At 43.9% G+C, this 144,179-nt stretch overlaps 2 protein-coding genes across 5 annotated transcripts in view; one reads left to right on the forward strand and one right to left on the reverse strand.

Annotated features, from left to right (window-relative positions):
* Positions 1-9,486: 9,486 nt before the first annotated feature.
* Positions 9,487-69,066, reverse strand: LRRC63 (leucine rich repeat containing 63). Its single transcript, XM_047755815.1, has 10 exons — positions 68,982-69,066; positions 59,863-60,552; positions 59,059-59,127; positions 55,019-55,182; positions 47,376-47,474; positions 43,641-43,777; positions 37,648-37,731; positions 35,313-35,552; positions 21,592-21,761; positions 9,487-9,530 (listed from the first exon to the last, which is right to left on the reverse strand). Exons 1-10 carry the CDS (start codon positions 69,064-69,066, stop codon positions 9,487-9,489), a joined length of 1,782 nt encoding a protein of 593 aa, XP_047611771.1.
* A 33,240-nt stretch (positions 69,067-102,306) lies between these two features.
* LCP1 (lymphocyte cytosolic protein 1) overlaps positions 102,307-144,179 on the forward strand; it is a 61,698-nt gene continuing 19,825 nt past the window's right edge. The window contains exons 1-12 of one of the 4 annotated variants that reach the window (XM_047756315.1): positions 102,307-102,366; positions 104,498-104,608; positions 119,256-119,341; positions 126,440-126,527; positions 127,163-127,326; positions 127,772-127,901; positions 130,980-131,112; positions 133,227-133,308; positions 135,371-135,536; positions 137,919-138,061; positions 140,754-140,849; positions 143,419-143,614. In XM_047756315.1, coding sequence (XP_047612271.1) covers positions 126,464-126,527; positions 127,163-127,326; positions 127,772-127,901; positions 130,980-131,112; positions 133,227-133,308; positions 135,371-135,536; positions 137,919-138,061; positions 140,754-140,849; positions 143,419-143,614 — 1,174 coding nt within the window. In that variant the 5' untranslated portion in view covers positions 102,307-102,366; positions 104,498-104,608; positions 119,256-119,341; positions 126,440-126,463. Of the gene's footprint in view, positions 102,367-104,276; positions 104,398-104,497; positions 104,609-117,236; positions 117,473-119,255; positions 119,342-126,439; positions 126,528-127,162; positions 127,327-127,771; positions 127,902-130,979; positions 131,113-133,226; positions 133,309-135,370; positions 135,537-137,918; positions 138,062-140,753; positions 140,850-143,418; positions 143,615-144,179 lie in introns of those variants that run through there. The other 3 variants (XM_047756314.1, XM_047756312.1, XM_047756313.1) reach the window with 3 other exon arrangements.

A 144,179-nucleotide genomic window follows, 5' to 3' on the forward strand; every position in this document is an offset into this window, starting at 1 on the left:
AGGGGTCCAACTGGAGCTGTAGCTGCTGGCCTATGCCATAGCCACAGCCATGCTGGATCCTCAACCCACTGAGCAAGGCCAGGGATTGAACCCACATCCTCATGGATACTGGTTGGGTTCCTTCCTGCTGAGCCATGACGGGAACTCTATATCCTGCTTTTATGGATCATGAAATTCAAGCCAAGAAGTGAATGTGCAAACCGATGCAGAGCCATTGAAAGCTCTGGCACCCCAGCCAAAAAAAACGCAAGATTTTCTTAACCCAGGGCTCCTTGGGCCTCCCAGTGAAAAAGTAACTCCTAGTAAATGTGGATACGATAAAAAGATAGTCTATTTAAAAGAGGAAGTCAGCCATTCTGGAGGAGAGTTAACATATATAATAAACAGGAGATGAACATACTGAGAATTTTATTTTATTTTTCCCTTTTAGGGCCGCACCTGCAGCATATGGAAGTTCCCAGGCTAGGGGTCCAATGGGAGCTGCAGCTGCCCTCCTACGACACAGCAATGCCCCATCGGAGTTGCTTTCGACAACACTGGATCCTTAACCCACTCAGCAAGGCTAGGGGTCGAACCCACGTCCTCCTGGATATTAGTAGGGTTCTTAACCTTCGGAGCCACAATGGGAACTCCCTAAGAATTTTAAATACAGGCTGATCTGAAAGAAACTATAAAAGAAACAAAATGACTAAAAAATTTTTTTTAAACAAAGCAGATGCTGAGTTTATTTACTTGCTAGTTGTGGAAACCGAGTCTACTAAAGTAACTCTCTGAGTTGTTCACTGAGAGGGAACAAATAGGACTATTTCCGCACTAGAAAATGATTAGAAAATGTACCTTTTGAACAGGGCAGAATGAGTCCTAGAGTCTGTACACAGCTGATTCAACACGGTATAATGACTAAATTTTTAATAAGCTTAGAAATTATAATAACAGCATAGCGTCTACGAAAAAGAGAGCTAAGAAAGAAATAGAATTTCCAGAAATTCAACAACAACAACAACAAGAATTTTCTGGAGAGGAACAGTATGCAGTCTCTTTTTGAAGAACCATTCTGAATTCCCCAGCATAACAAGGAAAATCAAATCCACACTAAATATGTCAGGGTCCACCTTCAGAACATCGGAGACAAGGAGGAAATACTGAACACAAGGAGAAGATCCACAGGTTTACCTGCATAAGAATGGTACTCAGGAGTTCCCGTCGTGGCGCAGTGGTTAACAAACCCGACTAGGAACCATGAGGTTGCGGGTTCGGCCCCTGCGCTTGCTCAGTGGGTGAAGGATCCGGTGTTGCGGTGAGCTGTGGTGTAGGTTGCAGATGCGGCTCGGATCCCGTGTTGCTGTGGCTCTGGCGTAGGCCGGTGGCTACAGCTCCGATTGGACCCCTAGCCTGGGAACCTCCATATGCCGCGGAAGCGGCCCAAAGAAATAGCAAAAAGACAAAAAAAAAAAAAAAGAATGGTAATCATTCCAAGAGCCGACTTATCAACCACAGATGCGATCGATTAAGTGTCCAAGTGAAATCGCCGTCAGCCTAGACCTCTGTACTCACCTCTATCATTATGTGGAATAAAAGCGTCTCGTACATTAACTCCCACCCTATGTAACAGACATTCTTCCGGTATTCAAAATAGGTATTTGTTTCTAGAAATTAGGATATCCATAATATCCATTATATAAATGTTACTACCGTTGCATCCGTTTGCTAAACAAACAAACAAAAACCCAGAGGAAAAAAACCCACCAGCTCTCCCAAGTTTACCAAACAAGTTGAGGACAAAAATCCTTGATCTTCTAGCTCCAGAACTATGAATCATAAATTTCTCTTGTTTATAAGCGACCCGGTTGGTGTGTTGTTATAGCAGCTTGCATGGACTAAGACAGACGGATAGCATCGTCCTTGGACTGACCGGGATCCACAAAGCCTGGATCATTATGGGGCCCTGTTCTGTACCACCCTGGTTTCACCGATAGGATTATTCGATTTTAGAGATGGAAGGCATGCTGGACTCCATCCAGTCCAAATCATTGGTTTTACAGTCGAGGATACTGAGAACCTGGAAGTTTTAGTAAATTGCCCAGACTCCCATAGTAGGTGCAATGCCATATGAGGTAGAGGCCAAGTGTCCTAAGTTTTTCTCATCACCAGCACTCCCTGAGATTCCCAAGGGAAGACAAATTTCTTCTTAGGTTCCCGCTCCTTAGTTGCAGGCTCCATCTGACACAGGGACTGAGTAGAAGGGTCAGGCGTGCCCCCCTGGGCGGGAGCATAATGAGGAGGATGAGAAGATAGGAGTTCCCACTTTGGCACAGTGGGTTAAGAACCTGACTGCAGTGGTAGTCTGCAGCTGCAGCGTAGGTTGAAACTTCAGCTTGGATTTAATCCCTGCCCCAGGAACTTCCATATGCCTTGAGTGCAGCCATAAAAAGAAGAAGAAGAAAAAAAAGGGTGTTCCTATCATGGCATAGCAGAAATAATCTGACTAGTATCCATGAGGATCCAGGTTTGATTCCCAGCCTCAATCAGTGGGTTAAACATCCGGCGTTGCCATGAACTGTGATGTAGGTCTCAGATGAGGCTCGGATCCCATTGCTGTGGCTGTGGTGTAGGCCAGCAGCTGCAGCTCTGATCTGACCACAGGCCTGGGAACTTCCATATACCGAGGGTGCAGACCTAAAAAGCAAAAAAAGCAAAATAAAAACACAACCAGATAGATGGGGTCGTGTTCCAGCTCTATCTCTTACTAGAAGAATATCTTTGGAAAAACGAATTAATTTCTCAAAGCCTCAGTTTCTGATTTTGTCAGCACCCCACCTGGAAGTCCGCTGTGAGGGCGAGAGATACAAACCTGATGTCTCTGGGAGTTCCCGTCGTGGCGCAGTGGTTAACGAATCCGACTAGGAACCATGAGGTTGCGGGTTCGGTCCCTGCCCTTGCTCAGTGGGTTAATGATCCGGCGTTGCGGTGAGCTGTGGTGTAGGTTGCAGACGCGGCTCGGATCCCGCGTTGCTGTGGCTCTGGCGTAGGCTGGTGGCTATGGCTCCGATTCGACCCCTAGCCTGGGAACCTCCATATGCCGCGGGAGCGGCCCAAAGAAATAGCAAAAAAGAAAAAGCCAAACCTGATGTCTCTGTTGTTCCCTTGTGTGGTAGGCAGGGTAACGGTCCCCCAAAGATGTCTGGGTCCTAATCCCTGGACCTGTGACTGTGCCATGTTACATGGCTATTGAGAATTAGCATTGGCAGGTGGAATTAAGGTTACTAATCAGCTAATCCAGCGATGGGGAGATGATTGTGGATCATCTGGGGCGGGGGGGGGGGGGGGCGCTGTAAGGACAACAATCCTCAGAAGAGGAAAACTTAAGAGTTGTCAGTTGTCAGTGAGAGGAAGGGTGTCTAACGTTGCTGGTTGTGGAGCTAGAAGGGGGGCCATGAGCCAAGGAATGTAGGCCGCTTCTAGAAGCTGGAAAAGGCAAGAAAATGCATTCTGCCCTAGACCCTCCAAAAGGAACAGCCTTGCTGACCCTGTGACTTAATCTCTAAACCTAGGGAGACCCATTTCAGACTTAAATGATCAGGGCTGTATGATAATGAAATTGTGTTCTTTTAAGCCACTGATTGGTGGTAATTCATTGAAGAAAATGTAGGAAACGAATATGCCTTTCATCTGAGCATTATTCCTGCTTTCCTAGAGCAGTCCTTACATTATCTTTTGGAAGATGTAGCTTTTTTTTTTTTTTTTTGTCTTTTTAAGGCCACACATGAGGCATATGGAGGTTCCCAGGCTAGGGGTCTAATTGGAGCTACAGCTGCCAGCCTACACCACAGCTGCAGCAACGCCAGATCTGAGCCATGTCTGTGACCTACACCCCAGCTCATGGCAACGCTGGATCCTTAACCCACTGATCGAGGCCAAGGATTGAATCTTGGTCCTCATGGATCCTCGTCGGGTTCATTAACCGCTGAGCCATGATGGGAACTCCATATGGAGCTTTTTGAGAGACACACCTCATGATGGCATTTGGGGGCGGCATATGCTGTAACAGAGCCAATCAAAGCAGAAAGCCTGCGTCTTCTGAGGGTATAGCTTCTCTCCCTCGGCTTTCAGTTGCTTCTAGCTATTTTGGTTACAGCTGAATCAAAAACCGTGGTTTCATCTGGGAGTCATCACACTTGGCAATTCAAATGCACTCTAAGACGGCTGGCAACCTGATTTTTTTTTTTTTTTCCTCTTGCCCGATCTTACGTTTTAGTTAGTGCTGCCCTCTTGCAATGTGTCAGACGCTGTTTGCCAGGAAAGAGTTGAGAGAGTGGCATCTGTGGTGCCCGGCAGTGGTGGTAGACGGTTTGTGGTCTCTGCCCCTTGCAACACCCATCATCCTGTTTGACGCAACCCTTTGATGCCGTGGGAGCGGCAGGGAGCACTGCTGTTTGACCCACTTCCTTCCACTCGAGCACAGGTATAGGCGTGTGCAAATTTTATAACCTCGCATTCATTACGTTGCATCAAGCTCTCAGTTCACGGAGACACCGTAACATGACCGTTGCGAGCGATGAGTTTATATAAAAAAAGAGAAAAAGCAGAGTGAGGCTCAGCCTTGTTTTGACACATACGTCCTTGCCCGCTTGGGGCAATCTTGGGGATCGGTTGGCCTCAGCTTCTCCAGCTTCTCTGATGACACGATGTTGACGGGGACCCGCTGGCTGTTGAGAAGAGGAACAAAGTTTTTTCTGGTTCCTTAAAGTAGAGTAGCTGTTCCTGTTTCTGGAACAAGCTATAGGAGAGTGGGATACTTTGAGTTTCTCCCTTTTCTAATTTTTTTTTAGAATAAAATAGCTAAGTTTGGCTCCAGGCAAAATAACGAAGCATTTAATCCATTTCCTCTGGATTTATGCCCATCTTTGCACCCACAAAATTCAGAAGGATTATGACATTCAACCAGTGGAAAATGGGAAATCTGTTTGTTTGGGTTTTTTTTTGCTTTTTAGGGCTGAACCCACAGCATATGGAGATTCCCAGGCTAGGGGTGGAATCAGAGCTACAGCTGCCGGCCTGTGCCACAGGCACAGCCACGCCAGATCCCAGCAGCGTCTGTGACCTACACCACAGCTCACGGCAATGCCAGATCCCCGACCCTCTGAGCGAGGCCAGTCATCGAACCCATGTCCTCATGGATACTATTCGGATTCATTTCCACTGTGCCACGAGGGGAACTCCAAAAATAGGAAAAAATTTAAAAGCAGTTAAAACAAGCACAGTAAGGCACCAATTTCCCTGTCAAACCATGAACTATTTTAAATGACAGGCTTCAGTGCTTTGGTGAGTGTGCGGTGGAAAAGACGAGGGGACGATGGTGTAGGTTGCTGGTGTGTACACGAGTGCGAGGCGTGAATTTTCCAGAAAACAAACTGCCTTTTGTATCAAGAGCCTTCAGCATGTTTATATATAAAACCCTGAAATTATGCTGTTCAAAATTTATCCTTTTAACACTCATCCTTTCAGTCTCCTTGCTTCTCAAATAGGAAATGCTCATAGAGACTCTTTCTTTTTTTGTCTTTTTGTCTTTTCTAGGGCTGCATCTGTGGCATGTGGAGGTTCCCAGGCTAGGGGTCTAATTGGAGCTGTAGCCGCTGGCCTACACCAGAGCCACGGCAACACAGGATCCGACCTGCCTCTGCAATCAGCACCACAGCTCACGGCAATGCTGGATTCTTAACCCACTGAGCGGTGCCAGGGATCGAACCCGCAACCTCATGCTTCCTAGTCGGATTCGTTATCCACTGCACCATGACGGGAACTCTCAGAGAGACTATTTCATAGAGTGATTTGAGTATTAAATAATGGAAAACTGGCCCACATTGTGTGTTTGATAATTGTTAGGCATAATTCTTGATGAAAGTTGTCAGAATCTTTCCAGATAAAAATTATTAACAATGTGATGGCATAGAAATTTCAGTTATTGATACTCTATGTGCTTGAACAAACCTATATACTATTTTAGGAAGAGCGCATGGGCCCACTCACCGCCCATTCGGATTTTTTTTAGGGCTGCACCTGCGCATACAGAGGTTCTCAGGCTAGGAGTCTAATCAGAGCTGTAGCCACTGTACTGGCCTACGCCACAGCCACAGCCACGAGGGATCTGAGCCACATCTGCGACCTACACCACATCTCATGGCAACACCGGATCCTTAACCCACTGAGTGAGGCCAGGGATTGAACCTGCGTCCTCACGGGTACTAGTCAGATTCATTTCCACTGAGCCACAGTGGAAAATCCCCCATTCAGTTCTTGAAGTAGACCTCTTAAGATGTCTCAGAGTTGTGTAAACTGGACCTTTCGATTTCATGCAGACATATTGTCATAAGAAGGGTTAAGGCCTTTTTTGTTGCAAGAAAACTGCACGTGTGATTTTGATGGGTTGCTTTTAGGGTCAGCTTCGTGTTCTCCTGAGGGAACATGCTAGTGAGGGCTCAGTGCCTGGAATTGAGAGTTTCGTGGGGGCTTATTAAGCTTCTTAGTGCCAGGTTTGTAGGATTAGGATCTGGGTCTGTTTGAAGGGCTTCAAAGGTCTTTGAAGACACGCCTTCCTTGGCCTTAAGGAAGGAGATTCAGATTGGCTTTGGCTGGTAATGACCGGGCTGGAGTTTGGATGAACAGCGCAAGGTCTGTTGTGAAAGAGAATTCAGCTGTTTGGGACATCAGTGCACGGGGGGGTGCAGCAGGAACTCACAGAAAATAGAGAGAGCTGCGAGTGGTGTTTACGGGATGGAGAGCTGGTTAGCTGGGACCTGAGCAAAAGAGAATGGTCAGAATGGTGGGGGGCGGGGGTGCTGCCCGAGGAGTGGGGGAGGGAGGTGGGGAGATGGGTAGACGAGCCGCCTTGAATGGTGTCTTCATCATTGACCCAGAAGCCTTCACAGGCCCCTGGGCTGCATGTGGCATAGACCTGACCTCCATCTGCCCTGTGCTTTGTCAGCTGAAATACTAGACCCTTTGGCCGAGACCATGCCTAATGGCCTCCCTGTTACCATTATAAGGTAATATTGCTTTTCTGTTTTTTAAAAACCTATTTTTTTTTTTAACACAGGAGATGCTATCTGTTTGTGTCCTCTGCAGACTATAAAGAGCTGTAATTCCATTTGCTCTGTAAAAAGGGGGTCAAAGAGGTAGCTCCAGTCGTCATGATAACGACACCCTCTGTTACCAAAATGGAGTGAACGCAGCTGGAATCTAAATGCAAGGATGTTTGAGAGTTCTTTGAGCACTGCCAAAAGGAAGACTGTAGATCATTTGGGGTCTCTTTCTTGGTGTGTTGCCAAGCAGAAGGGGAGAATGCAATTGGCAAGTTTCAGTGAAGGCAGTTCTTTCTGTGACACTCGGTGTTACAAAAACGTGACCTTGGCTGGATGCTGTTTCAAGGACTGTCTATGATTCTGCTTTCTGGGCCAAGACAAGCTCAGTTAAGGTCAATTGGAAATCTCGTGGCTGAGCAGATATTTCGCAATTAGATAATGACTTTTTGTAACCGTCTCCGCATCTGTCCCGGGCCTTATGGAGACTATCGATCTGCTTGCTGAGCCAAATTTTGCATTACTCTAAATTACTCGGGTAATTCTTACTTTTTAGTGCCTCCTCCTTACATTGAAAGTGTATGATCAAAGCGAGAGTGACTCAGGGATCAGGAACTGCAATTAGTGTGCATCTCTTTTTAGTACAGAAAACTTCTACAGCCCCTTAGCCCCATGGAATTGAGCTAGAAAAACGTAAAGGAAGAAAATCAAGCTATTATTTGTACCCTTTTAAGTAAACCCATGGTTCTTGCTGAACTCTTGCAATTATGGTAAGTGGCTTGGCCGAGTTCCTGAGGAACATGCCAGCTGTCCCCATAAAGTTTCAGTTTGGGCTTCGACAGAATTTCATAACATCGGCCTTCTGTATTTGAAATACAGTGAAGGAGTTTCCGTCGTGGCTCAGCAGTAACAAATCCAACCAGCATCCATGAGGACGAGGGTTCAGTTCCTGACCCCGCTCAGGGGGTTATCAGTGAGTTAAGGATCCCGCATTGCCGTGAGCTGTGGTGTAGGTCGCAGACACAGCTCAGATCTGGCGCTGCTGGGGCTGTGGTGTAGGCCGGCAGCTGTAGCTCCGATTTGACCCCTAGCCTGGGAACCTCCCTATGCTGATGCTGCAGCCCTAAAAAGACAAAAAAAAAGAAAAGAAAAAGAAAAATGCAGTGGAATTTTAATTGGTTCAGGTTTTCCCAGTGGTCATATTCAGCACGTCGCTGTGGGGTGTTGTTGAGGAAGGCGGGGCATTTCATTCCTAATGTGACACTTTGAAGAGACCGATCTTATTCTTCTCACGCTGCAGCTGCCGGGAAACATCCTCTCCCATTTTCAGAGCAGCCTGGGGTGGAAATTCTCTCCAAAGGGCTAGGGGGTCCTAGGGTCCTGGACACAGGTGCTGTCCTTGGGCCCAGAGAGCCCCAAGGCGAGGGGGGTGCGGCTGCTTTTTTGAGCAAATGGGACCCAGGGAGGGTGAGGCTGTGGGGCCCTCACGGAGTAACTTGGCCCTTTCTCTGTACCGCCCTTTAGAGCCCCGTGTCCAGGGACTGGTCCTTCCCCTGCCCTTGCACCGAGTCTCTGCCAAATCGCAGAGTTTCCTGCCTTCTGTGTCATACGAGCAGTACCAGTGAACTCATCATCCTCTGAACTCTTCAGCAAGTGACAACCTACTGGGTCAGACCCAGAACCCACCATGGGAGGGGCCGAGATCAGCTGCATCTGTCACCTCTCATCCCCATCCGCCCCCAGCTTGCTCTGCGTCGCTTAGCTGCAGGTTCAGACCTTTCAGAGAGGTGCCCCCCCCGGGGGTGGGGGTGGGGGGTGGGAGGGGATTAGGAGCAAAGGACACAGTCTTGTGCCCTGTGCCCTGTGGGCTGGGTTAATGCTCAAAGCCCCCTCTCTCTGGGCAGTTGTGTGGGTTTCTCGGAGAGCCGGCCAGCCCGGGAATCTCCCACTGCGGCTCCCGCTGTTCAGGCGACGCGGCCTGCAGTTGTCACTTTCCGCCTCCTCCCTCAAGCCCTGTGCCACCAGCAGCAGAGCCCTCTGCAGAGTCACTGGGCTCCACAGCCCAGTAAAGCCCCCAGAGGGAACCCTCTGAGGATGACACCAGGCCAGAGCCTGCCTCTGGTCACCTGACTCAAAGGAAAACTCCTGCCACGTGTGCCCAAGCTGCCCTGTCTCTGTTATGGCTGCGTGGCTGCCAAAGGCTTCGAGCCGCAGTCTCTTCTCTTCAGAACTCTCTATGCGCGTCCTTCACCGGGGCCTGGAGTCCATGAGGTTCCTGTGAACTGCAAGGCTCCTCAGGCAGCCCCTTGAAACCTCTCCCACTGGGCTTAAGGCAAGGGGAAGGCAACCACCATGCTTTCTTTCCAGCAGCTGGAGGGTCCCTGTCTGTCTGTCTGTCTGTGACTGGCTCTCACAAAGCTCGTTTTGTCCACCTTATTGCCAAGCTCTTGTCGACTGAAAAAAAAACGCACAAGCTTCAAGTTGAGAATTGTGTTTTGTTTGGTGGGCAAAACTGAGGACTTGAGCCTGAGATACAGCATCTCAGAGAACTCTGTTCTGAAGAGACAAGCAGGGGGCCAGAATATGGAGGAGGTTTTGCAACAGAGACCGGGTAGTCGGAACATCGAAAGATGACTGTTGATTAAGGAAAACCACACATCTCAGGTTAAGGAATTTAGCGCTTTTCTGTGTACGGCAAGATGCAAGAGCCCCTGGAACTCATTCCTTTGAGGTGCACCTCGGGGGTCCAGGGCCCAGGAACCTGTGTTTTCCTGGGTGTCCTCAGGGCTCGCTGTTGGGAGGGGGTCGGCTGTCGGTGGCTGACGGCTCTCACAGCCTCTGTTTACCGATCCGGCAGGCCCGTCTTTTCCACTCACACCCTGTACAGTGTTTTGATTTGGACTGTCATGGATAACACCTCGATTTGGAAACTAAGCATTGAAACCTCAGCAAAATGGAAACATCAAGAGTCCCATTTTTAGCATCTTGTTACAGTTGCTAACCAGTTCCAAACATGAGCTTAGCAACCTAAAAAGTAGTGATGTCAAATGTATTTATAAGGTGCCGACATGTAAACGAAGAAAGGCTTAGTCTGGAGGGTTGTCCTGACAAGGTCAGGGCCTCGAAGGTGTGAGTGTTGGGACTGATTAGTCTTGTCTGTGGAGAGCTGGGGGATGTGACGATGGAGGCTAGGAATCTGTGTCCCAGAAGATGCTGGGGCCTCTGTGTCAAAGTAGGTCTTACACGCTCTTCTCAGGCAATCTTGGTTTGCTGATTTTGAAAACTTTTTTTTTTTTTTCCTTTGAAGAGGTATGCAGAAGAAATTAATTGGACCAGAGGCGGTTGGTTTCTTTCTGCCAGTAGCCGTATAGACCAATATCTGGTGAGGTGAAAGAGCCAGGCCCCCTGCTCCACCCGAGTGGGATCTCGGCAAATCAGTTTGCATAACCTTGTTCCCAGCCTAACATATAAACCTAAGTGAAATCAGGTTTAAAAGAGAAGCTTGTGGGGAAAAAGAAGGGCGCTCAAGACAGATTACTTTAGTAGAGGGAATATTAGCTTGTTGCTGCTATAGTTGATTGGAGTCTATGATAAGCTGTAGTTGTTCAGGTTAGGCTTGCCTGGATATAACAGAAAATGCAAAATATCCATGGCAAAACCAGTGTAGAAATTGATTTTTCCCTCATATACAAGTTGGGCAGTACCAGGTCTGATATTGTGGTTTATGGTGTCATCAGATCCCTGGGCTTCTACTTTCTATTCTCAAGGTCACCTCATGGCCCAGAATAGCTGCTGGAGCTCAGTCATCTCATCTACATCCTAGGCTAGAGAAAAGGGCAGAAAGGCTCTTCTCTCGGATCAATATGTTCCCTTTAAACAGATTTCCTGGAGTCTTATGGAACCTTTCACTCATATTTCATTGGCCATAATTTCGTGATCAGATTTATCTTCAAGGGAGCCTGGGAAATTCAGTATCTTATACTAGGAGGCAGTTATGCCTAGTTAAAAATCAAGAATCTGCTCCTAACGAGGAAAAATGAGTAAGGAAATGTTGAGCGTTGTGTCGTGTGTGCCACACAGGTAATACGAGAAAAGCAATGACTTTTAAGTTCCTGCCTTCTTTTGGTATATGAAAGTGCATTTCTGTATAAAATATTTGGGTAGTGGAATCTGCTTTATCATGGGTTGTAAGAGTTTGAAGTGATGCAAAGACAGCACCCTATTTGAAGAGAGATTAAGTGAGCAAATAAGGAATATTCAAATATAGTGTCTTTTGCTCCTGATAAGTAACTTATAAACATTGTGACCACACATCTAATTAAAAAAAAAAAAAAAAACCCAAGAATGTATAGACTGGGTCTCATCTGAGTCTGGTAATAGATCAGAATATTTTAAATTATGAAGTCAGTAGTCCCCTTGAGGCGAGGTGGGTTAAAGATCTGGCATTGTCACTTCCATGGCCCAAGTCACTGTTGTGCCTCAGGTTCAGTCCCTGTCCTGGGAACTTTACATGCTGTGGGTGAGGCCAGAAAAAAAAAAAAAAAGTTTGCAGGCATTCCTGTCGTGGCTCAGTGGTTAACGCATCCGACTAGGAACCATGAGGTTGCCGGTTCGATCCCTGGCCTCGCTCAGTGGGTTAAGGATCCGGTGTTGCCATGAGCTGTGGTGTAGGTTGCAGACGTGGCTCGGATCCCGAGTTGCTGTGGTTGTGGTGTAGGCTGGCAGCTACAGCTCTGATTCGACCCCTAGCCTGGGAATCTCCATATGCCGCAGGAGCGGCCCAAGAAACGGCAAACAGACAAAAAAAAAAAAAAAAGTTTGGGAAGTCATTTTGCAGTACGTTGTTGGAGTCACTTTCTGTTCTCTTGAGATTTAGTCCAGTAAATAAAAGCATAGAAGGTGCCTGCTATGTGCAAGGAATTGTGCTGGAAAATACCTGAAAAACTAGCAAAAGGGAAAGTGGCATACCCTTTTTTTAATAAGAGAAAAAAAAAAAAAAGAACAGTCCATTAGAATGTAAATTCCATGAGAACAGGAACTTCTGTTAGTTTCATTCACTGTTGTAACGGAAGGGTCTAGGATAAATATTTGTTAACTGAATGAATGAAGAAACGCATCTTAGAAGATACCGACCTGCCTCTTATTCTAAAAAAAATCGTAGGAAAAAACCCACAAATCAATTTGAAGATATCTGTAGATATATCTACATATATATCTATAGATATATAGATGTATATGCATGTTTTTATAAAATAAATATATTTCTGAGGGGTAGTATATTAAATCATCCTTAGGGCTGATAATTTAAAGGAGCCATATGAAGATTTTCAAAAAATGCTTTTATAAAGAGAATAGTCACCCTTATTTTGCCTGACAAATCTAGATTTTTTTTTAATATGTGACACTTACCTAAAGTGGCCTCGACTCCACTTTAGTGCCTGGAAGGGAACAGACTGTGCCTTAAACCCAACATATACTTTGAAAATGTATCAGTTCTGTAAAACTAAGTTTCCTCTCTGGCAAAGTTGTATAGGCTTGATGAATTAAAGAATGGAGTTAAGGGTCTTTTTTTTTTTTTTTTTGTACTGCTTTCTCCTATGAACTAAAAATCAAGGGAACCATTCTGGAGACTCACCGCCTTCCCTCATGTTAGCCTCTTCTTCCTCATGAAGAATTCGTACAACATCTAATGTCCTAATTTTATTTTATTAAAAAAAATGTTTGTCTTTTAGGGCCACAGCCGCGGCATATGGAGGTTCCCTGGCTACGGGTCGAATTGGAGCTACAGCTGTTGGCTTATACCACAGCCACAGCAACACGGCATCCTTAACCCACTGAGCTAGGCAAGGGATCGAACCTGTGTCCTCATGGTTCCTAGTCACAATTGTTTCTGCTGAGCCACAACAGGAACTCCAGATGTACTAATTTTATATTTTAATATTTCTTGAAAATTCTTCTCCTGCTATGACTCTTGTGCCTGGGGGGAAACCTTAGCACCTTCTCTGAATTTCCTACTGTTTCCATATTTAATTGTGTCATTCTTTCTTAAAATCCCTCAATGACTCTTCAGGGGTCAGTGACCCTCCTTTGCATAGTGTGCAAGTCTGAGGACCCCACTCTGTTTATTTCTCTAGCCTTATCTCCCACAATGCTGTGCTGTACACTTTACAACAATAACCCTGTTCAGGAGTCACCCCCCCCACCCCCGCCCCGGTTCCTAGTCAGATTTGGCTCAGCGGAAACAAATCTGACTAGGAACCATGAGGTGGCGGGTTCGATCCCTGACCTTGATCAGTGGGTTAGGGATCCTGCGTGGCTGTGGCTGTGGTGTAGGCTGGCAGCTGTAGCTCTGATTAGACCCCTAGCCTGGGAACCTCCATATACTGAGAGTGCAGCCCTAAAAAGCAAAAACAAAAAACAAAAAAACCCAAAAAACCCTGTTCATTTGGTTTGACTACTGTGTCTGCAGGAAGTGTGTTCTTGAATCCCGAGGTGGTGCCGTGAGCTGTAGTGTAGGTCTCAGGAGTGGCTCGGATCTGGTGTTGCTGTGACCATGGTGTAGGCCAGCAGCTGTAGCTCCAATTCAATACTCTCCATATGCCACAGGTGGAGCCCTAAAGAGCAAAAAAAAGATACGTGTACCCCAATGGTCATTGCAATACTATATACAATAGCCAAAACATGGAAGCAACCTGACTGTCCATCAACAGAGGACTGGATAAAGAAGATGTGGTACATATGCACAATGGAATATTACTCAGCCATAAAAAATAATGAAATGATGTCATCTCCAGGAATACGGATGGACCTAGAAATTATCATGCTAAGTGGAGTTAGATGATGAGACACAAACATCATATGCTATCACCTATATGATGTACTTAAAAGTATACACATGTATAGGTATACTTAAAATAAGTACAATACAGATCAATTATTTGTGTAAATTTGGGAATAAGGAAGGACTTGTTAGGCTTGGCAATAAAAACAAAAATATAAAAGACTAGATTGATTTTGACCAACATCTCCCCATTTCCCCAACCGTCTCCCCTGCCACCCCTGGTTCCTGGTAAACAACATTCTACTCTCTGCTCCTATAAATTTGGTTTTTTTAGACGCCACATATAAGTGAGATCATGCAGTATTTTTCTTTCGCTTAACATTCTGTCCTCCAGGTTCACCCATGATTTTAACCTAAAATATAAAAATCCTCACATCAGAAAAAGCCCAAAACAGACCACCCCACTTCACATAAAAGTAAAAGTGAGGCAGTTAGCTAAAAAAAAATATATTTTCAACATTCAGGACAGAGGGTTAATGTTCTCAATATATATAAAATTTTATAAATCAATAAAATAAACATCGGTAGAAACATCATAGAAAGATGTAAATGGAAAATCAGAAAAGGTGATACAATCATGACTATTTAACATGGAACCCAAATCAACTTTATTAATAATAAAAGAAGGTAAATGAGTCATATGTACTTTTTGTCTCTCTCATTGGCAAATGAATATACTAGTTAATTCATTAAAATGAATGATGTTACGGGTTCGATCCCTGGCCTCATTCAGTGGGTTAAGGATCCAGCACTGCTGTGAGCTGTGGTGTAGGTCGCAGTTGTGGCTCGGATCTGGCACTGCTGTGGCTCTGGTGTAGGCTGGCAGCTACAGCTCCGATCCGACCCCTAGCCTGGGAACCTCCATATGCTCCGGGTGCGGCCCTAGAAAAGACAAAAAGACCAAAAGAAAAAAAAAAAAAAGAATGATGTTATGAGTTCGAGTAAAAAGGCATTTTGTAAACTCCTGGAGAAAAGAAACTGATAGGAAAGAGCACCTTTCACCCTAAAAATAAAACGACTTGGGTGTACCCAAGTGGCCTGGCAGTTAGGGACCCTGCATTGTCACTGCTGTGGTGCGGGTTCAATCTCTGGCCCAGGAATTTCTGTGTGCCTTGGGTGTGGCAAAAAAAAAAAAAAAAAGATTTAAACTTTCATACAATGTCTACAATCTTAAAGTCAAAAATTTATGTTAAAATCAAAGCAAGCATAACTTTTGACATTTTATTAAATTGTTTATAATTGATAAAAACTGAAGAGAATTTATTCAGCAAGAGAATATTAGACTCCTAAGGCCACTTCCATGATGACATATCAGTATTGGATATAATAACAGAGAAGAAAAATGTTTGTGATATATGATTGAGGGGAGAAAGATAGTTACAACACGGCACCATTCCTTCCGTGATCCCATTAAAAGTTAAAGCATTTGGGAGTTCCCATTGTGGCTCAGTGGTAATGAACCTGGCTGGTATCCGTGAGGACACGGGTTTGATCCCCGGCCTTGCTCAGTGGGTTAAAGATCCAGCGTTGCCATGAGCTGTGGTGTAGGTCACAGATGTGGCTCGGACCCTGCGTGGCTGTGACTGTCTGCTAACTGCAGCTCTGATTCAGCCCCTAGCCCAGGAACCTCCATATGCCCCTGAGCGGTTTTGGATAATGATAAGGAAAACGTCGAAGTAGAAACACTCACCCATCTCTATTCGCCTGCCTCTGATGCTCTGGGGATTCTGGAAATTATAGTGGATGCCCAGTGACTGATTGATCTTTGAACGTTAAACCAGTGCTGCATTCCTGGGCTGATTTTTACAGATGGGAATGTCAGTGATGACGGTGTACAGTTGAGACTGAATGAGAAGACAGTAAAGTATTTGCACCAGAACCTGCATCTCTTACTTAACCAGCATCTGCTGGGGGCCTCTGGCCTCTGAAGACCAGTGATTCCCAGCTTCAATGAGCAATAGAATCACCTGGAGAGCTCATAGTTAATGAAGATTCCTGGACACCATTCTAGTAGGTTTGAGGTAGATCTTTGAATCTGCATTTCCAAGAGTCTTACAAATGATGCTCCTATAGAATATAATGTAAGAAAAATTTAAAGCCTGCTAGAATAAGGGAGGTTCTTCTATATACAGCTGAATGCGTATATATGTGTGTAGCATTTCTTTAGAGCTGGTAGCAATGTTTGCCTCTGAAAACTGGCATCTGGAGGAAATTCATAGGAGGCAGACTTACTTTTTACTCTTACCTAAATCTTTTTTGAACTGGATATTATGTGCTACCATTACCCATTCAAAAGTAAATGAAACAGGAGTTCCCTTTGTGGCTTAGTGGAAACGAATCTGACTAGCATCCGTGAGGACGCGGGTTCGATCGCTGGCCTCTCTCAGTGGGTTAAGGGTCCGGTGTTACCGTGAGCTGTGGTGTAGGTCACAGATGCGGCTTGGATCTGGCGTTGCTGTGACTGTGGTATAGGCCGGCAGCTACAGCTTCAATTCGACCCCTACTCTGGGAACCTCCATATGTCACAGGTATAGCCCTAAAAAGGCCAAAAAAAAAAAAAGTAAATCAAACAAATATGTTACATATTCCTCCAACTCCCTATTAAATATACTCATACCTTTTGAACCAACAATTTCACTTCTAAGGATTTCTCCCACAGCTGTATCTAAACACGTGCAAATGACAAGATGATTCATTGCAATATTTCTTTTTTATAGCAGGAGGTTACAAAAAGTTGAAAGTCCGTTAGTGTGAGCTGGTAAAATAAAAATAAGCTAATAATGCACTGATGTGAAACTGTCTCAGTGACATTAAATGAAAGGTTTCAGAAAGGGCGTATATTATGTTAACATTTTATTTTATTTTATTTGCTTTTTTTAGGGCCGCACCTGCATCCTCATGGATTCTTGTTGGTTTCGTTAACTGCTGAGCCACGCAGGGAACTCCTGTGTTAATATTTTCTAAATAATAGGAAAGAAAAATTTGTGTAAGCTTACACATACATAAAAGATCCTGGAAGAATATAAAAGGCTTGATATCATTTGTTATCTCTGAGAAGAGAAATGAAGGACTGGGCACTGGGGTTAAAACATTTTTAAGATGTACTCTTTTGTATCTTTTAAATTTTGTGTTATGTGACTATACTACCTGGTAAATATTTCTCTAAAAATACTTGGTGGATATCTTTCCATGTCAGGGAAAACAGAGCTCTCTAACTTTTTAAATGGCTGAATGATAATACTTTGTTGGATTTACTGTATTTAACCAATTCTCCACTGATGAAAACTTAGCATGTTTAATTTTTCACTGTTGTAAATATCATTAAAATAAATATCTTTGGATATAATTTTGCACACATGTGCAAATATTTTTGAGCAATAATGTCTAATAGTAGGATAAGAATATGTGTATTTAATTTTGACTGTTATAGCTGTTTAAATATTTAGTTCATCTTTTTTTTTTGTCTTTTGTCTTTTCTAGGGCCACACCCACAGCATATGGAGTTTCCCAGGCTAGGGATCCAATCGGAGCTATAGCTGCCAGCCTATGCCAGAGCCACAGCAACGCCAGATCCGAGCTGCGACCTACACCACAGCTGGCAGCAACGCCAGATCCTTAACCCACTGAGCGAGGCCAGGGGTCGAACTGCCAACCTCATGGTTCCTAGTCGGATTTGTTCACCACTGAGCCATGACAGGAACTCCTAGTTCATCTTTTTATTATTTGTAAAAAATCTCTGATAGTACTAGACTTTAGCTGCCCAAAACATTTTCCCTTCCCTCAATTTTCTGTTCCAGAACTCTTCTTTCTTGTAAAGAATCTGCTCCATGTGTTTGAGGGGGGACTAGTTGCCCCTTTCTCAGTTACAGAAATGGGCGTGTGACTCAGCCAATCAGAGCATTCCATTCCTGCTGCTGTAATGACCTGTTCATCTCTGAAGATGTGAAAACAATTTGAGCCAATGAAAACCATCCCTCATCTATTCTGTAGTAACAGCGGGGCAGATAGTACACTTTTCTCTGAGGCTCCTGACATTCCAGCACATGAGCCTGGAATCATCAGTGGTCATCCTTGCTACCTTGAAATGAGGCAGCCTTTCAGAGAGGTGTTACTAAGAGATGGATGATTGATTGATGGATCGATAACTCTTGATGTCACAGTTTGAGCTCCTGAGCTGGCTGTGCCCCAAGACACCTACTTAAATGCTTTTGTTGCTTCCACAGTTTCTAGCGGGTTTTTGCCATTTTTCAGTCAAGATTCCTGGGTTAGTAGCCTCGCTCTCTGTCGGTCTTATGTGTTTCAGATGTTTTCTCCAGTGTGTTGCTTGTCTTTTGACATAGTGTACGGTAGTTTTGGCTGGACAGGAATTAAAAAATTTTTTTTACATAGTGAATCGGTTCATCTTTTCTCTCGAATTTCATTTCCTGCTTAAAAAGACCTTTCTCATTCTGAGTCTTGATTAAGACCCTATTTATCCCTTATATTTATATTTTCAGTTTTGACCTTTAGGAATCTGGGAAGCAATTATTGTATGTGATGTGAGCCAGATACATAGTCATTTTTTAACAAGAATAATGTTCTATCAACATGTACGGCATATATGCATACATCTCCAAATGACCTCTTGTTCATCGGGTGGTGGCATTATAATTGGGTTTTTGTTCTTAGGTTTAGGTCTGTCTTCAAATACTTCTATAATAAGTGGGTCTTACTTTCATATTTAAAAAACACACTGGAAGTTATTTTTTTGAAAGATCATTTAGATTCAAGGTGTGTACTCATCATGAGGAAATAGTGAGATTGAACTCTATTTCATATTTGTCCAAAATTGAACAAGATAATCACTTTGACGTGTATATATACACATGATTATGAGCTCTAAGTATATTTTCATATTTGTCTAAGTAAGGTATATTTGTTTCTCTGCAATGTCTCTGTGTTATTATAATTTCCCTTGAATCCTATTCTTTAGTGTTTATTCCTAACTCAACGTGATAGCACCCAATTACTCAAACCAAAACCCAACATTTTTTGAATTAAAAAGTAAATGCACTTCTTTCTCAAAGAAATAGCTCAGGGAAAAGTGTACGCATTAATAGGCTGTATGCGGAGTTCCCCTTGTGGCTCAGCGGAAACGAATCTGACTAGTATCCATGAGGATGCAGGTTCGATCCCTGGGCTCGCTCAGTGGCTTAAGAATCCAGCATTGCCGTGGCTGTGGTGTAGACTGCAGAGGCAGCTTGGATCTGGCATTGCTGTGGCTGTGGCATAGGCCAGTGGCTATAGCTCCGATTCAACTGTTGGCCTGGGAACCTTCATATGCTGCAGGTGCAGCCCTAAAAAAGACACCCCCCCCGAAAAAAACAACAAAAAAAGGCTATATGCCACTCAGATTTTCTTTTTCTAAAATCTTATTTTATAATTGTGGGTATATTACATTTATAATTAATTTGTTATGTTATAAATAACCTTTCTGGATTACATGTGTAATATGGCAGGTACTTCTACATAAATAATTTTACTCTTTTGCTAGAGAATACCTCATATACTTCTCAGGCAAAGTTTTCCTGTTTCTGCTTAAAATTGAATTCTCAAGGAGAAGAATACAAGCATCCCAATTTATTGGAATCATCAGTTGAAAGAGGATTTCGCCTAGTTTATTTTGTTATTATCACTTTTTTATTTTTATTTATTTATTTATTTTTGCTATTTCTTGGGCCGCTCCCGTGGCATATGGAGGTTCCCAGGCTAGGGGTCGAATCGGAGCTGTAGCCACCAGCCTACACCACAGCCACAGCAACACAGGATCCGAGCCATATCTGCAACCTACACCACAGCTCACGGCAATGCCGGATCCTTAACCCACTGAGTGAGGCCAGGGACCGAACCCTCAACCTCATGGTTCCTAGTCGGATTTGTTAACCACTGCGCCACAATGAGAACACCCCTAGTTTATTTTTTATCTAAATGATATTACTTCCCAACGTGCACAAACCTGACATAAAGTATATTTTGTGACATTCTCTAATAAGACAGTTGTATAAATTGTAAATCATTTCATTTCACCAAATTTAATTAACAATGACATTTCAATTTTTATTTTTAACTTTTTTTTTATCTTTTTGTCTTTTTTTTTTAGGGCTGCACCTGAGGCATGTGGAGGTTCCCAGGCTAGGGGTCGAATTGGAGCTGTAGCTGCTGGCCTACACCACAGCCTCAGCAACGCCAGATCCAAGCCACATCTGTGACCTATACCACAGCTCATAGCAATGCCAGATGCTTAACCCACTGAGTGAGCCCAGGGATCGAATCCACAACCTCATGGTTCCTAGTCGGATTTGTTCACCACTGTGCCAAGGTGGGAAGTCCCCAACCTTTTATTATTTATTTATTTATTTATTTTTGACTGTGCCCATCGCATGTGGAAGTTCCTGGGCCAGGGGTGGAACCTGTGCTACAGCAGTGACCTGAGCCGCTGCAGTGACAACGCCAGATCCTTACTTAACCTGCTGTACCACAAGAGAACCCCGGCAATGACATTTTAGATTTAACTTAATCGCACACAAAAGGTAGGCCATATATGAAACAATTCTATGCCTTTCTAGAATTGTCTCTTGTATCAAAATGCTCTTTTACCTTCCTCTTACCAAATACTAATTTTTAAAGTCTCAAGTTCTACTGTTTGCATATGTTGCTTTGCAGTGTAATTTGATAAGTTTTATTTTCTTGCCAGGCTATCACTGAAAGCCTATTGAATGCTGGCACTAGTCTAGCCTATGGAATCAGGCTTTACAAGATGATGGTCAAAATAACTGAGAGGGAGTTCCCGTTGTGGCACACCAGAAACGAATCTGACTAGTAACCAGGAGGTTTTTGGGTTCGATCCCTGGCCTCACTCAGTGGGTTAAGGATCTGGTGTTGCCATGAGCTGTGGTTTAGGTTGCAGATGTGGCTCGGATCCCGAGTTCCTGTGGCTGTGGCCTAGGCTGGTAGCTGTAGCTCCGATTTGACCCTGAGCCTGGGAACTTCCATGTGCTGTGGGTATGCCCCTAAAAGCAAAAACAAAACAAAACAAAACAAAACAAAACAACCCTGAAAGATAGTACCACTTTTCTAAGAGCCTGAATAATAAATTCAAACAACAAAATACACTACTGGAATCAATCTTTATTTCCCCAAAGCAGTCTATAACTGAGATGAGTGGCACTGACAGGTATCCCCGGAAATGCACAAACATTGGGAACTTGGGTACGTGACTCTGAATCCATAGGAGGCCTAGACTTCACTGATGACTTTGAAATACTATCTTATCCCTGAGAATGGGGTAAAAAGGCCACTTGTAAGGTAAATCCTTTTTGCAAAGGATGCTAACATTTTTCTTTTTATAGTGAACATGCTCTGAAAGAAACTCTCTAGCTCTTCTTTGGAATCCGAAGACTTTTACTAACCCTTCTTAAGTAAGTATTCTACCAAGATTCCCTAACAATCACCAACTTGCATCAGGTGCTAGGATTGCAGAGAGGAGTCACATGAGACAACGCTTACATCTTCCACACAGCACCTGTGCTCTGAAAGAAATGCATGATTCTACACATAAATTTCAGTGGCTTTTAAAGGGGGACTCATAAATCACTTTATAACTCATCAACTCGGGATTTAGAGAGATTCTTTTACCAGGAGCATTCTCAAAACCCAAACCGCTTTCCTTTACTCTTCTGTAGCAGGAAGAGGAACAGACATAAAATAGCACAGGAAGCTGGATGGCTCCGAAAATATCGTAGGATCGGATGATGCGAAAACCTTCACCGAACCTTGGCCCGTGACACCACTCACATTTGGACGTGCTGCAACACAGGAAATATCAGATCCACCAGAGGAAAGACATTTTGCGTGATGCTGCGGGAGACTCAGAGTAGTATAAAATATGGCCTTTACCATTATTGATCTTACCGTCTCATCGAGGAGCTAAGATATCCACAAATGAAAGACTAAAATGCTAAAAATACATATTTATATAAAACAATCCTGGTTTTCTAAAACAAAGTATCGATTCATAGTAAGAAAACACTTTAAGGACAAATCTCAAATAGACAGTAATTATCCTTGGACTTAGCCTGTGTGATCACAGGGAATTTAAAATTTCTTCATAGTGTTTTTCTGTATTTTTCAAATCTTCTATAATAAATATCTGTTATTTTTATTACTCAAAATAGATACATCATTTTAAAAACAAAGGGACTGTCGTTACCTAGTGTATGATTAGTGTAGGATATATATTTTTATTTATTATTTTTTGTCTTTTTAGGGCCACCCTCACAGCATATGGAGGTTCCCAGGCTAGGGGTCCAACTGGAGCTGTAGCCGCCGGCCTACACCACAGCCACAGCAACACCAGATCCGAGCCGCATCTGTGACCCACACCACACCTCACAGCAACACCAGATCCTTAACCCACCAGGCAAGGCCAGGGATCGAACCTACGTCCTCATGGATGTGAGTCAGATTCGTTTCTGCTGAGCCACAACCAAAACTTCTGGGTATATATTTTTAGAGGCTCACAAATCAGTTTGTTTGTTTTTTTCTTTAAAAATATCAGCCCCTTACTACATTAACATTAGCACAGAACTAACTGTTCACGGAAGAAGAAACTTGAATGTCCAGACAACACTGAGAAGGGAAGCGTCTCAGTTTCATCAGTCGTCAGGGAATGCAAACGAAAATAACCAAGAAACACCATTTCCCAAATCAGCAGATGGGCGACGCGGAAGAGTCTGACTGCACAAAGTTTGCTGAGGATGAGGATTGCCAGGGGCTCGCACGCCTCCGTGGTGTCATCACTTTGGAGAGCCATGTGGCACTTTCTCCGTAGGTTGAAGGTGCACAGACTCGATGACTGAGAGACACTTGCATATTTGTGTAAAGAGATTTACTTTAGGATGTTTGGGCAGACTTCTTGGTAAGAGTCAAGTCAGAAACCATCCGCATGTCTACCAGCGAGAGGGGATAAACAGATGAGGAGATAGCCATTCCGAGGAAACTTAAACGAGAGGAAATGAACTAGAGCTATATAAAAAGAGGTGGAGAATCCAGAAAAAAAAAAAAAAGAGAGAGAGGTTGAGCATAAAAAACAAGTTGCAGAAGCGCATATCTTGTGATATTTACATAAACCTGAAAAACGTGAAAAATGATACCGTGTATTTGTTCGAGCTGTTTTTCTGGCACCGACCCGTTCTCCAGTTCTCTGTAGGTACCAACTAGGTGTCCTAGTGTTCAGTTCAATTCTGACACTACCTGGAATTAAGCATCAGGCGCCACACACTCAAGTGTTCAGTCCCACAAGATTACTCTCACTTCAGGTGCACCTCCAAGTACTGGGTCCCCAGGTTGCCTACACTTCCGTTCAACATGGCTACAAACCGGGGGTACCCACAGCCCACTGCCCAGTTGTGATAATTTGCTAGAATGACTCATAAAACTCGGGAAAATGCTGTACTCAACTGTTAGAGTTTGTTGTAAAAGATAACAAATGGACAATCAGCTGAAGCGAGGTCTGAAAGGATCTTGAGCACAGAAGCCTCTATCCCTATGGAGTTGGGGTGCCTCACCCTTCAGGCATGGAATGTGTTTGTCAACTTGGAATGTCCTTGAACCCCACTGTTTAGGGGTTTTCATTCCATAGGCATGATTGGTTAAATGATCGGCCGTTGAGATAGAACTCAATCTCTAGGGCATCTAGTCTCCTGTTTGTTGAAGGCAGATGGTCTGTCTGGCTACAGCCCTGATTCCAGAAGCTGTCTGATCTCGACATCCCCAGACACCGGCAAGAATCAGTTCATTTGTATAAACTCAGCTACTGTTCAAAGGGCCTTTTGCTGCAAATAACAAGACACGCCTATCACTCAGACAATTCCAAGAGTCTTAGGAGCTCTGTGCCAGGAACGGGGGGCAAAAAGCAAATATTTTTTTCTTAGACCAGAAAATGTAAGGGAATCATAATCATCCATAATGAGGAGGGTGGCTACCTTCAAGGAGGAAGCAAACGAGATTAGAGAAGGGTCAGAGGAGGCTTCACTGTATCTGTGATGTTTTACTTACAAATAATGATATAAAGCGTACAAAACAAAATGATAAGATATGGCAATGAAATTTTCAATTTAAACTATATTCATTATATAAATGTGCTCGTATAGCTTTCTTTTCCTTCCTTCCTTCCTTCCTTCCTTTCTCTCTTTCTCTCTTTCTCTCTTTCTCTCTTTCTCTCTTTCTTTCTTCTGTCTTTTAGGGCCCGCCCATGGTATATGGAGGTTCCCAGGCTAGGGGTCGAATTGGAGCTGCAGCTGCTGGCCTACGCCACAGACACAGCAACTCGGGATCTGAGCTGCGTCTGCGACCTACACCACAGCTCATGGCAACGCCGGATCCTTAACCCACTGAGCAAGGCCAGGGATTGAACCCAAGTCCTCATGGATACTGGTCAGATTTGTTTCTGCTGAGCCACGATGGGAACTCCTTATAGATACATTTCAAAATAGAAAAGCAGGAGTTCCCGTCGTGGCGCAGTGGTTAATGAATCCGACTAGGAACCATGAGGTGGCGGGTTCGGTCCCTGCCCTTGCTCAGTGGGTTAAGGATCCGGCGTTGCCGTGAGCTGTGGTGTAGGTTGCAGACGCGGCTCGGATCCCGCGTTGCTGTGGCTCTGGCGTAGGCCGGTGGCTACAGCTCCAATTCAACCCCTAGCCTGGGAACCTCCATATGCCGCGGGAGCGGCCCAAGAAATAGCAACAACAATAACAACAACAACAAAAAGACCAAAAAAAAAAAAAGAAGGAAAAAAAAAAGAAAAGAAAAGCAGTGTATGCTCAATTAGTGAGCAACTACTGGTAAAGAAAGTTGTCTATTTATAGTACATGTCATAACCCTAGCAGGCTGAGCTTCAAGTCCAATCCAGGTGTTGAAAGCCAGTCTCATAGAAACAGTAGAGCGAAGGTTGCCAGAGGCTGGCGGGAGGGAAATGGGCACACGTAGGCCAGAATGTACGAGCTTCCCTTGGTTAATGTCACGTCACATAGCTTGTTCTTTGTTTACCTCCTCATTTGGGTGAAGCTTGGCATCCTTGAGTTACTCTCCTTGTGTTTTCAATTTTGGCAATTATCTCTAAATTTCCAATTAAGAAGGAAAGGCATTTATGACTCTTATCAGCCTTCATATATATATATCATGTCTCCTTCCTCCAAGGATGCCAGTAAAAAATAGAGAGGCAACCCCTAAAAAAACCCTCAAGTGATTTTCAATAAGGGTGCCAAGACAATCATTCAGTGGGGATAAGGACAGTCTTCAACAAATGGTGTTGGGGAGACTGAACACCCCCAAATGCAAAAAAATGAAGTTGAGGGTGTTTCCTGGTGGCCTAGCAGTTAAGGATTCAGGAGTGGCACTGCGGTGGCTCGGGTTTAATTTCTGGACTAGGGACTTCTGCATGCTGTGGGTGTAGCCAGAAAAAGAAAAAAAATGTAGATCCTTACCTCATGCCATATGCAAAAATTTACTCAAAATGGATCAAAGAACTAGAACCATGAAACTGTTAGAAAAAATATAGAGGAAAAGCTTTATGATATTGGATTTGGTAATAATCTCTCCTAAATGACACCAAAGGCACAGGAAGCAAAAGAAAAAAATAGATAAGTTGTACTTTATCAAAATGTTAAACTTTTGACATTAAAGGACACCATCAATAGGGAGAAAAAGCAACTGACTGAAAGGGAGAAAATATTTGTTAATCACTTAGAAGAGGTTAATATCCAGCATATGTGAACAGCTATGACTTGGCAAGAGAAAACATGAACAATCCAGGTAAAAAATACACAAAGGACTTGAATAGACATTTCTTTAAAGAAGGTGTACAGATGGCTAACAAGCATATGAAGATACTCAGCATCACTAATCATTAGAGAAATGCCAATCGAAGTCACAGGAGATACCACTCACACCCATTAGGATGGCGACCGTAAAACCGAGAACAAAACAGAAAGTGACAAGTGTTAAGATGTAGAGAAATTGGAATCTTATGCACTGCTGATGGGAATGTAAACTGGTGCAGCCACTGTAAAAAGCAATGTAGTAGTTCCTTAAAAATTTAAAAATACAATTACCATATGATGCAGTAATTTCACTTCTGGGAATTAGAAGAAAAATGGAGAGCAGATATTTGCATGCCCATGTTCAAAGCAGCGTCATTCACAATAGCCAAAAGGTGGAAGCACTGAAAATGTCCATTAACAGATAAAATGTTTATACAGTGGAATTTTATCCAGCCTTAAAAAGGAAGGCCATTCTATTCCACTCCTGGGCATATATCTGGACAAAACTTTCCTTGAAAAAGTTACATGTACCTCTGTGTTCATTGCAGCACTATTTACAATAAGCCAAGACATAGAAACAGCTTAAATGTCCATCAGCAGATGAATGGATCAAGAAGATGTGGTATATATACACAATAGAATACTACTCAGCCATAAAAAGAACAAAATAATGTCATTTGCAGCAATGTGGATGGAACTAGAGAGTCTCATACTGAGAGAAGTAAGTCAGAAAGAGAAAGACAAATACCATATGATATCATGTCTGGAATCTAATATAAGGCACAAATGAACCTTTCTACAGTAAAGAAACAAACTCATGGACTGGAGAACAGACTTGTGTTTGCCAAGTGGGAGGGGAAGGGAGTGGGATGGACTGGGAGTTTGGGGTTAGTAGATTCAAATGATTGCATTTGGAGTGGATAAGCATAGGGAGCTATATCTAGTCACTTGTGATGGAACATGATGGAAAATAATGTGAGTAAAAGAATACATAGGAGTTCCCGTCGTGGCTCAGTGGTTAACGAATCCGACTAGGAACCATGAGGTTGCAGGTTCAATCCCTAGCCTTGCTCAGTGAGTTAAGGACCCGGTGTTGCCATGAGTTGTGGTGTAGGCTGCAGACGCGGCTCGGATCCTGAGTTGCTGTGGCTCTGGCGTAAGCCGGTGGCTACAGCTCTGATTAGACGCCTAGCCTGGGAACCTCTATATGCCACGGGAACGGCCCTAGAAAAGGTAAAAAGACAAAACAAAAAAAGAAGAAGAAGAAGAATATATATATATATATGTGTGTGTGTGTGTGACTGGGTCACTGCTGTATAGCAGAAATTGACAGAACGTTGTAAATCAAGTATAATAGAAAAAATAAAAATCTTACAAAAAACTTGCTGCAACACACACACACACACCCACCCACACACACACCTACCCACCCACCCACCCAAAGGAATGCAATGCTGACATGATACAACATGGGTGAACCTTGAGGACACTATACTCACTGATATAAGCTGATCGCACATGTAAAAAGACTAATGGTTTATGATTCCACTTATATGGGAGTTTCATAGAGAAGATAGAAGGGTGTTTTCCAGAAGCCGAGGGGGAGGGCGAAGCGGGGAGTTGATCTTTAGTGGGTATGAAGACCCATTCCAGGCTTGCAGGATGAAAAGAGTTCTGGAGATTGGTTCCACAGAAATAAAAATATACCCTTTAAAATGGTTAAGATCGGTAAATCTTAGTGTATTTTACCCCAGTTGAAAATAAAGTTTTGAAAGTTTGGGAGCAAATACCAGAAGAGACTTGGAAACAGAGTTTGGCATTAGGTGTCTCTGGCGGTAAAGGGGGGAAGATGTGGGCAGGGATAATTTTCATTGTAAGATTAGTAGTAAATATTCTTTTGGGGGGAATATTTTCTTTGAGCCAAATAGAGGAATATAACCTGGGAACAGCATCTCAGAAAGCTCTGAGTACTGTCCCCAAATATTCATCTCTTAAATACTTGTGTTGAAAAGATAAAGAGAAAAAAATTTTTGGTTGAGCAGGACACCTAAACTCTTGGGGAATGTCAGCTTCAGAAGAAGGGAGTGTAGTGGCCTGAGTTATTTCCTTTTTCCCTCTGACATTTCTATTACTGCCTTCGAGTAAGCGATATGTCTTTGAGAAAATACACTGGTATTAATACAATTACATGGGAGATTAAGCACAGTGAGTTATCTTTAGTAAAGATGACTTTGCAAGTATTAGGTACGATCAAAGCTTTGCAGTTCAGTGGAATGAATAGTGCTTTTGCAACTTTTGTCTATATCTCTAATTCAACGTTTCTATCATTCTCAGGCACAAGGAAGTTAAGGTGAAATTCTAGGGATCATGACGTTTTCTGACCCAGCTGTCAACAAAGGCAGTGTTTCCATCTGATTGAGGTGACAGAATGCAAGTGCAGATTGAGAGAGGCAAAAGATGAACAGAAATTGTAGAGGTCCAAAGGAAATACAGCAGCTGCTACCTGACAGTTCAAAGTCACTGGAGTGGCTGCAGAAGCTGAGCTTGGAGCAGCTTCGATGCAGGCACTGTGCAGAGCCCAGAGCTACACTGCCATCCAGAGAGCTCGGCCAAAGTGTTAACTCCGAATGAAGCTGGCATTTAAGCATCAAAGCCCAGAGTAGGAGTTCCCGTCGTGGCACAGTGGTTAACGAATCCGACTAGGAACCATGAGGTTGGGGGTTCAGTCCCTGCCCTTGCTCAGTGGGTTAACGATCCGGCGTTGCCGTGAGCTGTGGTGTAGGTCACAGACGCGGCTCGGATCCTGCGCTGCTGTGGCTCTGGCGTAGGCAGGTGGCTACAGCTCCGATTCGACCTCTAGCCTGGGAACCTCCATGTGCTGAGGGAGCGGCCCAAGAAATGGCAAAAAGACAAAAAGACAAAAAAAAAAAAAAAAGCCCAGAGTAGACTTTAGAAGGTGAGAATGGGATGGGGTGACAAATGCTGCCTCCATTGTTTCCGTCTGTATTAACATCACTGCAGTTGGCCGTGATGAGAAGGAACCCTGCTGTCGTTTTTACTCCCTCCTCTCTGACTTGCTCCACCTACCTAGGCAGCTCTTGAGTTAATTTCACCTTCATAATTTGTCTTGTTATTTCCTACCCATTTAGTCCCGTGTCTGTTACTGTGGCTTAGTCCCTCCTTACCGTCCTAACAAGACCATTTCACTGAGCACCAGCCAGCCTTCCCCTCCTCTAGTCCTTCTAGGTCTGCTCCTATCCACTCTGGCTCCTGTGCCCTAAAGAAGAACCCCCCCATGGTTTCTCAGTGTCCCCATCAACGAGCTCCAACCTTCCTTTTCACAATTCCTTGTGGCTACTCTTCATAGATGGTTTGTTCTGGCCGAACATTCACTTTTCTCTTTGCACACATTTCTTCTTTTATTCAACTTGGGTTCATTTCCCCAGTTGGTTCCCTGTTCCGGGAATGTCCCTTCAATACGACACATATTTACAAATATGTAAATTTTACCTGTACGTTTGTCTAATGATTTTATTTTTTCCATCATAGCTGGTTTACAGTGTTCTGTCAGTTTCTACTGTACAGCAATAGTGACCCAGTCACACATACATGCATACATTCTTTTTCTCATATTTTCCTCCATCATTTTCCGTCACAAGTGATTAGATATAGTTTTCTGTGCTAGACAGCAGGACCTCATGGCTTATCCACTCCAAATGCAATCGTTTGCATCTATTAACCCCAGACTCCCAGTTCCTCCCTCTCCCCCTTGGCAACCACATGTCTGTTCTCCATGTACATGAGTTTCTTTTCTGTAGAAAGGTTCATTTGTGCCGTATATTAGATTCCAGATAGAAGTGATATCATGTGGTATTTGTCTTTCTCTTTCTGACTTCCTTCACTTAGTATGAGACTCTCTAGTTCTATCCATGTTGCTGCAAATACCTGCACTTCTAAGACTCTTCTCAATGATCATTTTGTTCCTGAATCTCTTCCCTACTTTCCCAGCAGTAGCCCCTTCTCTAGCCCCTTTTATTTGTAATTCGCTGGCCACTTCTTATTTACATGGATACCCATCTTTGTAAGAATTTCCAAAAAGTATAGATGTATACAGACAAAACCTCCACAGATTTCCTCCTATATTCCTTCCTTCAGTCTCTCTAACTCCCCTTTCCAGAATAAGTAAAGCTCACAGTTGGGGTTATAGTCTCTAACTCCCAGACACATGACTATTTTTTACATAAATGGAATTTCTCTTGTGGGTGTGTGTTCTCTGTGTGTATGTGTCTGTATGTACAACTTGCTTTTCTGATTTAACAAAATGTTTTGGGCAGCTTTCTATGCCAGTACATTTTGTTTTACTTCATTCTTATTAACTAACTGCACCATCATGTTTCAAAATATGGATACTCTCCTTTTACCACTTTCTTAAAATTGATGCACGTTTAATCTGCAGTTATCAAACCTTTGCCTGAGTGTTCACATATAACTGTTGCTATAAGATTCCCGAAACTTAAATTTCTCTTTTGAGGAATAAGTAAGATACTGTCAAAATTGCCTTCCACAAAGCTTTCGCCAACTCATAGTGCCACCCATGGTGTTGAGAGTCTTGTTTTCAGGCATCCAGAGCCAACACTTAACAGCAGTCTTTTTCATTTTGATAAAATGGGTAGATTTAAAAAACCCTATTGTTGCTATTTTACATTGCAGTTCCCTGATTACTAGTGAGATTCAACATTCTTTCTCCTGTGTCTGTATATGTCATCATCCATGAGTTGCATATTCCTGTCACTCAGTATTGCTTTTCTATGGATTATGTCCTTTCTTATTCATTTGTGGGAGATACTTGTTTATTTTTTATTTTTTATTTTTTTTGTCTTTTTGCTATTTCTTTGGGCCGCTCCCGCTGTGTATGGAGGTTCCCAGGCTAGGGGTCGAATCGGAGCTGTAGCCGCCTGCCTATGCCAGAGCCACAGCAGCGCAGGATCCGAGCCGCGTCTGTGACCTACACCACAGCTCACAGCAACGCCAGATCCTCAACCCACTGAGCAAGGGCAGGGACTGAACCCCCAACCTCGTGGTTCCTAGTCGGATTCGTTAACCACTGCGCCACGACGGGACTCCGGAGATACATGTTTAATCAGTTATAAGCATTGCAGTGTCTTTCAGTTAATGGCTTGCCTCTTAATTTTACTGATAGTGTAATATGATGTGGAAATGTCTTTTGTCAAATTTATGAAACTTTGCTGTTGATATTCCTGGGGCTTTGTTGAAGCTGTCTTTCTCTGCCGTGAAGTCATACCGATGATCTCCTATACTTTAAAGTTTTGCGTTTTGTATTTAAGTCATTAATCCAGCTGGAAAGGGTTTTGCGTGTGATGGTGACATCACATAGTGTGAACCTAATTATCAGTTTTTTACCTACAGGTGACCAAATATTACAGTATCCTTTATTGAGAAGTCTGTGCTTTCCCTACGGATCCACAGCCACAGCATTATTTTGTCTAGCATCGTGCCTGAGAACATAACGGGGCTGTGTGTGCTCCACTGGTTACACTGTCTTTCTTTACCTGTGAAATCAACTGTATTACTTCATCTAAGTTTTTAAGTCTTTTTATCTAATTAGGTAAGTCCCTAATGTTAGGCTTCTCTTTTGGGTTTGTTTTGGCTGTTTTGGAGTCTCTCCTTTTCCATACACATTTTATAATCAGCTTTTCAAGTTTCTCAGAAAATTCTGTTCAGATTTTGACCAGAATTACGTTGCATATATAGCTCTATTTGGGGAGAACTGATATATTTTTGGCACTAAATCTTATTGTACCTGAAAATATGTGTCTCTCCAATTTAATTCAGATTTCTTTACTTACTTTGGTAAAGTTTTAATCTCTTTCTCTAAAAATATCTTGGATATGTTTCACTTGATATAGTTCTATGTACACTATACTTTTTGTCATAAAAGATATCTTTTTATCGATTACATTTCTTTTTATATTTGAAGTGAGAACTGCAACATTTTTAATTTTTATTTATTTATTTATTTGCTTTTTAGGGCCACACCTGTGGCATATGGAGGTTCCCAGGCTAGGGGTCAAATTGGAGCTACAGCTTCTGGCCTACACCACAGCCACAGCAACTCGGGATCTGAGCCGCATCTGTGACCTACACCACAGCTCACGGCAATGCCGGATCCTCAACCCACTGCAAGGCCAGGGATTGTACCCGAAACCTCATGTTTCCTAGTGGGATTCGTCTCCACTGCGCCACGATGGGAACTCCTATCAATTACATTTCTGTTTGATGTCTGATTTTAGTTACATCTTTTTAATACCGCACCGCAGTTGCTGTTCTTACTATTATTTTATAGATAATAGAGATCATGTTTGTTTACCTCCATATTTTATCATTTCTTTTCCCTCCAGCCCTTCTTACATCTCAGAATATGTTTCCGGCGTTCTCCTCCTTCTTTCTGAAACACATCCTTTGCAAGTTTCACTAAGGGGAAAATCTTTGGGTGAAAAATTCTGTTTTATTATGTGAAAAAGCCATGTTTTTTCCCTTGTTCTTGAAAGTTAGTTTTACTGCACAAAATAACATTTATTCACTCATTGTTCCACTGTGGCTGGCAGTTGATTTTTTATTCTTTGTGACTTTCTCCTCCACCTGATTTTAAGTCTTTGTCTTTAATCTTCTTCAGTTTCACAACAAAGTGTCTTACGTAGCTGGTGTAGAGTTTTCAGTATCTGTGAATTCCTGTCTTTCATCACTTTGGAGAATTTAGTCATTATCTCTTTGAACAACGACTCCCCACGTTGGGACTTTGAATATATTCTCACTTTCTGGACTCTGAGTGTATGTTCAGTTTTCTCCTTTTATAGTCCTTGTCTTTTTACCTCCTGTCTGTATACACAACAGTTTCTTCAGCTTTCTCTTCATATGTGGATAATTGTCTATTTAACCCATGTACCAAGTTAATTTCACCTATTACACTTTATAGTCTCTAGAATATTATTTCATTTGAAAGTTCTTTTTCATATTTGCCTGGTCGTATTTAACGGTTTTTTATTCTATTCCTTAAGCAGTTAAAAATTATATTTTTCTTTCTTAAACACTGAAAGTAAGTAGTTCATATTCTTTCCACAATTCTAGTAACTGAGATCCTTGGAGATTTATATCTGTTGATTGTTTTTGCCAGTTTTTACTCTTGGTGTTTATTTCCTCATGTATTTGAAAATTTCTTTAAATTTTGAAATAATATATATTTGAACTTAATTTTCTGGAATCTTCAATGTCTAAATTGAGGCTGTTTCTCTCAAAAACATTTGCTGTGCTGAAAGGGAAGTATTCACTGCTCTGGGACCACCAGCCCCTTTGGGGGTACAGGTTTGACCCAGGAATGCTGTGTTCAGCGTCCCTACTTTCTGGTGACTTCAAATTTCTTGGTTCCATATGTGGAACTCACTAGGTAGGTTTTAGTTCTCTTAAAATTTTTTTTTGTCTTTAGTGATTTTTCAAACTTTCCTTGTGCATTCAAATCTCATGAGCATTAGCATCTCAGTGCATTAAAATTAAAAACTCTTGAGTTCCCATCGTGGCTCAGTGGTTAACAAATACGACTAGGAACCTTGAAGTTGCAGGTTCGATCCCTGGCCTCGCTTGGTGAGTTGAGGATCCGGTGTTGATGTGAGCTGTGGTGTAGGTTACAGACACGGCTCCGATCTGGCATTGCTGTGGCTGTGGTGTAGGCCGGGAGCTACAACTCCGATTAGACCTCTAGCCTGGGAACCTCCATATGCCGTGGGTGCAGCCCTAGAAAAGACAAAAAGACAAAAAAAACAAAAGCAAAACAAAACAAAAAAAACAAACCCACCAAAACTCTGGGGCCTGGTTCCTTTTTTTTTGGCCGTATCTGTGACATTTGGAAATTCCCAGGCCAGGGATTGAACCTGCATCACAGCAGTGACAGTGCCAGATCCTTAACCATTAGGCCACCAGGGAATGCCCCTAGTTCCTTTTTTTTTTTTCTGTCTTTTTGCCTTTTTTTTCCCCTTGAGCTGCTCCCGCGGCATATGGAAGTTCCCAGGATAGGGGTCGAATCGGAATTGTAGCCACCAGCCTACACCACAGCCACAGCAACACGAGATCCGAGCCGCGCCTGTGACCCACACCACAGCTCACGGCAACACCAGATCCTTAACCCACTGAGCAAGGCCAGGGATCGAACCCGCAACCTCATGGTTCCTAGTCGGATTCCTTAACCACTGCGCCATGATGGGAACTCCCCCCTAGTTCCTTTTTTGATGGATAGATTATAAATCATCTTTTTCATTTTCTCCAATGGTTATTAGTCTGCTCAGGGTTTCTGCCTTTTTATTGAGTAAATTTTGGTAATAAATTTACTCCTGGAAAACCATTTTACTTAGGCATACAACAAATATTTGTTAAGTCAGTAATACAAGCACTGATGACTAGTCCTGCAGTAAAAATAGTTTCACACCATCTGAAGAAAGGAAGTGCTAAGCCTAGGATTTCCCGTCATCACTCAGCAGAAATTAACCTGACTAGCATCCATGAGGACACAGGTTCGATCCCTGGCCTGGCTCAGTGGCTTAAGGATCCAGTGTTGCCGTGAGCTGTGGTGTAGGTTGCAGACGCGGCTCGGATCCTGTGCTGCTGAGGCTGTGGCGTAGGCTGGTGGCTACAGCTGTGATTCTGCCCCTGGCTGGGAAACCTCCATATGCCGCCAGGCGTGGCCCTAAAAAGATTAAAATAATTTTTTTCTTTAAAAAGGAAGTGATAAGCCTAAGTGGACTCAGTGTGTGGGATTTAAGAACCTTAGTCCTGAACTAGGGAATAATTCTCACTTGACCCCTGAGGGAAGAAACTTTGCTCTCTGTGTTTCTGCCCTATTCCTGTTCTTTACAAAGTTAAGGGAGAATAAGGCGTTTTCTTTCCTAATGCGCCTGAGACTGAAGAACCCACTTCTGTGTCCTTGGTGTTTCACAGGAAAGCCTTATGCTTCACCTGTGTAGATGTTGCCAGTTACAACTCAGCAACCTGCCCCTCAGACGGGATTTAAGTAATAACTTGAGAATATTAGGAGATGGGCCAAAGTCAGACCACATTATGGTGCCTGAAGAGGTAGAAGAAACAGTCTGAAGAATTGCATGTTTGTTTTGGTGTGTGCGTGTATAGTAAAAGTATCATCCGGCCTTGTAATAAAGAATATTTTAGGAGTTCCCATTGTGGCTTAGTGGGTTAAGAACCTGACGAGTATCCATGAGGATGCGGGTTCAATCCCTGGCCTCGCTCAGTCGCTTGCCTTGCCATGAGCCATTTGCAGACATGGCTCGGATCTGCTGTGGCTGTGGTATAGGCCAGGAGCTGCAGCTCCCATGTGTGTCCCCCAGCCCGGGAAGGTCCATATGTCATAGGTGTGGCCGTAAAACAACAACGACAACAACAACAAAGACCAAAAAAGAGAATATTTTAAAGGCTACAAAGTGTGTTTTGGTTAAAAGGGCTTCAGAATTTGCTCACCATTTTAGTAACGTTTGAATTTCCACTGGGATCACAGGATAATATTTATGTAGATTATTCTTTAAAAAGAACCAAGAAGCAAGTTGAGTAAGACGTTGCGGATTATTCATAGAATTCTCTTTCCAAAAGCTGGGATTAGTGAAATTATTCTCAAATAGGATTTTTTTAAGGTTAAGCTTCAGAATTCCATGTGGGAAAGTAGTCAGTTCATTCCCGTCAACAATCAATCTTTCAAGGGATCTGCAAATAAAGGAAACTCTATTTTGAGAGGTATTCACAGAGGTTTAATACCGATGTAGAAACATGTCCCCGTGTTCCCGGAAATTGGTATAAAACTTAGTAATATAAAATACCAAGTGTTAAGTATTTCCTTAGAATCAAGAGAATTAACTTTAAAAGTGACTGAACCAATATGTTGTTATGCAAATAAATGCATTTATGTAAATGATAGCGTTAAAGTACATATTTTATGTCTTTGCAACCTGTCATCATGACGGAAAAAGGAGTAATCACAGATATGGAAGGAAGAATGAATGTTATACTACATAAAATATAATATGGTATAATGATATAAAGAAAACTTATTTTCATAGACAGATTAAACATCAACACTTTTTTTTTCATTCAAGTTTTCTAAAGGTCTCGACTCTTGGTGGAAGACAGCAGTGGGGAGACAGACCATCCGTCTGGGGGAAGTAGCTTTTATATTGCTTTATAAAATATTAAATAGATATATGTTTGAGTTTTGGGGAAGGAAAGAGAGCCTGTAATGGACTGGGAAAGTTCAGTGGAGTTCCAGAATTAACAAGGGAGAAAAAAAGAGAATAAATAGCATCCTGAAAAAAAATATAAAAAGGTGAAAGTGAATAAATAGTAAATACGAAATAAAACAGACGGCAAAAATTAAATATGTAAGTCATAACAAATGTGAACAGGCTGAATTCTATTAAAATATAAAAATTTTTACATGGGATATTAAATAATTGGTATAAATATTAGAAAAGCAGATATAAAATGATCTCATTTTACTGAAGATAATGCTCCTAGAAAAACCAAATAGAATTTAATAAAATTCAACCAGAACTAAGATAATTTGTTTACATAGTATATTTTTATTTCTTTATTTCTTTTTTTTTTTTTTTTGACTTTTTAGGGTCGTACCCTCGGCACATGCAGGTTCTCAGACTGGGCCTCGAATTGGAGCTGCAGCTGCCGGCCTACACCACAGCCACAGCAAGGCCAGATCTGAGCTGCGTCTGTGACCTACACCACAGCTCAGGGCAACACCGGATCCCTAACCCACTGAGCGAGGCCAGGGATCGAACCTGCGTCCTCATGGATATTAGCTGTGTTCGTTAACCACTGAGACACAACGGGAACTCCTGTTTACATAGTATATTTTTAAATTAATGTGAAGAAGTAAATAACTTTCTCTATTCTGTTCTACTCTCCATTTCTCTATTCTGTCTGGTAATAGTCAATTAGAAATGAAAATTACAGAAAGTAGTACATTCATAGAAGCAATACAATTTTATATTTCGGGGGGGAAGAAGAGAGTCTTAGTATTGTATTAAATGACCTTAAAGATCCCAATTGAAAGACACTGTTATTGAAAGATAATCTCCCTACTGATTATGAAATATTATTCTAAAGTCATAATGAAAATTGTATGGTACTGACCTAGGACAGAAATAAGCTTAAGAGACTTTGAAAAATTAGTGTGAGAAGGAATTGGAGCTTAGTGTTACAGCACTGTGTATTATTAGCATTTTGTATATATGTATTTCCTTACAAAAAATAAACATAAGAATTACAGGTGCACACACAGATAAATGGGCAAAAGCAGCTTGTCATTTTAAGTGGTCAGTAATACTATCTTTTTTGAGGGGTGGGGGTTGCACCCAGGGCATATGGAAGTTCCCAGGCTAGGGGTTGAATTGGAGCTGCAGCTGCGGGCCTACGCCACAGCCACAGCAACGCCAGATCCAAGCTGCATCTGTGACCTACGCCACAGCTCACGGCAATGCTGGATCCTTTAACCCAGTGAGCAAGTCCAGGGATCGAACCTACAACCTCATGGATACCTGTTGGGTTTGTTGCAGCTGAGCCACAACGGGAACTCCAGTACTATCTTTGAAATAATTACTGAAAATGTGATCTCTTAAAAATAGTACACAATGGCCATCCCGAGTACATTTTGGCAAACTTTATGCTTCAAATATTATGTTTCCTGATATTAAATAAGTGAAAGGACTCAATTTTCTCCATCACAGTCATCACCAAATAGATCCTTAGGGGACGCATGTCTGCTGAGTACTTACTACTTTCAAAATACCTGAGTTTCTGGATTTCATTTGGAATAAAAGCAATGCTATTGTAGGAAATATCGAGTTCTTCAAGATTAAACAAGCAAAATAACCTTAAATAGAAAGAGAAAATGCATTGTAAAAATGATTATCTGTTCATCATTACTGGGCATAAATAGTTGAATTCTTCAGTCAGTAGGTAGAAGTGGAGAGAAACTATTTTTCTCAGATCTTGAAACTTGGAGACTTTCTTTTTTCACTCTAGATGGTATAATTACCATGAAATTTCCTAAAAAAAATGATGATCCCTTAAGACTGGTTTGAGATGTTTGGAGTGGATAGAATCCCATCTAAAAGAGAAAGACTCCCTGAGAAATTCCTAACAACTTTCAGAGATATATTTTCTTCTTGGTTGCTGTATTTGCTTCCTAGGGCTGACGTGGCAGATTTTACCACAGTCTGGGTGGCTTAGAACAACAGAAATGGATTCTCTCACGGTTCAGGCAGCCAGAAATCCAAAATCAAGGTGTCAGCAGGGTTGGTTCTTGTGGAGGCTGTGAGGGAGACGCTCTCCCTGGCTTCTCTTCTAGCTTCTGGGGGGCAGCAGCAATCTTTGGTGTCTCTTGGTTTATGGCAGCAAAACTCCAGTCTCCACCTTGGTCTCTACATGGCCTTCTATTTTTATTTTTAATTTTTTTGTTTTTCGTTTTTGACCGCCCCACGGCATATGGAGTTCCTGGGCTGGGAATCAGATCTGAGTTGCAGTTGCAACCCTGCGCCTCAGCTGTGGCAATGCTGGATCCTTTAACCCACTGTGCCGGGCCGGGGATCAAACTTGTGTCTTAGTGCTGCAGGGAGGCTACTGATCTCTTTGTGCCACAGTGGGAACTCCATGGCCTTCTTATAGGGCCACCGTTTATTGGATTTAGAGCCCACCTTAAAATCCAGTATGACCTCACGTTAACTAGTTACATCTGCAAAGATCCCGTTTCCAGATAAGGTTGCAATCTCAGGTTCTGCACGGACTTGAGTGTTTGAGGGACACGATTCAAATCCGTGCAGTTGCGCTAAGATTTCCCAGGTGAAATATCTTTGGTCTGTCTTTCCATTTAGTGAAGTACTTGAAAGTAAGAACACAAAGACTGACACAGAGAGCCCTGTCTCCTGGCGGCGGCAGCAGTGGGGGGGGGGGGGGGGCTGAGGGGGGGGTTGCTTCTTGATGACTGGAATGACAGTCACCAAAATCCCTAGTAAATATTCCCCTGTCAGTGCTCTTCTTAAAGCCTTCCCGTGTTCCCTAAAGTAAGAGATGAAACATTGCATGATTATTAACTGAAGCATCCTGAGCACAATATTTCATTAACTCCCTACTCTTTTAAGGTGGCATATAATGATTCTTATGATCTGGCCCCAGACTACATTGGCCAGCTCACCTCTCACACTGCCCCACATTCACCCCTGGTCCAGAATTTAATTGCTAAATTTCCCAGAATTAGCCAGTTCTTACATATCTCCAACTCCCCCAAACCTGATTCTTTGATCTATGTCTTCATTTTTTAACTCTTGGCTTAGATGTCACCTCTTCCAAGGAACTCTTCCTGATCTTTCAGATTGGATGCGCTGTCTCTTCTGCACTTTACTGCTTACCTCTGCCATAGAACTTATCACAGTGTGTGATAAATGTCTGTCCACTAAACCATGACATTCTGGAGGCCAAGGGTTCATCTTTATGTTTCCATACATCCAGTGCTTTGCATGGTGCCTAGCACATCAAAATGTGGTGTATGTAGACACAATGGAATACTACACAGCCATAAAAAATAACAAAATAATGCCATTTACAGCAACATGGATGGAACTAGAGATTCTCATACTAAGCGAAGTCAGTTAGAAGGACAAATATCTAACATGCTAAAGTTGCATGTAATAACATTAATTATCCTTATATCTGCAATCTAGTATATGACACAAATAAACCTATGTATAGAAAAGAAAAAACTCATGGATGTGAAGAACAGACTTGTGGTTGCCAAGAGGGAGGGGGAAGGGAGTGGGGTGAACTGGGAGTTTGGGGTTGGTAGATGTAAACTAGTGCGTTTGGAGTGGATAAGCAATGAGGTCCTGCTGTCTAGCACAGGGAACTGTATCTAGTCCCTTGTGATGGAGCACGGTGGAGGAGAATGTGAGAAAAAGAATGTATATATGTATGTGCGACTGGGTCGCTTTGCTGTACGGGAGAAATTTACAGAACATTGTAAATCAACTATGATTTTTAAAAAGTGATTAGGAAATCACAGTTGAATGAAAGACATGGTGACCCCGGTTAGTTTAAAATTATTTGCTCTGAGAAATTAATAAGGTTAAATAAAAAGAAAAAAAAGCCTTTCAGCTCAGTGTTCATCTCAGACTTAAAAAATTTTTTTTATTAAGGTATAGTTGATTTACAATGTTGTGCCATGTCAATAACCTTTGAAGAAAATGTTAAGATTGGCTGTTTCATTTCTTAATTCAAAAGCATGTTGTTTCATTTTCTTGCCTCAGGCAGTTTCTAGAAATCATTTCAGTCTAGGCAAACTAGTTTGGTTCCAAGCTTTCACCGCTGATGAGCTATTCCTGTTGATTGTGGCGTTTCGTTGGGCTTGTGAACGGCACTGAGAAAGCTAACTCTGAAACTCCGTAGTCGCTACAGCTGAAATGCGCCTCATCTGTATGTGAATGTACAGAGCACATCTATTTAGATCAGTTTGAGCTGATACTCTGTACCCCACTAGCACCAGATCTATCACAGTTTTTACATTTATTTCATTGCTGTCTTTATCTGCACGTTATTGAGCTGCTTAAACCGGAGCCTAGCTTGGAAGACTGGGCTATCTAAAGTTGCATGTGATAACATTAATTACCACTGCAATGATTTAAATATTACCTATTGAGAGCCTACTGTGTGTTCCTAGCAGTTTAGAATGATCTTTCACTGGACAACAGCAATGTTAATATTATTTACAGCCCCAAAAAAAGGAAGCTACAAGAAGTTGAGTAGTTCAGCCAAGTTAATGTGAAATCAGATATAACTCTCCCTGTTCTTCAGATGTACAGATACAAAGTCGTCCAATCCCTATCTTTTTAATCGCTAGCAACTTGGGAAAATAAATGTGGGCATTTCCAGAGTCACTTCTTACTTCAGGGTTCACAAGTACGTTCTTAAGTTTATTCTAAACAGTTTTTTTTTTTTTTTGCTTTTTAGGGCCTCACATGAGGCACGTGGAGGTTCCCAGGCTAGGGGTCGAATCAGAGCTAAAGCTGCCTACGCCACAGCCACAGCAGTGCAAGATCCGAGCCACGCTGGATCCTAGGCCAGGGATCGAACCTACAACCTCATGGTTCCTAGTCGGATTTCTGCTGCGCCATGACAGGAACTCCTGAACAGTTTCTCTTTACCAAGGAACACGCTAGCTAATTAAGTCAAATGGCATCAAAAAAGCAAGGCAAACATTTGATTCTATTAGGTAAAAGTAGCCATTTTCTTTTTTCTCTTGTTTTTTGTTTTTTATTTTTCTTAGTATTTATTTTTATTATTATTTTTTTTGGTCTTTTTGCCTTTTCTAAGGCTGCTCCCACAGCATATGGAGGTTCCCAGGCTAGGGGTCGAACGGAGCTGTAGCCACCAGCCTACGCCAGAGCCCCAGCAACGCGGGATCCAAGCCGCATCTGCGACCTACACCACAGCTCACGGCAATGCCAGATCCTTAACCCACTAAGCAAGGCCAGGGATCGAACCCGCAACCTCATGGTTCCTAGTCGGATTCCTTAACCACTGAGCCATGATGGGAACTCCTGTTTGTTTGTTTTTAAAAGTAGCTACTTTCTATGTTATTTTCCTCCTGCCATCCATGAGGAAAAGATCATAACTTTTTTCTTTTTTTTAAAACGTTTGTTACAGTTATGTCTGCCTAACTTCAGGGAGTGAGGTGTGTGTGTGTGTGTGTGCGCGCACAGAAACAGTGACAGACGTGTGTACACGCAGGTTAGTATACATACATAAATTACTTATCACTGTCCTCTGAGAATGTCTGAAAGCAATAGCATCCCAACATCAGTGAGAATATCCACCACCCAGATCTTGGTTTTTAAATCCCATCTTCCATAAAAGGAAACAGGATTTCCTTAGAGAAATGGCTGATTCTAGTATCAAGGCAGCAGAGCGTATGTTACTGTGGAAAAAACAGAGGTGAGTCCAGCAGTGAGGATAGTGCAACACCTTTACTTCTTTAGTGTTTATTCCTTCTTTTTTATATGTTTTATATGTAATGTCTAATGTGTATATATGTATTTTTACACAAATGATATCATTTTTACATACTTTATTTTTTATTTTTTTGTCTTTTTAGGGCTATACTGGGGCCATATGGAGGTTCCTGGGCTAGGGGCTGAATCTGAGCTGCAGTGGCCGGCCTACACCACAGCCACAGCAATGCCAGATCCAAGCTGAGTCTGCGACCTACACCACAGCTCACAGCAGCACCGGATCCTTAACCCACTGAGCGAGGCCAGGGATCGAACCTGCATCCTCATGGATGCTAGTCAGATTCCTTTCCACTGAGCCATGACAGGAACCCATTAAAATTTTTTTTATTATAGTTGATTTACAATGTTCTGTTAAATTCTTCTGTACAGCAAAGTGACCCAGTTTTGTATATATACACATATATATGTATATGTATACATTCTTTTTCTTATATTATCTTCTATCATGGTCTATCACAAGTGATTGGAAATAGTTCCCTGTGCTATACAGCAGGAATTTTTACATACTTAAAAAAATTTTTTTTTTCAGGAGTTCTTGCTGTGGCACAGTGGGTTAAGAATCCAACTACAGCAGCTTGGGTCGCTGTGGAGGTGTGGGTTTGATCCCTGGCCCAACACAGTGGATTAAAGGATTCGGGAGTTGCCACAGCTGTGACATAGGTCACAGGTGCAGCTTAGATTCAGTCCCTGGCAGGGAATGCCCATATGCAGCAGGTGTGGCTATTAAAAAAACATTTTTTTTAATGACCAAATAGTTTTACAGTGTATGAATGTAGATTTTGTTGGACTGTTAATTATAAACAGTGCTGTTAATTATAAACAACTTTATAAATGAATTTTGATGCACTTAATTACTTTGAGTCTTCTTTTGCAAAATGTTATTCAACTATTGAAGAGTCCCTATGCTTTTAACTTTTTGCCCTTAACCTACATTCAATTTGTTCAAATCTAACTGAAAGAGATATCTTCTTTTGGCATTTGGTTAAGTTTTTGGTTCAGAATTTGCCTTAGCAATTAAATAAATGATTACCAGTCCATATGTGGGAAGAAAAACCTCTTTTATACCTGGATACCGACATTTCTATTAGCATTTAAAGGATTTTAGATATCATACAAGTAATTTCTTAGTTTGCAGATGAGGAAGTTGAAGCCTAGAATGGACTTTCTACAGATCGAATAGGTAATTCTCAACTTTGAATAGGCTAGAATTTCTAATTTCAAGTTCAGTATGTTTTACACATACAAAAAGGCTACCAAAAGTTAGGTATAAGGTTCTTGGAGTTCCCTTGTGGCACAGTGGGTTAAGGATCCAGCATTGTGACTGCAGTGGCTTCGGTCGTTGCTGTGGCGTGAGTTCTCTCCATCCTTGGCTCCGGAAATTTCACGTGCTGCTGGTGCAGCCAAAGGGGAAAAAAAAAAAAAAAAAAAAAAGAGTTCGCTATAAGGTTCTCACCTGAGCTTTATATGATTGAATCCGTGGTCAGATAATGGATGTCTGGATGTCTGGATGTGTATTAACTAGCCCCAGATTAACTGCCATCTGTGTAACCCATAGGATTCTTTTAACACAATAATAGGAAGCAAATCAGCTAATTGGAACAGAATAAGAATTATCAAGTGGCTAAGAAGTAGCTAGCTGCTTTCAAAAGGGAAATTGATCCTTTTCTAAATTATAAGCTCTTGATTTTCTGTGTTTATAATCTCAGACTGTCAGCCTTACCCAGGTGGAAGAGTAGTAATCAAATTAAAGGCAATGTTGAAAGACTTAAGGAACTTAAGTTGTTGAATTGTAGAAGGAATTTCTTTGATAGGATTGTTTCTCAGGATCAGTATTTGTAAATTTTCAAGACAAAATACCTGAGGAGCAGAAAAGAGAAACAAACATGAGTAGACTAGTAAAGTATGCAGATCTCTATTTGCTACATTTTATAAACCATTGGACTAATGCAGTCAAGTTAACACTAAATGGCTGTATTTCATATATCTCAGTAAATATTTTTGGTAAGCTTTCAGGATAACTGACCAGCATTAATATGAATTACATGGTAAGATAGTGTAACTTGATTACACTATACCCTTGATTAAAGAATGTTCCTTTTTTTTGGAGTTCCCATCGTGGCTCAGTGGTTAAAGAATCCGACTAGGAACCATGAGGTTGCAGGTTCGATCCCTGGCCTTGCTCAGTGGGTTAAGGATCCGGCGTTGTCGTGAGCTGTGGCTTAGGTCGCAGACGTGGCTCGGATCCTGAGTTGCTGAGGCTCTGGTGTAGGCCAGCGGCTACAGCTCCAATTAGACCCCTAGCCTGGGAACCTCCATATGCTTCGGGATCGGCTCAAACAAAGGCAAAAAGACAAAAAAAAAAAGAAGAAGAAAAGAATGTTCCTTTTCTAAATGGAAAAAATGATCCTGTTTGATCAAGGTCATGGTTTCATAAGAAGCAACTATGTGCAGACTGAGGAATGTAGGAGATACCTGCAGGAAAATAAGTGGAATTAACCTTAGTGACCAATAGGGTGTCGGATTCCTTAGCCAGCTCGTTTTACTCTGATGTCACAGTAATTTTATATATACTGACCTTTCTTATGAAATTTAAAAATAGAGGCATTCCTGTTGTGGCTCAGCAGTTAATGAACCTGAGTAGTATCCATGAGGATGCATTCGATCCCTGGCCTCACTCAATAGGTTAAGAATCCAGCATTGCCTGAGCTGTGGGGTGGTTTGCAGACACTGCTTGGATCCTGTGTTGCTGTGGCTATAGTGCAGGCCAGTGGCTATAGCTCCCTTAGCCTGGGAACCTCCATGTGCCACAGGGGTGAATCTAAAAAAAAAAAAAAAAAAAAAAAAAAAGATAGAAATGGAAAATACCGTTTAAACCTATCATCTTTGCTTGATATATTTCTTGCTCTCTAGTGGATCTTAATAAGGTTTTGCGTTAGCTCTCTTTAGCATTAAATTGGACCTTTTATATCATAAAGATTTAATATTGGTGGAGTAGAGCTTGCTCATTCTTGCCATCAGAAAGTTTCAGTCCCCCAAGTTTGTTTTTTCAGGATTGTTTTGGCTATTTGGAATCGCTTGCAGTTTCATAAAAACTTTAGGATCGGCCAGTCAAATTCTGAAAAAAAGGCAACTTGTCGTTTTCATAGAGTGCAGGGACTCTGTAGATCAAGTTGCAGATGGTGCCATCGTAACAGCATTAAATCTTCAGATCCATGAACATGGGATGTATTGCCATCTACGTATGTCTCTTTTAATTTAACAATGCTCTGTAGTTTTCACAGGATACGTTTTGTGCTTTTGTTAAACTTACTCCTAAATACTTGATTCTTTTTCATGTAAATAGAATTAACTTACTAATTTTATTGCCAGACGTGCTCGTTGGTCATGTGGAGAAACACGGTTGGTTGTTGTATACAGATCTTACACACTGCAACCTTAATGAACTCACTAGTCCTAACAGGTTTTAGAGAATGCCTTAGAATTTCTCTATAGAAGACCATGTCATTTACAACTAGTGATAGTTTAACTCCTTCCTTTTTAATCTGAATGCCTTTTATTTCTTTTTCTTGCCTAATGGTCCCGGCTAGACACTTGAGTACGATGCTGAATGCATAGTGGCTAGGTGTCTTCATTTGTTCCTGATCTTAGGAAGGAAACTTTCAGTCTTTCACCATTAAGTATGGTATTAGCTGTGGGTTTTTTGTAGACGTCAAGTTTAAGGTACCCCCTTCTATTCATAGCTATTGAATGTTTTTTTTTTTTTTCATGAAAAAATGTTGGATTTTGTAAAAAACGCTTTTTTTGTTTCTATTGAGATAATTGCATAGTTTTTCTCCCTTCACTACGTTAATATGGTAGATTATATGGATTTTTATTTTTTTATTTTTTTAGGGCCACACTCACAGTATATGAAAGTCCAGGCTAGGGGGTAAATTGGAGCTACAGCTGCCACCTACACCACAGTCACAGCAACATGGGATCCAAGCCTTGTCTGTGACCTATACCACAGCTCACCGCAATGCCCGATTGGTGACCCACTGAGCGAGGCCAGGGATTGAACCTGCATCCTCATGGATACCAGTTGGATTCATTTCTGCTGCACCCCAATGGGAACTCCCTACATGGATTTTTTATATGTTTAACCAAACTTGCATTTCTGGAATAAAGTTCACTTGGTTATGGTATAAAATCCTATGCTGCTGAATTTGGTTTACTAGCATTTAGATTTTTGCATCTATATTCATAAGAGATACTGTTCTATTGTTTGCTTTTCTTTCTATATCTTTGTCTAGGTTTGGTTATCAGAGTATTACTGGTTTAATAGTTTGAATGATAAAGTTTTCTCTCCCATTTTTTCTAAGAGTTTGGAAAGGATGTGTGTTAATTCTTTTTAAGACATTTGGTAGAATTCACCAATGGAACTATCTGATCTTGGAATTTCCTTTATGGAAAGTTTTAAAATTACTGTTGAAAAAAGAAATTAAATTACTATTGAAACTTTTTTTTTAACAGAACCTTTCAGATTTTCTCAGTTCTTGAGTTCATTCTTGTGTCTTCCTAGGTATGTGTCCATTTTCATCTGCGATATCCAGTTGGTTGGTATACAGTTATTTGTAATATTTCTCTTAAAATCTTAAACATTTTTTTTTGGTAAAGTTGATAATGATATCCCATCCTTCACTCCTAATATTAGTAACTTGAATCTTTCCTGAATCTTCTCTTTTTTCAGTTGATCTAAGTAAGGGTAGTCAATTTTGTTGATCTTTCCCAAGTAATAAATTTAGATTTTATTAATTTTTTCTATTGTTTTTTCCAGTCCCCATTTCACTGATTTTTATAATATCCTTCCTTTTTCTTTCTTTAGATTTAATTTGCTTCTTTTTTTCTAGTGACTTAAGATGGAAAGTTAGATTTTGATTTCTTCCATTTTAAAAGATAGGCATTTATAGGGAGTTCCCATTGTGACTCAGCCATTACCAACTTAACTAGTATCCATGAGGACGCAGGTTTGATCCCTGGCCTTGCTGAGTGGGTTAAGGATCTGGCATTGCTGTGAGCTGTGATGTATGCCGGCAGCTACAGCTCCAATTCGACCCCTAGCCTGGGAACTTCCAAGTGCCACAGGTTTGGCCCTAAAAAGAAAAAATATATATATTGATAAGGCATATTTTAGGTTTTATTCAGAATTAGAAAAATAAATTATTTTATATGCATTATACAATATGAGAACATATTTGAGAGTCTGACTGTAACACAGTCTTTGAGACCTGATTCATGGGACTTCCTAAGAAACAATACCCTCTACTTTTGGTACTTCTGAAAATAAGCCTTAGGAATGCAATCCAAAATATATTTACTTTATAGCAACTCCAGGGTATGATGTGTCTATTTTTAAATTATAGTTATTATTAATCATAGATTATTACAATATGTACAATAATAAAATTGGACTCACTTCTGTGGGAAAGTAACAGATGTTATTATATGATAAATTAAGATATATTAATTGGAAAGCCAAAGGTGTTAAGTCTGGACAATTCAGGAGAAAAAAGCCCTAAAAGAAAATGATAAAAGATAAGGAGTTAATAATTAACAAGGCACAAAATGTTTTATATAGGAATAAAAAAAATGAGCACATAATATGAATGACAGTATTTGACATTATATAACAAGCCTGTAATAACCTTCCATTCATTTATTTTAGTCTTTCATGATAATAATTTCTTAAATATATAAAGCAAAGAACCAAAATAGAAAAACCACTGAGGACTTATGTATGTACTATAGTGTTATATATGTGACAGGCATTATTTCAATTACTAACAAGCAAACATTTATTGAGTGTCCATTACATGCTAAAATAAATAATTAAGTATATTTTATATTTAATTTTCTTTACCTCCTGTTTTCTTTCATGTTTCTACTTCTATTTCTCTGTTATTTTTCTATTTTTCAAACATCTATCTAACATTTCTTGCTTAAGTATGCTGATTTCTATTGAGGAAAACATATACCTTGTTATGGAATAAATGCTTATATTCCCCTAAAATATATATATATATCGCAGCCCTCATCCCCAAAGTAATGGCATTTAGAAGGGAGGTCTTTTGGGAAGTGATTAGGGTTAGATGATGTCAGTGATGGAGCCCTCTTGGTGGAATTGGTACCCTTACAAGAAGAGGAATGGATCAGAGATCCCTTTCTGCCTGTATGTGAGGATATAGCAGAAAGACAGCTGTAAAAAAGAGAGCCCTCACCAGGAAACCAATTGGCTGACACCTCCATCTCAGACTGCCCAGCCACCAGAACTGGGAGAAATAAATGTTTATTGTTTAAGCCACTCTATGGTGTTTTGTCATAACAGCCCAAACTGGCTAAGACATACTTAGCTGCCCCCAGTATCTTTAATGTTCCAGGATAGTTGTTGCATTTGTTTCTTAAGGATCCTAGCATCAGCCGTGTTTAACTGAATGAAACGAGGAACTCTAATGGCTGGAGGATCCAACCCCAGCTTGTAGTGAAAGGAGGCATTGCTACCAATGGATTAGGTTGTGGTATGTACTGTAAGAGAGTGATAAGGTTCATGGCTAAAGCATCTTCCAGTTGACAGTACTGGTTTCAAGTTGCCCTTTTTTTTTCTTTTGGCTGCACCTTTGGCATACGGCAGTTCCAGGGCCAGGGGTCAAATCTGAGGCACAGCTGCAACCCAAGCCGCATACCAGCTGGAAGGAAACTGAAACAACTATACAACATGCCTGTGTCCCTGGGTTGGATCCTTTTGATACAATGAACATTATTGGGTAAATCGGCAAAATGTGCGTGGGGTCTGTTGATTGGATAGAGTAATGAGTCAAAATTAATTTCCTGATTTTGAGGGCTGCTCTGTGGTTATATAGGAGAGTGTCCTTGCTCACAGGGAATATGCACTCAAGTTCTCGGGGGTTATGAAGCACAATGCCCGCAGGTGTTCTTTACCCTTTGCTGACAATACTTCTGTAAATTTTAAATCGTTGCAAAATTAAAATATTAGAAAATATGACATTTAAAACCTCGGGGGATAGAGTTAAAATCATGATTATAGGAAAATGTATATCCTTAATAAAGAAGAAAAGGAAAAGGCTGAAAAATCAATGATTCTCATATTTATATATATTTTTTGTCTTTTTGCCTTTTCTAGGGCCGCTCCCGAAGCATATGGAGGTTCCCAGGCTAGGGGTCTAATTGGAGCTACAACTGCCTGCCTACACCACAGCTCACAGCAACACTGGATCCTTAACCCACGGAGCGAGGCCAGGGATCAAACCCGAAACCTCATGGCTCCTAGTCGGATTCGTTAACCACTGAGCCACGACGGGAAGTCTGATTCTCATATTCTTATCAAGAAGTTAGAGAAAGAGCAGCAAATGGAACCCTCCCAAGAGGAGAAACAATAATAAAGATAGAACAAAAACTTAATAAAATAAAACACATAGAATGGAAAGAGTCAGCAGATCAAAAGGTTGGCTCTTTGAACAGACAAGTAAGGAAATGTTGTCCGAGTTTTTACGTTTTAAATTTTATTGAAGTATAGTTGATTTAAAGAGTTTCTTAAGTCATCCCAGTGAGTGTCCTGGACACACAACGCTGATGAGAACACTTTCCTGTTCTTACTGGCTGTTACGCGTCATCCTTTGTGAAGGATCCGTTGAAGTCTTTTGTCTTGTTTGTTTGTTAATTTACATGAAAGGCAGAAGTCTCGATGTCCACACTATGACTTTGCTCTCTGGTGACACTTTTTTTTTTTGTCTTTTTGCTATTTCTTGGGCCGCTCCCGTGGCATATGGAGGTTCCCAGGCTAGGGGTCGAATTGGAGCTGCAGCCACCGGCCTACACCAGAGCCACAACAACTCGGGATCCGAGCCGCGTCTGCAACCTACACCACAGCTCACGGCAACGCCGGATCGTTAACCCACTGAGCAAAGGCAGGGACTGAACCCGCAACCTCATGGTTCCTAGTTGGATTCGTTAACCACTGCGCCACGACGGGAACTCCCCTCTGGTGACACTTTTTTAAAACTGGTGTCAATTTTTAAAATACTAACTGTTCCCAGCAATCATGCTAAATTTACTTATTAATGGGATTTTTTTTTAAATTTCCTTAATCTTTTCTCCATACACTACTATGTTTTCTGCTAATAAATGCAGTTTACTTCTTCCTTTTTAATCTTTATGACTTTTTCTTCCTTACGATACTGAAGTGGCTGGAACCTTCATTACAGTGTAGAATAACACCGAATGGCAAATTTCTCTTGCCATGTTCTCAAGCTTATGGGAAAAAGTATTCAATCTGTATTAGTGGTTGTAGATTTTCTTAGGCATCTTTTATTTAATTATGAAAGGTTTCTTTTGGAATTCCCTTCATGGCTCAGTGGTTAACGAACCTGACTAGGATCCATGAGGATGAGGTTCAATCCCTGGCCTCGCCTCAGGGGGTTAAGGATCCAGTGTTGCAGTGAGCTGTCGTGTGGGTCACAGATGCAGCTCCAATCTGGCATTGCTGTTAGCTGTGGCATAAGCTGGCCACAGCTCCAAATGGACCCCTAGGCTGGGAACCTCCATATGCCTCGGGTGGGGCCCTAAAATAGCAAAAAAAAAAAAAAAAAAAGAAAAAGAAAAAAAGGTTCCTTTTAACCCTAGTTTACTTAGACTTTTTTTGTTTTGTTTTAAATCTTTTTTTTTTTTCCTGCTTTTTAGGGCGGTACCCACAGCAATATGGAAATTCCCAAGCTAGGGGGTGAATCAGAGCTATAGCTGCCAGCCTACGCCACCACCACATCAATGCAGGATCTGAGCTGACTCTGTGACCTACACCACAGCTCATGGCAGTGCCAGATCCTTAACCCACTAAACAAGGACAGGGATCAAACCTGAATCCTCAGGGGTACTAATTGGGTTCATTACCACTGAGGCACAATGAGAACTCCTTGCTTTTAAATCTTAAATGGGTATTGAATTTTGTCAAGTTTTTTTTTTTGCATCTACTGAGATGATACTGTTGAGAATAAACATTGATTTTCAAATATGAAAACAACTTCACATTTCTTGGGAAAGCTTCACTTGGTCATGGTACATGGCCCTTCAGTTAAAATTTTTGATATATCTGGATTTGATTTGCTCATATATTTTGAGGATTTTTGCACTTACATTTATGAAAAAGACTGGCCTGTCATTTTCCTTTCTTGTAATATCCTTGTCTGCCCTTAGTAGGAGAGTTACACAGGCGTCATAAAATGAGTTAGCAGGTGTTCTTCCTCTTCTGCTTTCCGAAGGAGTTGGGGTGCAGTGGCATTATTTCATTATTTCTTCCTTCCGTGTTTGATAGAATCACCACTGAAGTCCTCTGTGCCTGGAGCTTTCTTTGTGTGAAGACTCAATTAAAATTTCAGATTTTGTGGGAGTTCCTTTGAGGTGCAGAAGGTGAAGGATCTGGTGTTGTCACTGCAGCAGCTGGGGTCACTGGTGTGGCACAGGTTTGACCCCTGGCCCAGGAACTTTCACATGCCACAGGCATGACCGAAAAATAAAGACATGAAATAAAATTTCAAATAGATCTTTTAACAAATGCAAGATTTTCTGATGTTCCGGCTCTTGTTGTGTCTGTCTCAGCACATTGTGTTCTTCACAAACTGTTTCCATTGCATCAGAGTTGTTGCATTTATTGGGAAAATGTTGTTCTTGTTATTTCATTAGTTTCTATTTTAAGGTCTGTAGGAAATGTGCTAATTTCCCATTTTTAGATTTTAAATTTGGTGTTTAGAGGTTTTTTTTTTTCTTAATCATATCATGGATGTAGCAACTTTATTAATTAACAACAGTTACGGATCTGTAGTCTTCTTATAGTATCTTTGTCTTCCTGGGGTATCTGGGTTATACTGGCATCTTAGTGATCAAAATGTATTTCCCATATGTATTTGGACTGCGTCCATGGCTTGGCTACCAGCTCCCCAAACCCTTGGAATTTCCTGAACAATTAGAGATAATGGCAGCGTCTTTTGTCATAACACGCGTCTCTTGTCACCAGTTCCTGAAATTGCTTCAGAGCCATAAAAGTGAAATGGGGATCTTGTTATTCCGAACAACCCTCTTTCCACTACTCCTGGGTTTATGTTCATGAGGTGACTTTTGAAAAGCTCCTGAGAGTGGGGGCTGGTTGCCAGAAGACCCCCACTCTTGTGATTAGAACGATTGGAACTTTCCATCCCCCCACCTCTGAAGAGGGGAAGGGCTTGAAGATCCAATTCAGTCATCAACAGCCAATGATTTAATCAATTGCAACCACTAATGAAGCTTTCATAAAACCCAAAAGAGCAGACGTAGAGAGCTTCCAGCTTGGCGAACACATGGAGACTGGCGTCAGGAGAGAGGCACCTGGAGAGGGTGTGGCGTCTCCGCACCGTTGCTCGTGCCAGGCCCTCTGCCCCTCTTCTTCTGGCTGCTGATCCTCATCCTGTGACGTCCTTTGTAACAAAGTGGTGGTCAAGTAAGCGAATGGGTGTCCTGAGTTGGGTGAGCCACTCCAGCAAATTAGTGGAACCCAATGAGGAGGTCATGGGAATTTCTGATTAAACGTCGTCAGGAGTTCCCAGTTCCCATCGTGGCTCACTGGTTAATGAACCCGACTATTATCCATGAGGACGAAGGTTCAGTCTCTGGCCTCGATCGGTGGGTTAAGGATCTGGTGTGGCTGTGGCTGTGGTGTAGGTCGCAGACATGGCTCAGATCCCGTGTTGCTGTGGCTGTGGCGTAGGCCAGCAGCTACAGCTCTGATTCAACCCCTAGCCTGGGAACCTCCATATGCCATGGGTGTGGCCCTAAAACCAAAAAAGTCAGTGGGTCAGAAGTAGAGGTAACAACCTGGTCTTGTGCTTGGCACCCTGAGTTGGAGGGGGTGGTGGGAACCTCTCATCAGTAGCTGGATGGTCATACTCACAGGTGACAATCTGGACTTGTGATTGGCATGTGAAGTACAGTCTCCCGGGACTGAGCCCTTTACCTGCAGAATCTGATGTTTTTTTGTTTGGGGGTGGGGAGATGTTTGTTTTTTAAATTAAATTTTATTGGAATACAATTAACTTACAATGTCGTGTTAGTTTCAAGTGTACAGCAAAGTGAATCAGTTATCCATATGCATCTATCCATTCCCTTTCAGATTCTTTTCCCATATAGGTCTCTGCAGAGGGCTGAATAGATTTCCCTGTGCTGTGCAGTAGGTATTTGTTACGTATCGATTTTGTATAGTACTGTGTAGATGCCAATCCCAAACTCCCGATTTATTTCTCCCCCCCTCCCCACCCCCTGCCAACATATCCCTACCCCAAACAGTTCCCCTTAGGTAACCATATGTTTGGTTTTGAAATCTTTGCGTCTCTTTCTATTTTGTAGGTTCTTTTGTATCATTTTTGTAGATTTGTGGAATCTGATGTTATCTCTGGGTAGATAGTGTCAGACTTGAGTTGAGCTGTAGGACACCCAGCTGGTGTCTGAGAATTGTTTGGTGGTATGCGATCCCCTACCACAGTGGCATTGGGTCCAGAATATTATTAGAGGTGTCTCTTCTGCTTTTTGTTTTCTGGATGATTTTGACATGAATAGGCATTTGTTTTTCTTTAAACGTTTAGCAGCATTCACCCAGGAAGCCATCCAGTCCCACACTGTTCTTTGTTGGGCGGTTTTGATTATTTATTCAGTCTCTTTATTTTGTATAGGTCTGCTCAAATTTCTGCTTGTTGTTGTCCGTTTTGGTAATTTGTGTTTTTCTAGAAAATGTTGCATTTTATCTAGGATATTTAATTTTCAGGCATACAGTTGTTTATAGTATTCTTATAAGAAAATACTATCCCTTTTATTTCTGTGAAACCAGTAGTGATAGTTCCATTTTCATTTATTTATATCTTGCCCTTTTTTTCTTAGTCTAGCTAAAGGTCAACTTTATTAATCTTTTCAAAGAACTGACTTTTGGTTTCATTGATTTTATTGCTTTTCTACTATTTCATTGATGTTTGTTCTCATCTTTATTATTTCCTTCTTTATGCTAATTTTGGGTTTAGTCTGCTATTTTATTCAGGTTCCTTAAAGTGTAAAGGTAGGTTATGGATTTGAGATCTTTCTTCTCCACGTAACCCTTTCCCACAGCATCTCCCATCATCAGCATCTCCCATCATCAGCGTCTCCCACACCAATATATTTGTTATAATCAATGGACGAACATTAGCCCATCATTATCAACCTAAATCCATAATTTATGTTAGAGTTCAGACTTTGTATTGTTTATTCTATGAGTCTTGACAGTTCTATAATGAAATGTATCCATTTTGACAATACCATACAGAATAATTTCACTGCCCTAAAAATCCCTCTATTCTTCCTACTTGTCCTCCCCGCCCCTCAGTTCATAGCAACCACTGATATATCTACTGTCACCATAGTTTTGCCTTTTCTGGAATGTTTTTTTGTTGCTGTTGTTATTCCTTGTTTATTCCATTACTACCTCCTTGGTGTTTAATTTTTTGCAATTTGCCATAGCGATTTCTTTCTATTAACCTTTATGTATATATTAAAAATAGTTTCTGGAGTTCCTGTCGTGGCTCAGTGTAAATGAATCTGACTAGTATCCACGCAGGTTGGATCCTTGGCCTTGATCATTGGGTTAAGGATCCGGTGTTGCTGTGAGCTGCGGTGTAGGTTGCAGATACAGCTCGGATCCAGTGTGGTGGCTGTGATGTAGGCCAGCAGCTGTAGCTCCCATTTGACCCTTAGCCTGGGAACTTCCATATGCCACAGGTGTGGCCCTAAAAAGAAAAAAAAAAAAGTGTCGTAGGAGGGGTTACCATGAAGATTACAATTGGCATCCTAAATTTAAAACAACCTAGTTTGGATTGATACCAAGTTAACTTCAGTAGCTCACAAAATTCTTATTACTACATAACTCCACCATCCCCCCCACCCCATACACTTTCTGTTGCTTCTTCGATACCAGGGAGAGTAACTTAAGGTAGGAAACCTAAAGTAAGAATAACTAATGACTCGACAGGAAATTGCCATTAAAAAGATCTAGCATACCTTAAGATTCAGTGCGTTGTGTCCATGTATTTGACAGTTTATTATCGCCAGGTCGGTCATGGCCATTATTGTTTCATATTGAGTTGCCACAATAGTCTTAAAACCTTCACCATGTATGACGTTTTCCACTGGTGATTCTGGTGGTTTTCTAGATTGAAGGCTCCCTAAATGAACAAGAGAAACATGAAACTTAAATATGTCATCACTTAGAGTGAAAGTTAAAAGCTAATTTTGTTGTGGTAACAGTAAGTCATCACAAATAGTTCACCTGCACATATCCAATGGAAGAGATACCCCACGGCCTTCACCCACCAAATCTCACTTGGTTCTCTTTGCCAAACTTTTTTTTTTTTGCTTTCAAGGACCGCACCTGTGGCACATGGACGTTCCCAGGCTAGGGGTCAAATCAGAGCTGCAGCTACTGGTCTGTGCCACAACCACAGCAACATAGGATCTGAGATGTGTCTGTTACCTACACCGCAGCTCACCCCAATGCTGGATCCTTAATCCACTGTGTGTGGGAACAAGGATCGAACTCGAATCCTCATGGATACTGGTCAGGTTTGTTACTGCTGAGCCACAATAGGAACCCCCAAACTTTTTTTTTTTTTTTAAATATTAGATAGCACAGTTGTCTTTCAAAAAGAAAACCATAAGCTCGTAGATTTCTACCTGGATAGATTCCACAGTGCCTGAGTCTCCCCCCGCTCCCTGCCGGTTATGGGTGCATATGAAAGTTCCTGGCCCAGGGAGTGAATATAAGAATCTAAGCTGTGGCTACAACCCACGCCTGGCCAGGGATTGAACCCGTGCCTCTGCAGAGACCTGAGCTGCCACAATCGGATTCTTAACCCATTGTGCCACAGTGGGAACTCCCAATCTGAGTCTTTTTGTACCTTATGTAAAAATATCTTATCTTACTATGAATCACATAATCGACTTCTTCCTTCACCAAAGGACATCATATAAGCATAACTCAGACAGAGATCACTTCCCAAAGAGCAACCTTGCTTTTTTCCTCAATATCACCTTGATGCATGATTCAGATACCCTGGATGGTTCGTCTCTTCCCTCAGTTTGAAGACCTCACACAGGAAAGGAAAAAAAAAAAAAAACAACCCAAACAACTCAGGAGTAGCCAAGCAGCAGCCCCTTACACTTCTGTTATCATGACTCTTGTGGATTTGACTTTTTATCAAAAACAGCCTTTTTTTGATAAAGACTATATATATATAGTCTTTTCAGGGCTGCACCCACAGCATATGGAGGTTCCCAGGCTAGGGGCAGAGTAAGAGCTGTAGCCACTGGTCTATGCCACAGTGACCTACACCGCATCTCATGACAATGCCAGATCCTTAACCCACTGAGCAAGGCCAGGGATCCAACCTTTGTCCTCACAGATGCTAGCCAGATTCGCTTCCGCTGAGCCATGACGGGAAGTCTGAAATACATTTTACATTCCCAGCCATTTTTGCTGCATTGCTTGATGCAACATATTCTACAGGCTTAGTGATTCTTTTTTTTTTTTTTTTTTTCCAATGGAAGCACCCAAAGCATATGGAAGTTCCCAAACTAGGGACTGAATCAAAGCTGTAGCTGCCAGCCTACACCAGAGCCACAGCACTGTGGGATCCGAGCCCCATCTGTGACCTACACCACAGCTCACGGCAACACCAGATCCTTAACCTACTGATCGAGGCCAGGGATTGAACCTGCATCCTCATGGATCCTGGTCAGGTTCATTAAACGCTGAGCCATGAAGGGAGCTCCTGGGGTACATCTTTAAGTTCTTGTCACAGGAAGAAACTGTGAGGTGAGGGATGTTAATTTATTGTGATGATTCTTTCACCACATATTCATGTAGCACATCATGGGGTTGTACACCTTAAATTTACACAGTTAGATGTGAATTATATCTCAGTGAAACGGGGAAAAAGAGGAGGTTTTATGATTGGCATATTCTGTGTATAACCTCCCGCTAAACAACCTGTCGAATCATTAATTTGTTACATTACTTTTTCTTTTCTAAAATTTTATTTGACTCTGATTTTTAAAAATAGAAATTCCAGGAGCTCCTGTCATGGCTTAGTGGTTAACGAATCTGACTAGGAACCATGAGGTTTTGGGTTCGATCCCTGGCCTTGCTCAGTGGGTTAAGGGTCTGGCGCTGCCATGAGCTGTAGTGTAGTTTGCAGATGTGGCTCAGATCTGGCATTGCTGTGGCTCTGGCGTAGGCCGGCGGCTACAGCTCTGATTTGACCCCTCTCGGGTGGGGCCCTAGGAAAAGGCAAAAAGACCAAAAAAAAAAAGAAAGAAAAGAAAAAGAAATTCCAGCTCTCTGATAAAAATACTCCAAATTTTTATTTTCTTCAACAGGGTAATCATAGTCACTTTAAAATCCTCTTTTGAAAATGCCAGTATTTGAACCAGTGGTCCTCTTCCTATTGCCTGTTTCTTTCTACTGATTTTCAGACCTTTTAGCCTATTTTTAGGATGCCTCGTGATTTTTAAATTTATTGCTGGACGCTGTGGGTGAACATTTTAAAGGGTCTGGATAATATTACCTGTCTCTACTAAACTTTAGGCTTTCTTCATCAATGCAAAAAGCTATCACTTTGACTTATCAAGGTTGGGTTTTGAGTTTTGTAGGCGATAATCTCTCTTAGTTTTGTCCTTTCTCTTAGAACGTCATTCTTATTCCCAAGGCACAGGTCTTCAACTGACAGCCCTGTGCGTTTACCAAGGCCCCAGCACTTTGGCAGACCTTGAACTCCAGTCATTGTCTCCTGTGCAACTGTCAAAATCTACACTCAATTCCTTAGTATCTCAGCTGATGTTTTCTGCTGTGTTCCTGCACGTGCCCATTTAGACGTTAGCCAAAACCCTTATGGGAGTATGCATGCAGACATTTAATTCAGTTCTTTTTTCTTGGAGATAATTACCCCTCCAAACCCAGCTGTACTGTCAGCTCTGAGGTCTGAGGGCCACCTCCTCAATCCAGTAAAACTGTCACCTTCTATCTGTGCCCTACTCCCAACATCATAAATGCCCTCGGGCAAAAGCCACAGTAAATGTGCAGCTAATTGAGCTTATTTCAAGGATTGTAGCCACTCAGGTCATGCTCTCAAGGGTCACTCTGCCGTAACGTTAATGGCTTTTTTGTAGATTTGGGGCAACTTTAATACTTGCTTTTGGTGGGAGAGTTTGTCCAACAGACACAGTTGCAGAAACAGTAAGCAGAAGAAATATATCCATGGGAGTATCAGGTGTTGGAATGATCAGATCCAGATTTTTCAGTGACCTAATGACATTTGCTTACTGTTTCTGCTCGTTTTCATTCATTTGGTCTTTCTTTGTGTACCTGACCGTTGTGAATTGTTTACTACACACTGTATTTGTGAAATTGTTTACAGAAATAATGTGAGATCTAGAAGGATGTAATCTCTCTTTAAAGATGATTTTTCGTTTCTGCTAGGTAGCTAAGGTCAAAGCACTTAAAACGGTGCCTGCCACATGGCAAGCAGTTACTCTCACGATTGCGTGTCTCTTCCCCACTCAGATTAAGAATACTCCAGATTAAGGGTTCCCCTTGTGGCGCAGCAGAAACAAATCCAACTAGTACCCATGAGGACGCAGGTTCGATCCCTGGCCTTGCTCAGTGGGTTAAGGATCTGGCGTCGCCACGAGGTCACAGATATGGCTCGGATCCCGAGTTGCTGTGGCTGTGGCATAGGCCAGGGACGGTAGCTCCCATTTGTCCCCTAGCCTGGGCACTTCCATGTGCTCGGGTGTGGCTCTAAAAAAAGAAAGAAAAAAAAAAGTGAAAAAGGATACTCCAGTTTTTCTGTTCCTGAGGACCAAGTTGGATTTATAGCCAACACTTTAAAAATAGTTTCTGAGTAAATAGCTTAAGGAACTGAACATGAGGGCAGACATACGTGTGAATTACACACATGTAACACACAAAATCACGAATACCATTATGGAAGGGCAATCATGCATACAATTTTTAAAAAGAATTCTGTAAACCTAGCATTTACCTTTACGTGTACCTTGGACGCTTTGCTTTGGGGCACTTTCTACATGTTCATATTCTGTTACACGACTTTCTGGGGAAAAAAAATTAAAAATAGGAAAATGTTCAGAACCTTGTGAAAATTCATGTCGAGGGTGTTCTGCCTTCATTATAATTGTTCATCTTTTAATGAATCGGGATTAAATGTGAAAACGTGCCCATGGAGGTATCCATCCGCCTTGGCATTCTGCTTCTAGGGTTCATCTAGACCCCCTTACAGGTAACTGTTCATCCTCCCTGCTCTTTTCTCTTAGCTTTTCTGACCCTTTGAACGGCTCTCACTGGCTCCCATCACCACTCTCTGGGTGGAGTTCCCAGTCTGGCCCCGGCAGACTGCAAGGTCAGGGTTCCTGTTATTGCATTCTGCCCCATGTGTTAACTGCCCGGGCAAGAAAGCTGTTCCACCATTCCATGCTGCAAAGCCCAGGAGGAACGACCTCTTTTTTTTTTTTTTTTTGTCTTTTTGCCATTTCTTGGGCCATTCCCGTGGCGTATGGAGATTCCCAGGCTAGGGGTCGAATCAGAGCCATAGCCGCTGGCCTACACCAGAGCCACAGCAACGCGGGATCCGAGCCGCTTCTGCGGCCTACACCACAGCTCACGGCAACGCCGGATCCTTGACCCACTGAGCAAGGCCAGGGATCGAACCCACAACCTCATGGTTCCTAGTCGGATTCGCTAACCCCTGAGCCACGACGGGAACGCCAGGAACCACCTTTTTTTTTTTTTTTTTTTTTTGCTTGAATGCCTTCTCTCCCCTGCACTGTACCTGCCGGGTTATTACAGATGACGCTCAGATTGGATTTACCTATCACGGACTGTCTCAGAGGTTTCCTTGGCAAAGTTGGTGTTGGTATGAAAATGGGACCTGGAACATGAGTGATACTCAGCGTCACTATAGGACAGGGTCGTAGACGGTCCGGCTGCTGTGTCTCTGCTTTAACAGGTGTCCTCGGTACAGGGATCGGCACTGTTGCGCTTAAACGTAGCAGGGGCTGCTTAAAAGTATAGGTTCTGTTTTGATAAAGCATATGCTCAGCGTGAACCTCCTGGATGTTGGGAGGAGGCTCTGGAGAAGGGGCACCTGGGCGTTTGGAGAACTCTGAGGAGAGAATCAGAATGTTTTTTAAAATGTCTTCTGATTTTCTGCCACTTTCCATTTTGCTAATTTCTTTTCGGAAAACTCGATGCGAAGCTGAACAGCACCTTGGAAAAAATATGCACCCAGTAGCAGTCTCTGGAATGTGCCAGTCAATCCCCTTAGAAGGTTTTTTGGTTGTCGAAATAGTAGTCACTCTTCTTTGTACCTGATGATCAAGAAGGAGATTTTGAATACTGACTGGGGGTTGTGATTGATTTCTCGGAAGGACATCAGGAAAACTAGTTTCAGCTCTTTCCCTTGAAGTGGTATTATCTTCAGCGAACCGTACACGTGGTAGCTTAGTTTGACCAATCTCAGCTAAATCCAAAAAAGAAAAAAATAAAGCCCAGTCAGATTATATTTCTCAAGGTGTCCTGGGGTAAAACTATTCATGTCTCAGCATTCATAGCTTTCCTTTATCCACTCATCTTCTCTCACCTTCTAATCATGTTTCTGGGGAGTTCCTGTCATGGGTCAGTGGGTAATGAACCCGACTAGTATCCATGAGGATGCGGGTTCGATCCCTGGCCTTGCTCAGTGGGTTAAGGATCCGGCGTTGCTGTGGCTGTGGCGTAGGCTGGCGGCTACAGCTCCACTTGGACCCCTAGCTTGGGAACCTCCATATGCCGAGTGTGTGGCCCTAAAAAGACAAAATAAAATAGAATAAAGTAAAATAAAAATGTTTCTGTATATATTCATTCAGCTATCAGGGCTTTTGTTTAGCTGACCACGATAAAGTTTGAGTGAACAACTGGAGAATTGAAAAGGCTAAGTTAGATTCGATTTAGAAAGAGGAGGGAGCTACTCTTAGAAGAACAGAATTGATGGAGAAGAGTAGGACATAAAGGAAGATTTTTGAGCAGTTGCCGCTAAAACTCTGGTCATATAAAAGGGGAAAAATGATTCAGTGGAGTTTGGCTGTTTAGCATTTATCATTATCTCTTCCTCATTTGAAACTTCTTTGAGCAGAAATTTACATTTCTTTTCAATGCCAGATGTCAGACCAAGGTGTCTTGTTTTGTTTTGTTTTTTGGCTGTTCCCTGCCCCCGCCCCGGGACCAGGAATCGAACCTGCACCACAGCAGCAACCCAAGCCACTGTAGTGACAATGCTGGATCCTTAAGCAGCTGCACCAGAGGAGCACTTGTCCACAAGGTGCCTTGTGAACATGATAACATTGTAATCACAACATACACAAATCTATACTGGTTACAACAGGATGGATTCTTTCCTCTTTTAGGTCCAGAAAATATTCTGTGCCTTCATTCGTAGGGACCTCACTACATCATATTATGCTTTCTCTTGCCAGTGTGCCAGAATGTTAAATGACATTTTTGTCTGTTGCCTCAGTTGAGTACGATAAATGATGAGGACCTCAACATCCTAATGAGGGGGTCATAGATTCATTAAGGCAAGATTTGCAAAGAGATGGCCAAGAGAAGGCCAAGTCTCACCTGTTGTCTGTATATAAGCGATGACTAGAGGTTGATCTGCCTTCAGAGATTTCTTTGAAGTACAGCTGAAGCGTGCTCTGTTTCCCTGATCTCCCGCCGCCCCACAGTGGGTGGAGGAGGGGGATTTATGCCCATCTCAAACCCAATTAGGGGGACTCTCAGAGACCTGTCTCTGGAGAACAGGAGTGTGCACTGCAAGGAGGAGAAAATAATCTCTTACCACTCTCTGCCCACATCCCCCCCCCCGCCCCCCCCCCCCCCCACCCCGTACCTAGAAAGCAGCAAAAATGTATTGGTCCACTCAGTGTTGTGTTGCAACTAGAATAAGACAAGAGAATCCTTGACACTGCTTGACCTCTGTCCCCCAGCATTTCAGGGCTTACATAGACTGATGACTAATTCTCCCCTTCATCCTTAACTCTTTAACTCTTCCCCACTCCTAGCCCCACCTTCGAAGATAACAGAAACTAGGATTTGGGGTGAGGAGTCAAAGAACCAGGGGGAAGAGTGTATCCTGCCTCTGTTTCCCTGGGTTTGTCTAAAAATTAGCAGACCTGGTCTGGGCTGAGAGAAAGGGCAGGGTTTGCTTGCATGCTAGATCAAAGAAAGCATGGACCTAGATTGGACTTGGTTAATATCTAAAACTGAGACAAGGCTAATAGATGAAAGTGACTAGAAAAGATTTGAGTGTGAATTTCAAGGGCAGTAGTATTTCAGGTAAATAATGTTTGCTTTCTGCTTATGTGGAACTAATCACAGCCAAGTCATTCAACAAAATGGTTACGCCAGAGTCTTCAACTTTATTTTCTCTCTCTCTCATCTTCAAACAAGACATGAGAACATGAGCGAAATCTAGGTGACACTGGGTTTGGCAATGACGTTTCAAATATGACACTAAAACAACAGTCCATGAAAAAAATTGGTCAAGTAGGACTTCATTAAAATGAAAACCTTCTGTGTGAAAGACATTGTCAAAAGAATTTTAAAAAGAGCCATGTACTGGGATAAAATATTCACAAAACATACATCTGATAAAGGACTTGCATCCAAAATAAAGAGTTCTTAAATTCAACAATAAGAAAACAACCCAGGAGTTCCCGTCGTGGCGCAGTGGTTAACGAATCCGACTAGGAACCATGAGGTTGCGGGTTCGGTCCCTGCCCTTGCTCAGTGGGTTAAGGATCCAGCGTTGCCATGAGCTGTGGTGTAGGTTGCAGACGCGGCTCGGATCCCGCATTGCTGTGGCTCTGGCGTAGGCCGGTGGCTACAGCTCCCATTCAACCCCTAGCCTGGGAACCTCCATATGCCGCAGGAGCGGCCCAAGAAATAGCAACAGCAACAACAACAACTACAACAACAAAAGACAAAAACAAAAACAAACAAACAAACAAAAACAAACAAAAAAACAAACAACAAAAAAGAAAACAACCCAAATGAACACAGCGGCTCTAGCTTTCTTTTGCGTAGTATCAGTATGCTGTATCTTGCTCTATCCTCTGTTTTTAAAAAACCATACATCTAATATACCTGTGTCTTTATATTTAAAGGACGCTTCTTGGAGACAGTATATAGTTAGCTCTTGTTTAATATCCTCTGACTGTTTCTATCTTTTCGTTGGTATACTTAGACCATTTATATTTTAATGAATTATTGACATTGTTAGTTTAACATTTGCCACGTTTTTCTGGTTTTGATTGAGAAGTTTAGGAGTCAATTTCTCTCCATCAATTTCTCAGTTTCATTCCTCTCTTAGCATATCGAGTATACTTACAAAAATCTTTACAAAGTGGTTGCCCTCGAGTTTGCAGTACACCTTTACAACGAATCTAAGTCTACTTTATTTATTTAGTGCTTATTGAAAACACTGCACTGCTTAATGGGTTGGCAACTATCTTTTAACAGAGAATTCCCAACTCCTCCCCCCTTTCCTCATAACATCACTGTCATTCATTCCATTTATCCATATGCTATAGTGACCCAGTACCTCTAAGGTGCTGCGATTCCTTAGAACAAATAGTTATCTATTAGATCGGGTAAGATCACGTATTTCTTTTCCCACACTCCTCTTTAGGTAGACCTGATTTTCTGACTTGGTTCACTGGATACAGATTCTAGTTTAGTGTTGTTGTCTTCCTTCCAATACTTTATTTATTTATTTATTTATTTTTGTCTTTTTTGCTGTTTCTTGGGCCGCTCCGGCGGCATATGGAGGTTCCCAGGCTAGGGGTTGAATCGGAGCTGTAGCCACCAGCCTACGCCAGAGCCACAGCAACTCGGGATCCGAGCCGCGTCTGCAACCTACACCACAGCTCACGGCAACGCCGGATCCTTAACCCACTGAGCAAGGGCAGGGACCGAACCCGCAACCTTGTGGTTCCTAGTCAGATTCGTTAACCACTGCGCCACAACGGGAACTCCCCTTCCAATACTTTAAATATTTCACTCTCCTTTTTTCCTGCTTGCTTGGTTTCTGATAAGAAATTCAATGTAATTATTATCTTTTTTTTCCCTCTATCGATAGGTATTTCTCCCCTCCCCCCGCCCTGGGTTTATTTCAGGATTTTCTCTTTGTTTTTAGTTTTATGCAATTTTAATGTAATATGCCTAAGTGGGTTTTTTTGTGGGTTTTTTTTTAATTTTTTTATTCTGGTAGGTGGTTCCTGAATTTCCTGGATCTGTGGGGGGTTTTGTGATTGGTCATTACATTTCAGAAAATTCTCGGCCATTATTACTGCTGATGTTTCTTCGGCTCCCTTCACTCTTTGATGTTTCCATTGCGCATCTGCCACACCTTATGTAATTTTACCTCAGGCTTAGGTCTTCTCTTTTAAAAGCTATTACCCTTTTTATTTTTTTGCATTTCAGGTGGAGGAGTCTCAAATGGTCCATCTTCAAGCTCACCGATTCTTTCCTCGTTCGTGTCGTGGCTACTGATGAGCTTGTCAAAGGCATTTTTCATTTTCATTACAGTGTTTTTTATTTCCAGCCTTTCCTTTTGATTTTTCCTTAGAAGTTCCATCTATTTAGCTTACATATCTGTTATTACCATCACGATTCTTAATATACCCATCGTAGTTATTTCCAATTGCCTGTCTGATAATTCTAGCATTAATGTTATATCTGAGTATTAGTCCGATGCTTGCTTTTTCTCCTCAGACTATTTCTTTCCTAGTCTGCTTTGTAGTTTTGTTGTTGCTGAAAGCTGGGTGTGATGTTTACAGGTAATAGGAACCGAGGTAATTGTAGCTGTAGGTATCAGAGACTTAAGTTCCCTTTGTTTTTCGTTTGCTTGTTTGTCTGGTTTTCTGCTCTGTTACTTTTGGGCTTCCCTACAAATTCCTTCTGAAATTCTGCATATTTATAGCTCTCTCAGTTGTAATCCATGGTTATTATATTAGAGCCCTGTTGAGGTAGAGGTAAGGTGTTGGGGAAAGAAATTTTTCCATATTCTTATGAATAAATCCGAGATTTCGAATGTGCCTAAATCCCTTCCCTTGGGTCAGATGAGCTCTGGTAATCTCGTTTCCCATAGGAGGCAGGGCTTTGAAATGGATGATGCTCTGGGAGTGTTTCAGAATGAATCCTTTGTCCTTCCTCCTGGAGGAAACAGGAGAAAATTTTTGTTTGATCCTCATGAGAACCTGTTAGGGTTCCTGGGAGCAAAACCCACTGCAGTGGAGAGACTCCCCAAAGACTGGGAACTCAGGAGTTTTTCATTCTCCAGCTCATCCATACTCAACCTCCAGTAATTTGTCAAAATTAAGCATTGAGGTGTTCCTGCCAGTTACTGGCTTAAGCATCTTCTAATCCCGGTAAGCGGATCTTAGCTGTGACTCTGTGTATTTACCCGTCTCTCCAGATTTCAGAATGGCAGTTTGCTCTGGTGACCCACATTCTCTGATGGATCTAAGAAAATTCATTGATTATCAGTTTGTTCATTTTTTTCTTGTGAAGATGGGAGGGATTACTTCTAATCGCTTTACATTTTGTAGCTGAACCGGAAAGTCTCCTCCTGTTTATTTTTCAGACCATTATGCCCTGGAATTTGCCACCTTGACTATCAAAACTATCATCACAAAGTTATTATTGACATCTTGTTGCTAAATCCAATGGATGTGCATCATTATTTATCTTTCGTTGACCTCTTTTTAGCATCTGATATTTTAATCCACTCTATTCTCCTTGAAACTCACTCTCCCCTTGGCTCCCATGAAAACATTCCCTCCTTTCTTCCATGCCCCCCACCTTGGTGGTTTACCTTTGCTGTCTTGGCAATTCCTTCACGTCCTTAATTTATTGTTTCGTGTTTTTAAGGGGTCTAGCATCATCCCTCTTCTCACTCTAATTCATTTTCCATGTATAATGATAATTCTAAAATCTGGGTCAGGAAGCCCTAAGCATGTCTAAATCAAGTTCATCAGCAGTTTCTATTCTCCTTTATCTCAGAGAGGTACACCTGCTCTCTCTCTCACACACACACACACACACACACACCCAGAATTCTTCATTCCTCTTGTGTTAGTTTCCTCTGCCTGCCATAATGAATTACCACAAGCTTGGTGGCTTTAAACAACAGAAATTTATTCTGTCACACCTCTAGAGGCCAGGAGTCCAAATCAGCATCGCTGAGCTGAAATCCAGATGTCAGCAAGGCCAAATGCATTTCACTTTTACTAATTCCTCAAGTCTTCCTTCACATCTCATCCCTGCCCAGAGTTTCTCACATTAATTGGACATAAATTCTATGCTGGAGTTCCTGTTATTGCTCTGTGGGTTAAGAACCTGACATAGTGTCTGTGAGGATGCAGGTTCGATCCTTGGCCTCGATCAGTGGGTTAAAGGTCTGGCATTGCCACGAGCCTGTGGGTAGGTCACAGATGCAGCTTGCATCTGGCATTGCTGTGGCTGTGTTGCAGGCTAGCAGCTTCAGCTCAGATTCGACCTCTAGCCTGGGAACTTCCATATGCCACAAGTGCGGCCCTAAAAGAAGGGGAAAAAAAAAAAAAAAAAGCTCATTTAACTTCAGGTCATTGAATCTCCGAATTGCCAAAGGCAGGAAGAGTCCCCACATAAAAGAATTATCAAACGTAAAATAACAATACTGAGAAACTCTACTACAGAATAAACTTCAACCAAAATATGAATGGAAAAACTACAGGAAAAGAACTGGTAGTCAGCAGTGTATCTCCATAACTGTGGGTATTATTATTATTACAGAACAGACTGTAAATGAGGAAATATAGAACAATATAGAAATGTAGAAATGACAATGTAGAAATGATGTAACAAAATTTGGTAGAGAAAGGAGAGGAAATTTGAGATAACACAGGTGTATTGATTCACACACCTTTATTTTTAATTTTTTAATTTTATTTTTTTTTGTCCTTTTGCCTTTTTCAAGGGCCGCTTCCCGAGGCATATGGAGGTTCCCAGGCTAGGGGTCAAATTGGAGCTGTAGTCACCGGCCTACGCCAGAGCCACAGCAATGCAGGGATTGGAGCCGCGTCTGCAACCTACACCACAGCTCACGGCAACGCCGGATCCTTAACCCACTGAGCAAGGACAGGGATCGAACCCTCAACCTCATGGTTCCTAATCAGATTCGTTAACCACTGTGCCAAGATGGGAACTCCTATTTTTAATTTTTAAAAAATGTTGCATTTTTTATATTTTTGCTTTTTAGGGCCACACCTGTGGCATAGGGAAGTTCTCAGGCTGGGGATCCAATTGGAACTGCAGCTGCTGGCCTACACCACAGCCACAGCCACCAGAATCTGAGCCGCATCTGCGACCAACCCCACAGCTCATAGCAATGCCAGATCCTTAACCCACTGAGCAAGGCCAGAGATGGAACCTGAATCCTGATGGATACTAGTCGGGTTCATTTCTGCTGTGTTACAATGGGAACTCCCCGATTCACACATCTTTCATAGCCATGGGTCAAAAGGTAATAATTTAGCATTGTAAATCAAGTTATAGATGAGGCGTATTTTTACAGTATAAATGTTGACACTAAAATAATTAATGTTATCAACTAAAGTCAGGAAGTGGAGGGAACCGAAAAGGGGAAAGATGAGAATATATGCTAATTTTATCGTTGTTTATAAGTAGGGAGTCCGTAGATACCATGTCCAACGTGAGGGTTAAGGGTATTATATGAAGTTATAATCATCAAAGTGGTTCATCTGACTTCATAGCCCTTATCACAGCATAACTTTACATTTAATGATATGATTATTTGATGCCGCCGGAGGGTAACCAGTAATGAGGCGTGGCAGAGTCTGTTTTGCTATTATGTCTCCAGTTCTTCGCACTCTGCTCAGAAACACAGTTCTGTTCTAGAGCGTCTGTGCACACTGAGTTACCCAACACGGAGCCATTGCTTCTTGGGAAAACACAGAGGCATACATTTTCACCATTAAGACACATTGCAGCCTTCTCATGCTTGGGAAAGGTAGACAGCACGTCAGTACTTACTCTTGGGGGCTATTTTAGGCAGTGAAATCGGCCACAAAAAGTACAGAATTTGGAAAACCTGGCACTAATAAGATCGGGAAAGCAGCAGTTGTTTACAATGTGAGCGCTGAAACAGGAAGGCGGAGCCCTAGCCTTTTTCCTTACATTATCCTGAGAGTTACTATAAACACCTCCCCCTCCTGGGAGTTCCCATCGTGGCGCAGTGGTTAACGAATCCGACTAGGAACCATGAGGTGGCGGGTTTGGTCCCTGCCCTTGCTCAGTGGGTTAAGGATCCGGCGTTGCTGTGAGCTGTGGTGTAGGTCGCAGACGCGGCTCGGATCCCGCGTTGCTGGGGCTCTGGCGTAGGCCGGTGGCTACAGCTCCGATTCAACCCCTAGCCTGGGAACCTCCATATGCCGAGGGAGCGGCCCAAGAAATGGCAACAACAACAACAAAAAGACAACAAAACAAAACAAAAAACACCCCCCTCCTGCACACCGTGTCACTGTTATGAAAGGAGTGAGGAAAAGCTGTATGTACCGCTTTGAAGTGTTCCTCATAATTTATTTTGGGGCCAAAAAGCCAAAGTATAGTAAGTACCATGTGCTAATTTGGGAGTTGCAAATAGATTCTAGCAGTTAGGTAAATTCACTCGTACAGAATCCACAAATAAGTAGAGTCAATTCTGCTTGTGGAAATGAATTGGATCTTATCCTACAACAAATCTAAGTTGCAGGCCATTCGTGTCTTTCACTATTAGTGATGCTGAGCTCTGCAGGTTGAGAAACTTCTATGAAAAATAAAGCTAATAACATATCTGATTAATAAACATACCTGGACGGGCTTTCTTCAGACATAAGGACAACTTAGGGAGTTTGGGAGCTAAAGGTCTCCGAAGAAGTAGAGGGTGGTTTTGCATTTTAATAATAAGCACTGTTGTTCACAGCTCTTGGTTGAGAACGGAAAGGTTTTTGAATCTGTTTGAATTGTTGCTGAAAAATAATTCAGTAGAATCCACATTACATCCTAGTGAGAGTCCTTCTGCACTGATACTCTACTGGGTCCAAATGGAATTCCTATAAAAGAAAAAGAGGGAAGAAAATAATTTTTTAAAACTTCTAGAAAGAATCTAGATAAAATTTAAGTGTGTAATAAATACAAAAATCTCAAAATACACATACTATTACCAACAGGATCATTCTAAAATTTCACGTTAGCAAAAAGTTCAATCTGTCAGTGTTATTTCAATTAGTAAGTACGGATTTTCCAGAAGAGTAGAAATGACACTCATTTTTTTCTATCTCCAAAATGTTATCAGTTTATAAATTTGGAAAGAGTTTTTGATCAAAAGGGTGAGGAAAACTCTCCATGGCCACCGAAGAACCACAGTATCTAATTGCTCACAACTAAGTTTTCTGTAATAATGACTTATTTTAAATTTCAACCACTACAGTTGGGCCATAAGTCTATAATCTAAAGATAAAATGGTGTTCAATATAATAAGATTTTCTTGGCTCACAGTCTCAATGACAAATGGCATTAGAAATGATGCCAGAAGATAGAACCAAATATGTGTGCTTGGTTCTCAGGACATGGAAGTGCCTGGCTCATCCCCATCCGTTGACAGTCTGGAAGGGAAGGTTCTGGAGCTGCACGAATGCACCCTTTTTATCCCCCAAAGATGACTTCGCACACAGCACTCAAAGTATGCTTCCTGGTACGCCCCACTTGATGCCAGTACTTTTTCTTTTGTATTACTGGAAGAGACGCTTGGAAATATTGGACTATCCCTTAAGGCAATCAGCTGCTTCTCAAAACAACTGGCTTTTTCTCTTTTATCTCCTTTTCCTGGGCATGTAGGCAGGTGAAGCCCAAGTGAGGTTGCAAGTCTTCCCGCGGGACGCTGTCCCAAAAGAAAGCACCCAGGCCGCCCTCACCCACCGCCCAGATGCCTCCGGACGCCCGCAGCAGAGGGGCCCTAGCAACGGGACGCCAACCCCGCCAGACGCGCAAGCGCAGGAGGAGAGGGCGGGGCTGGGCAGGGCGGGCGGGGCGCGCGCCCACCCGTGGAGCCCGCACTCGGCCCCGCCCCACCGGGCGGTGCCCGGAGCTCTTGAGCCTCGCTCAGCAGGCGGTGTGGGGCTGCCGGAGGAGCCCGCTCCACGTGCACCTGCTGTACGGAACCCCGCGGTGACAATCGTTATTACTGTCTTTATTCTTAACGACAATGACCACTATCATTTATTTACTTTTCTCGCTTGCAAGATGCTTAACTCGGGTATCTAGGGTCCGGGCTGCCGGTCTTCGACGCTGCACCTCTGCGCAGCAGGGTCCCGTGGCTGATTTTGCAGTGGCCTTCGAAAAGCGAACGTTCTGTTTTCTTTCTCTTCCTTTAGTGCAACCTGTTTTTGTCTTTCTGATCCTTTAAAGTTCCTGGATGAAGAGGAAATGTGTGGGAAAAGGGGGGTGGGGGGAGCATTAAGGAAGGATCTAAGCGGGCTTTAAAAGAAACCCATTTCTCACTGTTGTGGTTATTTGTTCTGACTATCGCATTGTGACTTGGGTCCTGGTGTTGATGGATTTGTACTACAGTGATCAATTCCATCGTGTGTGTTTGCCTGTATGTGCATATGTTTCTCGGGAATTTGAGGGAGGAAGTGTGAGAGCTCGCTAGGTAGGTGTCTAAGCCCAACTCTGAAAGTAAAGTAGATGCAGCTTCCTTCCTGTCTTGTGTTTTGTTACGTTCTTTAAGGACAAGTGTAGGAACTGTAGTAACAGTTGTTTGAAGATGAGAGACTTCTGCGTGAATCCTTAGAGCTTTGGGGATCTTTCACGATTTACTCCCTAACCAAGTCTTCTTGTTTTCCTTAGGAGCAAGCATATATTTTAAAAGTCGATGAAAAAAGTGAAAAAGTATTTCATCAGACTCTGGGAAATATTATGCACCGTGTTTTCCTTTATAGACTACTGGCATGTGGTTTTTTTTTTTTTTCCTTGTAAGATGACTGCGTCCCAATTAAATAATTCAGACCATGAATTTATTCCACTTTTGTGTGTGTCCACCGCAATGACTGGGTAGCTCCTCAGAAAGACGAGAAAGTTGATGACGATAGATAGATCTGATTGCTAGGTTTTGTCTCAAATTATATTTGTTGTGCATATTTTCTAAGTGTGAAAGTGTTTATGTTTTTAGCGATCAAAATGTTTATGTTCCAATAGATAAATCGAGTCAGGTTCCTGTCCTCTTAGAAGTTGTTTGAACCATGACAACTCCTGGGATTCATTTGTGCTAAATAATGCTTGACCTTTAAAATTTGTGCCTAGAATTACACAGTCAAAATCAAGACCATGTGCTCATCAGTAGTTTTTAAAAAAATGCTTTGTCACACATGGAAACAGGCGTCTGGCTTCTTCATTCTCTGCAGATTTCTTCTAGTGTGTACCAGGCAGAACCTAGGGCTATTTAATATGTAACCTCCTTAGGTGTGACTATTTTATCTTCTTCCACTTACTGCTTCTGTTGCTTGGCACCAAACCTGTAGGCAAATGAGACAGTTATTATGAAAAATTAAATCTTTGGCTTTGTGTGGTTTATATGCACGTATCAGTTTTTCTAGCACAAACTGCATTCTTCGTCTGTGGAAATGATATTCAGGCTGGATTTAGAAAGTGCACATCTCAGTCAATTTGGATTTGTTTATTATTTTTATTTAACTTATTGATTTTGAAATGACTTTTGAAATGATCACTACCTCAGTTTCCTTTTCTCCTTTTTAAAAAAAAAATCAGGTCTCTTTATATAATGTAACTCCTTCTTTGACCTTAAGGGTTTTCATTATCTGATGTACACAGTACAGTTGGTTTGTCCCGTTAGCTTTACAGTTTGGCAGAACCATGCGATGAAGCTTGTCAAACTGAACCACAACACTTTCAGCAGATTGTGAAGGAGGCCACGGTCATGGTGAGGGCCAAGGTTATATACATCCTGCGTTTTTGTTTTTAACGTTGCCAAAATAAGATAAAAGCCTTACCAGGTACCCCACAGATAATGCTATTGATTTTCCTAGTGAGTGGGGAATCCTGGGGGCGTCTCAGATTTGCTGTGGGTGAGAGGAGACAGCTCTGTTGCAGTGGTGTAGGAACTTGCTAGAAATCTTCACTATTTTCTAGACACCTCTCTGTCTGTCAGTTTTCCTTTTAAATAGGATGGATGTTTACTAAATCGTTTGATCCGTGTAGATTTAATCCCACATTTTACTTTATGGAAAGAACTGCAGTAACTTGTATTTTTATGTTCAGATGAGTTCAAAAAAATGAAGAGTTATTTTTGAGAGCACACTGGGGAAACTGCTGAGTCCCCAGGCTAACCCAGGGCAGGAAAATACTTTGGGGAAAGAGGTTATTTTCTTTATCTGAATTTTCTTATAGCTGTATTGGGAAAAGCCTTTACTCTTTACCAGTGACCAGAGAACATGTATACATTTATTTTGTGTGTTTCCATGCTGCTGCATAGAGAACAATTTTGTATTTTCTTAAATGTTAATAAAGACATTTTGAAGAAGCTGCTTTTCTTTTTGCCTCTCGTATCTCACTGCAAAGGCAAAAACTTCATTTTTGTTCTTAATTACTTGGGGGCCAGTTATGTAGGTTTTTTGTTTTTTGTTTGTTCGTTTGTTTTGTTTTGTTTTGTTTGTCCTTCAGGATATTAGTTATTTCCTTTCTTTTGTTTGAACTAGAGATTTGTCCTGTGATTTCTCCCCCTCCAAAAACAGTCATTATTAATAAGGAATGTTATACACCTGCATCAGAGAATTAAAAAAAATTCCCAAACGTAATGAAAGAACAATGTCTGTCTGTTGTAAAAAGCGTCTTCATGAATTCAGCCATTCATTCCAGAATGATCTATTGGAACCTGTGGTAAGGCTCTTTGCTAGATGCTCAACTTTAAACTTGATCAAAACAACTTGTAATATTTTATTTGAGCCTTTACAATCGTACACATTGAAATGAAATTTTAAGTCCTTTTCAAAGGCTTTATCTATAATTATGACGACTTGAGGCTTTTAAATTTTTTAACTTTTTTTTTTTTTTAATCATGTTGCTCAGGTAGAATAAGTGTTGTTTATCCACACTCGCCTGGATACTCAGAAACACTTCTGTATTTCCTTAGCTCCAGTGACTGTTTTAGACTCTCTGTGCCCAGCTGATACTAGAGATCTGTGGATGTTTTCAGATTGTGTCCTTCACCAAAAACACAAATAGTATTTGTTTCCCTCGTGTTAGGTTTTCGAGGCAGCGTTGCCTTCAGTGCTGTGAGTGGTGCAGTGTCAGTGGCGGTTCCTTACTTTGTGGAAAGCACTGGTCTCTGTGTTGATTTTAGGTTTTCTCTTAAAGTTATCGCCTTAATTGAAAACTCTATCTTCTGCATCAAATGTCAGTCAAAGGCAGCATAGCTCAGCTTGGCTGGGTTCAAATCCCTGGCTGCCCCCCGACAGCTCTGTGCCCTTGGACCAGCTACTTATCTCTCTAAGCCTCTGTCGTTTCTTCACTTGTAAAATTGGGGTAAAATGGTACCTGACTCAGGATAGCGTCAGGATTTATTTTGTCTTTTTTTTTTTTTTTTGGTCTTTTTAGGGCTGCACCTGCGGCATATGGAGGTTCCCAGGCTAGGGGTCAAATTGGAGCTGTAGATGCCGGCCTACACCACAGCCACAGCAGCATAGGATCCGAGCCGAGCCTGCGACCTACACAGCTCACGGCAACGCCTCGCCTTCACCCATTAAGTGAGGCCAAGGATCTGAACCCCAAACCTCATGGTTCCTAGTTGGGTTTGTTAACCACTGAGCCACGACGGGAACTCCCTGTTGTCAGGATTTAAAGAGAGAATCTGGGTCAAGGACTTGGGCTGCTGCGGAGTGCAGCTGAGTCCTTACTAGATGCGAGGTGTTAAAAACAACTGGCTCAGGTTTCTCATCTGCGTTGTCCCTGCTTTATGTGATGACAGTTGCGGTTAACCAGAGTATTTGGAGGGTCAAAGGGTGAGTCCTGGGCATTTATCCATAAAGTATCACACTTGGTTTGCCAACATCTCCTGTATGTTGGAGACCCAGGTCTGCAGCCCTCCGGTTGTGACAAACGCTCTGCATGCTCCGGGAAGGTCCCTGCACTCTGTCACTGGTGCTGATACCCCTCTGGACCGCAGAGGAACCGTGGGGACAGCTCGTGCCTGAAAATACAGTGCCAAGTGCAGCGATGCGAGTAAGGAGGTCTTGACTCATGCCCTTCCTGTACATTGAGTCCGAGAGCTGCCATCCGCATTGATTGAGCTGGATCGAATCCACGATAAATGCCAACCCACGACCCAAGGCTGAAAGCCGCCTTGTTCTCAGCGTCCTCCAGGCCAGCCGGTGAGCCTCCCAAAGGTGGAAGAGGCCAAAGGGCTGCAGTGTGACCCTCTGACATGGCTAGAGGGAGAGATGTTCCCAAAGCATGTGATCATTCTCAGGCTTTTCCTAATGTGCGCACCCGACTTCGGGAGAGTCATCTGCTGAGTCCTTGGGACCGGCTGGGGTTTAGTCCTAAACTTACAAGGAGCGTGAGCTGTATGGGCTGCACGCCCTCTCTTTAGTCCTCAGAAAAGGGCGTCTAGCATTTAGAGCCACAGCTGAGAAATGCTTTGTAGTGACTTACTCCTCATTCTAAGGCAAATAGCAGTTTATGTTCTTAAACAGTGTGTATGATGGATTTGCTTTTTGGGCTGTGGCATGCAGAGGCGTGATGGGGGATCTCAGTTCCCAGACCAGAGACTGAACCCAGGCCACAGCTGTGAAAGCACCGAGTCCTAACCACTGGACCACCAGGGAACTCCCAGGATGGATTTGCTTTTCAAAATTTTGCCTTATGCTCACGGTCCTAAGTATCATGAGGCTGTAATTGTGTGTGGGGACGGTGGGCAGAGAAGAACACAGATTGCCTGGATATGTCGTGGTTCGTTATATTCTCTGTGCTGTTGAAGAACGTGCATTTCATTTTCTTTTTCTTATTCTTTTTTTCTTTTCATTTTCGGTGGTATATGGAAGTTCCCAGGCCAGGAATTAAATCTGAGCTTCAGCTGTGCCCTACTTCAGAGGTGGCAGTGCTAGGTCCTCAACCCAGTGCACCATAGTGGGAACTCTAAGAACCTGTCTTTCTTACCCCGCAACTAGACTGACAGAATCACCACGTTTGTTTCAGTATCACGCAGTGAGTTTAGCATGCTTTTGACAGTTCTTTAAGAGTGACAGTAGTTTGGAGTTCCCGTTGTGGCGCAGCGGAAACGAATCTGACTAGGAACCATGAGGTTTTGGGTTCAATCCCTGGCCTCGCTCAGTGGGTTAAGGATCCAGTGTTGCTGTGACCTGCGGTGTAGGTCGCAGATGCGGCTCTGATCTGGCATTGCTGTGGTGTAGGCCGGTGGCTACAGCTCTGATTAGACCCCTAGCCTGGGAACCTCCATATGCTGCGGGTGCAGCCCTAAAATAAAAGGACAAAAAGACAAAAAAAAAAAAAGATTGACAGTAATCTCAATCCCCCAACCTTATGTTTGGATGGCAGAGATTTTATCAGGATTTAAATAAGTCCCAAGACATTGCTTCTCTCCTCACCCTGTTCCTTCACTTCCTCTGCCAGTTATTCCAGGTGAAGTAATACCCTCCCACGGGAGAGTCGGGTGTCCAGCTCTGTTCAGGAGCCATAGGGAAGACAGAGCATGAGGCTTTACTCTGCCCTCCACTGCAGTTCCAAGCAGAGCAGCTTATCTCTTTGACATATTACTATGGTTCTGCTTAAGACCTGTGTTCAGGGAGTTCCCTGGTGGTCTAGTGGTTAAGATTCAGAGGAGTTCCCTGGTGGTCTAGTGGTTAGGGTTTGGTGCTTTCACCACTGCAGCCCAGGTTTAGTCCCTGGTCTGGGAACTGAGATCTCACATCAAGCTGCTGCGTGCCTCAGCTCCCCTCCCCCCCCAAAAAGAGGAAGAGTTTCAGTAGCTGTAAGAGAATTGCATGCAGACCACCAAACAATGTGAGAATAAGTCTGTGCTCCTGCTTCTTATGGGAGAGTACCTTACCCTGAATCATGGAGGCCTTGTATATGCTGTTGCTGGTGGGGTACTATCCTCGCACCCAGGATCCCTGTACGCCCCATCGCTCTTGAACCCACCTGAATCAGACCCATAAGGAGGTAGTCTAGTCACCGCTTCCTTCATCAGGAGCTTTAGCAGGCCTTCTTCCCCACCCCCCACTTCCCAAACCCAGACTCCCAGCATTGAAAAGGCTTATGTCTGGAGACCTTGGACCTTCATGTATCACTTTCCCAGGTGATTCCTCTCTCTGCTGCTTCTCAGTACATACTTGTGAGTCACTTGGAGTCCCCAGTAAAGGGAAAAGGGACTAAGAGAGGGTCAGTGAGGAGCTAAACCGAGAGACCACAGCGACTGAAAGTGGAAGCACAAGTGTAACCAATCCGGCTTGTCACCATTTGCACAAAGGGAATTATTTACTTAGGAACCAGAAGGACCGGTTTTGCTAATCTTGTACCTGAGCCGGAAGACGGAAGACGAGCTGGGATGCATTAGAGCAGCTGTGATTTTTAGACCCACACCTGAGGACTAGACTTGGTCCAGAGTGTTTTTCACTCAGTTATTTTGTTCAAGGGGAAAAGTCGTTTTCAAAGAGAAGTGTTTTCTGTAAGTTGTGGAAGTATCCGAGAAGGGACTGCTATGAGAACGTCCCACAGTCGTGGAGGTGTGGCTGTTATTAAGAGGTCAAGATTTTTCCCTGGGTTATTGACCTGTTCTGGCTGGAGGGTAAAGGAACGGAGACTGACAGCACGAATGGTCTGAACCCAGCTAGAACCCGGATTGGGACTTGAACCCCCAGTTTTAAGTTAGAAGCCCTCAGCCGGTGTCTGGACTCACTGAGGTTCAGGTTCTTCATGCCTCCTCGCAGAAGGAACTCAGCCAGAGACAAAGGGATGAGCAAGAAATAGATCTATTGGAGTTCCCGTCGTGGTGCTGTGATTAACGAATCCGACTAGGAACCATGAGGTTGCAGGTTCGATCCCTGCCCTTGCTCAGTGGGTTTAACGATCCGGCGTTGCCGTGAGCTGTGGTGTAGCTTGCAGAGGCGGCTCGTATCCCGTGTTGCTGTGGCTGTGGTGTAGGCCCGTGGCCATGGCTCCTATTCAACCCCTAGCCTGGGAATCTCCATATGCCGAGGGAGCGGCCCTAGAAAAGGCAAAAAGACAAAAAAACAAAAAGAAATAGATTTATTAAGATAGGATGCTTGTGAGAGATGCTAGCGGGTAGGCCAGGAGGTTTGGGGGGGCTACAGTTTTATCATCCAAGGGGTGTGGGGGTGGGAAAAGACCCACTGCTTCCTTTCTGGAAGCAGTTGCTCCTCCTTAGTATCCCGTATTCAAATCAGCGGAAGGGCGGTCCTTAAGCTCCTGCCCTGGGTCTGAACCTGAACGCAGGCCTCACCCCATCCCCGACCCAACGACCTGAGTTAAATCTTGCGCCTCCACTGATCAAGCAAGCCTGCCCTGTGCTGACGGCTTTCTTGAGCAGTTAGTAACTTCGTGATGTCCCAGAGTTCCTCCTCTGTCTGTGGTCCCTTACTGGGACTTCTCCACCTACCTGTACCTATTCCATCCCTATCAGAACCACAGGGGGGAAGGGCTGGGGTTGAGATGGAAGTGAGGACTTCATCTCCTGCTTGACCTCTAGACCGCCCCCAGATGACCTCTGCCCTTTAGGAACATCTGTGCAAAGATTAACAGGCTCTTTTGCTCTGGGTACCTCATAGTATCTCACTAAGCAGAAGGGACCGACTTTTGATGGTATCTGGGTGAAGCACAGGCCATTGGAGGCCACACTGTTCAATCAGGGTTAAGATCAAGATCCTGTCTCCTGCCCTTTATAGTGGTTTTATTCTGTTCGTTTTTATTGTGTTTTTTTTTTTTGTCTTTTCTAGGCTGCACCCATGTGCATATGAAGGTTCTAATTGGATCTAGGGTAGGCTAGGGATCTAATTGGAGCAGTAGATGCTGACCTACACCAGAGCCACAGCAACACAGAATCCGAGCCATGTCTGCAACCTACACCACAGCTCATGGCAACGTCAGATCCTTAACCCACTGAGCGAGGCTAGGGATCGAACCCGTAGTCAGATTCGTTAACCACTGAGCCACGATGGGAACTCCTATTCTGTTTGTTCTTAACCAGTGGGTGGTGCGTTTGTGGAATGTGTGATCATGAAATTTACGTAAGAATTATGTTACTGCGTCACTCCATCCTGAGTCTCCCAAGGAAGAGCCATGAGAACGGTTGGGATTGGTGTCATCCATGCTACCCATCTTGAGAGTTTCTAAAACTGACGTGGGACTCGGGGGACCTGAATAGCCTCAGTCAACTAAGCTCTGGTAACCTCAGTTTCCTCACCTTGACGCCTCCTTCCATATTCATGCTCTGTGGTTCTGTTCCCAATTTACATTTATCAACGATTGATCAATTAGCCATGAGGGTAACGAAATCAGTCCTGAATGCATTGGTATTTTCCTCATGTACCGATCTTGGGGTAAAAATGTCTATAAAATATTTGATTTTCAAGGTAGTAGACTAAGTAATTTTATTTGCCATTCAATCATAGCTGTTAAGCTCTGGTGAATGGAAGCTCTTGGGTTTGCTATTTCTGTGATTTAATGAGCAAAACCATGTGTCTGCTTTATGGATTTTGATCAGCTGCTCCTCTTTCATGTTTTTCATTGATTGTTTTAATTACAAAGTAATTAATGCTTGTTGGGAAAAAAAAATACAGAAGGGTAGAAAGTATCTTCTCCTCAGTCTTCTCCCAAATCCTAAATGTCTGGTATACATATATATATATATTTTTTTGCTTTTTAGGGCCGCACCCACAGCATAGGGAGGTTCCCAGGCTAGGGGTCTAATCTGAGCTGTTGCTGCCAGACTACACCACAGCCATAGCAATGCCAGATCCAGGTTGAGTCTGTGACTTAAACCACAGCTCACAGCAATGCCGGATCCTTAACCCACTGAGTGAGGCCGGGGATCAAACCCGCAACCTCATGGTTCCTAGTCGGATTCGTTTCCACTGCGCCGTGATGGGAACTCCAGATTTACATATATTTAAAACTGTATACAATATATATGATATATACTCATACATAATTTTTATGTAAAGAGATTACATTATGCATAGTATTGGTGACTTAACTTTTTTCACCTGATATTTTATCCCGGCTCTCTCATGAAATAGCATATATCACCTTACTCTTTCTAATCCCAGCCTTTGATTTTGCAGGCTCAGAGCCTGGCTTTTTCAGTCTGTCCAGGTATTTTCTTCAAAAACATGTAGTAAATGTTCGTAGACGTACTAATTTTGTGAACTAGGGTCATGGAATTGGTACATGTTTATTGTAGAAAAATCAGTTATACAGAGAAACAAAAAAAGAGAAAAATTCCCTGTAATCCTTTCCAATAGAGAAAACTATTGTTAACATTTTGATATAAGTATATAATTAAAAGCATCTAATGGAGTTCCCATTTGTGGCTCACCAAGTTAAGAACTTGGTGTGTGGGTTCCATCCCTGGCCTCACTCAGTGGGTTAAGGATCTGGCATTGCCGCGAGCTGAGGTGCAGGTCGCAGATGCGGCTCGGATCTGGCGTTGCTGGAACTGTGGCTATGTCCTGACCCCTAGTCTGAGAACTTCCATGTGCAGCCCTAAAAAGAAAAACTAAAATAAATAAATAAATAAATAAAAGCATTTTGTATACTTACAGATAAATACATTGCACATATATATGTATTTTGATTTTAAAATATTCTATTCCATTGCTATTTTATAACCTTGTTCTCTCAAAAATATGGGAATTTTTCCTCACGTGCATGAGCATTTTAAAGCTTTTTGATAAAATACTCCCAATTTGTCTTCCAGAAATCCTAACTTAAGCTCCTACCAGCTATGTGTAAGAGTGTTTATTTCCCTTCATCCTAAATGATCCTGGGAATTAATCGTTCTTTTTTAAATCTTTGCTGCTCTGATAGGTGGAAAATAGCATCGTCATTAGCATTTGATTATTAATGAGCTTAAACATCTTTTCTTTATTACTGAATGTTTTTTATTATGCATGACTTATCCTAGTCTCTTGCCTATTTTTTTTACATTGTAGCACTTATTAATCCCCCTGGTGATTTTGAAGGGGTCTGTGTATATTATGGATGCCTGATATCCCCAGTTTGCCTACCTCTGCTGTTAAAGCTGAAACACAGAGCGGTTACATATTTGAGCCCTAAAGCCAAGCAGGCATCGTTTGAGTACCGCCGCCACCCTTTGCTAGTTGTGTGCCTTTGGTCAAGTTACTCCTGTAAGTGTTCATGTCCACATCTGTGAGGTTGGGGCCCTACATAGAGTTGTTATTGAAAATTCATATTGAATGACCTCAATATGCCTTAACCCAGGGCCTGGGGTATTGAAAATGTGCAATGGAGTTCCCATCGTGGCTCAGTAGTTAATGAATCTGACTAGGAACCGTGAATGTTGCGGGTTCGATTCCTTGCTCGGTGGATTGAGGATCTGGCATTGCTGTGAGCTGTGGTGTAGGTCAAAGACTTGGCTCAGATCTGGCATTGCTGTGAGCTGTGGTGTAGGCTGGCAGCTGTAGCTCCGATTTGACCCCTAGCCTGGGAACCTCCATATACAGTGGGTGCAGCCCTAGAAAAGACAAAAAGACCAAAAAAAAAGCTCAATGAATGCCAACTGTGATTTTTTTTTTTCCTCAGTGATAATTCCAGAATTTAATAGTAATCTAATGGCCACACTCACGACCATCGTTACTATAATTAAGTATAACGGTGACTTTCTTTGTTGCCAGATGATACGAAAATGGAACTTGTGCCTTCCCCCCCCCGACCAAATATATATTTATATGAATAGTGATAAAGTTATCTTATACTTAACTTTTTCATCTTTTTTTTTTTGCCTCACCTTCCTCGTGTGTGATCTTACACTTGAGCATGTGTAGTCTGTTGGGTTGATTAGGAAATGGTACTAGAACTTGCAGTCTGTGCGGTAACAGTGCTAATGAGGACAGCCTCCTCCCCACCCCAAATACATAGAAATGCAGGATGAAATATGTAGCTGAGATGAACAGAAAGGGAGATCCCGGGTGTTAGAAACAAACAGAAAACTTAACGGCAGTGAAGTAAGGTCAAGGTGAAGCTGTGGTTCTCCGTGGGGGTATCCACCTTGGACATGGGCTTTTAGGGGCTCAGTGCTGGGATTGTATCACCCTCATGGGAAGTAGGGATGAGCTCTCTAGCCTGCATCGGGCAGAGAACTGAATGAAAACTCCCTGTGTAAAGTCAAGAGCCTCCAAACTGGGACCCTTTTCTCTGGAACTAGAAAATCCACACCTTGGTCAGCCAAGTGTCAAGGAAGGTGACCATAAGGCTTGGGGCAAAAATATATGAATATTGGACAAGGTGGGCTGTCATGGACTTATTTTTAAGGATGTAGGGAAACGATGCATCACGATGATATGCCAACATGAAAGTGTCTGCACCTGACAGCGTAACTCTAAATACATGAAGCCAAAATGGACAAAGTTACAAGATGTTACTGATGAATTCACGTCTAAAGTGGGGATTTTTATAAACACCGTCTCTCAGCCTCTAAGAGGGCAAGCCAACAAAAGATTACCAAGGATCCGAAAGATCCGAATAACCCAATTGTTAGTCTGATCTGATACACACACATAGATACCTGTATCCAGTAAACAGAGAACACACATGCTCTTCATTATTCAAGAACTGTTGACCAAGATGGATGCCTGCTTGGCCGTAATGAAAATCTCAAAGGATATTTTACAGGTGTCTTAGTCTCTTTTGGCTGCTATAACAAAAACACCATAGACTGCCTAATACGTATTTATTTCTCATAGTTCTGGAAGCTGGGAAGTCTAAGATCAAGGCATCAGCAGGCTTGCTGCCTGGTGAGGCCCATTTGCTGTTCTCCAGGTGGCTGCCTTCTTGTTGTGTCCTTACATGACAATAGGGGCAAGGGGGCTCTCTAAGTTCTCCTTTTATAAGGGCACTAATCCCATTCATGAGAGCTCCACCCAAAAGCCTCATCTCCTGATTAGGTTTCAACATAGGAGTTTCTAGAGGACTTAGACATTCAGTCTATGGCAGAAGGTGTCCTAGTTTGACTAGAGAGAAGTTGGGTAGGTAAGGCTGCCAAAGTAAGTCTGGGAGGGACTTCAGTGTCTGGATGTTGACAGGCAGTAGAGAGCCACTGAAAGATTTAGAGCTGGGAATGACATTTACAGGCTCGGCATTAAGAGATGCATCTGGAATTGAGGCCAGCTTCCTCCCTTAACTCTCAAGGGCTAATACGAAAAGAACCAGCTCCAAAGAAATCATGCAAAGTGATGGCTCAATGTCACTGAAGCCTGCGCTAGTTCAAAGAAAGCAAAGTGGGAGAACTGAGCTACTGCAGGACACAGGGGAGGGTGCTGGCAGTGAACACAGAAAAAGCCACACCACAGGGCATTAGTGCCGTGTTTGAGAGGCAATTTAATTCCCGAAAATCACTACCCTCCTCATAAAGATACTTAATTTGGATTTGTCGTTGCTGATGTCTTGAACTTCATTTTAAGCTAATATTGGCTTATAGTTAGGATCTAACAGCATTAGCAGTTTATGCCAAGTTTTATGTTTGATATGTAATAGAGATAAAGACAATGGGGGGAGTTCCCTTCGTGGCTCAGTGGTTAACGAACCTGACTAGAATCCATGAGGATGTGGGTTCGACCCCTGGCCTCACTCGGTGGGTTAAGGATCCAGTGTTGCTGTGGCTGTGGCGTAGGCCTGCAGCCGTGGCTCCAATTTGACCCCTAGCCTGGGAACTTCCATATGCCGCAGGTGTGGCCCTAAAAAAGCAAAAAAAAGACAACTGGAAGTTTGGGGTCATTTTCCCAGTTGCTTATTCGTGTTAGAGAAATTCTGGTCTAGTTGATTCTGCTCACTCCACAGTTAGGTAAAACGAAGCATACACAGAGTGGTGACTAAGGATAATAGTAACTATAATAAAAATCATGAAATATGACAACTTTTGGTGCAAATGCTGTGTACCAGTCATGATGCTAAGCACCCTGCATGCATTGCCTCATGTGTACCTTGTCACCAAGCCGGGATGTGAGAGCTATTTACCTTTCCTATTGTGACGAGGAAACAGGCTTAGAGGGATTAAGAAGCTTGTCCCAAGGAGTTCCCGTTGTGGCTCAGTGGAAACGTATCTGACTAGGAACCATGAGGTTTTGGGTTCGATCCCTGGCCTCACTCACTGGGTTAAGGATCCAGTGTTGCCATGAGCTGTATCGTAGGTCACAGACATGGCTCAGATCTGATGTTGCTGTGGCTGTGGCGTAGACCCCTAGCCTGCGAACCTCCATGTGCCTTGGGGGCGGCCCTTAAAAAAAGAAGTTTGTCCCAAGGCACAAAAACCATACACGTAGGAACTGGGTTAGGAACCCAAGCCTTTGTAACCGCAGCCCACGGGTTCCTAACCACCTTTCCCCCAGCTTCATCCGCCCACACAAGCTGAAACTTAGCCCAATGAAGAGCCAAGGTTTCTTGACCTATGACCTGGTCAACGTTGTCCACCTCGCCTTAGGCCTCCATTTCTTTGAAAGTATGTACCTGAAGCCACAGACTCGTTCAAAATCCTATTGCAAGAAAAAAGTTTCATTAGGCACATCTGCTAGAACAAGTCCAGAATATTTAATCATATTTTCAGTTTCATTTGGGAAAAACTTTTTTTCATAGAACCCCTGGAATGTCTTAATTAAAAGTTTGACACTTAATTTCCTCTGTCACCTGTGGAGTGGTAGAACAAACACAACCACAAACCAGGTGTTCGAGTTTGGGACCAGATATTGGTCCAATGACTATTTGTTGAATGGATGAATAAAAGTCTAGAACTTCTTTTCTGCTTATGAAGAGGTTACAATTCAGAAGACTTTTTTTTTTTTTTTTGGCTTTTGTCTTTTAGGGCTGCACCGATAGCATATGGAGGTTCCCAGGTTGAGAGTCAAATTGGAGCTACAGCCACTGGCCTACACCAGAGCCACCGCAACGTGGGATCTGAGCCATGTCTGCGACCTACACCACAGCTCATGGCAACGCCAGATCCTTAACCCACTGAGTGAGACCAGGGATCGAACCCGCATCCTCATGGATGCTAGTCGGATTCGTTAACCATTGAGCCACAATGGGCACTCCCAACAGGCTGTTTTAAGTACGCTTGTATATAACTCTATGATGACAAAAATGGATTTAATAAGTATTTCCCAGAAGGCCCCAGAGTTTTTTCAAGTAAAGATGAGTATAAATCAATCAGTCCTGGAAAACTTTAAAATCAGACCTGTTTTTCTCCCTTGATCTATTAAACATCCTTTTCTGTAATCGATGGTCTAAATCTACATTGAAAAATCTATTGAGGCAGTTACCCCTTCTCTTCCATGACATCTCCACCCGTTTTAAGTTACACCTTGGTTAAAATCCTCACTTAGTAATTGTTCGCAGGAGTTCCCCCTGTGGCTTGGCAGTAATGAACCTAACTAGTATCCATGAGGATGCAGGTTTGATCCCTGGCCTCGCTCAGTGGATTAAAGGATCTGGCGTTACCGTGAGCTGCGATGTAGGTCACCGAGAGGGCTGGCATCTGGATCTGGCGTTGATGTGGCTGTGGTGCCGGCTGGCAGCTGCAGCTCTGATTTGACTCCTCGCCTAGGAACTTCCATGTGTCGCAGGTGCGGCCCTTAGTAAAAAAAAAAAAAAAAATCACAATATTGAATCAATCGTCCACCTACTCAGTACCTGCGCCAGTGGAGATGAATAGGGTGGAAGAAACACCATGTGGAATGTTTGTATTATCTGAGTATTAATTAGAAAGTAAATAGTAGCTTCACCGTGGAGGGCCCTGGCGGACACATGCCCCATGATGTAATGCACTACAAAAGACACATCTCTTTCGTGCGATTCTTGCCAAACATATGCACCCAATTTAAATTGTGAGGAAACTGGGGTTTCCATTGTGGCTCAGTGGTTAACGAACCCGGCTAGCAGCCATGAGGATGCAGGTTCGATCCCTGGCCTCGCTCAGTGGGTTAAGGATTGGTGTTGCTGTGAGCTGTGGTGTAGGTCGCAGATTCGGCTCGGATCCTGCATCGCTGTGGCTCTGGCGAAGGCCAGCGGCTACAGCTCTGATTTGACTCCTAGCCTGGTGTGGCCCTAAAGAGACAAAAAAAAAAAAAAAAAAAAAAATTAAAAGAAAATGAATAGTGAGGAAACAGACAAGCCCAAACTGAGGGGGCAGCTTGTTCAAAGGTGTCAAAGTGATGACAGACAGACTGAGGAACTGTCCCAAATTACACGAGACTAAGAGGAGGTCACAATGACAGAGAATGTGGGCTCATGGATTGGATCCTATTCTGGGAAAATAACATCAATAGGACCCTTTGCTGAATTGACTAAAGGTCTGTAGTTGAGTGAAGAGTGCTGGGTGACTGAGAACGTTCTGGTACTGACTGCTGTCCTGTGGTTGGATGTTAACATTTGGGGAAGTTGGATGAAGGGCATATGGGAATTCTTTAAACTGTTTTTGTGCTTTTTTTTTTGTAATTCTGAAATGCTTACAAAATGAAAAGTTAGGAAATGAGAAGGTAAATAGTTTTTTAAAAATCATAATCCTCTGTGCCTAATGCATTCTCTCTTCCAAACTCCTAGACAGGCTTTCCATGCACTCCTTCTCTGTGACCCTCCATAGCTCCTGACCCCCTGTCCTTCATGGTGTAAAGAGAGGTGATCAGGAGTTCCCTTCGTGGCTCAATGGTTAACGAATCCAACTAGGAACCATGAGGTTGCAGGTTCGATCCCTGGCCTCGCTCAGTGGGTTAAGGATCCGTTGTTGCCGTGAGCTGTCGTGTAGGTCGAAGACAAGGTTCCGATCTGGCTTTGCTGTGGCTCTGGCATAGGCTGGCAGCTACAGCTCTGATTAGACCCCTAGCCTGGGAATTTCCATATGCTCTGGGTGTGACCCTAAAAAGCCAAACAAAAAAAGAAAGTTGCTTCAGCAAATTCTTCCTCTGCCTCTGGCGTTCTTTGTCTTTTTTTTTCTCTGCTGGATAATTCATGGGGTCATAGAAACATACTGTTAATCCTTCCATCTTTTTTTTTTTTTTTTTATCTTTTTAGGGCCACACCTGTGTCATATGGAGGTTCCCAGGCTAGGGGTCCAATCGGAGCTGTTGCTGCCAGCCTACACCACAGCCACAGCAACGCCAGATCCGAGCCATGTCTGTGACCTACACCACAGCTCACGGTAACGCCGGATCCTTAACCCACTGAGCGAGGCCAGAGATCGAACCCGCAACCTCATGGTTCCTAGTCAGATTCATTTCCACTGCACCATGACGGGAACTCCAACTTCTTCCATCTTAAAAAAAACAAACAAACAAAAAAAAACAAGAAAACAAAAAACCTCTTGAGCCCCCTTCCCCCTAGAGCCAGCTTCTGCAACGCTGCCTTTCTTCCCTTTACCATAAATCGTTTGAAATGTGTTTATAGTTGCTGCCTCCTGTTTCCTCCCATTCTTTTAGGAAAACATTCCAAGGGGACATCAGCCCCACCTCTCCCACCAGACGCTCCTACACCACGGTTCCGCATCCAGTGGTCCGCAGTTGCCTGTCCTCAGATGACCACCCACAGCTCCTCGGAGGTGGAGCCTTCTCCCCAGCTTGAGTCTGGCCTTCCCTAGGCCTCTCTGCATCACCATAAATTCACCTCCTGCCTCTCTGGGAGTCCTTCTTAGTATACTCTGCTGCTCCCTCTTTGTTTTCCCAGCCCTTTGTTTTTACTTATTTATTTTTCCTTTTGGGGCCACACCTGCGGCACATGGAGGTTCCCAGGCTAGGGGTCCAATGGGAGCTACAGCCGCCAGCCTACACCACAGCTCACAGCAACGCCGGATCCTTAACCCACTGAGCGAGGCCAGGGATTGAACCCAAATCCTCACAGATATTAGCTGGGTTCTTAACCCGATGAGCCACGATGGGAGCTCCCTCCGGTTCTTTATGCGGGAGGTCTCCAAAGCTCGAAGTTTGGCCTGCTTCTCTTCTTTGTCAGTGTCCACCCTCTAGGTGGTCGTATCCATGCTCACGACTCTAAACGCCATCTCTGTGCTGATGACTTTGAATTTCAACCTGCAGTGTGGGCCTTGGACCCCCTCAGCTGCCCCCTCAGCATCTCCTGATTGGATCCCCACTAGCTTAATGGGGCTAAACTGAACTCTTGCTGTTCTTCAGCCCTAAGCCTGCTCTGCATCTGGTCTGCGCCATAGAAGTTAATGCCAGGTCCCTCCTTCCAGTGGCTCAGGCCAAAGGCCTTGACTCTGCATTTTCTCGTAGGCCTCAAGGACGGTCAGCAAATCCTTCTAGCCCTACTGTCCCAATGTACATGGAATCGGATGCCTTCTTGCCCTCTCCACTGTCAAGACCTGAGTCCAAGCCACCATTGCCTCCCATCTAGATTATTGCAGCAGCTTCCCAACTGGGCTCAAGGCCCTGGCTTCTTTGGTCTCCTTTGATTCAATCATGACAGCGATCAGAAGGAGTCTTTTAAAATGTTCGTCAGGAGTTCCCATTGTGGCTCCGTGGGTTAAGGATCCTACATTGTCTCTGGGAGGATGTGGGTTTCATCCCTGGCCTTGCTCAGTGGGTTAAGGATCTGGTGTGGCCTCGAACTGCAGCGTAGGTCACAGATGTGGCTCACATCTGGCATTGCCGTGGCGTGTGGCCTAGGCCAGCAGCTGCAGCTCCGATTTGACTTCCCAACCCTGGCAACTCCCATAGGTTGCAGGTGTGGCCCTAAAAAGAAAATAAATAAAAATAAATACATAAATAAATGAAATAATAAAATATACATCAAATCCTATAGCTCCTTTGATTAGGCACCTTCCTTGCAATGACTTCCTGAACCACCGATGGTAAAAGCCAGTCCCCTGTGTGATTAAGCCTCTCTGACCCCATCTGCTCCATCACGTTGCTCTTGAAAATGACACCTGCACATTTCCCTCGGGGCCTGTGCTCCTTTGTTCCTTCTGCCTGGAATTTTCTTACCCCAGATACCTCAAGGCTCGCTCCCCTCTCACTCCCTCACCGTCAGCCCCCACTCCCTGCATGCGTCTGCTCAAATGCCACTTTCTCAGGAAAGCCTTTCCTGGCTCCCTGTTTAAAATTTCAATTCCGCCTTCACCCTTCTCCCGGCAAAAGGATGCATTCATACTCCACACACAAACCTCTATTCCCCTTCCCTGATTTAATTTTTTTTTTTCCTCCTCAAGACTTATCTCAATCCCGAGGCAAAGAGGAGCAAAGAAACCCTAAAACTTATGGGGCTTTTCCACCCCTAAGACTCCTATTGGACAAGGACTGATAGAGGTAACTGGGCGAGGCCAATGGGAAAAACCATGTTGGTACCCCCCCATCTTTAAGGGATAAAAAGCCCTATAAGACAATAGAGAGAGGGACTCTTCTTTCCCCTCCCAGTCTGTCCTGGGAGCTGTTTGCTTTATTTTATTTTATTTCTTATTTATTTATTTATTTTTCATTTTTTTAATTACTCAAATGAATCTATCACATCTGTAGTTGTATAATGATCATAACAATCTGATTTCACAGGATGTTTGCTTTATTTTAGTAAAGACTCTGCTGACTAGCCACAATAGCAACAACAACAACGACGACCTCTCTCTCTCTAGTACAGTGTATACCTAGTTATCTTGTTTCTCGTCTGTTTCTCCTAACTGGAGTGTGAACTCCAGAAGGTCAGGAACTTTCGTCTGATACATACACTGTTGTGTCTGCCGTGCCTCTGACGGTACCTGGCACGTGGTACCTGCTTAACAGATACTTGTGGAATGAATGGATGGATGCATGAATCTGTACTGGAAGAAGCTTTAGTGAAACAGGCTTTGAATCAATGGATTTACCCAGGCTTTGCAACAACTTTCAGCAGCAATTTGCCATGATAGGTTATTATTCAAATGCTTAGCCTTCTGCCTCTGAATTAACATCAGGCATTTAGCACACTGAAGATGTTCCCCTAGTTTCTAAGTGATGATGATGGGGGTTGCATTGGTCAAGCCCATTTCAGCATCTTGTATGATTTGTTATCAACCTTTCAGTATCATTTTTACTGAACCTTTATCCCATATATGCCAGTAATGGTCATTATATTCTCATCATTCTTAAGGTTTTAAATTGTCTCTCTTTTCACCTCAATTATAACTGTATACCCCTTCCTTTAGGTTATATCAAAATGCTTTTCTTTTTTTGCTTTTCTTTTCAGGGCCGCACCTGCAGCATATAGAAGTTTCCAGGCTAGGAGTTGAATCCGAGCTGCCTCTGTCAGCCTACACCACAGCCACAGCAACTCGGGATCTGAGCCTCATCTGCAACCTGCACTGCAGCTCATGGCAACACCAGATCCTTAACCCACTGAGTGAGGCCAGGGATTGAATCTGCATCCTCATGGATACCAGTCAGGTTCTTAACCCGTTAAGCCATGATGGGAACGTCTAGGTTATATCAAAATTCTTATAGTTTGCACTGAATGCAGGTGCTAAGGTTGGTCATGTTTGTAAACCTGGGATGGCTTCCCTCTTTCCATACAAACACAGCCATAGACCAGAAGTCATACTTTAGTGACGTCTAGATGAATCAGTTACAGATTGACCAACAGGACACTTAATTTAAAAAAATTCATTGCCAATATTTTAAAAAATCCAATGAGTTCACATAAAAATCTACATTTCTGGTTTCTCTTATCAATCACATTTGCGTTCCTTCTCCTACTTCCTGTAGACAAGATATGCATTTTCCAGGTGCGTCCGTCCCTGCCACTTAGACTTGGCCCATTTCACTCAGTTTAGTTACCTGCCTGGTCCCTTTAGGTACTTGAGATTAACTCAGACCTTACACAGGGGAGTTCCCTGGTGGTCTAGTGGTTAGGCCTCAGCACTTTCACTGTGGTGGCTCGGATTCAAAGTCTGGTCTGGAAATGGAGATTCCACATCAAGCCGCTGCATGATGGGGCCAAAAAAGTCATAAAATAACATTTTTTAAAAAATTAAAAACCCTGGGGTTCCCGTCATGGCACAGTGGTTAATGAATCCGACCAGGAACCCTGAGGTTACGGGTTCGATCCCTGGCTTCGCCCAGTGGGTTAAGGATCCAGTGTTGCTGTGAACTGTGGTGTAGGTCATAGATGAGGATCGGATCTGGTGTTGCTGTGGCTGTGGTGTAGCCCAACGGCTGCAGCTCTGATTGGCCCCCAGCCCGGGAACCTCCATATGCCACAGGTGCGGCCCTAGAATAGACAAAAAAAGACAAAAATAAATAAATAAATAAATAAATTAAAAACATAAAAAATAAAAATAAAAACCCTAAAAACCTTAGGCAGGGAAATGGCTTAGAAATGAAAACAAGCCTGTGTGCTCGCTGACGCCCAGTGATGCCAGCGGCTAGAGTAGGCAGAATTGGTCCATTTACTCTGAAGCTTTGCTTCCTCTCCCGAGACTTAGCAAGCAAAAATTTATAAATCCGGTAGCTTCAGTAACTCTACCACCAAAAGTAGTTTTGGAGAAGTCTGTTCATTCTGGTGCTTGTTTCTTTTTTCATTCTTAATTTTAAATAGATGGGGTTTTTTTTGGTGATCTTTCACTTACCCTTCATTTCCCTTGATTGACACAGGAAAGAGCAGTGCAGTGGGAAAGGAGATGAGGTGACAAGGATTCTTCTCCCTCCTCCTCCTCATTCCTCTGACGGGAATCATAAAGGACACGGAAGTCTCTGTAAGGCTGAAAGCCCCACTGTGTAGACAACTGACACGGCGCTCTGCAGGGTAATAGGAACCTGCTACTCAGGTTAACATATGTAATTGCTGGGGCACATACATGTCACATTTTCCAGCTATTATAAGATTCATCTAAAAGACTTCTGGGAGTTCTCGTTGTGGCTCAGCAGGTTAAAAACCCCACTAATATCCATGAGGACACAGGTTCACTCCCAGGCCTCACTCAATGGGTTAAGGACCTGACGTTGCCCTGAGCTGTGGTGTAGATCGCAGATGAGGCTTGGATCTAGTGTTGCTGTGGCTGTGGTGTAGGCTGGCAGCTGCGGCTCGGATTCGATCCCTAGCCTGGGAACTTCCATATGTTGCAGGCACAGCCCCCAAAAGACAAAAAAATAAAAGCAGACTTCCTCTGCTGGTTAAGAAGCGTTCAGCCTTCACCTGTAAGAAGTACGTGGCCAGGGGGCAGTGTGAAATGTGCCTGAGGTTCGGTCCCGTTTGCTTTGGAGGGAGAGCAAAGAGGCAGGTCACAAAGTGTCAGGGACTGGACGACAAACCCCACAGGGACAGGGAGTGTGTCTGTCTTATCCACTGCTGTTCTCGCAGTGTCTGGCCGAGTGCCTTGGAGAAAGGAGGATGAATGAGGAAAGGGGTAAATGACTCTGGATGCTGGGATCAGTGTAGACAGAAACAAGTTTTCACATTTGCTGGGCACTTCCAGGCTCTCGCTGATGGAAGCAGGTCTGACACATTGGTGTAAATGGACATAGATATTCATATTCCTCTTTGGTTCAAGGGACCTCATTTTTAGCCATGATTTCCTTTCCCTGAATAGGCTTCCCCTCAAAATGGACAGAATTTAAAGCATGCCTTCTCTTTTTTGTTTTTGTCTTTTTATTTATTTATTTATTTAGGTCTTTTGTCTTTTTAGGGCTGTTCCCGAGGCATGTGGAGGTTCCCAGGCTGGCGGTCAAATCAGAGCCATAGCTGCCTGCCTACGCCACAGCCACAGCAACATGGGATCCAAGCCGTGTCTGCAACTTACACCACAGCTCATGGCAATGCCAGATCCATAACCCACTGAGCGAGGCCAGGGATTGAACCTGCAACCTCATGGATGCTAGTCAGATTCGTTTGCACTGAGCCACGATGGGAACTCCTAAAGCATGCCTTCTCTTTTACTGACACTCAGCCATTACTGGGCACAGAAAAACAAGAATAAAATATAGTCCTTTCTTATCTCGTTTAATCTAAAGTAATCTGAACCCAAAGATAATATTATCTGAATATATTTCAGTACATACCAAAAATGGACCAAATTGGCCCTTTTCTTTCTCCCTCTCTTTTTATTTTTTTAAACCTTTTTTTGAAGTGTAGTTGATTTACAATGTGCCAATTATTGCTGTACAGTAAAGTGGCCCAGTCATACATGTATATACATTCGTTTTATTACATTCTTTTCCATCATGGTCTAGCCCAAGAGATTGGATATAGTTCCCTGTACTATAGAGTAGGACCTCATGGCTTATCCATTCTAGATATAATAGTTTGCATCTACTAACCCCAAACTCCCAGTCCATCCTACACCCTACCCCTTGGCAACTACAAGTCTAGTCTCTATGTCTGAATCGGAGCTACAGCTGCAGGCCTACACCACAGCTCATGGCAACGCCAGATCCCCAACCCACTGAGTGAGGCCGGGGATCAAACCCACATCCTCCTGGATACTAGTTGGATTCGTTTCTGCTGCGCCACAGTGGGAACTCCCCGTGCCATATTTTAGATTCCACATATAAGTGACATCATGTGGTATTTGTCTTCTCTTTCTGACTTCCTCCACTTAGTATGATAATCTCTAGTTGCATCTTCCTTTCTTAATGTTAGATGTCAGTCCTTGAACTTCCGTTCCTGTGCTTCTAAGTGCTTCCTCCTTCTGGAGATTTGACGCCATCTCATGGTTTTCGTTATCTCCGTGCTAATGAGGCTCAGATCGCTATATTCTGTCTTGCCCTAGCCTCACACTCCAGCTACAGAGCTTGCATTGTGCTCAGGCAGGCTCCCCTGGAGCCTTTTCAGTGTGGCCCAGTGGATTTCATCCTTGTCCTCCCTCGATGTCACAAGTCCGTCCAGGAGCCCACGCTTCCCTGAATTCCATAGCCAGTTGGCCTCAGGGTCATCCTTGACTCATCTTCTCATTTATCCTCTGTAGACAGTCAGCCTCGGAAACATCTCCTAGGCTTGTCTCTGCTTCTCCTGCCCGCTGCCACCAGCTAGGCCTGGCGGTTATTGCCTCGGACCTGTCAAGAGCCATGGCTTCCTTCCCCCTCTCCATCTTCTAGGCTCGTCCCACTCCATCCCATTTCTCCGCCATCAGACTGATCTGAAACCACCTATTGCATTGTTTTACTTCCTAATGCGCAAATTCCCTAAGATTCTCTTGACCTGGGTTTGTTGTGAGCCTTCCTGGGCCCTTCATCCTACACAGTAAATCCTTGCTTCATAAATGAGTTGTTGAAATCCGGCAACTGTGTCACATGAATTCCCTGAAGCTCTGCTGACTATCCTTTGGGCTTCGTAAGCAGAGAATTAGCAGGTGATTCATAACTCTATTTAAAGAATGGAGAATTGGCTAGAAATATGTTCATGTTGCAACTGGAGAGAAACAGAAAAGCAAAACATTTTCATCTGAGTTTCTGTTTCTTTACTTTAAAATAGAATAAAGGCCACTTAATGATGGGTTTGCCTCAGGCATTTAAGTGTGAGGTGTGGCCCTGGTAAAGGCAAAGTCAGTTCCAGTTGATTCTTGTAAAAAGATGGATTGGATGAATGAATCTGAATTACATAATGAAATAGTTAAGTACTTTATATACGTCACAGTCTACAAAACAGATTCCATTAAAATTCAGCACTAAGAGCACTGTGTTAGGTGTGTTTAGTATATATTATCTCATTTAATTTTCAAAGTAATCCTGTGATATAAGTGGTAGTTTCTCTAATGTTTGTATAAGTTCAGCTAAGGAAAGGGAAAATGCTTTATGCAAGATCTGTTAGCCTACGCTGGAATCAGGATTTATCTCTGAGATTTCTAATTTCTTTTTTTTTTAATTTTAATTTAATTTTATTTTTTATTACTCAATGAATTTATTACATTTGTAGTTGTACAATGATCATCACAATCCAATTTTATAGGATTTCCATCCCACAACCCCAGTGCATCCCGCCCCCCCAAACTGTCTCCTTTGGAGACCATAAGTTTTTCAATGTCTGTGAGTCAGCATCTGTTCTGCAAAGAAGTTCAGTCTGTCCTTTTTTCAGATTCCACATGTCAGTGAAAGCATTTGATGTTGGTGTCTCATTGTATGGCTGACTTCACTTAGCATGATAATTTCAAGGTCCATCCATGTTGCTAAAAATGCTGGTATTTCGTTCCTTTTAATGGCCGAGTAATATTCCATTGTGTATATGTACCACCTCTTCTTGATCCACTCCTCTGTCGATGGACATTTAGGTTGTTTCCATGTCTTGGCTATTGAAAATAGTGCTGCCACGAACATTGGAGTACGTGTCTTTGCGAGTCATGGTTTTCTCTGGATAGATGCCCAGGAGTGGGATTGCTTGAGATTTCTAATTTCAAGTCTTTGGCTTTTCCTGTGTACCATCCTCAAATACTTCTCTTATTAGATTTTTTTTTAAATGTCATTTTTGTTTGCATTGTTAAAAGCCTATGACTTTCTATTTTAATACATGATTCATACTCTTTTCCTTTTACTGTTTTCTATATGCTTATTTAAAAATCCTTGTCCTTGTATTTCTTTTTTGGCCACCCTGCAGCATGAGGAGTTCCCAGGCCAGGGATCAGATCTGAGCTGCAGTTGCAACCTACCCTGCAACTGCAGCAACAATGGCTCCTTTAACCCACTGTGCCGGGCCTGGGGCCGAACCTGCATCCTGATGCTGCAGAGACACCACTCCCATTGCACCACAGTGGGAACTCCTGTCCTGGTATTTCAATTCTTTGTGGTTGTGAGCATCTCAAACTTGGTCTCAGAAGCATATCTATTTACAAAAGTTGCGAAAATATTGTATTTCCAGCAGGGGAAGTAGCATACATTTCCAGCTGTGTCTGTTTTAATGACTCAGTTAATGCAAATGAGTTATTAAATGTCAGTGAGTATCTAGGGAGTTGTTATAAACTAAAGATGTGCAAATTCTCTAATTTGAAAATGATCATATCCATGTAGTGTGCTGGATTCAACTTTTTAATACTTAGAAATATAGCAGAGATAACATTTTTATGTACTTGACATTTTCTGAAAATAAAATTTGCAGCTATGAACAGCCTTCTTCCTTTTATAATCTACCTGGAAATAATAGCTATAATCAGCTTTCATTGCACTGTCATCAGAAAAGGACAGTCAAATTAGCAGAAAACAGGTGTGAGAATCAGTCTTTATATGGCAGCTGCATGTATACATCCTCTGAAAGTACTGTCATGCTCAGAGAGTGAATTTTAGATGAAAATTTAAAACATCTGATTAGTTTTGTTCTTTGGTTTAACTTTTAAATGCCATACTGTTTATAGAATCAATTATAAATCGACTATAATTGTTAAAAAAATTTGCCTTCTTGGCACCACATGTCAATTGACTATCATTTTTTTTTTTAAAATTGCCTTTTCAACTAATCAAATATTTGTTGAATTTGTACTATGAGCAGTGACTGGTGTTAGGTGCTAGGAGTGGATATGGTTCCTGTCCTCCAGCAGCTGACATTTCACTTGGGAGATGCCTGTAACATCCGAGTGCTGTTGACATGTGCTGGTCCCTCTGTCTCAAATGCCCTTCATCACTCTCTTTCCCTCCTTTGCTTTGAGCAGCTTCAACATGCTTTTGGAGACTGAGCTCCACATCTTTTTTTTTTCCCCCCGGTAATTTTAGGGCCACACCTCCTGCATATGGAGGTTCCCAGGCTAGGGGTTGCATTGGAGCTACAGCTGCCGGCCTATACCACAGCCACAGCAACACCGATCCCCAACCCACTGAGCGAGGCCAGGGATCGAACCTGAGTTCTCATGCATGCTAGTCTGGTTCATTACTGCTGAGCCACAATGGGAACCCTCCACGTCTTCTAAGATGCCTTCCCGCCTGCGACCCCACTCCCGTGTCGTTGGCATCCTGGGCCCCTCTCCATCATGGTGTTTGTCCTGGGGGATGGTAATTGTTAGTGTGTTTGGTAACCTTCCAGAATGCAATCTCCTCAGGTTTATGAAACTGAGTTGTTTTTTTTTTTTTTTTTTTCCCTGAGGGCTTGGAGCATAGTATGTTCCTAATGAGAGCTTGAAAATGAATGAAGATGTCGCAAACACACAGACGGTCATGGAAATTAACTGACAAAGAAAGGTAGCATGCAGTCCGGGTCAAGAATGGCTTATAGGCGTTCCTGTCATGGTGCAGCGGAAATGAATCCAACTATGAACCATGAGGTTCGATCCCTGGCCTCACTCAGTGGGTTAAGGATCTGGCGTTGCCATAAGCTGCGGTGTAGGTCACAGACTCGGCTGGGATCCTGTGTTGCTGTGGCTTTGGTGTAGGCCAGCAGCTATAGCTCTGATTAGACCCCTATCCTGGGAACCTCCATATGCCTAGGTGCAGCCCTAAAAAGACAACAAAACAACAACAACAAAAAGAATGGCTTATAAGCAAGCGCTAGAGGTTTTAGGAGGAGAAGAAAAAACAGATTGATAGTCCAGGAACGATTCTTGATCAGGGCCTGGTTCTGTGGGCGTGAGGCCTGGGCGGTGCGGGGCTCTGTGCTCAAAGAGCTCCATACTTGGCTTCCTGCTCTGCTGTGAACATCTGAAAATTCATTATGTTTTGATTTTTTTCTTTTTAGAGCTGCACCTGTGGCCTATGGAAGTTCCCAAGCTAGGGGTCAAATCGGAACTGCAGCTGCCAGCCTGTGCCACAGCCACAGCCACGCCAGATTTCCAAGCCACATCTGAGACTTAACATTTCAGCTTGCGGCGACACCAGATCCTTAACCCACTGAGTGAGGCCAGGGATCGAACCTGCATTCTCATGGATACTAGTTGGGTTTGTTACCGCTGTGTCACAATGGGAACTCCCAGGTATAGTTTAGGAGCTAACAAAATAAACCCAGCACTTGGCCTTATGGGATTCCCAGTCTAGTGGGAGAGACCAGTATCGGCTGGGGCAGCAACGAGGATGCCAGCCAAATGCTGGCAGCCAGAATTAGATGGACTGTGGAAAGTGCCCAGGTACACACGGCAAAGGTGAGTGTGAAGCTTGATAATGTGAGAAGGCAACACAAACCCTTCACAGCCACCACGACCCTCAGCAAAGTTCAGAACTCTGAGGTACCCCGTACCTTTGAAGCAGGGGTGCAGGTTGGAGCTGTCAAACAGGAGGGTTGGTAGAAGGTTTAGAGAAGGAGCAGCAAAGCATTCTTTGCCCCGACCTCGCTATAAAAAAAGGAAGATTCAGGGAGTCCCCGTTGTGGCTCAGCGGGTCAGGAACCCAACTAGTATCCGTGAGAAGGCAGGTTGGATCCCTGGCCTCACTCAGGGGGTTAAGGATCCGGTGTTGCCGTCAGCTGTGGTGTAGGTTGCAGATGCGGCTGGGATCCCACATCGCTGTGACTGTGGTGTAGGCCGGCAGCTAGCTGTAGCTCTGATTTGACCCCTAGCTTGCCACAGGTGCAGCCCTAAAAAGACCAAAAGAAAAAAAAGATTCAAAGAAAAAGAGCTTTTGGCTATTTTTAAAAACTGGCAGAAGAAATAAAACATTCAATAGAAGTTTTGAAGAAAACCTTGACAGGAGTTCCCGTCGTGGCGCAGTGGTTAACGAATCCGACTAGGAACCATGAGGTTGCGGGTTCGGTCCCTGCCCTTGCTCAGTGGGTTAACGATCCGGCGTTGCCGTGAGCTGTGGTGTAGGTCTCAGACTCGGCTCAGATCCCGCGTTGCTGTGGCTCTGGCGTAGGCCGGTGGCTGCAGCTCCGATTGGACCCCTAGCCTGGGAACCTCCATATGCCGAGAAGCGGCCCAAAGAAATAGCAAAAAGACAAAAAAAAAAAAAGAAAGAAAACCTTGACAATCATCCCAGACAGTAGAATAGGAAGGCCAAGACTCAGAAAGTCGGAGGAAAATGAGAAGATCAATCCAAGAGGCCCAACTTACAAGTAATTCTAATCCCACAGAGGGAGAACATAAAACACAGAGGAAAGGAAATAAGAGAAAAAGAGAGAGAAAACTTCCCAGAACTGAAATATTTGAATTTCCAAATTAAGAGACCGCTGAGTCTCCGGCGCGGTGGATGGAACAGACCCATCCTAAGACAAATCTTAAAATTTTGGAATGTCAGCCGTATAGTGAAAACCCTAAATATTTCCAGAAAGAAAAAAAAAAAATGACATGCAAGAGACCGTAGTTCAGCAGACTTCTCAAGAACAACACTGGAGCAATTCCTCCAGAATTTTGAAAGAAAATGATTGTGCGGACTCCCAAGAATGAGAGAAGACTCTGCATGTTTTCTGTTTTAAGACCTCTCGAGAAGTTTCTGTTCCATGCGGTCTTTCTCAGGGTCCTAATAGCTGCACCAGCATCTACTAGAAAGTGTTCTTTTTTATTGTGGTTGTTGTTGTTGTCTTTTTAGGGCCACACCTCGGGCATAGGGAGGGTCCCAGGCTAGGGGTCCAATTAGAGCTATAGCTGCCGGCCTACACCACAGCCACGGCAACACCAGATCTGAGACGCATCTTTGACCTACACCACAGCTCACGGCAACACCGGATCCTTAACCCACTGAGTGAGGTCAGGGATTGAACCCGAAACCTCACGGATCCTAGGCAGGTTTGTAACCACTGAGCCACGACAGGAACTCTGAGTGTGTGGTGCTTATTGAGACAAAGAAATAGACCAAGAAAGTGGGAGGTGTTTGGTCCAGAAACAGGAGATCCAACCCAGATGGAGAAGGGGACTCCCACGATGATGGTGAAGCTTCTAGATGGGGACTGGGCTGTGGGACCAGACAGCAGAACAAGGGGCTGTGGGAAGCACCTCTCCAAGAGGACAAAAGAGGAGCGGATCCATTTCCTGTGCATTTTAGTTCTGTTGGAGAGTTTGGTACAGAATCAGTGATGACCGATATAGAAACCTAACAAATGATTTTTAAAAAAAGGTACAGGAAAAAGGAAATAGAAGATCTTGCTCTGCATAACTGAGCTATTAATACTTACATAGTCATTGTCACAACTGAATCTTGGTTTAAAGGTGTTATAACCTGCTTTAGAGGCTGGTGGGAGGGCTAGGGTCAGTGGGGAGTGAGACGGTCAAATCTTCACTTCACAAGTAAAGAAGTTAAAAAAAAGACTTTGAGGAGTTCCATTGTGGCTCAGCGGTAATAAACCCAGCCAATACCCACGAAGTTGCAGGTTTGATCCCTGGCCTCACTCAGTGGGTTAAGGATCTGGTGTTATGGTGAACTGCAGTATAGGTTGCAGACATGGCTTGGATCCTGCATTACTGTGGCTGTGGCTATTGGCTGGCAGCTGCAGCTCCAATTCGACCCCTGGCCTGGGAACTTGCATATACTGCGGGTGAAGCCCCAAAAAGACAAATATACATATCAAGGAGTTACTATTGTGGCTCAGGGGTAACAAACCCAACTAGTATCCATGAAGATTTGGGTTTGATCCTTGGCCATTCAGTGGGGTAAGAATCCTGTGTTGCTGTGGCTGTGGTGTAGTCTGGCAGATCCAGCTCCGATTCAGCCCCAGCCTGGGAACTTTCATATGCCATGGGTGTGGCCTGAAAACAAGAAAGTATTAAAAGACCAGTTAAACTGAGATAGGCTTTGCTCTGTGTCACAGACTCTTGCAAGTTCTCTGCATGTATCAGTGGCCCTTGCGCTCATAACAGCTGTAGGAAACAGACACTCTTCTTCTCCCCACTTTCTAGATGAAGGAGCTGAGGTCACTGAAATGGAATAATTTGCCCAAGGCCACACAAGTAATACAGTCCTAGAGCTGAGGGTTGACAACCAGACAAGTGGGCTCAGCCTCTTTACCCCCCTTTTTTTGTTGTTGTCTTTTTAGGGCTGCACCTGCAGCATATAGAGATTCCCAGGCCAGGGGTCGAATTGGAGCAGCAGCTGCTAGCCTGCACCACAGCCACAGCAAGCCTTGTCTGTGACCTACATCATAGCTCATGGCGCCACTGGATCCTTAACCTACTGGGTGAGGCCAGGGATCGAACCTGTGTCCTCATGGATCCTGGTTAGATTCGTTTCCACTGAGCCATGAAGGGAACTCCCAGCATCTTTACTCTTAATCACTCTGCTCTGATCCCTCTGCCTGCCTCGCAGACCCCATGTCTGGGTTAGTGCTGTGTGGTCTCACGGGCAGCCAGCTTTTCTCCTGTCATGGTTCCAAGTACCACTGGTCACTCATCTGCGTCCTTGGCCACAGTGGACATTCTAATGAAGGCGGAGTTTGTAATCATCTGAATTCCTCTCCTCCCTCGTCCATCATATATCGGAGGAGGCAGAGCTGTTTTTTCCCTCTAAATGATTCCTAGTGTGCATGAAGGGGAAGTGGGGAGGGTGAGATAATTGACAGAGCAATGTATCCAAGTAAGTAGAATATGTAAGATTAGGATTAAAATGAGGAACCATTGGCTTTAAGAAGACAGAAGAACACCTGCTCCTTTAAGAATGAAAGAGAAGAGCCCTTGTCCGAGTCAAGGAGGCAGAGAAGGAAGCTCATACCACGTGACTCAGTAAGCCAGGGGCAGGAATCTCAGGCCAGGAAAGGATGCAGGAGGGCTGAATAGGAAATTGAGGCAAGAGGAGAAAGTTTGGAATAAATGTCTAACTTTTGGGCTCTGTGATCTCTTTAATACCATGATGAATACTTAGGATGGACCCAGAAAAGAAGTCTATATACACAAAATTAGGCATCGGATTTTAGGGGTTGAGAATACTTGCTCTCAGGAATTAATGAGATGGAACAAGAAGGCAAGCAGCTTGGGAGTTCCTGTCGTGGCTCAGTGGTAACAAACCCGACTAGGATCCACGAAGATGGTGGTTCGATCCCTGGCCTGGATCAGTGGGTTAAGGATCTGGAATTGCCATGAGCTGTGGTGTAGGTGGCAGACATGGCTTGGATCTGGCATTGCTGTGGTCGTGATGTAGGCTGGCAGCTGCAGCTCTGATCTCACCCCTAGCCTGGGAACCTCTATGTGCCTCAGGCACGGCCCTAAAAGACCAAAACAAACAAACAAACAAACAAAAATGGCAAGCAGCTTGAGCTGCTTGAATCTGTAGCATTTCAGGTCTATGTTTTCGGGGCTTATGCAGCAGCCTTCAGTGGCCAGAGAGTAGCAGCCGGTGTGGTTTTAGGGACTGAGGCTGTGGGCTCCAGAGCAGCCGGGTGGGGTATAACAGGGCAGTGGAGGTAGAGCGAAGGCAAGGAAGAGGCCGGTGAAGTGGCAGAGGTGGCAGTAGAGGCGTGTGGATGGCAGGGTCGGAGGTGGGAGAGGTCCTCTCCGCGTGCGGGCTCTCGGGGGGCCGTGCTCAGTAAAGAGCATCCAGATAACCAAACTCCAATCAGTCTGCAAGTTCTGAACACGGACAGTGATAAAACACTCCTCGCTGATAAAGCCTTGGTCTATGACTTCAACAGCTGCCTGCCGCTGGGTGGCCGGGTGGCAGGGCGAGGCAGATAGAGAGATCGCGATTGAGGGCGTGGTCCCGGATGTGGGTGAGGTGGTGGTGGGTGGCTGAGCTGATGCGCGAGTAGAGGGTTCCTTCAGGTGGGTGGTTGCAAGCAGCACGGTTCAAAGGCTTTTATCTCCTAGACTCTCGATGTCTCCTGGATTCTGCTGTCCTTTGTTTGACGTGCACCAGCTGCTAGACATAATCACCCATTTCACCCTCTTGAAACATCAGCTCTGCTCACATCTGCCTCCAGCTCAACGAGCCACTGCCTGTTTCACTCCTTTTAAAGTAGACGGCATTTATTTACTTGCATGTTTTTCTCCTCAGCAGACTCTGTGCTCCTTGAGAGCACCGATCATGTCTTATTCATTTCTGAATCACCACAGCCTCCAGATAGGTGCTCAGACACCTGCTGAGCCCACGCACAAGTGTATCTTGCTCTTCTTTTAGATTCCTCAGATCACCGATGAGCCGGCACCAGTAGGCACAGGATGCTGCTGCTCTCCTCCTCCCAGGTAACGAAATGAGTCTCTGTTCTTCTTTAGGAAGTGTTGCCGCTGCACTTCCCTTCCACCCTGGAACTGCAGGGAAGCAGATTAGGGAGAACCACAGTCATCTCACATTTTTTTTCATCCTGAAAACCATCAAGAGGAGTCCCCGCTGTGGCACAGGGGGGTTAAGAATCCGACTACAGCAGTTCCCGTTGTGGCACAAGGGAAACAAAGCTGACTAGTAACGGTGAGGTGGCAGGTTTGATCCCAGGTCTCGCCTAGTGGGTTAAGGATCTGGCGTTGCCGTGAACTGTGGTGTAGGTCACGGATGCTGCTTGGATCTTGCGTTGCTGTGACTGTGGTGTAGGCTGGCAGCTGTAGCTCTGCTTCGACCCCTAGCCTGGGAACCTCCATATGCTGCAGGTGTGGCCCTCCAAAGCCTAAAAAAAAAACAACAAACAAACAAACAAACAAAAAACACTCCAAAAAAAGAATCTGACTACAGCAGCTCAGGTCACTGTGGAGGCTCAGGTTCAATCCCTGGCCCGGGGAACTTTCATATGCAGCAGGTGCGGTCATTGAACAAAAAAGACAAAGGCGTTATCAAGACATTATCTGTGCTGCTGGAGGGTCCTGATGACTTTTCACACCAGAGTGAAAACCACCAGCATCTGGCTGCTTCGTGGTGTGATCAGTCCTGCCACGGTGCGGCCTGGCTGTGTCTCCAGTGTCCTGAAAGAATTTCCTGCCTCTTGACCACCCCGCCCCCATCCCTGGTGGTGTATTACTTGGGAGTAATGAGGCAGAGGAGAGAGCAGGGTCAGCGTCACCCCTAGTCTTCCCTGGGGAGTCCCGGGAGGGCAGACATTTCCCTGTGACATGAGCCACATCTAGAGTGGACCGAATCGCCACTGTCTCTTCCTGCTCTTTTGCTCACCCCTCCCCCAGGAGGGCCCCGTAGGGTTCTCACCTGGACGTTGTTGGTACACCGCTGGCTAATGAAGTAGAAAAACCAGAATGGCTTGGTCTGACATATGAGGTTGGAGGCAGGCGCCTTCTCGAGGAGAAATCAAAGAAGCAGAAGAAGTAGAAGGGCAGCCCCCACCCCCCGAGTCCCCAACCAGAGTACCTGCTGAGGGGGTCCCAGACCCCTCAAAAATACAGGACGTTCAGAGCATCTTCAGCTCACCATCCAACCCGGAGCACAGCCCCAGATTCGCATCGCTTAGTAGCAGGCTGGCTGGAGCACAGGCTCCGGGTAAGGTGGAGACAGACAGAAGGTTTGGTCAGCTTACTCGGGATGCTGCACAGCTTTGCAACCTGTTCGGCTCGAGCACTTTCATTTGAAGATGAGAATGAGCCCTCAGGATGAGCATTCCTTCAGGGTTTGGGCCTAGAGTCAAGCTATTTTAATTCTCTTGCAACTGCTATGAAATATGCATTAAAAAAAAATACACCTGGTCTGTAAGAAGGAATCGAGCTGCCCTTGAGGTCGAGCAGCTGCCCTCGTGCTCCCCTGGTGCACTTTATAGGAAACGCCTAAATAATTGAAATCTTGAATTGGGTTAAGGAGTTCCCTAGTACAGAGGTGTTCTATAAATAAAAGAATGAGTAAATAATATGGTGACCTTCCTTTTTGGGCCCTTCCTCTTAAAGAGATCGGTTTGTTTTGTTTGCACCAATAAGATCATTGTTCGGGGACTCTGAAGAGGGGGAGTTTGGTTTCGAGGGGGCGGGGCTTTCCCAAGGAGATGGCGTTTAGCTTGTTGCAGGGGTGCACCCCCTCTCTCCTAGGCTCTTTCCTTAAAAGTGAATCCTTGTTCGTCCTTGCTGTCAGTAGCTAGGCACCGGGACATTGCATGGGCAACGAGGGGCAGAGCTAGAAGGGCAGGTAGCAAGGCTGACCTTGGCCTTGTTATCTGAAATCAGACAGGTTTCAGTAGCCCAGCGCCTGCCTGCGAGACAGCTAGAGGAGCAAGCAAAGGGAAGGAGAGAGAGAAATGCTTATAAAGAGGAAGTGGGAAGAGGCTTCTGAATTTCAGTGTGACCTGTCAGGTGATTTTTGTGGGGGAGGGGACATAAAAAAAAAGTTAACTAAAATGTCCTTATAAAGACAAAATCTATTTCTTTCTTGGCTGATGATTTGTCATTCTAGTCACTTCCTGCCTTGTGACCACACACCCGGGGTTGACAGAGTTGTTGTGCAGATCAGAAAGAAGGGGTTCTGGGCACACGCCAGTACCGCGGAGGACAGTTTGGCTACCAGGTAAAGTTTCTTTATGTCTTTTTGTCATTTCTAAGTGCTTATGGTGTTTTTGCTTGTTGGGCGGCGCTGGCTCTATGGATCATGGATCTCGCCTCCAGGGGACTGGAGATCTGAGCACCTGTCCCCTGGCCCTGCCACCATTGAATTACCCAGCAAAGCTGCAGCCACCTCGTGCGCCGGCCCAGAGCGGGACCTCTCCCTTTTGCCTTCTGAGGTGGTTGCTCCAATTACCCGCAGTTATCACCCCTCCAAAAACGATGATTTTTTTTTTCCCCTTTTTAAACCAAGTCTTGTTCTGATTTATTTCCATGGCTTTATTTCAGGGAGGCTATTTACTGTGATTTTTATCTACTTTCAAATGTTCTCAGGAAAGTGGATATCGATCATTTAGATAGTGCTGCTCCTTGGCCTAATGGGGATAGTTTAATTTTAGCTCCTGTGGCTCCGGTGTTCTTAAAAAAACGCCTTTACTGTACGTTAGTGGATACAGTAACATCTTGAGTCTTGCGTTACTGAGGGCGATACTGGTTTTTGGCGCCAATGGTTTTTAATGGGTGCGCTTAATAACCACATGGAATCAGAGGCTGCCTCTTTCCCATTTGTTCTCTCAAAATAAAAGCCACTTGGGCTGCTTAATTGCACTGTTTTGTAGAATTGTCTGAACTCTCTGTTAACCTTATGAGCAGCCCAATGACCATTCAGTTATGGAAGAAAGGCTTCTGTCTGCAAGAGAAAGTCTCAGAAAGCTGACATGGGAGGACATGTAGTTCAGAAACTTTGTTGAAATAGAGACTTTGCATCTTGTCACGTCAGCGTTGTCATCCTTCAGCCATTGTTAAGGACCCTGACAGATGAGAAACACTGGAAAAGGCTTCCTTTGTCAGCAAACACATCCCAACCCGGGTTTTCTTTATGAAGTAGAGCAACGGGTTTTCTGAAATTATTTCCTCAGGACACCTTAAAAAAATGATCATTACATACACAAAGGTGGTGTATCCACACCCTCCTCCATTTTGAATCTCCATAAACGTGTCCTGATTGGTTTCTATTAAATAAAATAGTGTAGAGAGCATCGGCATAGGCAAATGGGAATGGGATTCACTGCTTACCTCTAAATGTGAATTCCTGAAGTTGAAAATGTGATCATGGATCTTGCGGCGTCTCGCCTGAATAGTTGTCAACGAGCAAAAAATGTGGAATGGGGGAGGAGGACTTGACCCCCCAAAGAGAACAAGATTAAAAATAGGCCGTGTCTTATTTTAAGTAAAGCGATGAATGAGAATGAAATGAATTAGGATGCAAAGATCTGTCTGTATTTTCCTTACATTGGGAGGAAAGAGAAGGGAATATGCCACAGTTAATTCAAAATAGAAAAAAGTCTCTTCATTCCAATCAAGTTGAGATCGTTAAAGCTGATATGTTAAAAATTATCCATTCCTCTTCATCCTCTTACACTCCCAGAAACACCAGGGAGGAATCTTCTGGGTCTTTTTGCCCTTTGAACAAACACTGCTGAGGTGGGGCATTTCTTTAGCCATCCCAGGGCTGCTCTCTTGTGTCACAGTTTACATTGCGTCTCCTTCATAAACTCTGCCTCGAAACAATCGGTGACAATTGGGAAACAATATCTGACTCCTAAGGCCATTTCTGATTCGTTTGCTGAACGCTTTGGGGAATGGGAGGCCAGCAAGCAACTTTCTCGTTCAGATGTATCTCTTTAAATCAGGGAGGACAGAGTAAGTAGTAATAACACCTGATATTTATAAGTACTTATGAATAAAGCCACTCGATGCAGATGTATCTGTTTCAATCAGAGAGGATGTATCTATTTAAATCAGAGAGGACAGAAGAAGTAGTAAAAATGCCTGATGTTTATAAGTACTTATGAATAAAGCACTCTTTATGCATGCGTTCATTGAATCCCCCCAACTACCTTTAGAGATGAACAGTGGGATTAGACCCTGGGCAGAAGTGGCCCAAGGCCACTGGGCTGTTGGAGGGGGCGAGGGCAGGAGGGAGCCAGGCTTTCAGGCTCCATTCTGCCTCTGGATGCTCTCTTCCACGCTAGCATACTTTTCCCAGATATTGATAATTACAGGCTTTTCGTTCTGAAGCTGACTAAAGAGATTCATGATTAGGAGAGAGAGAGAGAGAAGAAAAAATTGCAGTAAAGTCCCCAAACTTTTTTTGTGTGTGTGTGTGTGTCTTTTTGGGCCCAAGCGCCCAGCATATGGAGGTTCCCAGGCTAGGGGTCGAATCAGAGCCACAGCTCATGGCAACGCCGGATCTTTAACCCACTGAGCAAGGCCAGGGATCGAACCTGCGTCCTCATGGATACTAGTCAGATTCATTAACCGCTGAGCCACGAAGGGAACTCCAGAAACATTTTAATTTTCTTCAACAAGAACTATCACTGTAGGTTTCTTACAATAATAAATGAAGTCTTTTCTTTTAACTAATGCGTAATTTTACTCAAGAGCTGTGTGCCTTCTCAAACTTGCCTCAACCACTTCCCCAGCCTTATTTCTTGTCACTTCCTTCTTCTCTGGCCGACACCCCACCATCCTCTCACCCCCCCCCCCCCCCGCCCATTGCCCACATTCTGGGTGCACAAGACCACAAGCCACCAGAAAGTTCCACGTTCTTTCACTTCTCCGACGGTTTTTCCAAGAGCTTTCTTCTTTATTTGTAAACCATCTGGTCATTTTTTAAGGCTCACTGCAAGAAACGTGTCCTTTTGAGGGGTTTTCCTACTGGTCCCTCCCCCAACCGTCCTTGTTTCCACTGTTTCTTCTGTGTGTGTTTGCTTAATGCTTTGATTTTAGCGTAAGTAGAGCAGTCATTGTATTGTCTTCATTTCAAGTCCTTATTTGCTGGCAGCCTGAGCTCCTCTGTCTCTCCTGGTACCTAGTAGGTGCTTATAATATTTACTAATTTTTTTTCTCAGTTCCTTGGATATGAATGGAACTTTTAAGCATTCCACTTGTTAATATTTACTGAGTTCCCCCAGTGATTGCTATGAAAGAAGATACAACAGTAATACAGTATTTTGTATTCTAACATGTTGCCTTTTTTTTTTTGCCAAAGCACCTTTCTTCATTTTAGCCTCAAGGCACTAAATGGAGGGAGTTTCTGTCATGGCTCAGTGGTTAACAAATCCGACTAGGAGCCATGAGGACAAGGGTTCGATCCCTGGCCCCACTCAGTGGGTTAAGGATCCAGCACTGCCGTGAGCTGTGGTGTAGGTTGCAGACACGGCTCGGATTCCATGTTGCTGTGGCTGTGGTGTAGGCTGGCAGCTACAGCTCTGATTGGACCCCTAGCCTTGGAACCTCCATATTCCACAGGTGCGGCCCTAGAAAAGACAAAAAGAAAAAAAAAAGCACTAAATAGAGATTGACTTTAAGAAATTTAAGAAATTGTCCAATGACCAGAGCCAACAGGCAAAATCCATCTCATTATTTTAGTCTATATCTTCCACTAAGCCCAGACTTAGCTACCCTGACCCAAACTGTGCACCTGATAATGGGCTTCTTTGATGACCAAGAGCACAGAAACCGCATCAGTAACTTTTACTTATTCACTTTGCATTATTCCCAGAAAGTTTTCAATTCAACTTCTTCTTCTTGCCTAAGGAGCAAAGGCCCCTCTCTCTGCACACACCAGAGAGGCAGCAAGTGAGTTTTTAAATCAGGTTAGGCAAAATGAAACTAAGAAATTTTCTTGTAAGATTGTGTTTATGAAGAGTTAAAAATTTATAAAGTCAGATGATAAAGGCGTTGGACTTTACAACTAGTAGCAGATTTTATAGCCAAGTGACACTCTTTTAGATTCATTTAACTGTCTTCTTGGGACTTTTTTGGGGTCTGCTGGTTTCCCAGCTTACAGATACCATCAAATGAAATGATGCTCTTCCATCCGTATGTTGAACCCTGCAGAGATAGAAATTAGAATCAGAGCCCACCAAAATATAAAAGGAATCAGGGCGAGGCGATTCCAAGACTTTCAAGTCTCCCTGTTTGCCAGATGGCAACGCAATTCTTCAATCAAAAGCAGTCCTGTTTCCCCTTGTTTTCATTTTGAGGTTCTCAGATGTTACCACCTGATCAGAAGCATCTCCCTGCAGGGGCTGTGGCCACTGGGCTCCCCAGATGGCATTTCCCCATTGCTTTCCCCAGTCCCTTCCTGACTCAACTTCCTTATGCTTGTTGACTGTTCCTGCTGTTTTGGTTTGTCAATTTCAGTCATTACATCAGTCTTCCCAGTAATTTCATAATTGCTCCCTCTTGTAAGCTACTGCAAGCAGCAGAGGGGAAACAAAGCATTTCAATTTATCACGCTGATAATAATAGCTAAGACTGTACTACTTTTTTTTTTTTTTTGCTTTTTTAGGGCTACACCTGCGGCATATGGAAGTTCCCAGGCTAGGGGTTGAATCAGAGCCGCAACTGCCGGTCTACACCACAGCCACAGCAATGCCCGATCCGAGCCCCTTCTGCAACCTACACCACAGCTCACAGCAACGCTGGATCCCTAAGCCACGGAGGGAGGCCAGGGATCAAACCGACATCCTCATGGATACTTGTTGGGCTTATTACTGCTGAGCCACAATGGGAACTTCCTGTACTATTCATTTTGAACTGTTTTTCTAAGTTTTTTGACCTATTAATGCATTTAGTCATCACAACAATTCTGTGAGGTAGCTTCTGGTGATATCTTCATATTTGAAGGCATGTTAACCCATTCAAATATTTTATTACTTTAATTTTCTTTTTTTCTATGAAAATCCTTCTCTTTATCTTTCTTTTTTGGGCCACACCTGTGCTGTATGGAAGTTCCCTGGCTAGGGGTCGCATCTGAGCTGCAGCTGCAGCAATGCTGGATCCTTCACCCACTGTGCCACAGCCGGAACTCCTAATTTTCTGCAATGGACTCAATTTTGTATTAACTGCCCAATCCCAGGAGAAAGCTCCTGGAATAAACAGATAGCAAACCACAGTGCTTCTTTGTACCTAAAACCTGGAGCAGAGCTCAAGTAATCCCAATTTATCCCAGATAAATGCATCTGTACCCCAATTGCTTTTATTAAAAACTCTTCATCACCAGTCAGCCTCATCATCATCAGTTACTCACCCGGCCCTTCTTTGCACTTGACTCCTTGGGTTTCACCCCCTTTTAGGCCTGTGCTTGGGTCTCAAAACACAATCTCTACCCTCCAAAGCTTTGGAAAGTTCTCAGTCAGAGAAGGTCAGAACACTTTAGTCAGGGGGCATTCCCAGTTTCTGTCTGTTGTGATTGATACAAATACCTTTCACGGTTTCGTATTTATACCCTGGCACCCATATATATAACTACATAGTAGTGGCCAAGTAGAGGTGACCTAAAAACTGTGAAAGCATGAAAAAGATTGTCTGAATTGTGAGTTAGAGTAGAGGTAAAACGTGACCCACTTCACTGAGTTAAAATAACTTGTGCTCAACCTCAGAGCCACGCCTGCCTCAGCTCCGCTTTAAGTTCTAAGGAGGCTTGTTTCTCAAATATGGCCAGTTGTTTTTTCTGGCGGAAGGAAAAAGCTAGATGGTAAATTGAGGAACTTGCAAAGAAAGCCACAGTTTTGTGGTTGCAGCATTGATTCTTGTTTTAGTCCCGCGCCCGGTCCAGGGACAGATGGACACGCCCTGACGCTGTTTCTTTGTGTGTCTCCCTCTCCCTCCCGCCATCTCGTGCTCTCCTCCCCACCCTGTCAAGGGTGCGTGTGCTCATGCGTGTACACACACACACACACACACACACACACACACACACGCGCGCACCCACTCACACATCTCTTGATGCCTAAAATGGAAAAGAGACTCCGTTCTTCACAGGCAAAAAAAGCGAAGATGCCAAATTCAGAAGGCAAATTATTCCTGCATAGGAATTGCCATCTCCCAGATAATTTGTGTTCCTTTTTTCCTCTGGTTGCACTTTCAAGAGGGAAGTGAATGAATGATGGCATAGTTACTTCCTAATTAAATGATACCCTGCATTTTGATCCCTCAGTCTCATAGTGGTCACCAATATTTATCCAAACGTATGAAGTAAAGAGGCGCACAGATGCATTTGTATAAAATTTGCATCCTCTTCCTTCCATCACCGTTCCGCAATTTGGAATTAGAATTTGGAATTAGACTTGCATCTTCATTAGCTTCAGGTGTAGCATTTTAAAAACTGTAGATCCTTTGTACTTCCTTGCCATCATCATCAGCTCACAGCACCTTCACCAGGAGGGACGGATTAAGAAAGAAGAGTGGAATTTAGGTGTTCTGCTGTGGCTCAGCTCTAATGAACCTGACTGGGATCCATGAGGATGCAGTTTTGATCCCTGGTTGGATCAGTGGCTTAAGGATCTAGCGTTGCCATGAGCTGTGGTATAGTCACAGACGAGGCTCAGATCCCGCGTTGCTGTGGCTGTGTGTGGGCCGGTGGCTGCAGCTCTAGTTTGACCCCTAGCCTGAGAACCTCCATGTGCCGTGGGTGTGGCCCTGAAAAGACAAAAGAAGGGTGGGATATCCAGTCCTTATGGAGAAAGCTACCTAATAGATGCAAAGAGAAAGTAGGGAAAAAATGGGCAACATGTATGCAGTTTTGCATCATCAAGCCCCCTTTTCTGCATCTCAAGGATGTGAACGAACGTTCCTTCCATTTCCAGTGCTTTATAACATTGAAAAAAATTTCCCTTTGGAAAGGTGCAATATCATGGGCACCTTTAAGGACCTTTTTCAGATTTTTCCTTTCCCTCTTTTCCTTTTTTGTCTTTCAAGTTGAGATTTTTTCCATCACAATATTCCCAATTCTCCGTTGCTTTCCTGTGACCACAAAGGAGGACAGTCGGGACCCTTTACCTGTCTGGGGATTGCATATAATGTGTTTAAGTAGAATGCAGTAAATAGCGCCTATAACGTCAGCTTTTTAAAGCTGGCGAGTCTTGGTGGCTGCAGTTTCTGTGCATGAGATAAACACATGTGGTATAAAGACGGGAGAACAAATTGGGAGGCAAATTTGGTTCCTTCTCGAGCCTTTTGCTAAATGTGGAGCCTGCGCGAGTCTCTTAGGCCTCCTGAAGCTCGGTTTCCTCATCTATCAAGTAGGGGAAAGTGCTGTCTACTCCCTGGGGCTGCTCTTGGGTCCATTTCCCCTCCTGCTTCCCATTTCCTCAGTCTGTGTGTGTCTTTCACTCGGCTCCACTCACCATCTCACCATCGCTGCTGACTTACTGAGCCCTCGCTCTTTGCTAAGTGTCGCGCTGAGCCCCTGACATATATTCGCTTTTATATTTCTGCACAGAAGCTGTGTGAGGTTGAGGTCATCACCTTCTTATAACAGATGACGAAACCGAGGTTCCGGGACGTCAAGTCCAAGGTCACAGAGCCCATCGGAGCTGAGATTCACACTTTACTTCTTCTCCATTTTAGTCTCCACACTTTCTTAAAGATGCAGACCATGCCTGTTGAAATCGCATTGTGTTTTTAACATGCTCCACTAGCTCCTTTCCAATAAGTCTAAATATGCCTTTCAGTGATTGGATATTGAACGATTATCCATAATTTTCCAATAGGCAGAGATCCCAACTCTACTTTCGTTGGGTCTGCTGGCATACCAAACGTATGTAAAAAACAAATACATGCTTGAGGATTTCATGATACAGAGTTCTTAAAATAAGATTTATGAAGGGATTAGGCTATTTCGTTATTTAAAATTTTGCAAAAGAAAGGTTATAGCATATCCTGTTATTCAACTGGTGTTCATAAATATTTGTCCACCACACTGTGGCTGCCACCAAAATATAGTCCATCAAAGTGATACAAATTCCTGCCTCAATTTATCTGTAACCGTGCATTTTGTTTTTTTGTGAGAATTCGTGTCGTTGGAAATTCTGAAAGAACCACCCCAAGAACCCAGAGGAAATGAGGTCACATTATTGAGAATGAAAAGAAGTTTCTCTGGTCATTGCTAGTCTACAGATATCCGCTATATGTTGCCTAAGGGTTTTTTTCAGCTCAAAGTACCACAGAGAAAATGCCTGGAGAATTAGGGCATGGATGACAGAGTAGAGAAGCCACTAACAGAATTGGTCCCCAGCTCTGGCATGTGTGCCTCAGAGTGAGCAGATGTAGCCCAATGGTCTTTGTCAGAGGTCCCCCAAGATCTCGTCTCTTTTCATGACTCACAGTGGATGCGGTCAGGTTTTTTCTCAACATTGCTGTACATCTTCCCACTCTGGCCACACTTCCTCAACTGTTAGAAGGTACTTTCCACAATAAGTATTTCAGGCAAGGCTAAGCCCGGAGCCCCTTGACCGCCCAACATGAGACCAGCCAATACCAGTGCTGGTGGTTTCTGTAGTTGGTGTCATCTCCCAATTCCGCAGGACCTTTTGAAACTGACTTCAAAGACTCGGAGGAGAAAAGTGGTAGAGGAGCCAGAACAAGCCAAGCTAAGACCATCTGAAGATAAAGCATCGGTGTGAAAACTAGGCCTACACCCACCCACACATGTATCATGCATCTAATTAAGTGTGAATTTTAGGCGGTGACTCTATATTTCATACAATTTAGAGTGGAAATTGGGTTTGTTCCCCAAGGTAATTTTGTAAAAGTTCTCATTCTTTTTTATTTTCTTCTGTCTTCCTTCCCTCTCTCCCTCACCCCTTTCTTCCTTCCTTCCTTCCTTTCTTTCTTTCCTTCCTTCCTTCCTTCTTCCCTTCCTTCCCTCCCTCCTTCCTTCACCAAGCACTGCTGTATACAATTTAGACATTTTATCTAATTTCGTTCTAACACAATGCTGTGGAGTGAGCCCTGTGTCTGCATCGGTAATAATCCTGTTTTACACATGAAGAAACCAAGGCTCAGACACTTAAGTAACGTGGACTCAAGCACACAGCAAGAAGCCATTGCATCAGAAAACCCAGCATCCTTCCACTGTCTCTTGTGGCTTCCTAGTTCATCCTTTTTTATGTATTTAGCGAGCTTAATTTCATAAGGGAAAGGCAGATCGTTAGCACTGCGATGCGGTCTGTGGACGCTGCAATGCCTTCACACCCACTTGGACCGGGAGAAAAGTGGGTCGTGTTCTGACACAGGTGAAGCTACAACCAAGCCCGTGCTGTTCCTGAAACACGGAGAAGAAACGCCTCCCCTTAGTCTCCTCTCCAGCCACCTGTCAGAGACGGAAAGTATATTTCACGCACGGAGCATCTCCAGGGGTTTTGTGGGGTTTTTTAATCTTTAAAAAAGCTTTGACTGTGAATTGATTTGTGTGTTTCCCATACCTTGGTTAGACCAAACGAAGATTCCGGAGGCTCGACTTCTCTTTTCTGATGAGTCACTCTGAGACTCACTTTTCTGAGCCCCGTTTTCCCATTTTCGAACGTGTCCGGTCCCCTCCTCACGCAGCAGGGCCATTCTGTCGGACGGTGGCGTCCGGAGGAAGCTGGGTCCGTACAGAGCAACCCTGGCGGCCTCTTCGCAGAACCGTGTCATTGTTCGCCAAGGCTGAGGGCCGTTTGTATGAGGGCAGTGAACGCCGTGAGCATCGCGGCTGAAGAAAGCGAGGGATCCTGGATCACCAAGGTCTGGAAGCAGGAGCTTGTGAGGAAGGGAACCACGTGACTCTCCCGGAGCTCCGCCCCCACCCCCCGGCCAGTCCTGCCAAACCCCCAGCGTCTGCTCGGTGGGCTTCTGCTTCTGCTCCCTTTGCAGGGTGCCCTTCATGTTGTCTCTTTGGCAAACTGCTCTTGGTTCTTTAAGATCTAACTCGGGGGTCAGTATTCCTTCTTGGGGGGAAGCTTTTCCCTCGCCCCTCAGGCAGAGTGAAGGACGCGTCCGTGCTCCTGTGTGAATGAGGGAAAAAGTCTGATCTTAAAGTCTCCTCCTCATCTGTGGATGTCCAGGTCACATGTCCCTTCTTCCAGGATGGCACGCTCAGCTTCCCAGAGGAAAGCCATTGTCATGCTTCCCTTGGCTTTAAAAAGTCCCCCTGTATCACAGTGACTGGTGTCTCGCTCCTTTGCTAAACAGGCCAGGCCCATATCTTACCTTTGCAGCACCAGCATCTAACCCACAACCTGGCATATAGTAGGGTATCTGGCAGGTGTTTATTGAAAGAAGAACTATACAGGAGTTTCCGTTGTGGGTCAGCAGTTAATGAACCTGACTAGTATCCATGAGGACGTGGATTCGATCCCTGGCCTCACTCGGTGGGTTGGGGATCTGGCATTGCTGTGAGCTGTGGTGAAGGTCGCAGACGTGGCTCAGATCCCGAGTTGCTGTGGCTGTGGCACAGGCCGGCAGCTACAGCTCGGCTTCCACCTGTAGCCTGGGAACTTCCATGTGTTGCAGGTACAGCTCTAAAAAGACCAAAAAAAAATTAATTAAAAGAGAATTACACAAATAAATATATGAATCCACTTAGTGGCAGATACTTAGAATTGCCAGAGGATGAATGTGATAGGTGAATTACATTCAGGTGAACTCTTAACCAAACCCATTCCTGATTATTTCCTGTCTCTTCCTGGTACCTTGAGTTTGTGCATCTGGGCTGCTTCTACCCTCCTTTCCACCCCTCTCTGTCTTCACGCCGCAGCAGGACTCAGCCCCCGGTCAGACACCGTGTACTTAGGCAGAGACCTGAGCGTGAGTGAGAGCTAGCAGGGTTTACAGAAACTGCTAGAAGCCCAGCCCAGGCCCGGCTACCTCACACAGAGCCCTCTGGTGGCTGGCAGGGTGGGGGCCAGGGAGCACTCTCAGGCGGGTTCACAGACTGCCCAGGGACACTCGCCTCTCGTCATGAGACTCCTTCTCAACTCTTCAAAGTTGTTTTTCTCGCAAGGTGATTTCATATAAACTTGATGCATCCCCCTGCCTTGTTCTGATGTTTGTAACTTTCAGTGGGAGGGAGACAATAAGGATGTGCAAGAATACTATTGTCAAACAAGAATATTTTTGTCCCTGGACCCCATCCCAATATAAATAACAAGGATATTATCGTTGGAGTTCCCATCATGGCGCAGTGGAAATGAATCCGACCAGGAACCATGAGGTTGTGGGTTCAATCCTTGGCCTCACTCAGCAGGTTAAGGATCCCGCATTGCCATGAGTTGTGGTCACAGATGAGGCTCGGCTCCTGCATTGCTGTGGCTCTGGCTCGACCCCTAGCCTGGGAACCTCCATATGCCCCGGGTACGGCCCTAAAAGACAAAAAAAAAAAAAGATTATTTTTAAACTCCTCAAAGAAGGTGACGGTAGCCTTCTAAATCCCTGTATGCCATTCGTTTATGGCTTGGTTTGTTCGTGGCGGCACCTGTTCCCTGGGTACCTCCTGTGTGCCAGCCACGAGGCAGGGCTTGAGGTGGCTTATGGTTTGTGAGCTCATCATCTGTCAGAAGAAATAGAGGCAGACGCGGGGGCTGAGGTGCTGAGGTCTGAACCAGAGCCCAGAGGAGGAAGGACTCACGGAGCCCCACCCAACAGCCAGAACGGAGTGTCTGACGCCTTGCTGGTGTCAGCCGTCCTGTTCATACTCATCTGTGACCTTGGCATTTTGTCTTTAGGGCATTGTGCCTCGGGGTGTGCTGTCTTCATGTGGTTCGCTTTGGGGCTGCCAAGGTCCTTTGTGCAAAGTCAGAAATGAATGTGCCCATGGACACACTGACCTTCACCCTGACTGGTCATCGGAACCCTGAAGGTGCCAGGAGGGTGTGTAGCTAGGATTTGGCACATGCTGTTTGTAGCCCAGATCAGGGTGCTGCCTTCTCAGTACTTGGATTAAGTTCTCCTTCACGTGCAGGAAACGTACATGAAATTATTTTGACAAGATACTTGAAATCATGGGGGAGTTATACTTTATTATGGGTTTTCAGGTCTTACTTAAAGAACAGCATTCTCTCCCAGGTTTGAAAGCTCACTATAAAGCAAAGAGAGAAACAAGGAAGCCTGGACCCCAGTCCCAATGAGCTCTGTGTGACACTGGGCACATCCTTTAGCTTGGGTGTCGTTTCACTCGTCTATGACAGGAGAGTGGCCAGATAGAAAATCTGGTTCCTTTACCTCTGCATTCTGTGACTCTGTGATTCTTATGTTAGGATTTAAGGAATTTGGCATGGACCCAGGTGATAGCAGAGAAAACTATTAAAGATTTGGAGGAAAACAAAGCCCCCCCCCCCAGAACAGGTTAAAAGTGTTTTTATTTTATTTTATTTTATTTGCTTTTTAGGGCCACACCTGCAGCATATGGAAGTTCCCAGGTTAGGGGCTGAATTGGAGCTACAGCTGCCAGCCTGCACCACAGCCCCAGAAACATCGGATCCCTGACCCACTGAACAAGGCTAGGGATCAAACCCACATCCTCATGGATACTAGTCGGGTTAGTTACTGCTGTGCCACAACAGGAACTCCCTAAAGGATTATTTTAAGGCCTCTTGGCAATCACCAAGGCGTATGACAGAGTTTTTATGAACTGAGCAGCTTCTGAGAATAGCTACTTCCCTCTGAGAATAACCCCAGAGAGGCAGCTTTAGTCGTATCAGAAAAGATTTAGGTTACAGGGTAGGGATAGGAGACACCAGAGAGGATGTCGAGTTTCCTTATTTGGATATTTTTGAGAAAATAGTAGGTGGCTCTCTTTCTGGGACAGTCTGCAAGCCGTCTTGCTTACAAACTAGGAGGGAACTGGATCACGGGGACTTGTACGCAGAGACGTCCCAGAAAGCAGATCCCATGTGCCATTCTGGAAATTTGTGTGCTCCGGGCTGAGCAGTTGGGCAGTGGGCATCTGCCGTGGTCAGTGAGCAGAATGCATGAGGACAGAGCTTTACCTGCTACTGAGGTAAGAGCAAAGAGCCGCAGCCGGGGCTGGGCGATGCTGGCTCCACTTCAGAGAAGGTGCCTCCCTGGAAGACACCTCAGGGCCCGATGGCCTGGCCCCGGTCCTAGGCTCGCTTGCAGCCCACCTGGTCCTGGTTCTAACTCGCGCGCACACACTCGGTCAGCTAGCGAACAGCCTCTTGGAACTCGTAACATGGAAGGGACTCTGTCTGTCAATTTACAGATGAGGACACAGCCTCAGAGAGGCCAAACGGAGCCTGATGTTGCTCCGCAGGTACCAGCCTGGGATTCCCAAGCTCCCTCTCCTGCTCCCCGCCAGGTATTTTGCTCTGGTTTCCTGGGAGACGCCCACGTGTATCAAGGATCTGATTGCCTGTGTTGCAGGAGCTGGTTGCTATTTTTATTGTCGATAAGCTTCTGTGCTAATTTCTTACTCTTATCTTCCCCCTTCCCCCCCCCCCCCCCCCGGCAGCCCTCTGTTTAGCCTCTTCACTTGTTCATTTTTGATCTTCAGAACTCTTTTCTCTGTCTTCACCATTTGGCAGTAAGTGAGCTGCCATCTCTGTGTTGCGTCTGATACTGGACCTGTAACTGCAGCATCACATAGCTCCAGTCCTTGTGGGCCTCGTACTTGTAGCCCAGCCACCAGGGCCGTGCTTTGCACGCAGGCTCCTAGGTGGAGAGAATGAGTGAATGAGTGAATAGCTGATGCTGAGGTAATAGTGTCATAGTGGATAATCAACCAGCCCATGACAGTAGTCGGTGTTTCGAAAAGATGTATTTGGGGTCCCCTGCGCTTTCAGTATGGGACAGACAGTTTGGATCTGAAGTCTTTGTGGTTGAATGTGCAGCGCAGGGTAGCCGTGGATTTTCTAGACGTGACGCCCAGAGTGTCGTGGTCTGCAGCCCAGGGAAGGAGAGAGAGGCCAAGGCTCTGAGGGTGTCCCCAGACCTATCCTAGAGGGTCCCCTTTGCTTGCAAGATGTTTGCTCTGGGTCCCATCCTTCACAGAGTTGGGCCACTTGGTAGAAACCAGGCATCACGGATATGCCAGGGGAGGAGGCGGGGAGCTGGGCTCTCCTTCACTGGGGGACAGAGCTGGGCTCTGCATGCTGCGCTATTACAGCTTCAGAAGCCCCTCTGACTGCGTGATCAACCCGCAGAGACCCCCAGAGCAATATCCGGTTCATCAGGTTCTGAGTGAGCAGAGTGGCTGGGGAGCGCCCGGATGGGGAGGAAAGCCACTGGGTCTGCATGCGGGGGAATAGCCTCCTCCTGCAGCTTCTGACACCCCCCCCCACCCTCCCCCACCTCTCCCCTCCCCCACTATCCATCCACCCCTCCTCTACTCCCCGCCACCCCGCCACAGAGAGAATTCTGCCCCCTGCCCCAGCCTTGAGAAACTCAACGGATCTGCAGGGAGAAGAAAGACAATCTCAAAATCTCAGAGATTTTAATTGGGCAAAAGAAATTCGCAAGAGCCCCTGTAAGCAGCCATCTGTATTTGAGGCCATTTGTAATTATTTGCTTTCTTGAAAACAAAGATATTTTTGAAGTACCTTCTGCTGTGCATCCCTTGTGTGAAAGTTTGGAACATCTGTATCCACGGAGAAAGGGTGTCCCAAGCATGTAGAGTAAAGCACTCCTCACCAGCCCCGGTGCCGCATCCCCTTTGTAAACGGAAGGGGACCCGCTTAAGTGAGAGCAAACCTCCTTCCTTATCTGGTATAACGTCAGCCTGATGGCTTTTTCAAACATTTGTCTTTCCCTTCCTTCATCATCAGAGTCCAATGCTGAAGACTGCGGGGTCACTGCTGTTCTGAAGGACGTGTCGTTTGGCGTGACTTGCCACTCGGAGAGGTGTTGGCAGGTTGTACGGTTTTCCCCTGGATACCTACTAAACTTACTGAGGCCAAACTGGGAATTTGGGTCCTGAGTTTACCGTTTTACTTTACCCACTGGGTCAAGTTGCAAGAAAAGTAGGGCACATTCAAAAGAGTCCCTTGGCAGCGTGATGCGGGGTTACAGATACTGCTCTGCTGCTGGTAGTTACATAACTGGGCATCAATCTATTGAAGCAAAATACCGACCAGCACAGTATCACCTCTTTTCAGTTATGATTCCAGCCCATGAGCTGTCTCATTCTTCCAGGTCACCTTTTATCAACTTCCTGGCTTCTTTTTGTTACCAGTTATGAAACTCCTTAGAAGAAATTCAGCTTGCATTTTTCACACATGCCTTAGAGATGGCACTTCCTTCTGTAAATTTTGCACCACTGTGTTTGATAGTAAACTTCTGAGAATAGTTCCTGCATGCAGACTTCAGGGAACTTGAATCAGGTACTTTTATTATAAGAAGTCATTCTCAGAAATCCTCTTTCACTACCCATCTGGAAAATACCAGCCTCCTGGGAACAGAGACTCAAAACCCCCTGGCCTAAAGGAACGAACAGGTTTTGCGGCTTTTTGTAGTTTGGGGTGGGGGAGGGATGGGTTATTTAATTTTCTTGCAACTTTCAAAATCATCATATCAAAATGAACAGCAGGTACTTTCTTTGGCCAAATGTCCTGGGATGCTGTAATTATTGATTTAATAAACCTAAGTGCTTAGGGAAGAAAAAGCAGCCAGACGTGACTTAGATACATGATTTGAGATTTGTCTTCTTAGATTCATGAGTTGGGCAGTGATTCAGAAAAGGGGTTTCAGAATTTGCCACTGATTTGCAAAAGACCTTAAGATGGTTCTTGGCAAGACATAGTTAGATGATGCAGACATTTAAAGGGGCCGCAGAGTTCCCGTCGTGGCGCAGTGGTTAATGAATCCGACTAGGAACCATGAGGTTGCGGGTTCGGTCCCTGCGCTTGCTCAGTGGGTTAACGATCCAGCGTTGCCGTGAGCTGTGGTGTAGGTTGCAGACGCGGCTCGGATCCCGCATTGCTGTGGCTCTGGCGTAGGCCGGTGGCTACAGCTCCGATTCAACCCCTAGCCTGGGAACCTCTATATGCCGAGGGAGCGGCCCAAGAAATAGCAACAACAACAAAAGACAAAAGACAAAAAAAAAAAAAAAAAAAAGGGTTGCATTTACTGCAGGAACAGCAGAGCAGAGCCCGAGAAACTGCTCATTCAGGCCTTGCAAAAGGATGTGCCTTCCTCGGCCACTGCTTCTGTGCCCTCAGCCCACCCACCCCATCACTGCAGTGACCTCTCTAGAGTCAGCTGCCAATATGGTGCCAGTAATTTGCAAACAAACCCTTGTCAGTTACCCTTATGAATCTTGCTAATATTATTATAGCCTACACTGTCAAATATGCATGAATTGATGTGGGTGTATTTTTTTTTCAGGCAAATGTATTAATAGACTATGTAAAGTACCTCATCTTTAATTCTAACCCCAGCAACATCCTTCTTAGAAATGGTCTGATCTGCACATTTTTCCATTAATTACCTCCTCCTCCTGCTTCTCTGCTTTGTGAAAACGCTGCCATTTGCACATTCGGTTTAATTAGTTAAGGGGTCTCCTCTCTGTTCTGGATCTTAAGGGGCCCTGTTAATGGTCAATCCTCCTTTCCCTGCTCTGCCCTTTCAGCTCTGCATTTCCTAGCCGGGCATTGCTTTGAGAACTCCTCCAGAGACAAAGCTTCGCATCTCTTCGGCCCTTCAGGCTCCTCACTTATAAAACGAGGGAGCTGTGCTAAATTATTTCTTAGGTTCCTCTGTCTCTAAACACTGGGTCGTGTTTCCAGGACTTCCAGCTCCTTCTGCTGCTAAAAGAGATTCTTTTGAGATATCTGTTTCTGTTTGGGCCAACAAACAAATGGGTTCACAGTAATTTAGGCTGGTCACTGCCCTTCTCCTTCACCTCCGAAACTTCAATTCTCTTTTCCTTCAGCTATTAAATCACCGTAGGGTTTTGGACTTTTTTTAATGCGAAGGCTCACTATTTGGCTTCTCTGAGTTGATCCTTCGTGTTTATAGAAATCGCTTAGAAAAATGTGGTTTTCTAAATGTTCAAGGTTTCTTGTCTTGTCCTGCCTGCCATGGTTTAAAAATGGTTTCAAAGTCACATGGGTTTCAAATAACCCTTTTTTTGCTTCCTAGGTCTCTTCCTGCAGTTTTTATGCGAAAATATTTTCTCTGCTTTTCCATGGTACCATGAGCTCCAGATTTTCACTCTCACCCAACACGGTCATTGTGTCCTCTCATCCTCAGCCCTGCCCTTGACCCTTCAACTGCCGTCTTATTTTATGCCTTTACGTGTGCTTCTCACCAGTGACTCAGTGCTCTGCCATCTAAAACTCTCACGTCAAAGGAGAGGCCAAGTTGAGATGCAGAGATCTCATGCGTTCGTTCTCTTGACCTTTGACACTGGGTCATGTTTTCAGGGTAACCAGGGGGAGGTAAGCACCCCCCACCCAAAGCAAAGATCCAAGCCGGGCTTGTAGTAGGAATTCATAAATATCTGTAAATGAATGAATGGATCTCATCATCGCATGACCATCCATGAACTCAAAACAGGAAGGCCCAGGCTTCACCAAAGGCCTTGCTAAATAAAATGCAATGGGGGAGAGCCCTCTCTTGGTGCATGCGTGGACTGGTGGGTGGGGGTCTAAGGAGAGCCAAGCCAGATTAGTCACAAGAATTCAGTAAAGGCTACAAGGTTATGTACTAATTTCCTGCAACAGAAGGTTCGATTTAACACATGAAAGCAAAACTCCCTCCGCTAGAACACCTAGATAGGCTCTCCCTATTATAGTTTTTTTTTTTTTTCCCCCATCTCCCATGGGCTGGACATATTATATCCTTAATGAATAATTGCTGGGTGAATGCATGGGTGGATGAAATGAGTGTCAAACAGAAACACGAAGGCAACGTGAATAGACAGCAAGGAGAGGAGAAGAGACTTGAATCGTAGCTGCCTCTCTACCCTGCTGTGTGATCTGAGAGAGGAAACTTAACTTCTCTGAGCTTCTGGTCCCTGCTCTATGAAGTGGGAACACACATACCTAAGCCATCAGCGTTCACTGAAGGACATTATAAGAAACTCAAAACTTGCGATTCCCACAGCCCACGAGTGTCCTAGGAGAAGATACGGCCTCAGGCCTCAGTTCTGCTGCCCTAAGAAAACCGGGTTGTCTCCTGTAGAGAGTGTGAATTACTTAATTGATGCTATTTCCTTTTTCAAGTTTGGCTTCTAGAGACCTCAGAGCTAGATTTTCAGCCTGCTTCTCCCAAAACGTGCAGTCCCGACCCTCTGTTTGGAGTGTCAGAGCTTTTCCCTGACGTCATCTTATTTCCCCCCTGTTCATTATTCCTTCTCCCTGGTCGCATTATTATACTGGTTTAGTTCTTAGCTTTGGATATATCTTTGTAAGCAAGGCTTGGTTCAGAAAGACAGGAGCTCCTGCTGTGGCACAACGGGATCGGTGGCATCTTGGGAGCACTGGGACTCAGGTTTGATCCCTAGAGTGGTACAGCGGGTTAGGGAAGAGGCGTTGCAGAAGCTGTGGCTTAGGATGTGGCTGTGGCTCCGATTGGATCCCTGGCTCAGGAGCTCCATATGCCACAGGGCAGCCAAAAATGAAAAAAAAGAAAAAAGAGGAGTTCCCATTGTGGAACAGAAATAAATCCAACCAGCAACCATGAGATTTCGGGTTCAATTCCTGGCATCGATCAGTAGGTTAAGGATCCGGTGTTGCTGTGAGCTGTGGTGTAGGTTGCAGACAAGCCTCGAATCCCAAGTTACTGTGGCTGTGGCATAGGCTGGTGGCTACAGCTCCGATTCGACCCCTAGCCTGGGAATCTCCATATGCCATGGTGCAGCCCTAGAAAAGAAGACAAAAAAAAAAAGAAAGAAAGAAAAGAAAGAGAGAGAGGGAGGGAGGAAGGAAAGAAGAAAGAAGGAAGAGAAAAGGAAGAAGGGAGAGAGAGAGACAGAGGGAGAACCAGACAAAAAAAAGAAGACAGGGAAGCGAAGGCAAGAAAGTCGGACAGTACCCGTCTGGGAGGGTTATTGGGATGTGATGAGACTATATTTCCTTACACAGTTAAGCCTCAGCAGTTTCTGTCTTCCATCAGAGAACCCAGTGGACCAGTTACCTTTTTAGATGCAGGGTAAAAATTATCATAAAATTTTATTGATAATAAATATATTTTAAAGGAATTAAAATAATAACAATACATACAATTCCACAGTCTTCCCCTTTGGCTGCATCCGCAGCCTATGGATGTTCCCAGGCCAGGGATCAAATCTGAGCCACAGCTGCCACCCATGCCAGAGCTGCAGCAGTGCTGGGTCCTTAACTCACTGCACCACAGTGGGAACTCCTAATTCCAAAATTTTTTGTCTTTCTTTTTTTTTTCTTTTTTTGGTAGTTCTGCAACATATGGAGTTCCTGGGCCAGGGATCAGATCCAAGCCCCAGTTGTGACCTACACCGCAGCTATGGCAGCACCGGACCTTTAACCCACTGTGCTGGGCTGGGGATGGAACCTTCATCCTGGTGCTGCAGAGATGTGGTCAATCCTGTTGTGTCACAGCAGGAACTCCTAATTCCACAGTTTTAAAATCATGTTTCCTGGCGTTCCCACCAGTGTGTAAGGTGACAAGGAGGTGGGATAGTGGAGATGGGGGCGGTATTTGGGTTTTTTCCACCAAAGGCTCTCAGAGTTGTTTTTTTTGTTTGTTTGTTTTGATTGAAATATAGTTGATTTATAATGTTAGCTTCAGATGAAAAGCAAATGTTTCAGTTATACATATCCATTATTTTTAAGATTATTTTCCATCATTGGTTATTACAAGATAATAAATATGGTTCCCTGGCTATACAGTTGGTCCTTGTATTTATCTATTTTATGGGCAGTAGTATGTATCCATTAATCTCCAATTCTTAATTTATCCCTCCCTAGAATTGTTGTTTTTATTGTTCACGGTAATTTACATGTCAGATTTTTATTCACAGAAGGTTGCTTGGGAAAACAAAAGTTTGAAACCATGGATATATGTATGTGTCAGGACAGTAAACTGGTGGATAATGGATGTGGATTTGCAAAATGGAGCATAATGCATTTTTGGCCTACAGGTTTCTGTTTAAAATTGTTCCCTTTTTTTATGTGGTTGTTTGTTGTCACTGAGAACAAGTACAGCACTCTAAAATGATGTGAAAATACAGAAAAGGGATACATTTAGGAGTTCCTGTCGTGGCTCAGCAGTTAGTGAACCTGACTAGCATCCATGAGGACCTGGGCTCGGTCCCTGGCCTCACTCAGTGGGTTAAGGATCTGGCGTTGCTGTGGCTGTGGTGTAGGATGGTAGCTGTAGCTCTGATTCAGCCCCTAGCCTGGGAACTTCCATATGCCATGGGTGCAGTCCTAAAAAGCAAAAAAAAAAAAAAAAAAAAAAGAAAAGAAAAAAGAAATACATTTAAAACGACATCCTGTTGCAAATTTTAAATATTTAAAAAATTCAATAAATTCACTAAAATGCCCCAAATATAATTATACATATAAATACCCTGTCTTCCGAACTCTCCCCACCAGGAAATTCCAGAAACTTTAATCTTTAATGGAATTTAGAGATAAGAATATAATCCATTTTCTGTTGCATTCTCTTTCTCCCCACTAGAGGGCAGCAATAATGCACAGGGAAAGGAAAATCACTCTAGCACTAGCATCGTTCCTTAATTGGCCAACACTTGCTTTCCTGAGAACATCTAAAAAGTCCCTCAAATTCCCATATATGAATTTTTAGAGTATCAGGTTCTCTTCCTCTTTTTGTAAATATTTAGAGAACTTTATAACTTCCTTTGAAGTTATAAAATTTATCCGTTGGCTCAGCCAAACAGACTCATTTAAAACAACATGAAAAAAAGAAAAAAGGAGTTCCTTGGTGGCTCAGTGGGTTAAGGATCTGGTGTTGTCACTGCTGTGGCTTGGGTCACTGTGGCATGAGTTTGATCCCTGGCCCGGGACCTTCTACATGCCAGGGGTGCAGCTGAAATAAATACAATAAAATAGAATAAAGATATCTCAGAGTTCACATCATGGCTCAGTAGTTAATGAACCCAACTGGTATCCATGAGGACACAGGTTCGAACCCTGACCTCGCTCAGTGGGTTAAGGATCCGGCATTGCCGTGAGCTGTGGCGTAGGTCTCAGACAAGACTTGGATCCTGCGTTGCGGTGGCTGTGGTGTAGGCAGCTGCAGCTCTGATTTGACCCCCTAGCCTGGGAACCTCCATATGCTGCAGGTGCAGCCCTTAAAAAAAATCTCGAAAAAAGACATTTATGTGAAAGTTGTATTTTAATTGTATACGTCTATGCTCCAAACTCCCCTAGAACGTCATGATTTACAACAACTCCCATTTAATCATCTCTTGATTCTGTTGCTTGCCTGGGCAGTTCTGCTTCATGTGATGTGGGCTGGGACCCTGTTCATCTGGCAGCTCAAGCGGGCTGGGGTGTCCGGAATGGTGCACGCCGCTGGCAGGCAGCTGACGCTGGCTGTTGGCTAGGAGCACAGCGGGGGCTCTTAACCAGAGCATCCCCTTCTCATTCTTCACCCGGCATCTTCATGAGGCTTAGACATCTCACAGCACAGCAGCTGGGCTTCAAGAGGGAACATCCCAAGGATGAGCATTCCTAAAGGAGGGAACGTTCCAAAAGGCAGTTTCCAGCCCCAGACAGGGCTTCTCCATCCTTCTACGTGGGTAGTGAAGTCACAGGATCAGCCCAGACTCCAGGAGAGGGAAATAAGCTCCATCAGGGCGAGGAGAGAAACCTGATGAAGCCATCTCCAGAGACACCCCGTGGAGGGTTAAGAAAAGGGCTCTTTCATTCATTGTGGAAAGAAAGTTATGCGTCATGAGGGATGAAAAGGAGTATTTCTTCACCTAGTCAATGGGAAGTGCGTCTCAGTGTGGAATTTTGAGAAGATGCTTAAGTCACTCCTTATGTTGCCCCCTCCCCCGCAGATCTGTTGCCTAAAGCAATAAAAAATGGCCAGAGGATCCGTATCCGATGAAGAAATGATGGAGCTCAGAGAAGCTTTTGCCAAAGTTGGTGAGTAGCCCCGATAGCTCAAGTCACACAATTTTCTTCTTTTTTAGTAGCTTCAGGACAGATTCAGTGAAATGGTAAGCCGAGCAAAATGGGAAAGGGACGGGGAACCCTGTGTGATGTGGGTTAGAGGAGCTGGGGAAACGTCTTTTTGAGAGCTGTGCTTCAAAATATTGTACTTTGCGTAGCTTTCAAAAGTAAGTCTCTTATTCGTATTTTTTCAAAATCGTTCTTTCTGCATCAAAACACGGAATATGAACCCTTGCTCACCTCCAGCTTTTCCTGGAAATGGCCTCTAAGTCTCATCTTGTCTGCTTCCTTTAGTTTCCTTTGCTTGTCTACGCTCCTGTACTTTTTCTTACTCTCTGGCTTTAGGCCTGTGATTTATTTTCCCATCTGCTTCTAGAAGAGCCTCTTCAGATTCTGTTGTCAGAACCTCTGTTTTGAAGTTAGGATGTTGGAAGTGATGCTAATGCCGTATCCAATAGCAACGGGCCCCTTGGGAGATTCTGACTCTGCAAGGGGGTCGGGCCATGCCCCCTGCGCGGCCGCCTCCCCTGCCCCCCAGCCCTCTCCTCCCTCTCTCCCTGTTGTGACCCGAATTGCCCTGAACCTCCAGCTCCTCGTTTGCCTTGCAGACACCGATGGCAATGGATACATCAGCTGCAATGAGCTGAATGACTTGTTCAAGGCTGCCTGCTTGCCTCTGCCTGGGTACAGGGTGAGAGAAATCACAGAAAATCTGATGGCTACAGGTGACCTGGACCGGGACGGAAGGATCAGCTTTGACGAGTTTATCAAGGTGAGGACCACACAGAATCCGAGGAGATGTGTCTGAAATGTGGAAGTTCAGTTTCAAAAATGGCCACAAATATGGGAGTGCCCATCGTGGCTCAGTGGTTAACGGATCCGACTAGCATCCATGCGGACTCGGGTTTGATCCCTGGCCTTGCTCAGTGGGTTAAGGATCTGGCGTTGCTGTGAGCTGTGGTGTAGGTCGCAGACGCAGCTCAGATCCCGAGTTGCTCTGGTTGTGGTGTAGGCTGGCGGCTGCAGCTCTGAATGGAGCCCTAGCCTGGGAAGCTCCATGTGCCACAGGTGTGGCCCTAAAAGACCAAAAAAAAACCCAAAAAACAAACAAACAAAAAATCTACAAACACATCTCATCCTCCTGGCTTCAACCTTGCTTATTCTTTCCTTCTTTTTGATCACGATCGGGTTTCTAAAGATCTATTTTGCTTTTGCAGGTTTTTCATGGCCTGAAAAGCACAGACGTTGCCAAGACCTTTAGAAAAGCAATCAACAAGAAGGAAGGGATTTGTGCCATCGGGGGCACTTCAGAGCAGTCTAGTGTTGGCACCCAACACTCCTACTCAGGTAGGTGTACCCACCAGTGTGTGGGGGCGGGGGTGTGGGGGGACGTGGAGGTGTCGAGAGTGTTCGGAGGCGCTGAGGGGAGAGTGCGGGAAGTAATGCCACGGGATCCGTGTCTTCTGGAGTTACAGCTTCCAAACTCAGTGTTCACGCCTAAGGGGGGGCAAAGAAAGACACACGGTAACGTGAGTTTATTGACGATTGCCTGTTTTCTGATGCATAAGTTGGCCAGCAGTTCTGGCTCTGGGTAGAGTTCAATACCAAATAATCACATCAGCATTTAAAAAAAAAAAATCCATTAAAGGCTGCCGACGTGCCTTTGTAAATCATCTGGACAAAATGAGCTATGCAGGCTCCTACCTCCAGGCTTCATGATTCTTCTCCACGCCTGCTGAGTGGTCCCAAACAATTGTGTTTTCATCGATTTAGAGGAACATTGTATGTGTATTCTGAAGGCTGCCATCCAGCAGCCCTCATGGAATCTTCTAGTAGCCCAGACAGTACAGGAAGCCAGTAATCGCCAAATGGAGGTCTTCAGAACATTAGTTGACCTTAAAGAGCATCTCATGGTTAAGTACCATCTATAATAGTGGAGCCCCAGTTCAGCCTTTTCTTCATAAATACAGAAATTTTCACAGCCTTTTGCTGGGTGAATGGGCACCGGGAATCTTCAAAACAGTAAATGCTGTACGGTGTTTCCCAAACGTTTGTGACTCAGGATTCTTTTGAGAGAGAGAGACGCTTGTTGTCAGTAACACCCAATTTGGGAAACACAGTGCCGGGTTGTAAGGCAGGACTTGAAACTTTATTAAAATTTCTAGAATCAACTTCTGACAGCTTTACGGATAGGAAAGAAAGACCACGTCATAATTGAGTTTATTTCATTGCCATTTCATTCTTTTTTTGTGTGTGTGTGTGTGTGTGTCTTTTTGCCATTTCTTGGGCTGCTCGCACGGCATATGGAGGTTCCCTGGCTAGGGGTCGAATCAGAGCTGTAGCTGCCGGGCTGCACCAGAGCCACAGCAACACAGGATCCGAGCCACGTCTGTGACCTACACCACAGCTCACGGCAACGCCGGATCCTTAACCCGCTGAGCAAGGGGCAGGGTCCGAACCCGCAACCTCATGGTTCCTAGTCGGATTCGTTAACCACTGCGCCACGACGGGAACTCCTGCCATTTCATTCTATAGGGTCTCCCCCACTATTGACAAATAGAGCCTTTCACACACTGAAATGGCATGAAGGGAAGAAGCCATTCCCTTAGGACACACAGAATAAATCGAGATAAAGCACAGATGCTCACAGACACAGGTCAAAACTATGGCAGCTGGACGCCGAGATGCTGAGTGAAGCATTGAGGCGCTCGTGCAGTGCCACTGTCGCTGCTGGGGGTGCCCGCTGCCTCTGTAAGGGCTCCCTGAAGAAGAAACACTGAGTGCTCTTTTTACTTTTAACCTTTTTTTTCCATAAAAGCAAAAATCCCCCTCGGGTTTCTTTTGGTGAGTGAAAACAAGCACTGATGTAGGTCTTTTGTAAAAAGCAAAGTGACATAAAGAAAACTTTCAGGAGTTCCCAGAGTGTCTCAGTGGTAGTGAATCTGACTAGTGTCTGTGAGGACTCGGGTTCGATCCCTAGCCTCGCTCAGTGGGTTAAGGATCCAGGGTTGCTGTAAGCTCTAGTGTAGGTCAATGACGTGGCTCAGATCCTTTGTTGCTGTGGCTATGGTGTTGGTCGGCAGCCACAGCTCTGATTCGACCCCCAGCCTGGGAACTTCCATATGCTGGGGGCATAGCGCTAAAAAGACAAAAAAAAAAAAGTTTGAAAAAGCAGGGGATATCTGTAATGGTAGGCAGAAGCTCAGAGATATTGCAAAAATTGACCGTGATCTTTCCACATTTAAATCAGCAAGGCTAAAGATAGAACTCTGACTTTTATCCTCTAAGCATGAGACCCCATTCATATTTAAATTGTATATAAATTAAATTAAAAAAAATTTTTTTTGGTCTTTTTACCTTTTTCTAGGGCTGCTCCTGTGGCATATGGAGGTTCCCAGGCGAGGGGTCTAATCGGAGCTATAGCCACCGGCCTACACCAGAGCCACGGCAACGCAGGATCCAAGCCACGTCTGCAGCCTATACCACAGCTCATGGCAACACCGGATCCTTAACCCACTGAGCAAGGGCAGGGATTGAACCCGCAACCTCATGGTTCTCAGTCGGATTTGTTAACCACTGAGCCACAACGGGAACGCCTAAAAATTTTAGATATTTTTGTATGTTGTCGACTGAAAAAAAAAATGCACAGCTTGAGAGCTGCAAGGTAAGTTTTATTTGGGGTAACATGAGGACTAGAGCCTGGGGGGCAGCATTTTGGATAGCGCTGAGAAATCTCTCGCAGGAAGTGGGGGGAGGTCTGTGTACATGGGATTTTGGTGAAGGGGGAGGTCCACGCAGTCAGGCGCACATTTTGCAGAAGGTGGCTGCTGGTCTCTTGAAGGTTGCTCTGGTCACGAGGAGCAGATGTCAGTCACCACGAAGGGTTTTAGTGCTTTTCTAGATACGAGGAGATGCGAGAATTGGACTCATAAGATCTCTTCCTGAAAATATCTAATTATCTGAAGACCTGCTCTGCCAGTACTCCCAGAGCACAGAGTGCCTCGATTCTCATCTCCGCGCCTGGCGCTCCTTTCAGGGGCGTTGAGAGTCAGCAGGTGCAGTGGCTCCTGGTTTAATCCTGGTAGAAGCAGATGGCAGGTGCCAGCCTCTAGTTGGTGATATTTACATATGTAAAAGACAGCTACGTATCTATTTGCTTCAAAATATAACATGGTTGCATAATAGAGCCTCGAAATCTGCTTGCTATCTATATGTTTTGTGACCTGGAGTGAACCGAGATCCTGTGCCTGTTTGCCAAAGCACTGGAAATGTTTGAATGTCAGTAAACATGAGATGCTAGGATAATGGACTGGATTAACCTCGCAGTATCTCATTTAGGCACGAGAATCTAAGATCCCCGTGTGTGATTTTCTTCACATCGCATTTTCACTTTGCAAAGAAGTCATTCTAATCATTTACTTGCAGAGGAAGAGAAGTATGCCTTCGTCAACTGGATAAACAAAGCCCTGGAAAATGACCCCGACTGTCGGCACGTCATCCCCATGGATCCAAACACCAACGATCTCTTCAGTGCCGTTGGAGACGGCATCGTCCTTTGGTAAATAGCATCAGCTTCTCGGCTTCCAAAGATTTCTCTAGAATTGTCTGGAATGCCAACCCTTCACTGTGTTTATCTTTTGGCTCACTTCCTTCGGCGCTCAGCGGGATCTGAAATGCTTCTCTGGACTTTCACCTGGCAGGTTCAGGAGAGCATACTGGTTGCAGGAACAGCTCGTAATGAGAAATGAAAAACTGCTTGGGTGGAGGGGAGGGCTGCACGATCCAGAGACAAACATGAATGTAGCCATATAGTAACACAAGGGCAAAAGCGGTTATTTTTGGAATACATGCTTCATCTGAGCATAGCCCACCAAGAGAATACATGTTGGGGGTTTTTGGGGGTGGTTTTGTTGTTTTTGTTTTTTGTTTTGTTTTGGTTTTGCTTTTTTTAGGGCCACACTCATGGCATAGGGAAGTTCCCAGGCTACGGGAAGAAACAGAGCCGCAGCTACCAGCCTACACCACAGCCATGGCACCTGTGGGATCCAAGCTGCCTCTGTGACCCACACCACAGCTCACGGCAACACCGGATCCTTAACCCACTGAGTGAGGTCAGGGATCGAACCTGCAACCTCATGGATACTAGTTGGATTCATTTCTGCTGCACCCCAGCGGGAACTACCAAGAGAACACACATCGTTGAATGGATAACAGTGGCACGACAAGTGAAGCAACCCAATGCAGGTCCTTAAGCAAAGCGACTTTTGGGGGGTTGCTCAGATGCTGAGGGTGCCTGGAAAAGGAGGCAAGTATCCTTTCCACGGGAGGCCTCTCAACACAGTTGATCAGTAAGGGATGTTGTCTCGAAACGTGCCTCTGTGCCTCTTGCTTCAGCAACCACTCTCCTGTCACTGCACGACACCCTGTGGGTGAGGAGGCTTGAAAAGCGCAATCTCAGGTGGCCTCAGGAGTTGAAGGATGAATGGATAGGACTTTGAGCCCTTGTTCTTCTGCTCTGACCCGAGCACTTCCACTTTTGTACTTTATTTAGTAGGGTTCACCATGAGATTTCTTTTTTTAAAAAGTTCAGTAGTGGAGTTCCCATCATGACGCAGCGGAAATGAATCTGACTAGGAACCGTGAGGTTGCAGGTTCAATCCCTGTCCTTGATCGATGGGTTAAGGATCCGGCGTTGCCATGAGCTGTGGGGTAGGTTGTAGACATGGCTCAGATCTGGTGTGGCTGTGGTGTAGGCTGGCAGCTGTAGCTCTGATTGGACCCCTAGTCTGGGAACGTCCATATGCTGCGGGTGCAGCCCTTAAAAGACACACACACATACACACACACACAAATTTAACAGTTAGAAAAAGACATCAAAAACCTAGCCTACTGGACCAGGTTCTGACTCTCTAGGTTGGCACCCAGTGCACTCCCAGGGCTTCCCTCAGCCTCTTTCTAGTTTCACCTCCCCAGCCCCCTGCAATTCAGGCACAGAGCCCAGGGTACTGGTGGAGAGTCATGTGGGTGACCGGGCCCATCAGCAGCCATACTCCCTCTTCCCCAGGCGTGCCCTGCTTACAGCTTGCAACTCTGGCTTTGCCACTTATTGTCCTTTTTAAGAATGTCCTACCCCAGAGTTCCCACTGTGGCTCAGCCGGTTAAGGACCCCATGTTGTCTGTGTGAGGGTATGGGTTCGATCCCTGGCCTTGCTCAGTGGGCTAAGGATCTGGCGTTGCCACAAGCTGCAGCGTTGGTCGTAGAGTCGGCTCAGGTCCAGTATTGCCACAGCTGGGCGTAGGTCACAGCTGCAGCTCTGATTCAACCCCTGACTGGAATATTCCATATGCTATGGGAGTGGCTAGTAGAAAGGGGAAAAAAAAAAAAAAAAAGGAATACCCTTCCCCACCCCCTCCTCCTGCACAAATCCATTTGTGAGAGAATGAAGTCAGACCCTTCTTTCCTGCCTCAGTGTATTAGTGTCACCTCAAGGAACATGAACCTTTCCCGTGGATAGTTTGAATCTCACCAAAATCGCATAACTGACTTTATATCTGTACCCTGGGTAGCACGGATAACATTGCTGTCTTCTTGGCTTGTGGCATTGCTAGAATTTAAATTCAATTCACGAGGCTCTTTTAGTTAGAAACGTGCTTTCTTTGTGTCTCTTGCAGTAAAATGATCAACTTATCAGTGCCAGACACAATTGACGAAAGAACCATCAACAAGAAGAAACTCACCCCTTTCACCATCCAGGTAGGTCTCCCCTGTCTTCCCTCAGTATAGGATTGTGCTTAAAAGAAATGAGCCTCTTAACTGCTAAATTATTCCCCAAACCCAGGCTTTGGGCTGGTGATTTGTCATGACTTTATTTTTTAAAGAAATTTTTTGGTCTTTTTAGGGCCACACATTCGGCACATGGAAGCTCCTAGGCTAGGGGTGAAATCGGAGCTGCAGGTGGCAGCCCACACCACAGCCACAGCAATGCAGGATCTGAGCCATGTCTGCGACCTACACCACAGCTCACAGCACTGCCGGATCCTTAACCCACTGAGCGAGGCCAGGGATGGAACCCGCAACCTCATGGATACTTGTCGGATTTGTTTCCACTGCGCCACGACAGGAACTCCTTTGATTTTGTCTTTTATTAATACAGTGAGGGTGGAGGTGGGGCTGGGGAAGGTTAGTGAATATTAGTACTTGGGGTAATCTTTGCTTCTCTTTGTTTCAGCCAATTACGAATAAAATCTACATTGGCTAAAGTTTTAACTCAGACCTTCCCTGGCCATTTATCTTTGAGCTGATGCCAAATACACAGCATTTTATCTGAAAAGATTAGCCTTTCTAAGAAGTGAGGGGGTGAAAAACGGGAAGTGCTCTGGCAGCCTTCGCTGTGGTCTTGGCTGCAGCCCCCAGTGTGATAAATAGAACTTGCTTTTAGGCCTTCAATTTGTTGATTAAATGGAACCGGGACCGGTAGTAAGTAAGCTGCATTTCTGTGTTGTGTCCCAGTGTTTTAACATTATTGCAATCTTCTTGCTCAAAAACCACGTCTCACTTCTTAAAATCCTGAACAATATATTATGTCCGGTTTGGATTTAAGCACCCCTGTGTTCTTAAAAAATAGGAGCGGTGATCAAAGCAAGAACCATGATTAAATGTATAGGAAGGTACTTACTGTCATTCTTAATCTTGCTGTTAAATTTTAATCTTGGCCGTAAGTGGACACAGTATTTTTCACTTGTCATTTGAGCTCTATGCTATGGCCAAAAGCCACTTTTCTTCTGGTAGCACTCTTCCGGACTTGCTGGTGGCCTGTGTTTTATTTTGGTTTTAATTTATCATGAAACAAGTTCTCCGTATCTTTACCTCTGGTGTCTCCTCCTTTGTGGACCCAAGAATAATAGCACTGTTGACGCTCGAGCACCTTGGTGTCGGGGTGTCAACCCTCCGTTCAGTTGGAATTCTGTATGTAATTTCCAGTCCGCCTTTTCTAGACATGGTCCCTCCATAACTACAGCGCTGAGCCCACAGAATCAGCCAACCATGGGTTACGTGGTATTGTAGTATTTACTCTTGAATAAAAAACCCTGTTATTCAAGTGGATCCCTGTTATTCAAGGGGCAACTGTATAAAGACCCTAGACTGGAAATTTCAGACCCCATTCCAACTGTGTATGCGTTACATACATTGTTACTAGCTATAAGAACATGCAGTTGGTAGTGTGTGCATAGGTATGTGTGTTTGTGTGTGTGTGTGTGTGTGTGTGTACTCAAGGTCCCTAGATATTTTGAATACACAATAAAGTATCCTAGGAAAAACCATTCCTTTTCTAGGAATTTGATTTGTATCTGTTTCATTCCTTCAGTATCCAATCTGAAAGTCAAAACACGGTGTGTTACTCCTTTGTTTCCCTGATTGACATCCAGCAGTTGTGTTATTGATGCCAGCCATAATAAGACAATGACTGCCTTCAAGGGTACCCAAGGTCATCGCTGGCTGATGGAGATGCTGAGTGTGATGCCTCCATCACAGAGTGATGTGGAGAAGAAGACTCACTAGTTTCATCTTGACCAGGATGAACCTTCAGCTTGGGGTTCTGGCTTGACTTGACTAGACACTGCCTGAGCCCAGGATCTGGGTTGCTGGATTTTTCTCTCTCTCTTTTCTTTTTTTCAGTGTTAAAATCTCATGAAGACAGTGCCTCTAGACCTAGGAACATTCCAGAAACAAAGCATTGTTGCTTACTGCCAATCCATGGTGATCATTTGGCATCTGCAAAGTCATGAACCCAACTTGCATGCTTTTTCTCCTGCAGGAGAATTTGAACTTGGCTCTGAACTCTGCTTCAGCCATCGGGTGCCACGTGGTTAATATCGGGGCTGAAGACCTAAAGGAAGGGAAGCCTTACCTGGTCCTGGGCCTGTTGTGGCAGGTCATCAAGATTGGGTTGTTCGCCGACATTGAGCTCAGCAGAAATGAAGGTACGAGCAGAGCCTCAGACGTACGACTGGCGTGGTTTTTGTTAATGCATGTGTTGAGGGCTGTAGGAAGAAGATGTCAGATGTTGTCAAGTTCAGAATCCTCAGTTTGTGAAAACTAGCATCGTATCCAATCCATTGTATTATGGGTTCTATCTACAGAGCCCAGACTTTTTTTTTTTTTTTTTTTAATGACAGAGCAAAAGCTTTTTAAGACCACATACTAATGATAATGGTTGTTTAGAACCTGTATCTCAGTCTAGCTGTCTGGGACTCCAACCTCAAGAGCTTTTCTGAGTTCACGTTGGCTTTAGACACTTTGTAACAAATTAGACCATTTTTAAACTTGTATTTTACCAAGCCACTCACTATCACTCTCTGATAGTATCAGAGAGGAGAAACTTGGTCTTTTTCTTACTAAGATTATAGGAAATTACTTAACATTTCAGAGTTCTCAACTAAACATTGTAGTTGTCAATCTTATTCCTTATCTGCTGTCAGTAGCCTAAGCATTCAGGCTGTTCTTTTTTCTAAGCATTCAGCCTGTTCTTTTCTTTTTTAATCTTACTGGTAAGATTTTTCATTGTTCTCCTTTCTTTTTTGTTGAAGTATAGTGGACTTATAATCTTGTGTTAATTTGCTATATAGCAAAGTGATTCAGTTACACCTGTATATATTCTTTTCATATTCTTTTCCATTACGGTTTATCATGGGATATTGAATACAGTTCCTTTTGCTGTAGAGTATGACCTGGTTGTTTATTCATCCTATGTATGATAGTTTGTCTCTGCTAACCCCAGACGTCAAATCCTTCCCCCTCCCCCACATTGCCTCTGCCTCGGCACCACAAGTCTGCTCTCTATGTGAGTCTGTTTCTCTTTCATAGATAAGTTCATATGTGTCATATTTTAGATTCCACATATAAGTGATATCATATGTTATTTGATTTTCTCTTTCTGACTTACTTCACTTAGTATATATTCTCTAGTCGCATCCATGTTTCTGCAAATGGCATTTTTTGTTCTTTTTATGGCTGAATAGTATTCCATTGTACATATGTGTCTTCTTTATCCATTCCTCTGTTGATGGACATTTAGGTTGTTTCCCCATCTTAGCTATTGGGACTAGTGAAATTCAGCTTGTTCTTTAGACAGCAGTAGACACCTTGATAAATATCACACAAAACAAACTGTTACCTTTCATTTTTCCTGTGAAGGTCTTACTAATATGAAATCTATAGCCAAATTCTAACCTTTGTTTAAATATCCATTTTATTTATATGTCCAAGTCAAAACAATCAGTGAGGAATCCTGGGGTACCATTTTATTTATTTATTTGTCTTTTTTTTTAGGGCCACACCTGCAGTATATGGAGGTTCTTAGGATAGGGGTTGAATTGGAGCTGTAGCTGTCAGCCTACACCACAGCTGCACGAGTGCAGGATCTGAGCCGCATCTTTGACCTATACCACAGCTCATGGCAACACAAGATCCCTGACCCACTGAACAAGGCCAGGGATTGAAACTGCGCCCTCATGAATACTAGTTAGATTTGCTTCCGCTGAGCCACGATGGGAACTCCCTGGGGGTACCGTTTTAAAACCATGATATTAAATAGTATATAAAGAAGAAAAAAACAAATAGGGAGCTTAGAACCCATGAGAAAAAATATTGATTTGCAAATAATGATCTCAGCTAAATTTAAACCTTCTAGCTGAGCAAAAAATACTTCATTCCTCTTGGAAACACAGAGGAAAGAGGTGATTATACTTTTTGAGATGCTATAATTATGCAGGTAAGCATTTGAAATATAAAACATCTGTGGGAATAAACAAGAGGACACAGTCATTATTACAAAATTAATCTCTTAAAAGCAAAAATGTTGTCATATCTTGCCATTAAAGAAACAATTTTTTTTTCTCAGCATGCAGTGGCTTGATGTGGGATCTCAGTTCCCAGACCAGGGATTAAACCTGGGCTTCAGTGGTGAAGTGTCAAATCCCAACCACTAGACCACTAGGGAGCTCCCTTGGTGTCATATCTTGACATGGGGTCTGATGGACCCCGCAGAGCGTCCTGAGTTGATAGTCGTGATTATTTTGGTGGCTCTGCCCCTATATTCTTAGGCATAGCTGTGACACTCATTGGTGCCTTGTCCTCACCACCTGAAAAATGGGGATGATAAGCTCGTAATATCTTACACTCCTTTTTAGGGAATAATAACAAAGTGTTTATTCCACAGGAAAGGCCATAAGTCCCTTTAGCCCTGAGAGATATCCTTTCTATCTTTGACTTCTTAGCAGAACTCAATTTAAGTTATAACGAATCCCCCCCCCCCAAAAAAAAGCCCCTGTATTTATTTTTCTTTGAATTTGGTGCTTCTTCAGCTCTGGCTGCTCTTTTGAGAGAAGGGGAGAGCCTGGAGGATTTGATGAAACTCTCCCCCGAGGAGCTCCTGCTGAGATGGGCTAATTACCACCTGGAAAACGCAGGCTGCAACAAAATCAACAACTTCAGCAGCGACATCAAGGTAGGAGGAGTGTCGTTTGACTGGGGATAGGAGACCAAGATATGGGCCTCATCTCTTTGGAGGTTTGGGGGTTAGGTAGAGGGGCTGGTGCTGCACGGAGCCCTTGCTGTCCTCCAGTCCCTGTGCAGCTCCAGCTCTGGGCCATGTGCGGATCTGTCCAAGGTCCTAGCGACTGCACAGCATCCAAGGGAGATGGGTGTCCCCTGGAGTTTCAGCTTCAGGACATAGAGGGATGAGGGGAGATGGAAGAAGGGCAAGAGATAAGACAGATTTTCAGATAACGAGGGTCTGTGTGTCTTTCTGATTTTATCAATGGGAGCAGCAGATGGGGAGTCCTTTAAAAGAATTAAACCAAGGTTACTCTTCTAATTGTACATCGCAAACAGGGCGAACTGCTTTATACCAGTATGGACTCGTTTAATCCTCACAACAAAATCTTCCAGATCAGGATTGTTATTTTCTCATTGTGCAGATAAGGCAACTGAGGTAAAGAGAAGGGAGAGAATTGAAGTAACGTGGTCAAGGTCACATAGCTGGGGAATGGGGTCAGGCCAGTTGACCTCGGGGGCCTCCCTCACATACTCGACTACCATACACGCTGCTCCTCTAAAACAACTCGTGAATTTCTTGAAAGCTTTGTATGTGTAGACACCAGAGTAATGTTTGTTTAAAAGAGGAGGATTCTGGAATCCTTACGCAATGAGAATTAACCCCAGAAAATGGAGAAGATACCATTAGCCCTACAGCAGCGATCCAAAGGTAGGCAGGCTGAGAGAAGCAGGCACTGCGGTTTTCAGGTCTGTGACAGGTTCCATGTCAGGGTGAAGGGAACAGCTTGTGGCATTGGTGACTGATGGAATGAGATCGAAAGAGCTTAAGGAACAGGAAGGGCCATCAGGCCCCAGTAGGAAAGGGTGGGAGAGGCTAGGATGCAACATGAGAAAAACATTCAGTCTCCACTTTCTCAAACGTTAAGGACATTTTCTCCAAAGAGGAAGAATCAGGAAAGGTCACAGAACTCACCAAGCGGCAAGCCAGGCTTGTTACTCTTGGAGTGACAGCTGCCCCCACTTCTGTGGACTCAGTGGCTTTTAGAACTCAAGGTCTACTGGGCACAGTGCCCATTGGAGTGAAGCTCCTGGATGCAAAGTCCTCCATTCCTTCAGATGTATGCTAATAAGGCCAGGTACATTTTTTTCTACCTACACAGCTCTCACTGGATATCAACCTTCTTCCAGCACCACCAGCCAAACTGGGAGTTACCAGGAGCTGGACAGCGTGATCTCCCTTTGTGCTGAACAGTTAAGCTCTGCAATTCCTTCAGCCAAAATTCTCCAACTTTGCAGACAAAATTAGGATGCTTGATCTGAGCCATAAACTTCCCTTGATTTCCTATCACGGAAAGGCTGTGTTCTTTAGAATAATAACCATCTTGGACTTAAGCGCTCAGACCTGGCAAGCTGAGCACTGATACAGTGGCTGTGCCTGTTCTCAGGGGAGAAGAGCTGCATCCCCACCAAGGTCAGGGCCGGGACGTGTAAGTCTGAGCACGTAGCACATAGAGAAATGCCCTTGAATCACACCAAGTCAGTGAAGGAGGGGAGAGCATCTGAAGCTGAGTGAGAAAGGCTTCTCAGGGTCTTGTGAAATGAGATGACTCTTAGCAGAGCTGAGCAGATGGGACATGCGGTGGGCACATTTTATTCCTGCCGAACACCTGCATGGGACTTTCACTGACTTCAAAATAGCTACAGTGAAAAGGAAGAGAAGGGGGCGGTAGAGAGAAGAGGTGACAGCCAGTTCCCCGTATACTGCACCCATGGCAGGTGCCCTCTCTTCTCATCTTTCTGCTGTCACAAGGGTGAGCCAACCTCTGCTCTCGCTGGCCTCTACCCAGTTTTAAAAGATAAACAGGGCAACAACTGATTGTTCAGTCTTTAAGAGAAATTAAGGTATTTTTAAATGATTTAACTAAACTTCCTGAAAATCTGTATACTTTCATTGAAGGAAAATAAATTTATAAATTTAAGACTGTGACTCAGAGAATTTTTGGTCCACAAGCCTATTTCCAGAATCTAAGAAAACAGAATTCCGTGTCTGTACCCACTCTGCGATAACTAAATTTAAGCACTCTTTCTAGCTTCTTGATAAACATTAAGTGCACTTATCTTAATGTTTCTCCCTTTATATAAAGACCGTTTGTGAATGCTTCAATTTTCTGTCTTTGAAATCTTTTTCTTTTGCTGATTGTCCATTTAAATGTATTTTTAAACTCTGCTTTAAACTTCTGCCTCCTTTTTCTGTCACTTTTTTTTTTAAACTTTAGCTGACTGACTTCTACACCAATATAAAGGTATATATATTTTCCTGTATATATTTAATACACATATATACAAGTTATTTTTCTTTCCTAAGGACAACAGAATACTGTTTGCTTCTTTGGGTTGCCTTTTATGTATGTCCTGTATTTTTAACTATTATATTCCTTTTAAAAAGAAAGGCAACTATCATAGGTAGAGAGACAAAGAGAAAATTCAAACTGGTGCATGTTTCCAGCTTTGTTAATTAAGTTGCATCCTTGAATGGTAGTTGGATAAGAAATGAAATATGTTTGCTGGGGGGAAGTGATTGTCGTGCTAAGTATGTAATTAGCTGTGCCGTTTTGAAAGTGTAATTTCCTCGTTTCTCACAGGACTCGAAAGCTTATTACCACCTGCTTGAGCAGGTGGCTCCCAAAGGCGACGAAGAAGGCATTCCTGCTGTTGTGATTGACATGTCAGGACTGAGGGTAAGGCCACGCCCCGGGTTTGTTTAGATGCCATATTTCCTCTGCATCAGCATCTCCATGGCCCCACGTGTCCTGGCTCCAGAGCGCCTTGTGTGGACATATCTGCTTAGCGCCCTGTGCTGTTAGTAAAGACTCTTAACAGTGGTGGGTAGTAAGTGTGGAAAATTGAATCTGGAAATCAACATTAAGAAAAGAAGGAAACTGACACTAATTAAATGCCATGCATCATCAGAGGCACAGCTGCCCATGTCCCATCAGAGGCTCTACAGCACCCAGAAGGATTATTTTTCCATTTTTAGGTGGCTGAATATTGTTTCTGGAAATAGATGGGATGTTTACACACAGAAATAAGTTTACACTGTCTTGATGAAAAAGCTGAGACTCAGAGGGGTTTATGTCCAAGACTGTAGGACCGATGATCAGAAGTTATATGAGCCAAGCCTGAGGCTCTTTGCTCTGTTAATAATAAGAAAAGGAAACCCCACTTACTGATTCTCCGCATGTGCCAGGTACTGTGCTGGGCACGTGGCTTGTACTGCCCTTAATCCTCGCAAATATCACTAAAGTGTGAGTAACTCTGTTCGTAGTTGAGAAAATTGAAGGTCAAAGAACGTTCGTAATGAATCACCTCATGGCCACAGAGCCAGTACGTGGCATAGTGAGGAAGCAGCCAAGGATGGCTCCAGACTCCATGCCCATGCGGCCCTGCCTCGCCTCACCGCTGAGGCTGGTGTCTGGTGGGGAGACTCCAAAAAACAGTGGGCACAGCCTGGGTCTGGTTAAAACTGCAGTCTTGCCAAACACTTTAATATCGATCTAGAGAAGTTGCCTTACACATTCTGTGCCGCGTTTCACATCATTAGAGTTAAATCCAATGTGTTCATTTTAAAGTTAACTCATTTCTGAATGAGAAGAAAAGCTCACGAAATAGATAATGTATAAATGTATTATCTAATACAGCATCATATTAAGAAATAATTACAAGATGCATTAGGAGTTTGGAACTAACATTTACATGCTACGATATATATAAAATAGATAACCCACAAGGACCAACTGTATCGCACAGGGAACTGCACTCAATATCTTGTAATAACTTGGAAGAGACTGTATCTCTGAATCACTTTGCTATGTACCTGAAACTAATGTAACGGTATGTATTTTATAAAAACTATAAAAAAGTAATTAAAACCTGTTTTTGAAAAAGAATCTTAAAAAAGAAATAATTATAATTTTAATCGGGTCTATTGTCTGAATTATGGGTTTCATAGACTTTTAAGAGCGTTAAAGAGCAGTTGACCATATTTCAGCAAAACTTTAGTCTTCTAGGAGTAGCCCTTGTGGCTCAGCAGGTTACACACCTAGCTAGTATCCATGAGGATGCAGGTTTGATTTCTGGCCTGTATCAGTGGGTTAAGGATCTGGCATTGCTGTGAGCTGCGGTGTAGGTCGCAGAGGCAGCTGGGATCTGGCGTGGCTGTGGCTGTGGTGTAGACCTGCAGCTGCAGCTCCGATTCCACCCCTAGCCTGGGAACCTGCGTATGTCTGCAGGTGTGACCCTGAAAATGAAAAAAGGAAAACAAAACAAAACAAAACACCACCACCGCCAACAAGAAACTTCAGTCTTCTAATGAGTCTGCTTACAAATGGCTAGAAATTCTCTAGAACTGTTTGAATAGGCTTCTAGTGTGTTACGTAAGTGATCCTCAATCTGACCACATCTCCAAAAGCCAGATTGATATTATATATTTGTCAGTGACTCTATGTAGCTTAAATTTATTTGGTCTGCACTGTAAGTGCACCAGCTCAGTGTGGGAAAGGCAGCTAAAGTAATCAGTTCTTGTTGGCAGGTGTAAACGCCTTTGATGCACTGAAAACAGGAATATAATTGATTACCTAAATGAACATTGTTTGTGAAATCTCTGCAAGAAGATAACATTTAAAAAGGAAACTAATGGTTGGAAATAATTAAGATGAACTTAAGTGATAAAACTGTAGAACCTCCTGAGTCTCTTTGAAAACAAGACAACCAGCCATTCATCGGCAATAGTTCTGTGCTGTGCAGAGATGGGCGCGGGGCTCAGTGACTTAACTTTGGAGATTCCTTTTACTTGGGACTTTCTGGTTTGGGTTCAGGCAAATACAGGTATAACTTGCTGTTGTTATGCGTCTCTCCGAGGTTGAATTCGAACGGTTTCTGTAAGATGCCTGTTTCTTTTCTTTTTTCGTCTTTTTGCCTTTTCTTGGGCCGCTCCTGCGGCATGTGAAGGTTCCCAGGCTAGGGGTCGAATCGAAGCTGTAGTTACCAGCCTACACCACAGCCACAGCAACTCGGGATCCGAGCCGCATCTGCAGCCTACACCACAGCTCACGGCAACGCCGGATCCTTAACCCACTGAGCGAGGCCAGGGATCGAACCGAAACCTCATGGTTCCTGGTCGGCGTCGTTAACCACTGCGCCACGACGGGAACTCCGTGGATCCCCATTTCTTTTTCACGTTATTCCCGTCCACTTTGTGCTTGAGGAGCCACGGCGCAGCCTTGACGTGTTGGTCCTTTTTCCTTGCAGGAGAAGGATGACATCCAGAGGGCAGAGTGCATGCTGCAGCAGGCAGAGAGGCTGGGTTGCCGGCAGTTTGTCACAGCCACTGATGTGGTCCGAGGGAACCCCAAGTTGAACTTGGCTTTTATTGCCAACCTCTTCAACAGATACCCCGCCCTGCACAAACCAGAGAACCAAGACATCGACTGGGGGGCTCTTGAAGGTAACTGGAAACTAGTTGCTTAAATGTTTGGAAAAGCGTGTGCAGGTCTTCGAGGTCACCTCCTAAGCAAATACAAGCCCCTCACATGGAAGATTTGCAAACAGGTCGTCAGTGTGCTGGAACATAACAAAGAGAATTAATGGATTAATCAAGTCAATTACAGCCAAGCAGGAATAATCAAATACATTATAGCACATCCATTATACATAGGCTTCATCCATTATTAGAATTAAATGTTTTAGGGAAGACAGTGCATTTAATTATCAGATGAAATAAATCCCGAGTTCCAAAAACCTAATTTATGTACTTAATGGACTGAGTGTTAATTCCCAGAGGCAAGAAATTGTAGCCACTCATCATCTAGAAATGATATTTAACTTATGATAAGAGGTGCTTACTGAGGTGTTTGTTTTGTTTCTTTGACTTGGCTAGTGGGGGCCACAAAATAATATTTTGAGGCAGATTCCCTGGTAGTTTCATTTTGGGGCTTTATGCCCTAAGGCCAGACAAAAATCACACAGCTTTAGGTCAAATTCTAGCAGTAATAGTGCCAGAGATATTCACT

This window comes from Phacochoerus africanus, chromosome 13 (genome assembly GCF_016906955.1).
Source record: "Phacochoerus africanus isolate WHEZ1 chromosome 13, ROS_Pafr_v1, whole genome shotgun sequence".
NCBI classification, from domain to species: Eukaryota; Metazoa; Chordata; class Mammalia; order Artiodactyla; family Suidae; genus Phacochoerus; species Phacochoerus africanus.

Coding starts and splice junctions, on each gene's coding strand:
- LRRC63 (XM_047755815.1), bottom strand. CDS start 69,066: ATGCAAAACCACCCTCTACTTCTTCGGAGACCTTTAGCTCCCAAACTC. Junction 47,475..55,018: donor ACAACGCACTGAATCTTAAG/GTATGCTAGATC, acceptor ATTTTCTTTTAG/GGCTTTTTTCTCCTGAATTG. Junction 9,531..21,591: donor GGGTTTTGAGAATGCTCCTG/GTAAAAGAATCT, acceptor TTTTTTTTTCAG/TCGACAAGAGCTTGGCAATA.